This window comes from Cricetulus griseus, chromosome 7 (assembly GCF_003668045.3).
Source record: "Cricetulus griseus strain 17A/GY chromosome 7, alternate assembly CriGri-PICRH-1.0, whole genome shotgun sequence".
Lineage (NCBI taxonomy): Eukaryota > Metazoa > Chordata > Mammalia > Rodentia > Cricetidae > Cricetulus > Cricetulus griseus.
In genome coordinates this window covers 45,158,097-45,300,768 of record NC_048600.1, presented here as the reverse complement: position 1 = coordinate 45,300,768, position 142,672 = coordinate 45,158,097, and the positions used below count along the sequence as shown (strand labels likewise).

Here is a 142,672-nt window from a genome sequence, read left to right as displayed (position 1 = left end):
CCTACCCCAGAGGGACCTATGGCCTTTTACAAGGTAACTGTATACTGGGGGAAGGAAACAATCAGACTTTCCCGGGTCAGTTGGATACTGGTTCTGAGTTGACACTGATTCAGGAGACCCCAAGAAACATTGTGACCCTTCAGTTAAAGGAGGGGCTTATGGAGATCAGGTGATTAATGGAGTTTTGATTGAAGTCTGACTCACACTAGGTCCACTGGGTCCTGGAATTCTTGTGGTTATTTCCCCAGACCCAGAATGTATAATTGGGACAGATATACTTAGAAGTTAGCAGAATTCTCCCATTGGTCACCTGACCTGTGGAGTGAGGGCTATTATAATTGGAAAGGTTAAAAGAAAGCCTTTAGATTTACCTGTCTGGGGAAATAGTGAATCAAAAACAGTATCACATCCCTGGAGAGGATTTTTGGACTCTCCATTGGTAGACAGCCATTGTTGGTCTACCTGGACCACAGTCTTTAAGCCATTCAATAAATCACACACATGTGTACACACACACACACACACACACACACACACACACACACACACACACACACACACACACACACACCACAGAGTAATGTGTATCCATAATCCTAGTACCGGGTAGGCAGAGGCAGGTGAATCCCTGGAGTTTATTGGCCAATCAGACTAGGCAAGCTCAGGTTCTAGACTCTGTCTCAAAAACCAAACCTGATAGCGCCTAAGGAGCAGCACCCTAGTTGATTCCTAGCCTCCATCCACATGTACACACACACACACACACACACACACACATCCAAATACAAATTCCTGTGCATGTATACTACACATATACAAAATAAATAAATACATGATATTAGTGTACATAATACTGTTAGTTGGGCTAGGGTTTACATGGTTCTGAATGGGATTTTTGTTTTTTTTTCAAGACAGGGTTTCTCTGTGTAGCCCTGCCTGCCCTGGAACTAGCTTTGTAGACCAGGCTGGCCTTGAACTCATGGAGATCCAACTGCCTCTGCCTAAGTGCTGGATTAAAGGTGTGTGCCACCACATCTCTGAACTGGATTTTTATGTTGTTCAGAAATTGTAGGTAATCTCAGAGATGAAAGAAGAATGTTCTGACTCCTCCTAGAACCTAAAGCAAGCCTTGGTGGGCCGTGGGAGTTCAGGGCAGGCACACTGAAGTCCTGTAAAGGTGGTGATGAGTACTTGTTAGTTCTTAATCCTGTGATTAAGCACCACATGGTACTCAGAGTCTGTGCATCTGGGGCTTGCCAAGAAAGCTGTCTGAGGATGTCTGCAGGCGCCACTGTCTGGGTCCATCCTCAGATGGATACTGTGACAGGAGGGTCAAAACGAAATGCAGCGAGGTGGCAGGGTTACATGGGGTGTTTAGCCTTGTGTACTGGCAATAAGTCTGTGTGCTGGGTAGGTTTTTTTTTTTTTGTAAAAGACTTTATTTTTATTTTATATGCATGAGTGTTTTACTTGCATGTCTGTATGTGCATTGCATGCACACCTGGTGCCCATGGAAACCAGAAGAGGACACTGGATCCCTCTGTAACTGAAGAATTATCGATATCTGTAAACTGCTATGTGCATTCTTGGACCTGAACAGCAAGTCTTGTTCAAGAACAGCAAGTCCTCTTAACCACTGGGCCATCTCTCTAGCCCCAGCAGTCTTTTATAACAATTAGCACCGAGATATCTAGGTAGAAGAATACAATTATATACCTTATGGCATAAAATTTTTCAAAATGGATCACAAATCTAAACATGGGAGTGAAAACTGTGTAATAATAATTGGAAAACATACGAGTAAACCATAGGACTTTGGATCCGCAACAATATCCGATGTCACACCAAGGCATAGCAACAAAAGAGAAAGTACAGACTTTATCAAAAATGTACAGTTATGGTCCAAAAGGTATCAGCTACACATAAAAATACAAATTAATAACTCAACCTCAATATACTTGTACAATATTGTTTAGCAATAGAAAAGAATAATATATGCATGTATGACTCAGTAGGAATGAACCCTGAAATCACTGTTAACCTAAATAAACCACAAATAAAAAGCTACATATTATATGATCCATTCATATGAAACATACAGAAGGAGCAAATACATAAGAGACAGACAGCAGTTTAAGATTTCCAGGGCTCGGGGGCTGGAGAGATGGCTCAGCGGTTAAGAGCACCGACTGCTCTTGCAGAGGTCCTGAGTTCAATTCCCAGCAACCACATGGTGGCTCACAACCATCCGTTATGACATCTGGCGCCCTCTTCTGGTGTGCAGATATACATGGAAGCAGAATGTTTACATAATAAATAACCTCTATAGGTCCAAGAACAGATCTGGAACCAGGGAGATCTCCAGAGACCTACAAGGATGACACGATCTGACAATCCAGGCAATGGTGGAGAGGATAACCCAAAAGCCCTTCCCCTAAAATGAGATTGATGACTTCTCTTTATGCCATCCTAGAGCCCTCACCCAGTGGCTGAAGGAAGCAGAGACAGACATCCACAGATATACACTGAGCCGAAATCGGGAATTTAGTTGAAGAGAGGGAGGAATGAAGAACGAAGGGGTCTGTACCAGGTTGGAGAAACCCACAGGAACAGTTGACCTGAACAAGGGAGAGCACATCGACCCCAGATGCTGTCAGGGAGGCCAGTACAAGACTGATCCAGACCCCTGAACATGGATGTCAATAAGGAGGCCTCTGCACTCCAGGGAGCCTCTGGTGGTGGATTAGTATTTTTCCCTGGTGCAAGAAGGGACTTTGAGAGCCATCCCACGTGAAGGGTTACACTCTGGCCCTGGACACATGGGGAAGGGCCCAGGACCAGCATAGGAAGACTTGGTGGACTTTGCAGAGCCCCTGTTGAGGGCCCTACCCTGCCTGGGGAGTGGTGGGTGGATGGGGTGGGGGGTGGGCTGGGGGTGGGGGAGGAGGGTTGAGGGTGAGGAGAGGGAGAGGGAGAAGGGACTTGAAACAAGCTTGTTCCCTAACTAGAACTAATAAAATAAAATAAAAAAAGAGATTCCTCAGATGAGAAAAAAAAAAGCCAGGTCTGAATATATGGAGAAAATTATGATTGTTGATAAAAATTATTAAAATATACATATTTCCAAATTGAAAAAAAAATCTTAAAAAAAAAGATTTCCAGGGTTTCTAGGAAAGGGGAATTACAAATTAAGTAATAGTAAGTATAGGGCTTAACTTGGGGTGTCAAAATGTTCGTTGGATGATGGTTGGATAATACTGATGGTTGCCTGACACTAAATATACTAAAGTCATCGGATTTCTTATCTTTTTAAAATTTAAAAAATATTTATTTATTTATAATTTTATTTAAATTAGAAAAAATCTTGTTTTACATATCAATCCCAGTTCCCTCTCCCTTCCATCCTCCCATGACTCCCACCAGCCCCCCATCCCATCCCTATCCACTCCCCAGGGAGGGTGAGGCCTTACACGAGGGATCATCAAAGTCTGTCAAGTCACTTGGGGCAGGGCCTAGGCCCTTCTCCATTTATCTAGGCTAAGAGGGTATCCCTCCATGGGGAATGTGCTCCCGAAATTCGTTCGTGCACTAGGGATAAATACTGGTTCCACTGCCACAGACTGCCCAGGTCTCCTAACTGACACCCATGTTTAGGGAGCCTGGTTTGGTCCTATGCTGGTTCTCCAGATGTCAGACTGGAGTCTGTAAGCTCCCACTTGTTCAGGTCAGCTGTTTCTGTGGGTTTCCCCAGCATGGTCTTGACCCCTTTGTTCATCACTTCTCTCTCTCTACAACTAGATCAGGAGTTCGGCTCAGTGCTTAGCTATGGGTGTCTGCTTCTGCTTCCATCAGCTACTGGATGAAGGCTCCAGGATGGCATATAAAGTAGCCATCAATCTCATTATAGGGGAAGGGCATTTAAGGTAGCCTTTCCACTATTGCTTAGATTCTTAGTTGTGGTCATCCTTGTGGATCTCTGATCATTTCCCTAGTGCCAGATTTCTCTTTAAACCTATAATGGCTCCCTCTATTAAGGTATCTCTTTTCTTGCTCTCCTCTGTTTATCCCCTGACTCAATCAATCTTCCCTCTCCTCTTTTCCACTCTTTTTTCTCCTATCTCCCTCCCCCATGCTTTGTTCAGGAACTTTTGTCCCTTTTCCCTTCTGCAGGGGACCATGTATTGTCTCTCTTAGGGTCTTCCTTGTTTCTTAGCTTCTCTGGAGGTGTGGATTGTAGGCTGGTAGGCTATTAATCCTTTGTTCTATGTCTAATATCCATATATGAGTGAGTACATACCATGCTTGTCTTTCTGTGACTGGGTTATTTCACTCAGGATGGTTTCTGCTAGTTCCATCCGTTTGCCTGTGAATTTCAAGATTTCATTGTTTTTTATGTAGTCATCAAAAGTCTCCCAACCAAAAAAAGCCTAGGGCCAGATGGTTTCAATGCTGGCTAGTTTTATGTCAGCTTGACACAAGCTAGAGTCATCAGAGGACGGAACCCCAATTGAGAAGATGCCTCCCTAAGATTATCTTGTAGGTAAACCTGCAAGGCATTTTCTTTTCTTTTTCTTTTCTCAAGACAGGGTTTCTCTGTGTAGCTTTGCAGCCTGTCCTGGAACTAGCTTTTGTAGACCAGGCTGGTCTCAAACTCACAGAGATTCGCCAGCCTCTGTCTCTGAAGTGCTGGGATTAAAGGCGTGCACCACCACTGCCCAAATAAGGCATTTTCTTAATTAGTGTTTGATGTGGGAGGGTCCAGCCCATTGTGGGTTTTGCAACCCTGGACTGGTGGTCCTGGGTTCTGTAAGAAAACAGGTTGAGAAAGCCATGAGGAGCAAGCCAGTAAGCAGCATTCCTCCTTGGCCTCTGCATCAGCTCCTGCCTCCTCCAGGTTCCTGCCCTGATTTCCTTCCAGGGTGAACCATAATATGGAAAATGTAAGAGAAATAAACTTTCCTCCCCGAGCTATATTTGATTATGGTGTTCAGTCACAGCAATAGAGACCCTAACTAAGACAATCTGCCAGTCTCCATCACCAGCATCCATGCCTCCAGATTGGAGCCTTTTGGGTGTGTTGTCGCCGACAAAATACAAATAGCAATTTAAAAGGAGAACATATTTGTTTGGGTGCATGCTTTCAGAGGTTTCAATCTGGCCATTTGCACCATGGTTGTGTTGAGGCAGAGCACCAAGGTGGGGAGCACACAGTGAAGCAAGCTGCTCACTCATGATGGCCAGGAAGCAGTGAGAGTAAGACTGCATGGCCCAGAATGAGGCATACTCTTCAAAGTCACACCTCCAGTGACTCACTTCCTCTGCTGAGGCCCCACCTCCTACTTTCCACCATCTCCCAGAATGCCACCATATTATGAGTCCTTAAATGCATCAGGTGTCAGAGTCTTCACAACTCAGTTGCTTCCCCAAAAGCTCTATCTTTGGATATTGCACTGGGGACTATTTTCAATAGCTGAGCCTTTGGATTGGGAAGGGAGGGGAACTGCATATCAAAACTCTACCAGTGCTGTATAAACATCTCAGATCTCTTGCAGATCTAGCAACACCTTGAGGTTGGTCCAAGATAATCTTCAAACCCTCTAACTGAGATCCCTATCCACTTGGCCCAGAACAGGCACAAAAAAGACAAATCAGATGTATCCTGCCATTGGAGGCAGAGGCTACATGTGAGGAGAGCCCACAGATCCTCACAAGGGGATTTCCAGCCTGAAGAGCCATCAAAGAAACTTGGAACATCACGTTTTAAAGACCCAAGGAAACTTAGGAGGCAAGAGCATCTAAGATACAAGAATAGGTACATACTGGCAAAGAAAGAGCATTTTTATTTCCATGTCATCATGGGGTAGAGCATAGTGGATGAGGGGATTGACCACAAGATGGAGGGATGGACCACTCAGAAGAGATGCCCAGAGTTGGTGCAGGGGCAAGTGTGGATAGGGGCGAGTGCAAGATGTAAAGAGATATGAGAAAAAGCTGGAAAACTGTAGAGATCAAACATGTCAACCCCCTCCCCCCAGCCCCGGACCTGTCAAAGATGAAGAGCAAGTCTCAGAGAGGCACACAGTTCAGAAACTCCCACCCCAAACAAGAATATACACACAGAATGGAGACACCCACAATTTTACCACCGAGAGCGGCAGTGGCTTTTACATGGGTAGTTCTGGCCCCAAGATGCACTGTGAACCCTGAAAATCCTGCATCACAGGATTGCTTTAGGCATCTGATGGTGGAGGCAAGGAGGCCACTCAGCACCCCTTGGCATAGGAGGGGAAACCACAAAGGCCACTTAGCACCCCATGGCATAGAAGGGGAAACCACAGAGGTCACTCAGCACCCCTTGGCATAGAATGGGAAACCACATAGGCCACTCAGCACCCTATGCCATAGAAGGGAAAACCACAGAGGAAGACCAGTTCCAGATGAGCAGTGCTCAGTGGACCAGCTTGGTGTTGGAATTTAATGGGTCACCCAGGCTCTGTGCTCTGTTGTGTCCACCATTACCACTAGATGGCGCCCCAGACCCACTGGATTAATGCTCCCAGTTCCAGGCCGCACTTAAAGTCTGGTCTCAAGACCCTGTCACAATCTAAGTCTGTGAATGTTTGACACACGGGTAATTTTGACGAGCATCCACTACATTAGAAATTGAAAGGAGAATGTTTTTAAAATGTCTACTCTCTTGAAAATAGCAATTGCAAATCCTTGGGCAATCTAACAAAAACAGTGATATTTACTTAAAGGACTCCCACATTTATATGGTTTGTATAGAATTCCTCTGCATCTCCTCTGCAGTCATGCAGCTACTGGGACATTTCATCAACATTCTCAGGGACAGAGGTACTTTGTGGGTTCCTGAAAGGTCTTCCTGAAAGGTCTCTGGGTCAGCATGATTGTAGCAACTCCTGACACCTGGGAAAGAATTCATAGCTGGCAGCAGCAAGACCTTGCATTATATCCTAGCAAAAAGTTGATAGTCTGTGTGTCTCCCTCCCTGTGTGCTTCCTTCCCCCACCCCTACCCCATGCTAGGGTAGTGCTCAAGGCCTTGCTCACACTGTTCATGTCTACTGCTGAACTGAAGCTCCAGCCTCAGACTCTTCTTCCTCCTCCTCCTCAACAGCATTTGGTCTACAGAGAAACTGGGTTAGCTGTTCAGGCTCAATGCTGCTCTTCTGTTTCTCCCTGGAGTAAGCGGACCTGGACCCTGAGCATCTGGTGACCCACATGGGTTCCTCATCATATCCCTAGAAGTTATCCAGTGTCCTTTCTTCCACCCCAAGGTCCCACCCAGGACACCACTCAACTGTCAGCTCCCAAATTCTGCAGGGCTTCTCTTGAGGACGTTCCCACAGGCTTTGTCAGGTTTCTCTTAGGGTTCAGGGACCCTTTGCCCTCCCCGCTATTCAAAATGGGAAGACTCTTTGCTGCCTTGGTCCCGGGGTGGGGGGGATGGGAGGGAGAGCAGAGCAGCCCCAGTTGGGCTAGCAGCAAGAGGGAGAAGGAGGGGTGTGGAGCCCCCAGGAGAGAGGAACAACAGGAGTGATGTAGAAAGCCACTTCACACCACACAGATGTGTCCCCTTTGCTCTGAGTGGGGCAGGAGGCCAGGTGACTATTTGGCACTGTGTGACTCCTCCCGTGACTATCCCAAGGGAGCAAAGACCCAGCTCAGGTGTGTGTGCAAGTGTGCTAAGCTTTGAGCTCCACGGAAGAGAACCCAGTGGCCAATCCCATCCACATCTGTTCCTCATTCTTTGTTCCATGTGGCAGGCCAGCTGTCAGTTGTCAGGCTTGCCTAAGTCAGGCCTGCACTAGATTGGGGCACAGGGAAACAAGACCCCTGGTGTCCTGGGCTATCCAGTGATTTAAGTCCTGGGTATAGAATCCTCATTTGACCTATGACCCACTGGTTGGGCTGGCATCCTTCCTTCTTTCTTACTTTAACATTTTTTTTAATTAAAAAATTGTGTGTGGAAAAAAATGTGTGTGTGTGTGTGTGTGTGTGTGCAATTGTGAACCACTGATATGGGTGCTGGGAATCAAACTCAGGTCCTCTGCAAGAACTTTTTTGTTTGTTTATTTTATTTTTTGTTTTTTGAGACAGGTTTACTCTGTGTAGCCCTAGCTGTCCTGGAACTCACTATGTAGACCAAGCTGGCCTCAAACTCACAGATCTGCTTGCCTCTGCCTCAAAAGAGCTATGAGTAAAGGCATGCGTCACCACTACCCGGCTAAGTACTAACCAGGCTGGAGTCAGCTTAGCTTCCTAGATCAGGCTGGTTCAGGGTGGTATGGCCTTAGACTTCTGCAAGAGCTTTTAGCCACTGAGCTGTATCTACAGCCCTACTTATTTATTTATTTATTTATTCTAAGTGAAATTTCTACTGAGCTCATTGTTCGATTTATTTGACATTGTGTAGAACAACAGAAGAGGACCTATTGCCCACTACTCTGTGTCTCCGAAAGGGACATTTCTCAGAATCAGACCCAAGGTGTTTTTGTGGCTGTGGGCCTCCCTTCTGTGTCTGTGTTAGATTCCTGCAGTGTGGACAGTTGCCACATGTCAGTCTCATTTAGACCGCAGTCAAGTCCTGGAGCTTCAGCTTGTATCTTTATTAGAAAATCAGAGATGTTCCTGGGCATGGTGATGCACATCTGTGAGTCCAGAGCTTGAGAGGCTGAGGATCCTGAGTCTGAGACTGTCCTGGGCTTCATACCAAGAGCCTACCTAAAACAAACAAACAAACAAACAACAAAAACAAAAAACCAAAAATCAACCAACCAACCAACCAACCAAACAAACAAAAAAAACAGGACTACCACCTACAAACTAACACACACAATAAATCAATAAATGTGATAAAACTGAAACAAACCAGAAGCCAGTGAGACAGTTCAGTGTGTGAGCATTTGCTGTCAAGACTAATGACCTAAATTTGATCCCCAGGACATTTGGTAGAAGGAGAGAACTGACTTTCAAAAGTTGTGCTGTGTCACGCCTTTAATCCCAGTACTAGGGAAGCAGAGGTAGGTGGATCTCTGAGAGTTCGAGGCCAGCTGGTTTACAAAGTGAGTTCCAGGACAGCCAGGTCTACACAGAGAAACCCTGTCTTGAAACCCCTCCCTCCTCAAAAAAAGTTGTGATCTGAAAAAAAGTGTGTTCCACACACAGCAGAGCGTGTGCACACCCCTCCATACATGCACAATAAATGTAATTAAAAAACAAACAAACGAACAAAAAGCAGGATGTGTATGTCTGTAATGCCAACACTTGGAGATGGAAGCAGAAGGATCAGGAGTTCAAGGTCATCTGTTGTGGAATATTATTTTAACTAGGCAAAGATGTGTTACATTTGTTTATACTGCAAATTGTCACTTTAACTAGATGAAGGTGTGTTACATTTGTTTCTGCTGCCTTTGTTTAATTATGTAAAGGTGTGTTGCATTTGTTTCACCTTGCCTGCCTAAGGCACCTGATTGGTCTAATAAAAGGCTGAATAGTCAAAAGATAGACAGGGGAGGGACAGGCGTGGCTGGTGGGCAGAGAGAATAAATAAGAGGAGACATCTAGGCTGGAAAGGAGAGAAAGAAGAGAGGAGTGGATGTGGGAGACAGAGAGGGAGACACCTGAGACCAGCCAGGCACCACCAGCCAGATACCAGAGGGAGCAGGAAAGTAAGACATACAGAAGGAAAGAAAGAGGTAAAAAGCTCCTAGGCCAAAGGTAAAAGTGAAACAGACTAAGTTAAAAGAGCCAGAAATGAGTCTAAGCTAGGCTGAGCATACAATGTTTCCATGTCATGAGTGGGGAGCTGGTTGACAGTCCCAAAGAAAGCCTGGTTCAGTCATCCTCCACTACATAACAAGTTAGAGGGTAGCCTGGACTGCTTGAGATCTTCTCTCTCTCTCAAAAAAAAAAATCAGGTTTTTCCCTTATTTTAAGGAATATCATTGATTGGATATATTCTGTATTTTTCCTTATTTTTTATTTTCTTTAGTAATAAAGCTATGCTGGTTTCCAGAGTTCCACAGAGCAGGTTTCTTCCCCAGGCATCTTGGCTGAGTGAGGAGGAGAGGTTTGGAGTCCCTGGGAGAGTGAAACAACAGGAGTGGTGCAGTGAGCTACTGGCCACTTCATGGACTATATCCCTTTGCTCTCAGTGGCACAAGAGTCCAGGTGGCTGCTCAACAATGGGTGGCCTCACACTCTTCCCATGACAGTCACTAGGGAGCAAAGACCCAGTACATGTGTGTGTGTGCGCGCAGCTTTTTGCTCTAGTGTGTCCCCAGTGCCATGGTGCAGTGTCTATGTCTGCTGTGGACTCTGTGTTCCATCCCAGCACCACAGACAAAGGAAAAAAACAAAGCAAAAATTAACTCACAGGCTCTCTTTTGGAATGCAGAGAGGCCTGAGGCTTGGGCTACCTGTTCTAAAGGTGAAAGAGTACCACTCTGCCCCCTCCCATCACTAAGTACCACTCTGCACCTTGCCCCCTCCATCACTGCTGTCGTTGGACTCTGCAGTGGTTCTTGGCTTTACTGAAATTTTGGATTTTTCACACTGTTTGCATGGATTTTGTGGTTTGGGGATCATGTCTGATGCTCCCAATGTCAATTCCTGGGGTTCCACCACAGTGATCCCTAACTTTTTGAACACCAAGTTCTCTTGTTTCTCATCATCTTTAGTGTCCGAAATGACCAGTTCTCTGCTCTCATGGGTTCATAATGTCTGTCTGTCTTCATCACTTTCTAGATTATGATTTCCAGGTTTGCTGTCCACCATGATTCAGGAATAAGCTAGAACTCTCCACCTTCTGCCTTCTGTCTTCTCGGTCCACCCTCCATTGTCTGCTTCCATTTCCCTGTATTGTGATCAGAGTGAACAGGCTTACGATATACACCCTTCTTAGATTCAGTTTCCTGGGGCGGTCAGTGTGGGCTGTGCCTGTGCTCTCAGCAGGAGATACCTGCCTTTGGCTACTGAAAGTCTATCCTGGCTTTGGATATGAGTTGTGGCTGCATCTTTGGGCTAGACATCCACTACTGGCCACAGTCTCTGGGTAAAAGTCAAGGGTCGGAGGTCAGGAGTCAAGACAAGATGCATGCAGTTCATGGCCTTGGGAGCTTCGTTGGTACCCAGTGAGCTGGGACCCCATCTCAGGGAGGCAGATCTCTACTTTGGCAAGGGGTCCCCTGAACTTTATGGCTGGGCTCTGTCAAGGCCTTAAGTTTCTTCCTGGCTTCAGCCCCTGATGGTCCTCTACCCTATCCAGGGGTACCCTCATCTGAACAGTCTGCTTGCCTTTATGGGACCTGCCTGGCAATCTGTGGGACCATCAGACTTTCCTGGACCTTTCAGTGGGACATTATGAAGGAGAGGAGGAGGTTCCCCAGGGACTTTCTTAGACTCAAGAGCTTCTTTCTTTTGCTTTGCCCATCAGGGCTCCATTCAGGTAAGGGCCCTGATTCAGCTGGGTTTTTTTTTTTCATTTTTTAAAATTATTTTTAATTACTCATACTTACATATCCATCCCCTCCATTCTCTCGCCCTCCCATCCTCCCATGTTCCCCACCCAACCCACCCCAACCTATCCCCCCACTCCTCCCCAGGGATAGTGAGGGCCTCTACCAAGGACCTTCAAAGTCTGTCATATTGTCTGGGGGAGGGTCTAGACCCTCCTTACTGAAAAATATGGAACGTGTCACGAATTTGCGTGTCATCCTTGTGCTAATCTTCTCTGTATCGTTCCAATTTTAGTATATGTGCTGCTGAAGTGAGCACCTGATTCAGCTGTTAAAGTTCAAAGTAACCTGGAAAGACCGAGCAGGCCAAGGCTGGATAGGGTGGCTCGTGGGAACAGCTATTGGCTGCTGAGTAATACAAGTGTATAGATGCTTAGAGGTGTGTGGCAGGGGTCAGGGTTGGATCAGGAGGGGACAGAGGCAGTGCTGGAGGACTGGAGTCCCCTGCTCCTTCCCCATTTGGCCCCACCCCCATTCACTGTGAGAGAAATGCTGCTGAGGAAGGCTGTGTCCTTCCTAGAAAATGTGCTTTTGGTTTCATACTCCACTGACAGGTCCTTAGAGTGCTGGCGGAGCCTCCTGGCATTTTAGCAGACACTGTTAACGATCTCTGATCTCCTGTCTCTTAGACGAAGGCTGATGGACAGGTTTATGCTCCTCTAGTGAGGCCCTGTATAGCCTGGCAGGATGTGGCTATACGTTTCTACTTCATTTGGCAAGGGTCTCTCTCAGCCCTTTTTTTCTGTGGGCTCCCAGCTTCCTGCAGACCCCCAGCCTGTCTCCCCCGCTCCCCTGACTCCTTGCTGAAGTTTCCTCTAGCATCTAAAGCAAGAAAGAACTGACTCTGTTCCTCGGGAATTGAACTTTCGTGGTTGTCTCTTGAAAATCAAACCAAATGTTGTGCTGGGCTGTCTGGATCCCATCAGCTATGGATGAACAGACAGACCTTCCTGTGTTGATGTTCACCCTCCTACCACCCCAGCAATGTAGACACAGGCCACCTCACTGCCCTGAAGGGGCAGGAGAGAAAAGCAAGGTGTCTGCTGTGTGCTACAAGCTTCCCCAGGGCTGGTAAGGTTTTAGGCCTGTCTTGAGAGAGCCAGACAGTCCAGTCATATACTTGTCTTTGTTTGTTTTGTTTTAAAGATTTATTTATTTATCATGGATACAGTGTTTTGCCTGCGTGTATGCCTGCACACCAGAAGAAGGCACCAGATCTCATTACAGGTGGTTGTGAGCCACCTCGTGGTTGCTGGGAATTGAACTCAGGACCTCTGGAAGAGCAGCCAGTGCTCTTAACCTCTGAGCCATCTCTCCAGCCCCAGGCCATATACTTGTATCATCACTTCCTAGCTCTGGGGCTTGCTATTTTTGTGCCATAAGGTCCTTGCTTATGAACTGGGGTCAGTGGCTCCTACTTCGCAGTGTGTAAAGACTAAGTAAATCAACAGAGGGGAAAGCAGGTGTCAATCACAAATGACTGTATTGACAAGATTCATGGAGACTACAGTAGTGGCGGTGGTGGTGTAGCTGATGATGACAGTGAGTGACAATGACGGAAGCAATGGCAAAGACCATGCTGGTGGAGATGATGATGGTGTCAGTAGAGATGGGTAATGGTGACAATGGTGGTGACAGGCTGTTGTGACTGTGATGGTGATGATGGTGGTGATGGTTGTAGTGTGGTGAGTGTGATGACGAAGTCAATAATGACGGTAACAATAATGACAGTGGTGATGGTGATAGTTAATCTTCACTGTCAACCTGACTGGACGGAATCACCTAGGAGACACATCCTTGGATGGAATCACCTAGGAGACACACCGCTGAGAGTGCCTATGAGCATGTTTGCAGAGGAGATAGCTGACTAGAGAAGACCTACCCTGGCCATGAGCATCACAATCTCCTGGGCTGTGTCCCGTATTGAATAAAAAGAGAAAAAAGAAGAAGTCAATCGAGCACTCACATTTGTCTCTGCTTTCTTCCTGATCTGCCCTGATGTGAGGGAGTTGTCTCACTCCCCTGCTGCCACCCTTCCCTATCATGACGGACTATATCCACTCTAACCACAACCCAAAATAAATCTGTCTTGAAAAACCAAAAAACAAAGCAGGGGTTGGGGGGGCTGGGCATGGTCATGTACACTTGTATACTTGTTGAAATGCTACGTGCTGCGTGAGGTCCTTGAGGGTTGAGCTTCGGGACCTTCCTCAGGGATTCTGAGCTCCAGGCACCACCCTCAGCTCATCTGGGTCTCATTTTCTCTGACCATTTCCTGAGAGGGTCAAGGGGCTCTAGGACAGAATTAAAACCTGCCACCATGCCACACAGCTGCTCCCTGGCAGGCAGAGCTACAGTGAGCTTTGCAGGCAGCACGGCATCCATCATTCTGGCAGTCTTCAGGGAATGCTACCTTTCAGGGGCCTCCACATGTTCATTAGGTGTTCTCACTGGGAGAGGATGATGGGTAGATCAGGTCACTGGAAGGAAGCCAGATACAGTCAGATGCCTTTGTCCTAACTTAAGTCTAGCAGGACTTTTGGCCATGAGGTGTAGGGTGTGTTTGTGCCCTCAGCAAAGCATAGAAACCTGTGAAATATTTTGCTTCATGAAAGAAATTAATCTGTTTCCCATTGGCTCCTCTTCTCTCCTCCCCACTGCCTGGTGTGTTTGATCTGATGCCATATCTGGAGAAATAAAATTAAAGCCAGGCATGGTGGTCCACATCTGTAATCTCAGCACTCAACAGGCTGAGACAGGAAGACCCTCATGAATGTTAAGCCCAGAATGGGCTATGGAATACACATTTTGCCTCAATATCAAAAGGGGAGGGCTAGGGCCATAGCACTGACTCACTTGGTGAAACTCTTGCTATGTAAACATGAGAACCAGAGATAGATACCAAGAATCTACATTAAAAAATGCCTTTAGGGGGATGGAGAGATGGCTCAGAGGTTAAGACCACTGGCTGCTCTTCCAGAGGTCCTGAGTTCAATTCCCAGCAACTACATGGTGGCTCAAAAACCATCTGTTATGAGATCTGGTGCCCTCTTCTGGACTGCAGGGATATATTCAGGCAGAACACTATATACATAATAAATAAATCTTTTAAAATATGCCTTTAGGCTGGGCAATGGTGATGCATGCCTTTATTCCCAGCATCTGGGAGGTAGAGGCAGGTGGATCTCTATGAGTTTAAGGTCAGCTTGGTCTACAAAGTGAGTTCCAGGACAGCCAGAGCTACTCAGAGAAACCCTGTCTCAAAACAAACAAACAAATAAACAAACAGATAAATTATGCAGTCTAACATAATTGGTGAGCTACAGACTAATGAGAGACCCTGTCTCGAAGGAGATGGATGGTGTTCATGAGGATAACATCTGAGGTTGTTCTCTAGCCTCACCTACATGCATACACAGGTACACCTTTTCCCCACATGAGTGCTCCCTGTCTTAGTTAAGGATTTTATTGCTGTGAAGAGACACCATGACCACAGCAACTCTTATAAAGGAAAACATTTAACTGATGTGGCAGCTTACAGTTTCAGAGGTTCAGCCCATTATTATCATGGTGGGACATGATGGCATGCAGGCAGACATGGTACTGGAGAAGTAACTGGGAGTCCTACATATTGTAGGCAACAGGAAGTGATCTGAGTGTCACTCTGAGGGAAGCTTGAGCAAAAGAGACATTAAAGCCTGCCCCCATAGTGACGCACTTCTTCCAACCTACTTCAACCTCCTAATAGTTCCATTCTCCTTGGGGGCCATTTGCTTTCAAACTACCCCCTTACAACAACAACAACAACAAAACAACAACAACTAGGATTAAGAATCTGCCCCAATCCTGCCAGACCTGAACATATCCTGTCTGTTCTCTGATGCTGACAGATGGATGAGGATTTAGAGCATGCACAGTTTCCAACCACATCCACTAGACAGTAGTTGAATCCCAAGAGCTGGTGGCTCAGAGGCAAGGTGCCCTGGTTGCTAGGGTACACAGGTGTGGTTGGTGTTATTTGTATGTATATTGATTACATATACCTTCCAGGGCCAGTTCGATGTACAAGGCTTTCTTCTCCTGATTCAGAAGGCTGATAGCACATCTCTACAGGTATGTCCATGTGCCCTGGGTATGGTGAGAGACCTTTCACAGCAAGTGCTGGAGGAACCTGGCTAAAGAGGATCTGGCTCCTGCCTTTCATTTCCCCTTGAGTCTGGTTTTCTATGTGGTTCTGGTCTTGGTACTGCAGACCTGCAAAGCAACCTGTAGTTGGTCTTAATAAAAACCCAGAGTTAGATATCAGAGGATAAAAGCTGAAAGGTCAGAGATGCAGAGAAGTCACTAGAGCTCTTACCTCTACAAAATCCTCAGACCAAAAAGAGGCTGAGCTCCTGTCTCCTCCCACCTTATATTCCTCTCTCTGCCCAGCCATAGCACTTCTGTCTGTCTGTACAGACCTCCAGACCTCTATGGTTAATGAGTGGCTAGCTCTGCCCATGATCTTCAGGCAAGCTTTATTTGTTAGAGTACAGACAAGATATCATCACAGCAACCCTTCAGAAAAAATGCTCTTCTGGGCTGAGTGTGTGAAACAACTTGCTGCTGACCTGACAACCTGAGTTTGCTCCTGGTGGAAGAAGAGAATTAGCTCCCAAAAGTTGTCCTCTGACCTCCACAAGCATGCTGCAGCATGTGTAAATACAGGCAGGCAGGCAGACAGACAGACAGACAGACAGACCGCGCACACAGAAGCTCAAGAACAATTTGTCTGGCATTAAGAGCCCTCACCTGCTGAAAAGACCAGCTTTAGCTCAGGAACTGACCATATGAGGAGACAGAGAAGGGAAAAGGCAGGACAGCCACATGGCAGGGAGGGACCTTTAGAGATAAAAACCAAAAAAGCCTAAAGCATCAGAGAAAGTAGACTTAGGTTCTGGCCAGCATCTGAAAGAGACAGAAAAAAGAAAAAAAGAAGAGTTGCATCTTTCTGATTTAGGACTCAGTAAGGCTAGCAGACCCAGTCAGACTTCATGGGTGCTCAGCTTATAGGGACTGCACTGCGAGTGGGAAGTGGGGGCTGGAATTCTGGGAAAGAAAGGTACAGTGTCTCATTAAAGGAAAAATTATTCCATCTCTTTATCATGGCTTAGGGTGGGCCCACCTTCCTAGGACGGTCCCTTGGTCAGGTAATTGACCCAGCCCAACTGGAATGTCAGGTCACTATCCAGGTCAGAGACCCCCTTCTTGTGGCCAGAAGTTTTTTTTTTCTTCTTCTCCTCCTCCTCTTCCTCTTATTTTTCTTCCTTTTATTTTTTTTTTCAAGACAGGGTTTCTCTGTGTAACTTTGTAGACCAGGCTGGCCTTGAACTCATAGATGATCCACCTGTCTCTGCCTCCCGAATGCTGGGATTAAAGGTGTGCACCACCACCACCACCACCACCACCACCACCACCACCACCCACCACCACCACCACCACCTGGCTTCTTTCTTTTTATTTTTTATTTTTATTTTTATTTTTTTGGTTTTTCGAGGCAGGGTTTCTCTGTATAATAGTAGCTGTCCTGGAACTCTCTCTGTAGACCAGGTTGGCTTTGAACTCACAGAGATCCACCTGCCTCTGCCTCCTGAGTGCTGGAATTAAAGGCCTTACTGCTACTCCAACAATGGTTCACCTCAGGATGGGTTCACCTTCAATCAGGATGGGTTTGGGCTCTATTGGTCAGGAATAAGTGTTTAGTGGACAGTTGTCCCCACAGGGCTGATGGGATGGGCCCTTAGTGATGGAGGGCAGCCCAAGGTGAGTGAGTTGTCCTTGGACTCTGACAGCTGGAATCGAAGGCTGAGGGCCTGACCTGTGATCATTAGTTGGGATAGGGGGATGAGGAGAGGAGAGAGAAGAGGAGAGGGGAGTAGAGGGGAGAAAAGAGAAACAGATTATTGGTGCCAGTGACATACAGGACTTGGTGTCATTCATCAGGACAGGCTCTGTCTTTGGATGCCTTCAGTTTTCAGGCTGTGGATCTGCATATTGCCTCTTGATGATCAAAGAGGCCAGCTGAGAACAGTAGGGTAGACATGGCTGGCATCTGGTGCTTCAGCTCAGCAATTGATTGCTGATTCCCCCCACCCCCATTATTGGGATTGGACCTAGGACCTCATGCATGCAGGTCAAGTGCTCTGACATTGAAATACGTCCCCAGAAGTCATTCCAGCACTTGTCATCCCTGGAATGTAAATCTCAGTATCTACAGAACAAGGGGCACATGTCACTTAGAGCAGGCGGTGCCAATATCATTTGCTGAGTGGCAGTATCAAGATTCAGTGAATGAACTAACTGGGGCAGGAGTTAGGGACAGGAGTGAGATGTACACTGAGTTTGTGCTCTTCCCTTGCTTGTCACTAAAGAGGCTAGCTAAGATGTCTGTAGGGACTTTGTTCCTCTACAGGCTGGAGAACACACTGCCCGTCCAAGCATCTCCCTGTGCAGCCCCCAGGCAAGCAGACACAGATCAATAAGGATGAGAGGGAACTCAGGGTGAGTCCTGTGGCACATCCCTGTTGGGTGTATCCTTGGCTTCTTAAACAGTATTGCGGGAGGGTGATTCCCATCAAATGGTGGGGTGGGAGAGCCCCAGAACACAAGAAATCAAAGGCTTTGCTCAGCACAGTCTGGGATGAGAGGATGTGAGGGCTGCATGGAATTGGATGAAAGAAAATGCAGCGAAGTGCAGGAGGCACAGGTTGGAGGATGCTGCACCAGCATGGCCTTCATCCTGTCTTTGATCTCAGCAGGCCATGTCTCAGAAAAGACCAAGAGACTTCCTGGCTGCTCTGCAGAGCAGTTACTGACTGCTGCTGCTTTGTAGAGGTGGAACTCAAGTATTCATTGGTGTGAGTGTGTGTGCATGTGTGTGTGTATGTCTGTGAGTGTGTGTGCATGCCTGTGAGTGTGTGTGCATGCGTGGGCGCATTGGTGTCAGTGTGTGCATGTGTGCGAATGTGCATGCATGAGTGTGTGCATGCATGAGTGCATGCCTGTGAGTGTGTGTGCATGTATTGGTGCACTGTGTGCATGTGTATGAATGTGCATGCATGAGTGTGTGCATACATGAGTGCATGCCTGTGAGTGTGTGTGTGTGTGTGTGTGTGTGCGTGCGCGCACGCGTGCATGTATGTGTGCATGAAGGCCAGAGGACAATCTCAGGGGTTTTCTTTGTTTTTGAGACAGGGTCTCTCCTGTGCTTGGAACTTGCCAGGCAAACTAGGCTGGTGAGCCCTAGGGACCCTCCAGTCTCCACCTCCCCAGCACAGACTTACAATTTCTTATCACCACCGTATTTTTTTAAATGTAGATTCTGGGGATCCAGCTCAGCTCCTCATGCTTACACAACAAGCACTCCACTGGGCCATCCCGTCAATCCATGTATTCACTGTGTCAAAGTGAAAAATGTCACGACATTTGGTGCATTGACCACTGCACAGTCCCTGCCTCTCTAGTCCCAGAACATCTTAATCAATCCAATAGAAGCTCTCAGGTTCAGAGTCTTATGTGGACTCATGAGTGTGTCTAGCTTGGCACAGGTTTAGGGACACAGTTGCTGGGTCACATGGCAATTCTACATGTGTTTGGTTTTTAGCATTTTCAGTAGTCCCTCTCCTCTATGAGCCTGGTGATCTGCTGTTTCTCAGGGTTAAAAATTGCTTACAGGACAGGGGATGTGGTTCAGCAGAAGGGTGCCTGCCTGGCTTCCATACCTAGCACAGCAAAGAAAAAAGGTCCTATGGCATATGGGTAATTCTGAGCCCATGGTGAGGATCTTGGGGACAGGTCTTTCTGTAAGACTTGCTGGTTATGCAAGATGTCAGGAGACTGGCACTGAAGCATCTCAAGAAAATGACGTCAAGGTCAGTGTTTGTCACAAGAGCCCCTGAGCACCATCGTCCCTTCCCATCTCTGTAGGCATCTGGAAGCCTGCTTGTGAACTGGGGCCACAGTCTGTACCCACAGCCACCCCTGCCTTCTCATTGGACTCACGTTCACATTCCTGGGACCATCTGCTGCCAGGAGTGTCCCCTGGGAGGCATTTTTGAGTGGGGGTGGAAGGTTCCATTTTTTTCACAGTTCCATGGCTTCATAACAACAAACAACACAGAGCAGTCACAGTGGTCCACAGGCTGCCCCAAGATCTCCAGGATCTCCAAGATCTGCCTCAGTGTCTCCACCAAGTACAGCAGGGTGGACACCAAGGCTCTCCCACAGTGGGAGTTAACACAATGTGGGCTGGGTAACACAGGACAACTGTTTAGGGTTTGATGCACCTGAGTGACTGGCTGCCGTCACAAAAGACTACAGACAGAAGACTCCGCTTCTCAGTTCTGGAGGTCAGTCAGGGCACAGGCAGGGCCTACTCCACCCAATGGATGCTCCCTGCCACGTCATGTCCACTCCGCACCATGCTCTTCCTTTGCTCTAGTTTCAATTCCATTGCTGTGGTAAGAGATCCTGACCAAAAGCTCCAGTAAGGAGTAAGGCTTTATATGGCTCACAGTTCCAGGTTAGAGCCATCATTTCATGGCAGTCAAGGAGGAACTAAAGTGTCACAGCCACAGTCAAGAGGGGAGGCAGCTGATGTACCCACGCTGCCCATTTGCTGTGATCCCTGTCTAGGGACTAGTGCCATCCCCATTCAGGCTGGGCCATCCCCCTTCAATCACCTATGGAGACAATCCCCTCACAGGGGGATTAGATCTAGATCAGCCGTTTTCAACCTGTGGGTCCCAGAGGTTGAATATCAGATATCCTGCAATCGGGTATTTACATTATGATTCATAACAGTAGCAAAATTACATTTATGAAGTAGCAACAAAATAATTTTATGTCTGGGGTCACCACAACATGAGGAACTGTATTAAAGGGTCGTAGTATTAGGAATGTTGGGAACCACTGAGTAGATAATTTTACCATTGTAACTTTCTTCCTCTCTTCTCTCTCTCCCTTTCTCTCTCTCTCTCTCTCTCTCTCTCTCTCTCTCTCTCTCTCTCTCTGTGTGTGTGTGTCTCTCTCTCTGTCTCTCTCTGTGTCTCTGTCTCTGTCTCTCTGTCTCTCTGTCTCTCTCTCTCTCTCTGAGGCAGGGTTTCTCTGTTTTCCTGGCTGTCCTGGAACTCACTCTGTGGAGTGGCCTCAAACTCACAGATCCACCTGCCTCTGCCTCCCAAGTGCTGAGACTGAAGGTGTGTGCCACCACCGCCTGTCTTGAAGCTTTCTTCTCAGGTGATTCTAGGCTGTGTCAATTTGACAGTTAAATCTAGCCAGCATATCCCTCTGGCCATAGCACTCCACCCTGCACTGCCTAGCCCAAGCTGCCCCCCTCCTTTGAGACTTCACATCACACCCCCCTATTGGACAGCTCTTGGTGGCTCTCTCCTGCCTCTGTCTCCTGGGCAGCTCTAGGTATTCCTTGCTTTGTGGCTGCATCCCTGGTTCTATCAATCACAGTATCTTCCTTGGCATCGGCCTCTCTCCCCTATCTCTTATTTGGACAAGATACTCTTACTTTGGTTGCTTTTTTCTGTTGTTGCTTTTGAGATAAGGTCTCACTTTGTAGTGAGACCTGGACCTTGAAATCACTGCAGTTCTCCTGCCTCAACTTCTTGAGTTCCGTATATTATAGGCATTTCTGGCCTGTTTACTTTTGGGTTTTTTTTTTTTTTTAGATAGGGTCTCACTATGTAGCCTTGGCTAGCCTTGAACTCATAGAGATTCATCTGCCTCTGGCTCCCCAGTGCTGGGAGTCGTGTGCCATGACACCCATCTTCATTTGTTTTGAGACAGGATCTCAGGTGGCCGAAGCTGGCATTGAACTCTTGATCCTCTTGCCTCTACCTCCCTAGTACTGAGTTCAGAAGTCTGAGCCACCATGCCCAGCTAAGGACATCTGTTGGATGTAGGGCAACCTTAGGCCAGGATCCCTCATCTTTACCTGATCACATCTGCAAGAGACACATTTACAAATAATTCCGCTGCTGATGTTGGTGTGGGTATGAATTTGGGGAGCTGTTCAACTGCGGCTCACCAGCTGTAGCCTAAGTGCTGTGCTGAGAGCAGGAGACTCAGGATTCTAGTTGCTACAGCACAGAGCTAGCAGCCCTGTCCACTGTCCCCCTCCTACTGGGCTTCCGCAGCCTGGTGCCTCAGGACCCCGGGGGGCTCAGCCTGGCTGTGGGGCTGCCAACTCAGCACCTCTGCAGTGAGGCAGGAAGCCCTCCCTCCCACCAGGGAAACCGCAGGCTTTATTTTTATTCAATTCCAGCCGTTCTGTGGTTTTTGGAGATGGCCTTTAAGATTTGTTTTTTGATTTTTATCTCAAAGAGGATGCTGAAAAGCATGGATCTGGCTCCAGGAAAAATATGCATGAAGAAGAGAGGAATTGAGTTTGGATCATGCTCAGCAGTGCGTGGCCTGGCTGGCTGGTCTCTGGGGAGGAGCCTCAGAGTGCCCCAGGGAGTTTGCATGGAAAGACCAGGCCCAGCATTTCTGACAGTAGACATGGGCAGCCCTTGTTTTCTACCATATGACGTGGCTATGTAAGTCTGTAGCCTGTTCCCTAAGTCCCAGCCAAGCCACCTTCCAGGTCTCCTCAGATGTAAGCTCCAGGTAGGTGAGTTATTCCTGGCTAGAGAGCAGGTCTGGCCCATGTGTTTCTAAGCATCCTGCTCAGTGCTCCACAGGCTGCCTAGAGGAGGAAGGCCGAGTCATGACAGTGTTTGTGGGGCTCCATCCTGTGCCGTGTATAGATGAATGTCTGGGAAGGGAGGGCCAGTTTTCCCTGAAGAAATATTGCAGCTAAGGTGGTGACCGTGCTGATGGCCTCGTGTACCCACTCCAGTATAGATAATACCTTTGGTGACCATCTCAACTCAGTTTCTTTCTTTTTATTTTTTGAGAAAGGGTTTCTCTGTCCTGGAACTGGCTTTGTAGACCAGGTTGGCCTCAAACTCACAGAGTTTGCTAATGAGCAGAGCACCCTCTGCTCCAGAGTGCTGAGATTAGCGGCATGTGCCACCACCTCCTGGTGCACTCAGATTCTTGTCTTCTGACAATAGACTAATGTTGCACTTACAGTGAAACAGCATTGACCATGGTCAATTTCCTGAAGACACACCTCAGAGGGTAAGGTTTTGCTGAGGGAGTGTGTGTGTGTGTTAAATTCTTCGAGGAAAAGTAACATAACCAACCTTTGTTTTGCTTCTCCTGGTATCTAGGCTAAGTTCTTATGTTAAATTCTGGGTGTTAATGCTGATGTCAGATACTAGATGCTGATGCTGGGAGCTGATGCTGATGTTGGATGCTGGTTCTAGATGCTAATGCTGGAAGCTGGTTCTGGATGCTGGTGCTAGATGGTGATGTTGGGAGCTGATGCTAATGCTGGATGCTGGTGCTGGATGCTGATGCTAATGCTAGATGCTGATGCTTGATGTTGCATGCTGAAGCTCAGGGGCTCACAACTTTGGTGAGTGTACCTTGCTCTCCATCTAGTGGGCTCTGGAATAGAATGTTCCCAAAAGGAGAAGGAAGGGTCAGGGCTGTGTTATTGCCCTTACTTTGCTCTGTGAACAGTGGGAATATGGCCACACTGGAAACCTGGCTTCATCCAATACAATCTGAGCCTATGGCCCAGTTTCCTTATCTGGAAACTGGGGCACTAAAATTGTCAACCTCCTTAGAATAAGGTTTTCTGTCTAAAGACAGAAATGATGGTTGCCGTGTGGTGGGCATTGAAAGTATACCTGCGTGCAAGTATGCTACAGAGTGAAAATTCTGGTATTTATGGTAGCAGGTGGCTGCTTGTCACTTCTACACCTGCCATTGGGAGGCAGGGCCCCGAGACTACTCATCTGTCTCCTGCTGAGGACCCTGGTGAGCGTGAGACGTTTCCTAGATGTTTAGGAAACTCTGCTGGGTGTTTCTGTCCAGCAATGCTGTTTGTACCAGGTAGGATTGCTGTACCAGGTGAGAACTTCTAGGAGCTGGCCAGCATGTAGATACTGCTCAAGGTACCACACATCATTTGAGCTACTGCCAACATGGTGGTCAGCAGAGCCTGTGGCTGGTGAGGCTTCAACCCAGCTTTCAGCCACCCTGATGTACTTTGCACACAGATGTGCAGTGGACTGGGTTCTTTCCTTCGGAGGAGTTTCCTGTCTGCCTGTCTCTTCCGCATCCTCTGGGCTCTGTGTTCTGCAGCTCCTTTATTCTCTTTCCTTTCTGGAGGCCTCCTGTGCATCCTCATTAGCATTTGAAAGAGTCTCATTTGCATTTAACAGGCAGAGGTGGCTTCAAGCTTGGGTGGATTTGGGGAGAGAGCATAGCTCTGCTCCAAACGCTGTGGACAGAGGGAGGTGGCTGTGCCTGGCCTCCAGCAAGCAGGACTTAGGACCTGGGCAGGCTTGGCTCACTGACTGTGGTTTCTGCTAACTAGCACCCTCCTAGGACTTAGGCTCTGTCTTGCTTTTTTAAGGGTTCTCCTACTAGAGTACTGTGAACTAGAAGTTTAAAACAACAGTCTGGTAGCTTACACCTTGTCATCCAGCTGCTTGGGAGGCTGAGGTAGGCTAGCCTGGTGTCCCGAGATGAACATGCTTGTGTCTTTCTATGATGGCAGAATTTGTTGAAAACAGTAAGTTCACAGGGCTCGGCAGTTTTGATAAGAGAATTCTGTCATATAATCCAGCCCAGGATAATGCAGGTTCTTTAATTCTAATCTTAATTACTAACATTAACACCCACGTCTCACAGCCTACAGCAAATAGATCTATGCACACACACACACACACACACATACACACACACACACGTACCTATACACATATATGTGGCTTACAGGGGGAATTAGAGGCTGCAGCAGAATTCAAAAGGCTACAGAAGTGGGCTGAGAGAGGGTTTGTACTGACGAGGTAATGGACAAGACCAGTGCTGTGAGGACACTGCTGCTGAAGCCATCAGGTTTGGAGAATGAAGCTGTGGAGTCCAGCTGTGAGGTGAAAAGCCAAACCAGGTACAGAGCACAAACAGATGATGGCAGGCAGGCAGAGAGCAGCAGGGGACCGGCTGAGCCAAAACTCTGTGGACAGTAGGCAGTCCTCTGCTTGTCATTCCCTGAGGAACACACCAGGTATCAGATGATAGGTTGGCACGGGGCCATACCATCTCAGTTTTAGGGGTCCATTACTTTTGGGGGTCCTGACACAATAGTTACAATCTTTTCTTCGTCTGTTGTGTCTAGTAAGTTCTTGGGTTTCTGCAGTGTGATTTTTAATATACTCACATAACCCTACAGTCTCAAGTCATCTTGACAAACCTAAAGGGTGGCTTCTTTTCTGTTCCCAAATAAGTCATTTATCAGTCTCTGCTCGATGGTGACGCCTGACAGGAGGTGCAGTCCACCCAGGGTCCACCCAGGGGCTGCAGTCACCTTTCTCCCTCAAGATGGGAGTAAAGGGCTCAAGAGATGGCTCAGTGGGTAAAAGCACTTGCCACCAAGTCTGAAGACCTGAGTTCAATCCCCAGGCCCCACATGATGGAAGGAAAGAACAAACTCCTGCAAGTCCTCTGCCCTCCACATGCATGCTATAGAACATGTGTGCTCAAACACATTCACACACAAATAAATAAACATAATAATTGTTATATAATAATAATTTTTTAAATAAGTAAAAAAAAAAAAACTGCTTGTAAAATGGAGTCTTCCAAGGAAACTGCAAAACCACTGCTTTACACCATATGGAATAACTTAGAGGAGGGCATAGCCTGATAGCAATACCTGGGCTACGGAGTGAGTTCAAGTCCAGCCTGGGCAACCTAGTGGGATTCTATCTCAAAATAAAAGGTAGAGAGAGGGCTAGGGATGCTTCCTGATGGTAGAGTGCTTTTCTAACATGCAGGAGGTCCTGGGTTCAATTACCAGTGCTACAACAAAACAACAAAACCCAGCTGAATGCTCTCTTAGTTCTAGAGGCCTTAGCTTGCAGGTCAAGCTCAGCAGGGTCAGACTCCCTTCTGAGCCCTGTAGAGGGAACCCTGCCAGGCTCAGTAGTGTCTGGAGCTGTCAGGGTTCTGGTGACATGTTCCTAGACTGGAGTTTCTGGTCAACAGATGCCAGTTCACCTTTTAACTTAAAAATCAAATCACATTTATTTATTTATTGTGTATGTTTATGTGTGTGCCAGAGCTTATGTGTGAGGTCAGAGGATGGCGTGCAGGAGGAGTTCCTTCTCTCATTGTACTGTGTGGGCCCCAGGATTTGAACTCAGGTCATCAAACTTGGCAGCAAGTGCCTTTGCCCTCTGAGTTATCTATCTCTCTAGCCCAGTTTTATTTTTATTTTTTATTCTTAAAGAAAGGATCTCTCTATTATGTAGCTCTGTCTGTACTGAAACTCCTTACATAGACCAAGCTGGCTTTGAACTCACAGAGATCTACCTGCCTCTGCCTCCAGAGTGCTGAGATAAAGGCACGTGCCACCATGCCTGGCTTTTCCAGCCCAGTTAACTTCTTTCTGTTGTTACAATCTGACTTAGACATTACAGAAATAGTAGGATGACTTCCCGTATTGGGTCATGAACCAAATGTAGACATAGCAGCAGGGCTTTCATCTGCCTCAGAGATACGGCCACAGCCTGGCACCTGCCAGGGTCCTGGCACCTTTGAGAGTGGGCATCCTCCCAGAACCATGTGACCTGCACAAGGACACAGGCCTGCACATTGTCTGACTCTCTTTGTTCCTTAGACTCCCTCACACGACAACTTTTATACTCTTCTTCCTCACTGAGTTGCGATTGTCCAGGGTTGAGATGTCTGTGTAATCATAACACTGTGTGTGTCAATGACATTAAAGCCTCACATGCTTAGCTGTAACCTCAACTCAGTGTGAACATGAGAAGTTTATGAACAACCTTGCTCCAGGGAAGTCCAGGCACGACCTGCAACCTGCAGCCTGTACATGCTAACTGCTTCACTTGGAGATTTTTATTTTTTGCATGCATGCATGCATGTGTATATGTAGTGTACATATGTGTATGTGTGCATGTGTAGGCACACGTGTGTGCAGGTGCATTGTACATGTATACATATGGATGTGGAAGTCCAGAGTTAGCATTGGGTGTCATCCTCAATCTCTCTATTGAGGCGGTGTTCCCCAGTCAGCTTGCCCTGGGGAACCCCATCTCCATTTCCCAGGGAGAGATACTCTCTTAGCCTAGATACACGGGGGAGGGCCTAGGCCCTGGCCCACATGACTTGACAGATTTTGATGATCCCCCATGGAAGGCCTCACCCTTCCTGGGGATGGGATGGGGGGCTGTGGAGGCAGGGGAGGATGGGAGGGAGAAAGCACTGGGATTGATATGTAAAACAAGATTGTTTCTAATGTAAATAAAATTTATAAAAATAAAAAAGAATTAAATTCAAAATGTCTAGTCCATTTGTATTTGGCATAATTGGAGAAAATACTCTATTATCTATCTTGATGAATTTAAAATTTTACACCTAAACAATTTTCTCTCATAACTGTATTACCGTCTTAAAACTATATTTTAGACCTTAAAACATATTTTAGATAAACAACTTAAGTTTTTATGTCTCTCAACCTTATATATTTTATACCTCTTTTGTGAGTTTCCTTTTTGAATTTGGTACAAAGAAAACTGTAACTATAACTATCTCATCTTCAACTCCATCAGAGACCCAGGAAGGATAAATTATTACCTGAGTAAATAGGAACTGCAGTGCAAATCACTTTCAAAACTATACAAATGATAGAAACAGCCGGCTGTCTGGACAGTCACCCAATGTTCCTCTGTAATGTTGGAACATCCATCTTCAGCCTACAGGCCTAGAATATTTGACAGACTTTTCTGTGAAGTAGGAATTTTTGAAGGACTTTCCACCCTGTCTTGGCAAAGTTTGGTAGTCATTTTCTTTATGTCCTGCTGGTCCACTTTGGAGAGCATACTGTCAGCAGTAGAGACAAGGGCTGTTTCTTACTCAAATGGCTAGCTTTTGCCACAAAGAAAGCAAACTCTATTTGAAGATTCTCCGGTTCCCATCATCCTGTTTTGAAGTAAATTGGTGCTACCAGGAGCAGATGTGTCTCACTGTCATGAAATTCTTATGTTATTAAAACATTTTAAACTCTATATTCTGTAGGTCTTTGAAGTGTTTGAAGATCACCTATATATCTGAAAGTTTGATTGTTATAGATAACTATTAATCTGTATTTTCTTTATTATTCTAAATAGCTTTCAAGGATTAAAACTTTACATTATATTTCTAAATGGGCTGTATAGGTAGGTACAATACCTTAGCAAGAATAGAAACACATATACAGCATAACAAAATAACTTAAATTTGTATCAATATATAAAAATCCATACCAATGTAAAATATTCGAGACCAGTGGTTGTTCAAAAGCAGACTCAGAAATCCACCCTTTTTATCCTATTATTTCTATACTATATCCCCTCCCTTTTCACTTCAGAAAGAGATCCTTGAATCCAATGTCCTTTGTGTAACTTTTTTCCTGACCATGACCAGTAAAAACTTGTAACCAATTATCCTAAATAATGACAAACACCCATGGAATGACCAAAAACTATCTACCCCACCTCTTGGGAATACAGGCATTGTGTTCTTTTGACTGCTTCCTGTTGTTTGGAGGCATTGGAATCTATAGGGGACCCTGAAAAAATTAGGATAATGGTCAAGTCCTGGGACAGCCAGCTGTAACATTTGTTGTTCAGTCTCTGTGTAATGGGAAAGTGCAGGGCCTATCTGAAGTCCTGGTTAGAGTAGTCTGTGAGGCTGGACCATCTCAGCCAGCAGCCTTGAAGCTGTTCTGGATGTAGAACTATGAGGAAACTGCAGTAGAGTTACCCTGAGAGGCTGGATTACCTGGGCTACCTGTTTTCAATGGTGTCTGGTCCCCTCACTCTGAAAACACATAAACTTTCAAAGGTGACATATATGCCTGCATTAACACAAATATAGATTGTGTGTTGTACACAAGCCAGCCAAAGGTGATTTTTGTTTATGTTTGAACAGGTAAAATATACATCACCTGTCTTGTTTTTCTAGGTTTATTTTTTATGTCTATAGCCAGGATTTTTCAGGAGGTCTCCCCTGATCAAACCTGGTTCTCTTTAACTTTCCTCAAATGAAATACATTTTTAAAAATTCCATTTTAAAGTTAAGTCATTCTTAAAGTATCTAGTCTGGTTTAATACAGCAGTCCCATGTCTCTCAACAGCTGTTGTTCACTCATCAGCAATCAAAAAATTTAAAGTCAACAAGACACCATATAGGATCCAGACTCTCTGTGTAATTTCCATCTTTATGTGACTTATCCTTTTTATAATTGCTTTATTTTCTTTTTAAAGACTTTATCTTATTATTTATAAACTATTAATTTTTCTATGATTGTCTATTTTCTTCTTTAAGCCTACATATATTTTTAAAACACACTGTAACCTGTTTAGAGGCTTCTTTGCATTGGATCTATCTTTACTGAACATCTTCAGTGTTCTCTGGCTGTGTGTCACAAATCTTAAATTGCTAAACTGCTATGTCAACCACTGAATGGCTCAGCTTGGCACATGGTGCTGGCAGTTGGTGCTGGTGGCTGGCTCCAGCCTACAGACAGCAGCCAGTAGTCACACTTCTGTATGCCACTGAGCATCGGCCTGCCGGAGAGTCTGCAAGACCAGTAAGCTACATCCAGCTCCTTGTCCAGAACTTTTCTTGGCTTTCTCAGGCCCTATGTTTGGATATTCGAGCCCCCATGTTGGACATCATCTGTAGTGAGTCTTTCTCTGTCCCGTCAGCCAACTCCCAATCATGACACAGAGACTTCTTATTAATTTTGAAAGCTTGGCCTTAGCTCAGGCTTGTTTCTAACTAGCTCTCATAACTTAACCCATTTCTCTTAATCTATGTGCTGTCACATGACTCTTCTCCTGCCTGTCTTGCTTACTCTGTGCCCAGCTGGGAACTCCGCCTTTCTTCTGCCCCAAGACCTCTCTGTCCCCAGAAGTCCCACCTAACCTCTTCCTGCCTATCTATTGGCCATTTGGCTCTTTATTAAACCAATCACAGTGATACATCATCACACAGTGCAAAGGACTATTCTGTGTATATACTGTGAAACGCAGTGCCCTTGGAGGCCAGATGAGGGCATCGGATCCCCTGGAGCTGGAGTTCCAGGCTGCTGTGAATTATCTGATGCTGGGAACTGAACTTACGTCCTCTGCAACAGCAGCAAGTGTTCTTTACTGCCAGGCCATTTCTCCAGCTCCTCAGTTTATATTTTTATCAGGAATGGCTATTATATTCTGCCAAAGGCTTTTTTCTACATCTAGGGCGATAATGCTATGATTTTTCTCCTTGAGTATATCAATATAGTAGATGTTGTTAGTACATTTTATTAGTGAAAAACTAGGATTTTTTGGTACAAAGCCCACTCATGGGATGTGTGTGAGGTGTTGCATTCTATTTGTCAGCATTTTGTTTAGCACTGTTGCTTTAGCATCCATGTGAGTCCAAAGCCACCCAGATCTACACAAGATTGATCCAGTCCTAAAGAGAAACAGCTCACACGAAGATGATATCAGCACCTGGGATCACACACCTTTGATTCCAGAAATAGAGGAGTATAAAATATAGGAGCAGGGTCTTCAGTAGTCAGTATCAGGGGTTAATTGTTCAGCCACATTGAGGATAGGAAGGCATTGAAGTCTCAGGATTCTCCAGTCACGCTGAGGAGACGTTACAGTCTGAGGTTTGGTGGGGCCAGAATTGCCTTTCATTCTGAGGTAGAGTAAGAGCTAGTGACCAGCTGCTGTGCTTTTCTGGTCTTCAGATTGAAGTTTGAATCTCAATATCAGTCTCCGGGTCTTTTTTATTTATCATGTTACATGACAGAGTATCCCTGGGAGCTGTCTGTCTATCCATCCATCTAGACTATAAACTGTTATCTGCAGGTAGTGAACTGATCATAGGTGTTATAGGCCCAGGATGCAGGACTGGTCTCTTCTGTTTATACCTGTCTGTAGAGAGCAGAGGGATGGCCACTGGCTTCCCAGGCTGGATGGCTGGGTTCTGTACTCAGTCACCTAAACAAGGGCCGGGTAGCCTGGAGCTCTACTGCTGAGCAGTCCAAGGGTGCGCACTCACTGCTTCTTCCAGTCCTAGAACACTCAACACAAGGAAATGGTCCCCTTGAGTGTCTCTCCTCCCTCCAGGCAGCTGCTGGTCTGCTTTTTGCCTGAGGATTTTCCTTTGCTTGGTATGTCACATGAGCAGAGTCTCATGGTCTATGGCCTTCTGCATCTGACCTCTGTTGCTGAGTGTGATGTCAGGCCTGTAGGTCCACTGAGTGGTGGGAGCCAGGAGGGCTTCATTCTTCTAGACTGAATAATATTCCAGTCTAGGAGCTGGGCTGGTGGTACACTGTGCCTGTGACCCTAGCCTGAAAGCTGAAACGGGAGGTTGTTGAGTCCCAGGCCAGTTTCAACTACATAGTCCACTATAGGGGAGATACAGTTAGGGTCTTCATGTACACCCAGGTGATTTCCATATTTGGGCTGCTGTAGACAGTTGTGTGCACATGCTGGGACCACTCTGCATGTTGTGGGTGTACACAGGATGTGAGGCTGCTGAGTTTGAGGTGATTTGGGTATTTTACTGTAGGGTGTCTGGTGCCATGATGGGCACTTGGAGCTGTGAACAGATGGAATCCTCTGATCTGGATCTTATGGTGGCTTTAGCCTCTGTCTACCCCGTGGCTACTGGCTTCTCATCTGGGGACAGCAGGTCCTGAGTAACTTCCCATCCATGTCCACCCTGTGGCAGAGGCTGTTCCCTGGGACTGCAAGCGCTAAATTCCCTCCAGTGCAGGTCCATGAATCTGTCCCCTGTGGGAGACGCAGGCCCAGCTGTTACAGGCTTGTAAAAAACTGATGGTAGAGGAGACAGCTTGGCGATGCTGGTCACATCAGTGTCAGGTGCCGACACAGCCACAAGCCATCCTTTGTTGTTACTCTAGGCCCTCGGCTCCAAGTTGGCACTGTTGCTCTAAGTTGGCACTTCCTGCCACCTTCCCAGGAGCAGCCCCTCTGTGCTGTCACAGCAGTGGGCTCCATGTGCAGATGGCCTGGACCCTGGGTAGGACTCTTGCTAACAGAGCTTGTGCAGTTCAGAGTACCCAGACAGGAAGGGGAGCCCTGACCACGACTGAGGGGAAGGCCAGAGGTGGCTGGAGATAGAGCTATGCCGTGATGCCCATTTGGACAGGACAGTTGCCATACATGGCCATATCTTTGGTGGCTCCAAACAGCAGATATTTATGTTTCCCAGATCTGAAGACTAGAGGTCTGGGATCATCAGATTTGGTGCTATACACCCACCCGGAGGGTACGGGGCAGGATCTTCCTACCTCACACAACTGTGAGGAAGCTTCGGGTGTCTTGGGCTTGTGTCTGCATCACCCCATCCTCTGCTTCTGTCCCCACACAGTCCCTGTTCCCCTCTTCTGAGCACTCTGACTGGAGGTGGGGCCACCCCACCTCCCCTCTCACCCTTCTCAACTCAACCCAAGTGCAAAAGCCCTTTTCTCAGAGGCGCCATATTTGGGTCCTGGGTCAGGATGTACACAGACATTTTTGAAGTCCTTTTTAATTCCTATTCTGGGATATCCTGCTGTTTAAGCCTGTGGGAAGCCTGGGCCTCTTCTCTGTTTGTAACCATGGGTTGTATATTGTCCATAACAGAAAAGGGGCACTCTCTCTCTTGCCCCAGTTGTACCCACAGACTGCACAGGTAGGGAGAGGAGGTCCTGGCCTCTAGAGCCCTTGTTGGTTCTCTGTCAAAGGAGGGGTATGGAAATCAGTGTAGCCCCTGGGTTGGTCCATAGCCTCTTTCCCCATGATCAGGTCCCACCTTGCAGGCACATGAGTGTCATGCTCTGCACGGCTCTCTGCTACCTGTCACCAGGGTTACTTCCCTAGTTTGGTAGTGGAGTCCCCATTGTGGCATCAAGGAAGGGATGGGGCCACTGCCTCACACAGTTAGCACTGGGCACTGTCTGCAGGTCTTTGGGCCCTTCCACCCTGTATAAGATACTGGGTCTCAAGGGACCTTGTGATCATCCGGGCATCTAGGTCTAGGTGGACAATGTAGCCTATGCCACCCACAGACCTGTCCCTGGTTCTGGCCACCAGTCAGAAAAGCACAGAGTAAATTTCCAGGCACTGTCTCTGTCATGTCACACCAGAGTCCTGGCACATGTTGTCGTACAGCTACGGTGACAGGGCCTGCTGGTGCCCTATTGTCCTGCCAGGCTCAGGGTGTTTCTGTCACCAAGAGTTTAACCCTTTCCTGGGTGGCACCCCCTACTGCAGAGGGGGCAACCTGGTGTCCCTGATCCTGATGGCAGTGCCACCTTCTTCCCTGTCAGGATGCTTCCACCCACCTGGAGACGAGCATCTTTCAGACCTTGTTCCCATGAGTCATGCTGGGGAGAACCCAGAGCCCTCAGGCCTCAAGAAAGTGAATCCTGTGGACGCAGGGGTCCCAGCATCCTCTCGGTGGAGGTAGGTGCCATCATCCATGTGGATGACACTTCTTCTGCAGCTCTATCTCTCTGGCTCTTAAGAGGTAGCAGGACAGGACCAAGGCTGACTGGTGAAGGGTAGAACCCCTCTGCAGCCCTAGGGAGCTGAAGCTATGATCAGTAGCTGCTTCCTGGAGGTCCTCCAGGATTGGCTTCCTACAAAGCCTTTCCTCCCAGCCCAACATCCCAGCACTCAGGACAGACAGAGCTACAAACCCCACTCATGCTCTGTACATCCCAGCACAGATGTGACTACCCAGTGCTGGGTCTCCCTAGGGCTTGTGGGAGCAACAAAAGGCTCCCTGATGTGGCATGTGTGAAGTGGGTGTAACTGACAGGGTTGAGGTGCTGGCACCTTGGACACAGGGTCCTAGAGCTGGGCAGTGCCACTGGGCATCCCTGTGGGTGGCTGCAGCATAGCTGAGGGACTAGCTGGATCCCATAAGGGTGACAAGACACCCTTGAAAACTGTTGCAGAATCCTCGGAAAAGGCACCTCTGTCCTTACAAGGCAGAGGGCCTCCCTCCACGTGCCACACGGCTGCTGGCTGCCAGTGTTTCTACTGGAGAAGGACGTTCTTTTGCTGTGGCACTTGGCATCTAGTGTCTTGGATTTGGCAGCTTTTTTTTTTTTTTTCAGGGGACCCAGGGCAAGCTTAGAATGGCTTCAGGTAGGAAACAGCCTGGAGAAAATGCTTTGTATAGACATTGGCTATGACCATGGTTATGGCGTGGGGTAATGAAGGTAGAGAACTAGGGCCTGAGAACCTCTCCTGTGTCTGGGATGTCTTGCCCATCAGTAGGAAACACACACAACTGCAACTTACATGTGCCTGGTACATGCTTGTGTGGGTTCAGAAGTGTTGGGTGAGTGCCTGTTCCAGGCAGGTTACTAGAGAGACGAAACACCATGACCAAAGCCACTTAGGGAGGAAAGGGTTTAATCCGCTCATGCTTCCACATCACCATTCATCATGAATGAAGTCAGGACAGGTGGAGGCAGGAGCTGATCCAGAGGTCATGGAGCAGGCTGCTTACTGACTTGTTTATCATGGCTTGCTTAGCCTGCTTTCTTATAGAACCCAGGATAACCAAGGGATGGCACCATCTATTATTGGCTTGGGCCCTCCCACATTAGTTGCTAATTGCCTACATCCCCGTCTTGTGGAGGCATTTTCTCATTTGAGGCTCCCTCCTCTGATGACCCTAACTTGTGTCAAGTAGACACAAAACTAACCAATAGAGCACCTGTGCTCCAACTCCAAGGAAACGGGATGTGTGTCACCAGCACATAGTGTTACTGGTGTCCCACCCTGTTCCCTGCCTTGTCCCCTTCATCAGTCTCTCCCTGGTTGCTGTCCTGTCTCCCTCCTGGGAAGGGGCCCATGCCATCTGACCATCATTTCGTTTCCTCCTGCATCTTGAAGGTGGATGGTGGGTGTTCCATTTCACCCTCCTTCTGGGGCAGGTGAAGTCTGGGAGAGGCTGCCAGACTTGAGGCTGAGAGTCTCATCCTGGCTGTCTGCTCTCATGCTGGCTGGGAGGGTGCCCTTGGAGCTATTCTGGGCCACGACCAGGTTCCCACTCTGGCTGGCCATACTCATCTCCTGGGGCTGTGACAAAGGACCACACACTGGGATTTCAAATGGTAACTTATTCTTCCACAGTCTGGAGGCCAAAGGTCTAAACCAAAGTGTGGGCCATGCTCTCTCCAGGGACTCAAGGCTCTGGCACAGTCCCCCTACCTCCTGGGCCCCTGCTGTTTTAAGCTCGCATTTCAATTCTGTCTTCATGCAGCTGTTTTCCCTGATATGCTGATCTCCCCTTCTCTATCCTCTCTTCTCCCATCATCTCTTCCTCATCCCCCTCCCTCTCCTTCCCCTGCTTCCTTCCCCCTCTCCCCTCCCCTCCCTTCTTCTTTTCTTCACTCCATCACTTGGGGATGGAATCAAGGGCCTCACATCTAGTGGTGGATACTACTCACCATTAAACTACATAGCAGCCCCCTTTTCATTTTTCTTTTCTTTTCTTTTTTTTAATTTTGAGACCGTCTTTCTGAGTTGCTCTAGTCTGTTTTGAACTCTCCATCCTCCTGCCTCTCCCCCTTGGGCAGTTGGATTATAGGCATGCACCATGGCAGCTGGATTTCTCTAATATATTCTTATACTTGAAGCCGGGCTTGGTGGTGCATGCCTGTAATCCTAGAACTCAAGAGGCAGAAGCAGGAGGATTGCTACAAGTTCAAAGCCATCCAGGTTGCATAATGAAAGCCTGTCTCAACTCGCTAACAAACAAACTTGTGAACAAAAGGGTCACTCTAATCCTGGGTGGCTATATCATATGATCTTTAATTAAATCTGCAAAGACCCTATTTTCCAAGGTCACATTCTGAGGTCCTTGATTGGGATGCATTTGGGGACACTTTCAGCTCTCTACAGTGGCATTGACTCTAGTGGATGGGCATTATAGAGATGTCTAGATGATCATAGTGGATGGCAAGCTGGTGAGGAAACCTCTGTGAGGGAGCTGGTGACAAGGCTGTGGCTGACGGGGACCCATCCTCACCCTGACCTCTGACTTGAGCTGGCCACCTTTGCTAGGGAACAAAAGGGGACTGTACATAGACAGGTGTGGTGCCAGCCTGCAGCTGTGCAGCCACCATGTGGGGTGGGACCGTGATAGGGATACAGCTGGTCCATCACTGTTTTGCGTTTTCTTGACCTGAGCAGGGAGTGGGAGGCTGTGTGGGAGCTGTAGCCACTTGATAGGGTCCTGGCCCACTGGGGAAGGAACTGGGCTTCCCCTCCCCCAGAGGGACAGCTGGCCCCTTAAAGATGAATCCCTGTCATTGAGATGCAAATGCTGCTCACCACAGAAGGCCCAGCTGCAGGGCTGGCACCAGTGCCCCTGGCATCCCAGGTGCTGGAGGCAGAGCCAGGAGGGATTCACGACCTTCCCGCTAAGGACAGCCTCCTCGCTGAGCCTCTGGCCCTGCTGAGTTGGTGGCAGATTTCCTGGCTTTCATATGGGCCAGGTAGACACCCTGGTCCTCTGCTCAAAGATGTGAGCTGGCACTACCATGGACTTCAGCAAACTTCAGCTCAGAATAGGGCCAGAGGGCTGCACCATCGGGGAAATGACATGGGGAGGTGTCAGGCAGATGGGGCTCTGGTTCATGTATGGCAGATGCTGCTCTACAGCCACCTCATCCCTGCCTCCAGTTTCCCAAGGACCCCTTATAAGAACATTTCCAAAGAGCAGAAAGGGAAGGTGGGGGAGGAAGGTACAGGCAGCAAGGGCAACAGTAGCCAGCAACATCAGGAAAATCAAGTGGGCCTTCGGCCACCATGGATGCCACAGGAAAATTTTCCTCCCAGTTCTTATATGTTCTCATTCGAAAATAAACATCCATCTTGATGTTCTTTATTTCACGACAACTCTCTCTCTCTCTCTCTCTCTCTCTCTCTCTCTCTCTCTCTCTCTCTCATGCTCGCTGTCACTCTCTCTGCCTCCCAAGTGCTGGGATTAAAGGTGTGAGCCACTATGTTGCTCAGCACTCTTACAGTGGATTGAAATACATGAAAACAATGGGCAAAACAGTGGGCACTGTTTCTACAAAATGAACTTCCAAGTAGCCACGGGGGAGAGGACCCAGTGGACTCTCTCTCCTCCTGTGGCCCCATAGGATGGCTCAGCCTCAGGGATCTGAAGTAATGTCTCTTTTTCTTTTCTGGGTGGTGGTGGCAGAGGACGGAACCCAGGGGCTTGTGCATAGCAGGCAAGTGCTTTACCACTGATTCACAGCCTCAGACCTTTCAATTGTCTTTTAATACTTGGGACAAGGTCTTGCTAAAATTGTTCAGGCAGTTTCCTCCTGATTCAGTGTCCCAGGTATCTGGGGTTACAGCACTGAATCACCAGCCTGACTTACATCTGTCCTTGATAGTGGCCTGTTTCTTCCTTTGCCGTAGACCATTGTGGCCATGGGTCCCATAGGACTGTATCATGGTCCCATGATAGTTTCAAAGAACCAGCCTGGTCTTTCACTGGTCTGATTGCTGACATCAACCCTGAGAAGGTCCTGACACAAAGGTCAGTGTCCCTCTCTCCCTTAGCTGTCACCAGGTCAGGGTGCCTTCTCTGGAGTCTGCATCATCTTCCTGGGTTTTAGCATCTCTCTCTCTCTTTTGTCTTAAGTGCAGTATACCCCCACCCTTTTCTTTTGTTTTGAAGGAGCCTTTGGCTAAAGCATCTCCATGTGGCTGTAGTGAGGGGCTTGCAGTGTGCCAGATCACTGTAGGGAAGGCCTAAGGAGACAATGTCTATGTCAGGAAACATGGTACCCTAGCCAGATGCAGGTTCTGCTACGGCCTGAACTTGTTTTGTTTTTCTTTGAGACGGGGTTTCTCTCTGGAACTCACCCTGTAGAGCAGGCTGGCCTCAAACTCTCAGAGATCCACCTGCCTCTGCTGGGATTAAAGGAGTGTGCCACCACCCAACATCCAAACCTGTGTGAGAGAGGACAGGTCATCCTGCACCAACCCACACGAGCTGCCAGTTGAGAAAGCCTCAAGCTTGTTTTGTACAACAGCTGAGGATGCTGAGGCAGTTCTGAGACCTCCAGGGAGCAGGACTGGAATAAAAGCTCTGCTGTCTGGACACTGGAATACTTACTACCTGTGCAGATGCTGACACACAGGAGTGAGCCTGGAGCATACTCACTGGGTCAGCTCAGGCAAAGCATACCTGGAGGGTGGTGAGATAGCCTGGGCTCCAGGCCCATGACACTGACTGAAGGGACAATGCCTGAGGCATAGGGTCTGCAGACCACTTCCCTGGTACCCACAGGACTCTTCCCTCTCTTGGGTCTGACTGTACTACCTTGCCTGGTGTCAGCACTGGGCACTCTTCCCTGACATGGAATGCTGAGGTCCACCATCTGGAGGAAACCCCACGTGCTATATGCTTTGTGGCCCCAGAAGTGGCTGGGCAGGCCATGTGACATGTGGGCTAATGACAGAACAGTGGTTAGGGAGACATGGGGTCTCCAGTACTGGGGCAGCAACCGGCTCACTGCTTGTTGCCTCAGCAACCAGTCTTGTATACCGGTTACTGGTCTTTCTTGAGGCCTGCCAGAAGGGACCTCATGTGTGGTCATGGCTGGCTCTGACTTCACACCCTCTCTGCCCTGCCATTCATCACTGTGGAGATGCTGCTCTGAGCAATGTCACCATGTGGCCCTAACCCTCGAATTCAGGAAAGAAGGGACAAGGTACCAGTTATGAAGTTTCTGTTAAGAGCTTTTAGTGTTAGCTCATTTGTTTAGGAGCTTCATTTATTTCATCATCATCATCATCGTATCATTAGCACTGAGGATAGAACCCGAGGCTTCACGCACATCAGGCAAGTACTCTGCCTAAGTCATACCTCTGCTCTAGAGCTCATCTTAAAAACAAACAATTTATATGTATGAGTGTTTTGCATGCATACGTGTTAAGTGATCTACATGCATGTCTGGTGCCTGAGGAGGCCAGAAGAGGGAATTGGATCCCCTGGGACTGGAGTTACAGAGGGTGGTAAGCTTCCACACGGGAGCTGGGAACTGAATTTGGGTCCTCTTCAAGAGCCGCAAGTGCTGTTAACCACCGAGTCACCTCTCCAGCCTCTGGAATTGATTCTTTTAAGTTACATTTTAGAATTTATTTGTGTGTGTGTGTGTGTGTGCGCGCGCGCGCTCGTGTTCTGTGGCATGTATGTGAAGGTCAGAGGGCAATAGTGGGAGTTAGTTCTTTCCTCCTACCTTGTGAGTCCTGGGGTCCAGCCTTTGGCCAGACCTGACTTGAGGAAAGGGAGCAGCTCCCATCCTCTGCATGTGGATGGCTGCCTCGTTCCCTCACTGCCCTCTGTGTACAGGTTTGGGGCAGAGAAATGGTTCAGTGGTTAAGAGTGCTTCCTGCAGCCAGGCGTTGGTGGCGCACGCCTTTAATCCCAGCACTCAGGAGGCAGAGGCTGGTGGGTCTCTGAGTTCGAGGCCAGTCTGGTCTCCAGAGCGAGTGCCAGGACAGCCTCCAAAGCTACACAGAGAAACCCTGTCTCAAACAAAACAAAACAAAACCCCAAAGAGTGCTTCCTGCTCTTTCAGGCTTCCAGCACCCCATCAAGTGGATCTTGACAACCTTTAACTCTGGCTCTAGGGGACCCAATGCTCTCTTCTGGCCTTTGTAGGCACCCGCATGCACGGCTCACATTTTCCTCACACATAAATACAAAATTCCAGGAAGGCATATTTCCTATTAGACGAGATAGGTCATGCTCACGGTGATATGGCCATAGACAATATTTCCTTTAGAAAAAGAAAGAAAAAGCCGGGCATTGTTGGCACACACCTTTAATCCCAGCACTTGGGAGGCAGAGGCAGACGGGTCTCTGTGAGTTTGAGACCAGCCTGGTCTACAAGAGCTAGTTCCAGGACAGCCTCTAAAGCCATAGAGAAACCCTGTCTCGAAAACTTGGAAAACCAAAAAAAAAAAAAAAAAAAAAGAAAAAAAAAAAAAAGAAAAGAAAATAGGTGTTTCATAGGAAGTTGTGAAATCAGCAAGCATGAGGTCTCAAATTTAAATTTTTATTAAGATTCTCCGTGTAAGAGTGTGTGTGTGTGTACATGTGGAAGCCAGAGGTTGATGTTATCTTCAGTGATTGCTACCAACCTTATTTTTTGAGGTAGAGTTCTCTCACTAAACCCAGAGCTCAGCAGTTTGACTAGGACAAGCAACCATGGAGACTGCCATTCATGGGGAAGCTGGGGGCTTGAACTCACACTGTGTGGCAGGCATGTTACAGACAGCTGTCTTCCAGCACAAGAGTGATTTTGTCATTTGCAGTTCTATACTGAATCTGGAGCTAGGGTTCCTGCTTCTACTACTGGGACTGTGTCAGGATTGTGACTCAACCACCATGGGGAGCATTGTCATCCAGGCAGTGACATTTTTCAGGTGATTTGACACCTGCTCTGCTATCTTCAGTTCCTTTTAGCAGCATGCTATGTTTTTTTTTTTTTTTTTTTTTTTTTTTTTTTTTTTTTTTCTGAGCCCAGTACCTGCTTGGCTGGTTTCCTTCAGACATCTTGGAATCCTATGGTACTGTAAATGGGGATGCTTCCTTGCTTACATTTACTAACCCAGGAGACTGGGGATCTACCTCCAGTAAATAATGAGGGCACATCACCTCATCTGGATGACGGAGAGGGAAGGAGTGGGTTCCACTGAGCTGCTGGCAGGTAGGGCCTATATCAATAGGCCCACATGGCACCTCAGGGAGACAGCGCCTGGTGACTTGGAGTCCTGAGTTTGCAAGCAGGTGAAGGTAGAGTCCTCTATAACTGTCCTCTGCCATTTCAGAGCCTCTGCCCAGCTCCTAGCCGATACCTGGTGTCTGGAAGCTGTGTAGGGTGACTCTAACACACCGACAGGTTGCCAGCAGCCGGGGATACTCTGATTCTAACTTAGCTTCTGGGCATCCTACTGAATGAAGCTGGACTCAAGTCCCAGCTGCTCTGTCCACTCCCCTGGAGTGAGGATCTGGGTAGAGAAGTGAGGAACCACGCACTAGTGAGACTGTACTGTTCAGCGGCCCCATTCTTCCTCCCCCTGGCCAAAGCTTTCTGTCTGTCCCAGTGCTCCACATCGAAGTTTCTCCCTCAGGTTCTTCCATGGAGAGTATGCTAGGGGCAGGAGGCCAAGTCATTTAGCATGTCACAGTTGACCTAGTAGACCCATATGGCATGCCTGCTGCACTAAGAGACGAGGATGAGACCCCTCTCCACCTGGAGTATGATCAGGGAGCATAGTATATCCAGTGCAAAGGTCCTGTGGCCCTGATGCAGCCAAGGCATGGGTGGAAGTGGGGCTCCCGAGGCATAGCCTTAGGTCACTCCTGGCTGGAGTGACCCAGTGGGGTATAAGGATAATTTGCTCATGGAGCTAGGGGCACCCCCAGCTTCCAGAAGGGGATCTTTGGAGGTATATGTATGATGTAGAAACCTGTGAGTGCCATCATGACCAGGGCTTCAGGTCCTGTGTTATCTTTAGCGAGTAGACATCTAATGACAGACTCACCAGTCGGGACCCATCTACCCTGAGGTGAGTCTCCTTGAGTAGGGCTGGGCCACCTACAGTCAGCGCTGCCAAGTCTCTTTGGTGAGTCCTCAAGGCCACCAACTACCATGATGACCAGGTTCTGTGGTAAAGTGGTAAGTCTTGCCCTGTGCTTGACAAGAGAAGAAACTGCCTACTGATGGCCACACCAGCTTGCCTACTGTGACTCCTACTGGGTCCCTGCTGGCCCAAGGCCCTAATCCCACACACAGTGCCAGTGTCATCAGGTGACCACTTCTCATGTCCCCCATTTCAAATGGCACTACTGGTGCCCTCATTTTACCACAACAGCAGATACCATGTGGGGTATCTGACCTTGGTCTGTAAGGATTAAGATGCAGCTGGGGGTGGTGGTGCACACCTTCAATCCTAGCACTGAGTTCAAGGTTAGCATAGAGAGACCCTGTGTCTCAAAAGATCAAACAAGAGACGTTGGTGAACCTCCCTAAGTCATACAGTGTGACTACTGTATGAACAAATCCAGACACAGGAGGCAGCACAGGACTCAGGCTGCCATCTGGGTGAAGATGACATTCTGCAGCCAGCAGGGCCCAGCTCCCACCTGGCCAGATTGCAGTCTGACTGTCAGATCCTGTCTCTCCTACACGAGGCACCCTGGTGGATTCTGGTTGCCCCAGGGCCTGGCTTCCTCTCACAGCTCGTCCTCTGCACAGGCCTCAATACTTTTTTTAAAAAAGCTCTGTTGGACCCACAGCCCCCACACCCCCAGGATTCTTGCAAAGGAGGGGGCACATAGCTGGACCAATGCCCAGGAGTGTGTATGTGAGGCTTTTCCTGCTGAGCCCTGGGACCTTGGTACTGGTAACTGGGTAAGGGCATGAACCTCGCGGTGAGGTCCAATGTAGGCACCTAGGTGCCACTTCCCAGATCACCAGACTACCCAAGCAGCTGGTGTCCCTGCTAAAAGTCCCCCCCCCCATGTCTACTGCCTGGGGCATGGACAGAACGCCTCCAGGAAGGGCTGCTCAGGCTGCAGGCTGCCAGTCACTCCTGTGGTGGTCATGGCAGACTTACTGGCTCCAGTCTCATTGCTCTGAGGCTTGTCTGTCCCTGACACACACAGGGTGCCCTGTTTCCTTGGGAGCTGGAACACGGGCTCTCTGTTTGCACCTGGGTTGGCCACCCCCCTCCCCAGGCAGGCTGAGGGGGTGCTCTGTACAGATCATACTTGTGCCCCCCTCGACCAGCCTCCTCAGCTGAACCTTTTTGTTGTCCCTTCTGGGATCCTCTGCAGTGTGGCCCAGGGGCGGGCAACATGGGCTTCAGATACCATGCTTGGCAAGAAGGGGGATGGGGGAGTATTCAGAGTCTCTGCTGTCCTTGTAGCTGGAGAACCTGGGCAGTTCTGTCCATGCAGTGAAGGGAAGTCTCATGCATTCCAAGGCCCCCACCGACACAGCTCTGCTGGGCCCTCTGCACTTCTCCATGTGGGACTTGGATACGGCCACAAACTGAAGACAGGGCTTCTATGCACGCTCTCCATGTATTCCTACACTAGAGTGTACAAGGCACCCATGAGCTCATGTTTCTGTGGGTGTCTGCCCAGGTGTTGCGTAAGGGTCCTTGGGGAGGGACCAGGCTGAGGCTAGCCTCTTTCCCCCAGGGAGATGGTGATTTTTGTGCTGCCACACTGGACTTTAGAGGGAAACCTGGCCACTGGCCTGACTATGAGCATGTGGTTGGGTTAGGTGGGAACTTGCCTTTAGGTCAGGGAATTTGAGAACCCCCGGGGTCCAGCAAACTATGGGGTTGCTACCAAAGTTCAGACTAGGAGAGAGTCCCCAAGTGGCTGTCGTGGTCTCCTGTGATGTGGATGTAGGTGGCAATGTATTACTGGAGACAGGGTGAGTGGGTACCTGTGAGGGTGGAGGATGAGGAAGCACTGGTACCCTGTAGCTAAAGGAGAGACCTGGTGTGCCTATGTGACCCTACTATGTGGCCATATGCAGGTCATGGGGGTGATGGGGACAGAGGCAGGAGGCTGACAGTTATGGAAGCACGTTTTCCAATTCTCTTCTTGGCAGGACCCATGGGCTGCCTGGTCACTGTGTGTGACCATGGCCACAGCAGAAAGTACAGGTAGAAAGGCAGTTAGTCTCTGGTCTTTATTTCAGGGTGTGTCTAGATGGAGTTCCGGCATCGGCCATTCCCGAGTCTTAAAGTAGTCCTTCAAATCCTCAAGTTGGAGTGGGGGGAAGTAGGGGCCAATTCGCTTGCGTATCCACCACTTGCCCTGGGCAGCGTGCTGGCCACTGGGGAGGCTGAACCGGTAACGGTAGTGTTCTCCTCGGATCCACCTGCAGGGGAAATTGTGTCAGCCTACGGTCTCTTTGCTTCTCCCAGATTCCTCATGGCCCCCACATCCCAGAAGGCTGGCCTAGGTCCCTGAAATCCGTGGGTGGAGCCCCATCAGCCTCATGGTCAAAATGTTCCCAAGCCTGTTACAAATCTTGGATGTAAAACAGGCACATCTGGGCTCCAGTGATGGCCATATACTCTATCCTGGGACTCGAGGGAGACCCTAGGTGATGAGGTGATGCCCTGTCTCCATGATTCACCCTCTCCAACTTGTGCTACTAGGGTGTGCACAGGACATAGCAAGCATTGTGATGGGACCAGGGGAACATGCTATGTCTTTTTGGGTGTGGGTCTGGAGGCATCATTGGTTCTGGGTGGAGCTGCCATCCTTCCTTTCTCTGGTGTGCAAACCTGAGTGGATAAGGAGCCCTGATGGTGGTCAGAGTCGGGGTGAGGCTGGGTAGTGCTGAGCACATGCTGGACTCCACAGGCGGCCATGGAGAGGTTTGGTTAAGGCTGTGCCTTGGAGATGGCCACAAAGTTCCTCTTCTCTTGAATCTGAGGTCCTGACCCTACATTTCACAAGGCTGGGGAGGGCAGGAGTGCAGAGCCTCTTGGAAAGCCACTGTCGTGTGATCACTCCATCTTCTCTGAATTGGCCTTCTTGTTTTCATTTTCTTCTCAAGATAAGGTCAAAGGTGTAGGGTTGCAGGGCCTGGACACCACTTATAGACAAAAGGGGTGTGGTGTACTGGGGGGGGGTGGGATCCTGGGACAAGGCTCAGGTGCCCAGTGTTGGGCTTGGGAGGTTAGGAAAGATCCAGCCAGGGCCTTGTGCTTTCCCTGGCAGGTCTGTGAGGGTACTGAGGAGGAATGACACCACCCCCAGAACATTCTAGAACATGACTACGCTGGTTAGTTTTTATCAGTGTGACACAAACTAGAGTCACCTGGGAAGAGGGGACATCAGCTTCAGAACAGCCTCTATCAGAGCAGCCTACAGGTGTGTCTGTGGGGCATCTTCCTGATGGTGATGGATTTGGGAGCTCAGCACATGGTGGGAGCTGCCACTCTTAAGCAGGTGGTCCTGGGATATGGAAGAAAGCAAGCTGAGCAAGCGATGAAAAGCAAGTCATGAGCAGCGCTCCTCTGTGTCTCTGCTTCAGTTTCTGAGGAGGCCAGAAGCGGGTGTTGGCTCCCTAGAGCTTGAGTCACAGGCAGTTGTGACCTGCTGGATATGGGTGCTGGGAATCAAACTTGGGTCTTCTGGAAGGGCAGGAAGTGCTCTGAACCACTGAGCCATCTCTCTAGCTTCCCTGACCCCCTCCGCCCATTTTGTGATTCTTTTAGAGGACTGGGGACAGAGGTCAGCAGGTATAGTGTTTGATTCCTAGAAACCACATTAGGAAAAAAAAAAAAAAGGCAAGTGTAGAGGTGCACACTTGTAATTCCAGTGTTGGGGAGGTGGGGAAAGAGGATCTGTAGGGCTCTCTGGTCAGCCAGCCTCCCTGAATTGACGAGATCTGGATCTCAGTGTCCTTTGACCCTCAGTGGCTTTGGCTCTGACTGCTCAGCCCCTTCACTGTTTACTGTGCATTGGTCTGCATCTCTCCAAGATTTACTATCTGGGGTTCCCTTTGTTCATTGACCTTTCAGGTCTGTGTCTTTTGGCAGCTTTGGGAAATCTTCATTAATGCCTTCCCAGCCCCAGGCGGGACTCTTTCCCTGGGGTGCAGACACCCACCTTGGATCTTGTTGCAGTCCTAGGCCCCACTCTCTACTCAGCACTCAGCTGGTTGCCCACACTGGGTCCCTGCTGAGTCCTCCTTGGCATGCCAGTTCTACCCCCCTCCTCCGGTGCTTTACCCCAGGGACTATGCCTTTCTGTTCTGAAGCTCTCCTTCGGTTCTCCATCTGTCTTCTATTTCTTTGCTGACTCTTCTTGTGAGTGTTGTGTTTATAATTGTCTCATGATTTCTGTGGGGAGGGTCAGCTGTTGTCATCCACTGACTGTCTTTTTCTGATCTGTTCAATGTCTTCCGGGTCTTGGTGAGCTTTTCTTGACAGTTTGGGTGTCGGGATCCTAAGACACATTCAACCTTTCTGTTGCATTGGCTTCTTCGAACTCCATGCTGGAAGTTCGGACTTTCTACCTTGCACCCTTGCCAGGCAAAGGTGGCAACAGAAGGTCCCCACTGATGACATGAAACTAGGCTGGTACTGCTTGCTGTGGTGAGTGTCTGGGTTACCACAAGACCTTATAGCAGCTCAGTGAGTGGCCTCTCCTCCTTCAGGGTGGAGTCCCTGTGCTCTTGACTCTTCCTGCTAGGTGGCTTTGGCTGGAGTAGAATGGGCTTGCCATAGCGCCTGTCTCAGGAGCGGCTCCTTTCTGCTGCTGGTTTGTCTTTGCAGACAGGAAGCAAGATAAGCTGGTACCATTTGAAGGTTGATGCTGGGGTCCTGAGTCCCCACTAGGCCCCTCCCCTAACTGTTCAAAGCTCCTGTGTTTATTTCATAGGCACCACCAGTGTCTGATCCATCCTCCCACTATGGAGACTCCAGCATCACCACACATTTCAGAAAATCACAGCTGGCAGTGGGGTCAGGCTGAGGTCACATTCAGCTCTGCAACCAAGCAGAGCCTGATGGTTCTGTGGCATTTACTGTATTTCAACTTGCACATATATTAGTAGTGAATATTGACTCACTACTGATTCATACAAGAGGCAGCCAGGTTTGCATCTTCACAGATCTGTCTGCAGGCTTTGTTTCTTCAAGGCCCACCTGACCACATCTTCAACCTCCCGCTGAATCAGGAGACCTCATCCTAAGCCTAGGCCTTCCACCCATCCCTGGCAGGTGGGACACAAACCCAAGACAGCAGCCAGGAGGATGGTCAGTGACAAGCCTTCCAGAGCTGGAAGGACACAGCTCTCCGTCAGAGATGTTTGGCCATTGGCAAACCTGGGGATGTGAATCTACTTCAGGGTGTGCCTAGTTCAGATCTCCTGGTGGCTTCAGGGTGCTGGGCAGAGGAGAGTGCACTGGGAGGGGGAGTGAGGCTGCTGATCCCTGGGTAGGGATGTCCCCACATCCCCAGTGCCACAGTAGACAGTGTGGGGAGACACTTGGCCGGCTCCCTTGCCTGGGCTGCCACACTTGCAGCTGCTCACTGCCCCTCAGCGCCCCTCCTGACAGTCCTGACAGCTGTGGGCAGCTCTAGGTGCAGCTGCCCTGAGACTTCTCCAGGGAGAGACAGGAGGAACGTGTTTTCTGTCAGCATCAATGGTGGGCAGGACACAGGGGAGGGATGGGGCCAGTTCAGGACTGCTTAGTCCCCTAGTCTCTGGCTGCTACTGAATTGTGTCAGGGTGCCCAACTCAGGCACTAGTGGACACTGCCCGTTGACCACAGGCTGAAGTGAATAGGAAGACTCTTACCTGGGGGGAGCCCTGCCCTCAAAGGGGTTGAGGGCGAGCAGGGACAGGGTCTCCGAGTCACCAGCTAGGAGCTTACCCGCCAGGTGGATGATCCAGTCGTTGTGCTCATAGGTCTGAAAGGGCAGTGTTCATAAGGTTGGAGTATGGGGACAGCCACCCCCCCCCCCCGAGTTGGCATGTGCCCCGGTGTAGCCCCTGCCTGGTCACTCTGAACTCCATTTACTTCCCTGCACTCCATAGCCTGGCTAGAATATGACATGGTCAGGTGTGCCAGGATTGGGTTTCCTCTGAGGGCTCACTCATCAGCTTCCTGTTCTTTTAGAGGGTCTCACCTGAGGATCATGCACTCATGAACCAGCCCTCAGCTGTGTTTTCTATCTGGCTATTCGTCCTGGCCTTAGCTGTGACTGGCCTGGGCCTTGGGGGAGCGGAACTATCCGCAGGAACCTTTTCCCAGCAGGTCCAGGTCAAAGCAGGGCCCGTTGAGTGCCTTGGGTGGGCTGCACCTCTAATGGGAGGCCTCCTCTGTGACCCTCTTGGTGGGAGACTGTGCACCCTTTGCAAAGAGCACGCATATAGGGCTTGCCCGTGGGAAAAGGGAGTTTGCTTCAGGTCAGAGCATCATGGTGGGACATCATCACCTGGAAAGCTGCGAACCACATTAGCCAGTCCAGGCGGTAGTGGTATGGAGAGATAAGGCACGGCCGCCTCCAGGGATCACCAGGTTTGCACTTGAACTCATAGTCCTCCCACACAGCGTCAGGTGCACTGGCATTAGGGCTGGTTGTACCCTGCAGGATCACCTCAGTCCGATCCTTGGTGATACTGGGAGAGACGAAGAAGGCCAGTGTATCCACAGTTTCTGCCTTCCCCCAGCTGAGAGGGTGATGCTAGGAGCCAACACCTCCCAGGATGGACAGGAGGGCAGAGCCCAGTGCCCCAGCCAGGATGCCTGGCCCATACCTTCCAAAGGCCCCGTAGGTGTTGACAATCCTGAGTGGGTTGAAGGAGGTGTTCATGACCTGCCTGGAGCTTAGTAGGTTGATAATCACGGGTACGCTGAGCCAGGCCACCAGGATGCCCAGAGAGAAGTTGACCACTCGCCGCACCGTGCAGCCTAGTCAAAGGTAGGGGTGGGGGACAGGTTGGTTCTCATCAGCCAGGCTCCCAATCTCACAGTAAAGCTGTGCTAGTCCTTCAGGAACCCTTGGCTACTGTTCTGCCACTCCAGGTTCAAGAAGGCCTACAGACATACCCAGCTGGCCATGTAACCCATGGGTTGGGAAAGGTGCCCTGAGCCACAGCCCCTTATGTTTGAGCCAAGAGCACCCCCTGAAGCCAATATGGAGAATGAACTATGACTGTCCATGCAGTGGGCCCTGGAAGTGGCTAAAGGGCCAGCTGTCCTAGGTCCTGGCCTGGTAAAGGACCCTAGGCAGCAGAAGTTCCCTCCTAGGACCTATGGTACCCACCCTTTTCTTGTTGACTGTTGTGGAGCTGGTGGGTACCTGACTTTCTTACATATTCTTGAGACATTAGGTATGAGGGTCATGGGGCTAGTTGGGGTTCTGGTTCACCCACCGTATCTTGGCTTGGGCTGGACCCCCTGTGTATCTTCCTTTTGTATCTTCAGGACTTGGTACTTTAGGCCTCGAGGTCCTGAGAGAAACAGGAATCCCAAAGCTGCATCATCGAAACAAGCAAGGCTGGGCACGATGGTGAGCCAGTTCAGGAAGCTCAGGTTCCCACTGATGATGAGGATTACCTGTGGGGGCACACTTGCACTGTGGTATGCTTGGGAGCCAGGGCTGCTACCCTCTATGTATCTCTGTTGGGTGTCCACACTTCAGTAGCCCAGCACAGGCTCCAGAGGGGTTCTGAGGCTCTCTTGTCATCCTCTCAGCGTGGGTATGATCCTAGGCCCGCTCTAAATTTGCAGGTCCCACTGAGATGCCAGGATCAGAGCCTTCCACAGGTGGGTATGGAACCTACACAGGAGTTGGCAAGCCCAGGAAAGGCTGGGGTTTAGCTTGACCTATCTGTGTGGTGGCCTGAGAACCCTGTGTGGTGGCTTCCTGAGATATACCATGGTGGCAGCTCTGGCTAAGGCAGGGCTAGTGGTAGGCGCTTGAGGTACAGACTTAGCCTGGAAGTGGAGGCATGAGAACCCAGGGGGAAGTGGAGTTCACAGAAGGCAAAACAGGAACGGGAGACAACATAGTGACCTAGGGCTGAAGATAGTGAGCACTGTGGATGTCCTTGAGACCTGGAAGACAGTGACAGCTGGCGAGGAGTCATCGACAGACCTTTAAACTGACTGAATGGGAACACTGATCAAATGGCAAAACATGCCTGTGTTATGTACAGCTCAGTGGCTTTCAGCAAGGTTTACACCTGTGTAAGTACATTAGCCAGACACCCCTACCCCAAGAGCCAGCACCCCTCACACTCTGATAATACTGGCCTTTCTCAAGCTTCACAGAATGAGAGCCACAGGGTGGCTTCTAGGATATTGTGGAGGGTCACCCTATAGGGACAATATCTACCTCAGAGTCCTTGCTTGTGCTCTTGCAGTGGACATGACTTGTGCTGAGCCATGAGGTAGGCATACGGTGACTCTCCGACCACTTTCCAGGATGGCTGCAGGGTTTTATACTCTCACAAGTGGGGCTGAAGGCTCAATGTTATTAACATACAGTGCTCCCCCTGGCTTGAAGCCTCAGGTTGAGAGCCTGCATTGATCGAGGTACTGAGTGTTGTTCATGATTGTCTAACCCTCTTCTCTCCCTGAACACTTGGATGCCTCATTGCTGAGCGAAAGCATTTCCTAGCATCCCTTGTTGGCTACATACCCCAGCTCATGCCCTGCCTGCCTTTTTATTGGGTGGCTGGAAGGTTTACATTTTCGCAGGTCACAGCCAGTGCTTTCTATCCCATCTAAGACTTCTATGAATGCAGGGGCAGTTACTTTCCTCCCCTTTTAGATATTCACTGTGGATGGACATGATGTAGTAGCTGGACAGGTAGATTCTATTTAGGTCTACTATGACCCAAGGAGCAAAGAGATGGAATCAGGTGAAGAGTCCCCAGAGGAGGCAGCTCTGACTTCTCAGAGCTGGAAGAGATGTGAGAGGCCAAGCCTGGGAGCCCAGGGGAGAGAAAAAGACCTGGGAAAGCTCCTGACCACCACCCCAATAGGATCAGGAGTGGTCCCTGGGCTGTGGATTGTTACTGGGACTATGGCAGCAACAAAGGGGACAAGACAGAGTCCAACCTCCCTCATACGGAGGAATGCAGGCTCAGGTTCCCTAAGGTGCTGTGAAGGCCATTTAGGTTTCTGTGGAAGGCCTCTGAGCATCCCTGTCTGTCCTTGGAAGCTGCACCAGCCCTGCCTGTTATCCTCTGTGGCTGGCCTTGTCTGCAGAATAACACCTCACTGGACAGCTGGACAGCGCTTCCTATAGGTCTGTCCCTTCTTGAGGGCGGACGAAAGAACCCAAGTAGTCCCAACCCCTCTTCTCTGGCCCCAGATTGACTGGATCATGAAGTGCACCTCTTTCAGGCCCAGTGCAGAATAAGGCAGGCCAGAGGCCAGGATCAGTGTGGCTGGTGAAGAACACACAGCCCAGCTCTTATCAAAATGTGTCTTAATGGCACCAGGGTCCAGCATATTTGGCAGGAAGGGTCTTGAGGACTGGCCTCACCCTTTCCCACTTGCTTATACCTGGAAGGAGGCACACACAGTCTCAGTGTGGACCCCCATGGACCCTCTGCTCCTGCAGGGCTGCAGCAATCAAGACCTGCATACAGTGTTTGCACTGTGACATGATCTATCCTTGATGGCAGGAATGGCCTCATAGGTTAGCAGGACTCACTCTGAACTCGTTTCCACTCATGCATTGGACTGCACAACACAGCTCTGTGCCCTCAGTCCCACTGCCTCCCATAAATAAACATCCACACATGAGGAAAAGTCTGGGAGGAGACCCCGAGGGGCTAGCCACACCATCCCCTCAGTCTCTATGTGGCTTGCTCCATCTGGACACCTTCTATAGAATCTAACATCCAGGTGTATGCTGTTCCCTCCCCTCAGCAGAGACTTGAGAAACGCATTGTTTCCAAGTACCTCACACACAGAAAGGCCATCACAGGCAAACTTGCCACCCTGCCAGAGCCGCAGAGCTCCCAGGTCTTGGTGTCTTCCACAGCACCCCAGGCACCCAGCCCATCATTTCCCAGGTTAGCCCCCAAGGCATAACCTGTACCTGTAGCTTTCTGTACTGTGATCTGCATTTATTGTTGTCCCCAACTCGAGGGACTGGCTCCATTTCATATGGACAGGATGAGACACAAAGCTGCATCTTGAGGCTCTGCCGTCTCCTGCTCAGCCTCAGCTCTGTTCCTGAGCTGGGGAGCCTGCCAGGCCCACTCTCACATGTTCAATGTTTTCCATTCAAAATGTCATCCAGTCCATAAGAAACGGAGTCCTAGAGTAGGGAACGTGAACAAATCAGCCCCGCAAGTTCCCCTAGCTGGTGACAACAATAAATGCACAGATAAAAGCAGCTCAGGAATCACAACCAGGACAGACGTGGAGAAACCACACAGGTCCTGTTCCAGTTTCCAGAACCAGGGACAAGAGTGACAGTAATATACAGGAGCCGGGACAAAGGTGACAGACGGTCAACTGGAGTGCTGTGTGACAAAGCGAGGAAAGGACACCTTTCTGAGGAGCCAGAAGAAGCTGTCAAGCAGCTGGGTGTGGTGGTGCATGCCCCAGAACTCAGGAAGTGGAGGCAGGAGGGCTGGCAAGTTCAAGCTAGCCTCAGCTACACGATGAAGCCTATCTTCAGGGGCGCATCTCTGGGAAAAGCTAGAAACCTAGTGCAATGGAAACTCAGGCATCTATGAGGGTGGCCCTAGCTAAGACTCCCAGCAATAGGGGATACAGAGCCTGAAGTGGCCATCTCCTGGAAGTTCAGGCAAGACTTTCAGTGGAAGGATTGGGACACCAACCCAGTCACAAAACCTTCGACTTTTAATTTGTCCTGCCTACAAGATGGCACAAATTGTGGGAGTGGCCAATCAGTGACTGGTCCAGCTTGAGAGGGAGCTCACCCTTGAGGGCCAGGAAACAGGAAGGATAGTCCAGAGACCTAGGATAGAACCGACATGACTAGGACAAAAAAAGTTAATGAAGTGATTCCTAATGATACTCTGCTATACTCATAGACTGGTGCCTAGCCCAACTGTCATGAGAGAGGCTTCATTCACCAACTGATAAAAACATCGGCAGAGACCACAGCCAAACATTAGGTGAAGCTTGGGGTTATCCTGTGGAAGACGGGGAAGAAGGATTGTAGGAGCCAGAGGAGTCAAGGACACCACAAGAAAACCCACAGAATCAACTAACCTGGGCTCATAGGTGCTCACAGAGCCTGAACCAACAACCAGGGATCCTGCATAGTATTGACCTAGGTCCTTTGCATATATGCTGTAGTAGTATAACTTGGTCTTCTTGGGGGACTCCTAACAGTGGGAGTAGGGCTGTCTCTGACTCTGGTGCCTGCTTTTGGGACCCTTTCCACCTACCGGATTGCCTCGTCCAGTCTTAATAGAAGAAAGACGAGGTGCCTAGTGTCACTGCAACTTGATATACCAAGGCTGGCTGATATCCATGGGAAGCCTGCCCTTTTCTGAAGAGAAATGGAAGAGGAGTGAATTGGAGTGGGGATGTCGAGGGGTGGGGGAGAAACTGAGAGGAAGGCAGGGAAACTGCAGTTGGGATATAAAAACAAACAAATACATAAATACAACAAAAAAGGTGAGAGTTGGGTGTGGTGGTGAGGCATGAACTTAATCCCAGCCCCGAGAGGCAGCAGCCTGATCTAAAAATCAAAATAAAATGTTCTTCAGACAGAACCTGATTTCTATGTAGGTTTGGAGCTATCTGGCGGTACAGAGTGCTAAAAAGGTGAAATGCACATTAAAATTTAGGTCTTTGGGGCTTAGAGAAATGGCTCAGCAGGAAGGAGAACTTGTTGCTCTTGTAAAGGGCCCAACTTTTCCCCAGCACCTACACTGTGTGGTTTAAAACCCCTGCCACTCCAGTTCCAGGGGATGCGATGCCTGTCCTGGACTCTGTGGACCCTACCCATACATGTGCACACCCCCTTAAATACATATCAAAAAAATCTTTACAATAATAAAACAATGGATATAAAAATTAGCCTGTAACACAAAGCTTTTTTTGTTTTTGAGACAGGGTCTCTAGGCCCAGGCTGTCCACAAACTCCCAGCCCTCCCGTGCCAGCTTCCAGAGTGCCAGGGTTACAGGTGTGTGCTGCACACCCAGCTTAGAACTGACTTTTGATATAACAGAACAATTGTCACATGTGGGAGCCTGACTGGCTGAGATGCATCTGAATGGCTGATGAAGCACTGCTTCTGGAGTGTCTATGCAGCTCCAGAAGAAAGGTTTGAAAGCATTAGAAACACCAGCCAGAGTTATGACTGCCCTGCCCAATGCACTGGGTACCACCCACCGAGGGTCTGGAAAGAACAAAAATGTCCAGGAGGATGTAGCTCCTCTCCTGGAGCAGCCCACCTCCCCTGCTCTGTTCTGTGTTGGTCCCTGGTCTGTGGATGAAGCCAGGGTGGAGACTACTGGCTTCCATGGTTCTTGGTCCGTGAGTTTGGACTGGACCAGACTACCAACCAGTCTTCTTGGGTTCCCAACTTGTAGGTGGCAGATCCTAAGACTTCCCATGGTGCAACTGGTTGGGTTGCCACTCCCCTCTAATCTGTGTACCTTTTGGTTTCTCCTGTAGATGGTGGAAGTGTGTGAACTGTACTGACTCCTGTACCAGGAACCTCTCCACTTAGCTTTCAGGGGCAGATGGCATGCCTTTATTCCTTCATTTCCCAAGCATGGTTATTTTTATGGAAATGAGGTGTAGAGAAGTGCTGTTGGAACTCTTGGTGTGTCTCGAGGAACTGCTCAATGCTGCTGGAGGAAGGGCCTCAGGCGGCACCCAGCTTCGGCAGAGGTCTCAGGGCATCCCTCTGGGCTGTAGTTTTGGAACCTGTTGCCTTGAAGGCTCTAGTCAGCACCTTCTTGGAGACAGATGGCTCACATGACAGATGTTCTGTCATTAGTCACTATTATCTGCCTGTAGACATCTCCTCAGGCCATTCAAATCATCTCTAGCTCCCAAGCAGGGAGGTTGCAACTTAGTACCGTGAGGTGAGGCTATGGCTGACCACTCTGCTAAGACATGTCCACCTGTTGCAGCCGTCTGTCTATCCCTAGTCTGGTGAGGTTGTCCTGTGGCCATGAGCCAGGGGTCAGTGTTCCCTATGGCAGACTCAGCTGCCTGACAGCCGTGGTTACATACCCCGGGAGCTCTGGATGACATAGCCCCACCCTGGAGCTCATGGCCTTGTTGGTAGGGGCCGCTGGCATGAATCTATTTTCAAAACTCCCTCCACTCAACGGGAAATCCCAGAGAACAAGCCTGAAAAAGCAACTTAAGGAGGGAAGGGTTTGCCTCACAGTTTGAGGGCACACAATTCATCACGGAGGGAAAGCATGGCGGTGGGAACTTGAGGTGCCTGGTCACATTATACCTGCAGTCAGGAAGCTGAGAGAGATGAATATGGGTGCTCAGCTCTCTTTCTCCCTCTTCCTATTTCATTCAGTCTGGGGCCCTAGTCTGTGGGATGGTATGACCCCTGTTCAGAGTGGTGGGCCTTCCCTCAACAATCCTCTCTGAAACACCCTCACAGACATGCCCAGTGGTGTCCCCTAGAGAGGATCCTAAATCCAGCCAAGGGGATAATGCAGGTTAACTGTCACCAGGTGAAATCCTGTTTCTAACAAAGCACCGTGGAGAGCCTGTGACACTTCGCCCAAGTGGACAGATGGTGGCTGTGCTCAGGGGTCAGGCCAGTTTGGCCCACACAGTTCAGAATCCCGTCCCCACACAGCCTATTTGTTCAATAAGACTGGAATTCATCATGTAGCACATGGTCCAAGTGCTCCAAAGGGATCTTATCTTTCTTGTTTTCCTTCTAGCGTCACTGTAGCCATCCCCTCTGAGGGAAATGAATCTCGTCACAGCCCATCTGTGTTTACCCGTGGCCGGTAGAGTCCTCAACGCACTCTTAGTGTGCTCTGCAGATGACCGGCTTGGAGCATGGCCCTGTGCTGTGGAGCGGGTGAGGCTCGGGACAGCAGAGAAAGATGAACGTGTGTTGGTGGAATTCAGCCCCAGAGAGGCTATAGCAGATGTTCCAGGCAGATGCAACATGACCCCAAAAGGAAGAGGGGGGATTTCTGGATGTCCCTGCTGGGCTTGCAGTTACCACCGAGGATACATGCCTGCAGGCAGGCTTCCCACAGGGGAGACAGGCGCTTGAGAGGACCTTCCAGAGGACATGTATGTGGTCACAGGGACCTTCCACAGAGGGCATGTGTGTGCTCCCAAGGCTTCTGGGTAGCCCCATGTGGCCTTAGCAGAGGAATCAACCTCAAAGCTGCCTCTCCCAAGACCCTCTCTTGCCTTCTCTCTGCTGTCTCAGGTCCAATCCCACCTCCTTCTTGTTCCTTGGTGGGGACTGATACCATGGTGGGCCTCGGATGTCCTGACCTAGCTCAGCAGCGGAGGCTGACCATACCGCCCCTTCCGGGGTCATCCCCTCAGAGCTCTTCGGCCCTTCCCACGTGGATCCCGCGGCCTTGTGGGGATCCTCAGAGCAGCTGTGTAAACTGAGTGTGGGAGGAAGTGAGTGAACTCAAACTCTGCCTGGCCCACAGGAAGGAACACAGGAACCAGTGGGTCAGGACACAGTGTAGCTCCACACCAGGCTGCACTCGGATGCCACAGAGTGGCGGGTGCTGTGTGCTGGCCATAGCACTACATGGTAAAGGACACAAAGTCACTCCCAACACCTTCTGCAGGGGCTCATGGGATGGTAAAGGCCATGCCTGCTGACCCCTGGTGGGCAGGAAGAGTCTCAGGTGGATCTGGGGGACGTCAGACCAGGCCTGGGGAAAAGCCATAGCCCTGGATATCTCCATTTTCTTCTGGACATGGTGTGGCCAGTACCATGTACTCCACCAGGCAAGTCAGGTAGGAGCTGCTAGCCCAGGGATCCCCTTGACAGAGCAAATGCTGGGGATGCCTAGCTGCTTCCGAAAGGACTACAAGGAGTTAACAGTGGCTCAAGGCTGCTGGCAGCTCTTGGAGGGTGTGGTGTAGGCTTCTTCATTTTCTAGAGTGTCCCACATGGGGGTTGTTGGGAAAAGCTTGTTGTACAGCATCTTGTACACAGGAAGAGGAGACTCCTGAACCTCAGGAGACCCAAGATTCCAAGACATCTGCTATGCCCAAATGAGGACTCTTGACATCTGTCTCTGGTACCTGTGCAGCTGAGGCATTGCAGGCATCTATTCCCAGCATCATGGCAGCCCTGTCTCTGCAAAAATCCCCCAGTACTTAGTGTGGACACATGCGCCTGCCTTGGCCCTCACTCTCCCCAGTCTCTGGGTATTATTACCCTGGAAGGTCCAGCCTAGGCACCAACTTCCTTACTAGGCCATACAGGCCTAGGAGCATCCCCACCACCCTCTCCAGCCTTACACCTGGGCCAGGGCAAAAGATGGAGACACACCTAAGGCTATGGCTCTTCCTCAATGTCTGGTCAATCCAGCTGGATGGTCCTACATCTCAGGGAGGGTGGGGTCCAGAACTGGGGGCCAGTAGGGTACATCTTTTTGTCATCTCAAGATTGGCACTGTCTGTGGCCTCCAGGAGACGTGTGGGAAACAGGTATTCGTGTGGATATCAGCTCTGAGAAGCAATGAGTGGTTAAGCCATCGGGAGGAGTCTTAAACACATGACTGAGAGAAGCTGGCTAGAGAGGTAACACAGTGTGGTTCCAAATCCAAGATGCTTGGGAAATACGGAAGGCCAGGGGTCAAGGTGGGGGAAGATGAAGCAGTGCTCCCATGACTCTCAGGGTAGGAAGATGTCTGTATGACAGTGATGGTACCTAAACATTCTCCATTGTCCAAACCCAAAGAATGCCTTGTGGACTTTGGTTAGTTATGGGTCATCACTGCACCATCACCTGGCACCTCACCAGTGTGAAGTTCTCGTAGTGGGGAGATGTGGGCACAAAGGAATTTTCTATAATCTCTACATAGCTGCTAGAGCACCCTGTTAAAATACAAAACAAAAAGGAGCCAGCATATTGGAGCATTGAGAGCTAGTGAACAGGTAGTAGTCAAAGGTGACTTAGCAGCCAAAGGTCACTGTGGCAAAGGTGACAGTGAGACTCAAACATCTGCATACAGTCAGTCATGATTTAAATACAGCCCTGAATAGAGAGAAAGGACATGAGGAGAGACAGGCTCTCGGATCCAAAATTTGCACCGAGGAGAACATGATGTCCCCTCTCCCCTTGCGCTAATAAATTTGAAAACAGCTGAAACTGACATATTTATTCCCAGGAAAATGCTGACTGCCAAAGCTGCCTTGAGGAGGATGTCCCATAGCCATAGGCCTGGCCATGGCAAAGCTCTCAAAGCTTTGCTCAGAAGCATACACGGCATTGCCCAGGCTTCTGAGAACAGGCTGCCTGGGGCTCCATGGACCCTTCAGAGAGAGGGGATAGTCTTTTGAGTGTGGGGCAATGAGCTCAGACAGGGAACCAACACTAGGCCCACATTATGCTGGAAAACTACAGACAGGTCTCTCTCACTGACAACCATGCAAAATCCAAAACAAAACATTGGCAAATTAGCTCGGTAATATATTAAAATATCTACAGCGTGACCAAGCTGAGTTTATTCTAGAATACGAGACTAGCTCAACTAGAGCAACAGTAATATAATTCACCTCATTAACATATTGAAAGGAAAAATCCTTCGACCCTCTCCTGACTGATGGGGAAACAGTCCGCTACAGTCAACATCCATTCATGAAAATGGAAAACCAAAACCTCAAGGTGAGCCTGGCCTGGTAGTACAGGCCTATCATCCCAGCTGCTGGGGAGGTTGAGGAAGGAGGAGCGCAAGTTTAAGGGCAGTCTGGACAACTTACTGAGACTCTGATTCAAAAACCAAAAGGGGGTGAGGTATAGAGGCACACGCCCATAACATCAGCCCTCAGGAAGTAGAGGCAGAAGGACCACAAGTTCCAGGCCAGTCCGGGCTACACGGCAAGACCCTGTCTTAAACAAACAACTTGCCCCAATTCCTGGTAGACTGATGTCTACATATAGAAAGACACTTAACATTTTAGGGTTGGATTCAAGAATACAGGGAGTGTTTGTGTGGAGCTGAGGTGTGCCTGAGCAAGGTCTGTGTCCCTGAGGGCAACCAGGCACCACCACGGGTTCATGGAAGCTGGGAAGGGGACCCTGGAATCTAGCCTGGACCAGATGCAGTAGGACCCCTGCAGGGGGTGAGATGGAGCTGGAGAGACCTCTCCCCGTGGCTCTTGTGCTAACACATAAATGATGAGGCAGGCTGTTGTCTTCTGTAGACACATGGGGACCCCAAGTGGTGGCACCTTGGCACAGCCTACCTGGAAAAGGATCTGCAGTCCCCCGTGAAGAATGCACATCCGGCGCCCGAGGAACAGGAAGAAAGGCACGAGCAGCTCTATGAAGTGGTTGCTGAGGGTCTCAAAGCGATGGAACCACCAGGGTGACCTGTGCAGGTAGTAAGCCATCGGGTTGGGCACTGGCTGAGTCTGTGGGGACAAAAGGGGCTTCTGAATTACCAACCTTGGTTGACTAGGATGGTACTACCTGGCTATGAAGAAACCATCTGTTCTCTGGCTCTGTGTGTATGTAACTGGCCCAGCCCATCAGGGCTGCAGGACTTCTGTGGGCAGGCTATTTTGAAGCAAAAGCAAGGTTTTGTTTGTTTGTTTGTCACTATCTATAGGTAAAAGTGTGACCTATAGTTGAAGGAGACATCTTTAAACACTTGAGAACAGATGGAGAATCTAAAGATGTAAGAACCAGCCTGCTGCCCCTAAGCACCAGTGGAGCTGTGGGTGGCAGCTGCCTGGGGGGCTCATGGCTCACCGAGTTTCCTGTGGCCTGCCACCCAGTACTCACAGTCCACCTCAGGTCTCCTACCCATTGCCAGGCTCCATGGGCCTGGGGTCCTTTTGCCCTCTCAGGGGCTCCCACTGATCTATGTGGGCTTGTTCCACAGGAAATGGGCTTGAGCATAGGGAATTGGAGTCAGGGGATAAGGGTCACAGTTGCAGTGGGCCTGAACAAACAGGAGCCGGAAGTGGAGAGAGACAGAGAAGGGGTTGGAATGATGCTCAGAAGACAGAGTTTGGGACCCCCTTATTCTTAGGCACAGTCCCTTTGGGATTTTACCTTGGCAATGGGGCACTTAAAGAGCCCACTTGTCAACTCACCCCGTCTTCATAGGTGCGGAGTCCCTGCCAGAAGGACCCCTCCCCCAAAGCCTGGGCTCCTACAAGTGCCCCGCTCCACCCCACGCTGGGCCCCTGCTACTTGAACCATCCATGTGATCACAAGAAAAATAAACAGCTTAGTAGGACAGGACAGAAGCCAAGCTTTTCATTTAAGGATGCTTCAGGCCACCCTCAACCTAGCTCTGTGCGGGGCATCGCCTCCCCTCTTTTAACTGTTTGCCAACAGAATAAGCAACTGGCTTAGCAAAGTGACCCTATAGCCCTGTGCCAGGAGACAGAGGGCCACTGCAAGATCTCTGTCTGTCTGCCAGATCCATCCCTCTCTTCAGTTGTAGACCCTTTCTTTACTTTCTCCCAGATGCATCACTCCAACAGGACCAGAAAACGAAACACACTTGGCTTGCTGCCTCCACCGTGGGGCTGCTGCAGCCCTTGTCACTGTCCTCTGTTGGGCAGATTCTGGGAATCAGTGTCGACCCCCACATGCCTTAGACTTGGAGACTCTGTGTCCCAACTGGAGACACCATTTACAGAGGAATAGTCTAAGGATGGAGCAGTGCAGCTCTTCACCTAGCACTGGACTGTCACGGCCTCCTACCCTGGAAACTCCCACATGTTCCAGCAAGGGCAGGAAAGCACAGAACTGGGGGAGGGTGGACATGGCCACATACACACTGGCAAATGAGTACAGGACTGGTGAAGACATCACCCCAGGTTGGTAAGTAACAGTGCCTGCAAAGTCACTTTTGTTTCAGATTTGCAGTTTTTATCAGCTTGCACAACAACGAATTGCAAAGAGTGAAACACCCAGACTCAGGCATTGACCTCAACTTAGCCAGGGTTCTACACAAATACAGTGAGGCAGTTGCTGGGGAACTAGAAACTGTATTCTACAGGGAGAAGCCCCCCTACTGTAGTCCTCGTGGGCTTTCCTGTACCAGATAAAAAATAGAGTAATGATGCAGAAGGCAGTGCTAGTGAGCAGTGCTTCTGGCCTTCCGGATAGGTGGGCCACTCTTTTCTGAATGCTGCACCTCTGCGGAAGGTTCCCTGGGGGAGCACAGACTTCCTTGATCTGTGGACCAGGGCTGACTGTCCAGCCGGGTCTGTTCTGTGAACTGAAGCCTCAGGGTACAGTGCCCTAGGGTCACAAGGGCGGGCTGCAGCCTCTCTGTTTACCATGCCAGGGATAAGGCTCATTTCTGTTTGCATGAAAGCTGGGGCATGGGTAAGTGTGACTGTGGTGGGGTGACAACATTGCACCCCATAAAGCACAAGAGAGCCCTGAGAGCTGCTGACACCTCAGTCCTGCTGGAGGCCCAGCTTGATGGCTCATCAGACAGCAGTGACGAAATGTCTCAATGGGCACAGTATAGTCCAGACCTCGGGCCACAGTTTACAGTATGTGCTACAAAGAGACTATCCTAAGAAAGAAAAACACAAGGAAACACGGGGTGAAGATGCCTATCTGGGGATCCCAAGGGTAGCACATTTTAAGGAAACACGGGTGTCTGTTGTTCTTGCACTGGTCCCTATTGAGAATGGTCAAAGAACAGACAAGTCTGCTCTTCCTTCCAGAGACAGATCACATACTTGGGGTTGACAGTGAAGGGGACACCTTATTGCCATCTGGAGGACAAATTTCTTACAAGTCTCAAGTGCCACATGTTGACTTGGTCACTGCTGACTGACCCCTACAGCCCTTACCATTGGCCAATCCCAGGTGGGGTCTGTGTACTAGCCCCACCTGGAGCTCATAGGAAGGTGGTACATGTGTGCCCACTGCAGGTCCCAACCTCAGACTCAAGAAGCCTCTCTTATACCTGGATACTGCTTACCACTGGGGAATGAGGAGGTGACAGTACCAAGCTCATCCTTGGAATGACTCACATCAATGAGGTGCAGGCCTCAGCACAAACAAGGCCACCATGTTCCAGGAGCAGAGCAGACTAGCAGCCTGCTAGTCATGGTGACTGGTCCTTGGAGACCGAGACACAGCGTGGGTGGAAGGCTAGGAAGCTGTGCCATGGGTGCCCTTACAGTGCTGAGCACTGGCTGCTGGCCGCTTCCCACACCGCAGGGTGACTGGGGGTGGAGGGGGAAACGTGAGCCTTAAGGTACTCATGTAAGGATGACATTGGACGACCAAAGCACCGTGAACCAGACGAGGCCATGTGGGTTCCTCTGTGGAACAGATTACCACAGATGGTGTCTAACAGCAGTTCCCCACTGGATATGCACCCAGTGGATCACCTGAGAAGAGAGTCTGCATCCACTCTCCTCAAGCCCCAGCTAGCCACTGAGCTTGTTTTCACTGAAAGAACACAGACAAATAATATGTCATGGCCTTATGAAGCTAGGTTCACAAGGATGCCCCACTGTGAGACAAGCTCCCTCCATAAGAGGAAGGCCACACATTGTGAAGAAGGTCATCCTCTGTGAGGAAGGTTACCCCACTCTGAGGAATTAGTTAGTTATTTCCATGTGACAAGGGTCTCGCTGCTGTAAGGAAGGCCACCTCCATATGAGTAAGTTCACTCTGCCGTGTGGACAGACACCCTCAAGGTGCAGCACTGATAATCTAAGGGAATTGAAGACCCTGGCACACGGCGCTGGCCTTCACCTGATGCGTGGGTGGCCCTGCTTTACATAGTGTAAAGCAGAACCTCCAAGAGCCTGGAACATCACATCACAGACCCTCAAAGGGAAAAAGAAAGATCCCTTCAAATTCAAAAGTTTATGTGACTGTAGCAGATTTACGATCCCATGGTTTGCTTTCTACACAAAGAACAGACATACATTTTAAAAGCCATTATTAGTCTAAAAGCAGCATTATTGGAACTTTGTCTTGTGATCCCATGTTTTGTTTTCATATAACTTGAGACTAACACATTTAAAGTATTGTTAGCTCAAGCTTAGGATGCAAACGCATAAAGACAGAATTCTGAGGCGTGAACAACTGAGGAGAGCAGGACAGGACATGTGGGAGCAGAGTGTTCACTCATATGCTATTCTGTGAGACGAAGCCGTTTGGTATAATTCCCATGGAAACTGCAAAGCGATACAGAAATCACACAAAAGGTAACACGGAAAGAATTTACATTTCCACCACTAAAAAGGCACGTGACAGGTTTATCAGCAGAAGAGTCTGCAGAGGAAAAGGGTGTGTGTGTGTGTGTGTGTGTGTGTGTGTGTGTGTGTGTGTGTGTGTGTGAAGACAGCAGTGGGAACTGAAGGCACACAAAGAGAATTAAAGAGAAACAAAGCATTAGTGGCCCCAGGGACAACTTTAGGCAGTATAACACACAGGTAATTCAATCCCCAGAAGAGGGGGCATGCGAAACATTTTTCAAATGTGATGAAACCCCAAAACCCATAAATACAAGAAAATGAGCAGACCTCAAGCATAAGAAACAGGAAGAAAATGACACTACCCTAATCACACTGTTCAAGAGTCGTGATAAAGAGAAAAATCTTGAAGCAAAAAGAATGAAGAAGTGTTACAGAGAGGCAGACACAGATCCCTCCTGGGGAATGACACAAGTGAGGAGACACAGAACACCCTTAGGGCACTAGCCTGTCAGCCTGGAGTTCTGAACTCAAGGGGAAACAGACATTATCAGGCATCGGAGTGCTGAGAGAGATTCCATGAGCCACACTATGAGAAGGTGAAGAAACTGAGGTAGAAGAAAAGTCGAGCATGGGAGTCTGCAAGTCTACTGATGGGCTCAGGGGCCACTTTCTACTTTCATTATTTAGCTTAAAGATTACTATCTATCTATCTATCTATCTATCTATCTATCTATCTATCTATCTATCTATCTATCTATCGTTTTCCAGGACAGGGTTCCCCTGTATTGTTTTGGAGCCTGTCCTGGAACTCGCTCTGTAGACCAGGCTGTTCTCACAGAGATCCACCTGCCTCTGCCTCAGAGTGCTAAAATTATTTTATTAAGCTGGGTGGTGGTGGCAGCCCACATCTTTAATACTAGTACTTGGGAGGTAGAGGCAGGTGGATCTCTGTGAGTTCAAGATCAGCCTGGTCTATAGAGCCAGGACAACCACAACTACACAGACAAACCCTGTCACAAAACAAAACAACAAAAAACAGAAACAAACCCCAAACTATTTTATTATTTGTGTGTGTGTGTGTGTGTGTGTGTGTGTGTGTGTGTGTGTGTGTGTGTGTTTGTGTACACCACAGTGCACATGGAAGGTCACACAATAACTCTCTGGAGCCAGTTCTCTCCTTGCACTATGGGTTTTGGGATCAAACTCAGGTCATCAGGCTTGCTGGGCAAGTGCTTTTACCTGTTGAGCCATCTCACTGGCCCTTAATTAAATAGCTTTAAAAGATGTGAACACCAAACAGCCCAAAGTTTACAGTGTATAAAAGCAAACAGTGTGACAACAGCAGCAGGCAGTGGGGCCTGGTGCTACAATACTATAATGTCCGTTCAGCAGTTTTAAATTAGTATCACCTGAGGTTGATACATTATGTCTTATACATGCATGCGTAGGAGAGAGAGAGAGAGCGCCTGTGTATTCACACACATACACACACACACACACACACACACACACACACACACACACACACACAGGTATATAGTATAAATAATAAAGTAACCATAGAAATAAAATAAGAGTGACACAAACTTATAGCTAACAAGCTAAACAATGACTAAGTAACCAAATGAACAAAGAATTGCACAGAGTTTTAGCCAGTAAAAAAAGGAAGGAAATAAAGAGCCATGAAAATATTCCATGAACCCACAAAAAGTCAGAAAAATGTGAAAAAGGGGCATAAAGAATAGACAGTAGGGCCGGGCATTGGTGGCACACGCCTTTAATCCCAGCACTCGGGAGGCAGAGGCAGGCGGATCTCTGTGGCCTCCAGAGTGAGTGCCAGGATAGGCTCCAAAGCTACACAGAGAAACCCTATCTCAAAAAACCAAAAAAAAAAAAAAAAAAAAAAAAAAAATAGACAGTAGGAAGAGAAAACAAAAAGTAAGCTGACAGATTGAAACTCATTTGTCCCCAAGAGTTCAGCTGGAGCAATCAAGTGACCTAAAAACTCAGAATCATGCTGCCCACGGGAAGTGACTCCAAAGGGGAGGGCACGTATAGGCTGAGAGGTAAGGATGGAGACTCACCACAGGTCACCTGTCAAAAGCAAGCTGGGGCATAGTGTGGGACAAAGCAGAGAGAGCAAGGGAAAGATCAGGGAAGAGGGGGCTGTTTCCGGCCCCCATGAGCCCATCAGCATAAATGTGTGTGCATGCAACAACACACTCCAGACACACAAAGCAAGGGGAGAGAACTACACATGCCACAGACAGAGAATCAGCAAGCATACAGTGGAGGTGGGTCACATTTTGGTCACAAAATGAATTTTAAAAACAAACAAACAAACAAACAAACAGGTTCTTAAAAGACTCAAGGCATGTAAAGTGTTCTCCCTGATAGAAAAGGAATTAAATGAGAAACCAATAAGAGAAAGCTATCTGGAAAATTCTCACATATTTTGAAGTGCAATTACACACTTCTAGCAAGGCCTTGCATTCCAGTGTGTATTATGTCACTTAACTCTCATAGCCACCTGGGGTAGTGTGTCACCAAACTTAGTGCAGGATCAGAGCCTCAGGAGTAGTCTGGGTGTTTCTGTCCTCACCTCTGCTATGACAGCAGTGGCTTCAAGACCTTATACCCGCTTGTCTTTTATGAAAAGGGTGGAAATCACCATAGGAGGTGACCTGGATATGCAAGGCCACCACTCCTGGACCCTGGTCTGGTGGCTTGTCCTTCCTAGTGACAAGGGGCACAGGACCGAATCTGTAGCCCAAAGAAACTACTCTGAGATTGGAGTCCAGCCAGGCTGTGCTTGGGGCCCTGACATATATAGACCCAGAACACATATAAAACAATTTCTTCCTACAAATCAAGGAAACTTCCAGTGGACAAGCATATAAGCCATAGCAACCAGGCCACTGGATGCAACAGTTACAGCTTCCATAAAGTTAACATTTACAGCTTTCTCAGGGAACGTTCAACCTTGGTACAAATGATTCCCAGATCAGTGGGCCCCTAAATTGCAGGGCATTCAGTGACCCTCATCCAATTACAGCCCAAGACAGCTGGTAGTATGTGTCTCCCCGTTGCGATTAGAAGCAGGATCTGTTGGCTGGAGCTCCACACTGGGTGATTTCTGGATGCAGGAGGAGGAAAAGTGGTGCTGGATTCTGTAGTGTTGAGTTACTGGGAGCAACTCCAGCCATAGGCCCCGCACATGTGTGTCTATATGAGCTCTGAGGGATGGAGGAGGGATACTGGTCTGTACTGGATCATGAGACCTTGCTTGTCCAGGTCAACTATGTATTTAAGAACTAGTGGGTTCTTGCCAAGCATGATGGTATACACCTTTAATCTCAGCATATGGGAAGCAGAGGCAGGCAGATCTCTGAGTTTGAGGCCAGCCTGGTGTACATAGGGACAGCCAGGACTATACAGCAAGACCCCATCTCAAAACAAGAATGAGGTTTTGCAGTACTGGAACACAAACATCCTCAGTACTCAGGAAGGAGCCTCGCATATGACCTGGGATGTGCATGAGCCAGAAGCTTGGCCTATAAGACTCTATCCCTGGAGGACAATAAGCAATCTGAAACCCTGCAGCTACTCATAGAAGCCTGGGATGCAGCCAGGCTTGTGGGTGTTGGCTTGCAATCACCAGCCCCAAGTGCGGGGCCTTCCTGGGCCCTGGGTGAGGACGAAGAGAGGTGGAAATGGCTGCTGGGAGGCTGAGTGGCAGATGTCTCTGCCATGCTTGGTGACTGAGGCTATGCCAAGATGGTCTGACAGGGACTCATGCCATGCATCCTCAGCTCCCCTCACATGCGACAGCTCCAGGAACAACCACAGAGGCTTGCTTCTGCAAGAGCTGCAAGCATGGGCTCTTGCACCAAGGATGCACCAAGGTGGCATGGATCAAGTGCAAAGGGATGTTTCATATTACAGAAGATGACTCCTGCATGTAGCCCCATGAGGTAAGTGGCTTCTCTTGCTCAGGTGTCCACCCAGTCATGAACACCACCACTTTCAGCTTGGCAAAGGAAAGAGTCTGGTCCTGACCAGCAGGAGAAAACAGATGTTGAATTGGTACTGAGAAGATGTGCTAAGCAGAAGAACCCAGAGTTCAGAGTCCTGACCTCCCAGTGGAGCAGGACCCTCTCTCCAGTGGACAAACTACAGACAGCCAGAATCCACAAGCTCATAGGGGTCTAGGCCGGTGGCCAGGAGGCTGAGCTCTTTGGATGGGAACCCAGTAGATATTCCCGTGTGTCTTGGGGACTGGGCACACAGTCTCACCAAGCCTGAGCTCTTAGAGGGCTGCTATCCATGTCTTGAGGTAAAAGGATGAGATGGAGAGATGGCATGAAATTCCCCCAAAGCTTCAGCAACAGAACTAAACTCATCCCTTTAAACATGTGTGTGACCTGTCTTCATACAACAGCCTCTCCCCAATGACTGAAATGGCTGAGGCAGTGGTTCTTAAGGGCTGATGCCACTATTCAAAATGCTTTACATTTATTAATTTATTGTGTGTGCGTGTGCAAATGCCATAGTGTACACAGAGATCAGAGGACAAGCTGAGGGAGTCTGTTCTCTCTATCATGTGGGTTCTGGGGATTGAACTCAAGTCGTCAGACTTGGTGGCAAGCACCTTTACCTATTGGGCCATAACTTCTGTAATTCAGGCTTTTCAAATGCTCTGTGGTGTGAGCGTCTCCTGGTGTGAGCTTCCTGAACTCTTGGGAGCAGCAGTGTGTTTAAGAGAATGGAAGAGAATTCACGTGCCCACAGGGCTTTGCCAGGTACAGGCCATTTTATGGGGCCAGGGCCCCTTTGAGAAGACCTATCTTACACTGACAGACCAAGAGAGATGACAAGAGGACAGTGAGCCCTGAGGGAGGTAGTGGCCAATGTGGAGACACAGACACATCCCTCAAAACACTGCTCAAGGTAAGAGGAAACACTGAAACATGAAGAAACAGCCTCAGCCCAGCCGACCATGTATCACACGGACCAGCCTTATCTTACTGGAGACCACCCTGCCCCTCAGTTACAACTGCCCAGCAGGCTCCCTGGGAGCCAGGGCTGTGGAGGCATGTGTAAGGACAGCAAAAGTATTCTGTGTGAAAAGTAGCACCCTCAGATCACTCCTTCCATGGTGCATTTCTCCCAGCTCCTGCTGAGGGACTGGCAGATGGCATCTTCAGGCTGGGCAGCCCCAGCTCCCAGTGCAGGGGAAGCATCCGAGACACATGCCCACACCTAAGTACTTGGCACCCTAGGGATTAGTGCTATCCTTGTTGCAACCTGGGGCCATCGTTACCATCTTTAGAGATAGGAAACCTACACAGGAAATGAAGCCTCCTACTCTCAAGAGAGAGAGAGAGAGAAGAGAAACTATAGCAATGCTAAACAAAGCTGCCTGTGGGCACAGACTCCATTCCTAGTTAGAGAAACGGAGGAGCAGGGAAGCAAGCCAGCCACAGAGCCCAGGTTCTCAGGCTCATGCAGCAGGCTGTCCACCACCCGAGTCAGGCATGCTGCCGTAATATACATATACATGTGTACAAATACATGCATGTCACAGAACACATATGTAGACATGCAAGGATGTGCACTGACGCAACCCCGGGCTTTGCCCAGCCTGCCAGTTCTCAGGCATAATCACGGCACCCGTGTTGTCCTGACCATGGTGGAGGTGACATCAGCTGCTCCTACCATGGGCTTGACACTCTAACCTAGAGACAAGTAACACCACACAAGGGCTTCTTTGTGCATGCTGAGGCTGCGGGGCTTCACTAATAATAGGAGCTGAAAGTGATTTATTTCCCTGGATTAAAGGTCAGCTCAGCAAAGCAACAGTGCAAAGTTCTATTACCTCATTCCTGTTGCCCTGAGCAAGGCAGGGGAAGGAGGGGGAAAGGCAGAAAATGAGGAGGGGTGGGCAGAGACCTGCAGACCGAATGAGAGGGAGAGACAGATAAAGGGAAGAGGAGAGAGGGCCTGAGGGGAGGAGTGAGGCAAGTACAGTCCTCTGTAGGTGACTGTGGTCAGGCCAGACATCTTCCAACAGTTCAGTGAACCAAAAGACATCCATCTTTGCTAAGATTTAGATGGGAAGCTGTAGGGTGAAGCTTTTTCTATAGGTGACATGCCCAACACCAGGTCTGAATGTGAGAAATGGAAGCGTTCTGCTGTTGAAAGGCTTGGATCCATTCACTCTGGTCAGAGGCAAACACACAAACGTGACCACACATCCTGTTGCTCTAAAGGACACAGTGCATTTCAGACACCTGAGTGTGGTACACAGCTGCCTTGGGTGGTGTGTATTTATGTCTCTACCAGCAAGTGCTGTAGGCCATGGCACCTCACAGCATCCTCTGGATGCTGCACACAGTGGACTGTGACTGCCATGCTGTGGGCAGGGCCCCAAGCTTCTTGGCAGGGGTTCTCAGATGATGCTCCAACAGAGGACATGCTCGAGGAGGCTGTTTGTGTGCTGAGCTCCAGGGCCTGCACAGCAGCGATCAGTGGTCACAACAGGCACCTTGTGTGAACCACATTTGAGGATAGCATTGCAATAAGCACCAGGGCCCAGGGACCCACCAGTCTTTTCCACGCTGTAGGACACAGGACCCGTGAAGTCACATGGCATGCCCTCCTGCCTCCCAGGGATGGGGTGTCTGATATCAAGCAGAAGAGCATGTGGAGAATTTCATGGGTGGCGTGGCTGCTGGTGGGCTGTACTTGGAGCTAGGACATCATGATATAGAAAGAACACGAAGATCACCACCTTAGGATCCTTTTAACCGTACAGTGGTGTGTGAGTGACAGATGCTCAGTAGAAACCCTCCCCTGGCAGTTTCCCAGGCTGCTCATGAATGACAGGGTCCTCTCTAATGTTGTAAAGGTGAACTACAGCACACGGTCAGCTGTGACACCCAGGGACCACTGGAACTCTTCAATGTGCTGTGCTTTGTGGAAGGCTGGTTGTAACCCTATGCTTCCAATAGGACACAGCCTTGTCATAATATCTATACTTGGCCTCTGCCCAGACTCCAGGCCCTGAACCCTCTAGAATGGTGGCAATGGTGGTAGGGCATCTTCTGTTGTCCACAAGAAATTCATGCTGGGGATGCCACTCCTCTGAGGTTGGTCATAGAGGTTCCTGCCATGAGTTCTGCTCACCTGACCCCAGGGTCAGTACTGGAGGTGGCCATGATCACCAGTTCTAACAGTAAGTTCTTTAGCTGTGCCCACACAGTGAATCAGGCCAGGAAGCTCAAGCCAGGCTCTCAAGCTTTAGGACTAATGACTCAGGGGAACCAGAGAGACCATGTATCTTCCCTTTGGCCTTTCCCAAGTGTATACTTCACAACGAACAGACTCACAACAAATGTCCCCGGAGTTCTGTGAGCTGATCTACATGCCATTTGGCTGAACATGGCATGGGAACCCCAGCTTATAGCCAGACTGGACAGAGGGTATGGATCACCTAAGACTTGCTGCTTGTGATGGCAGCTGTTTGATGTGGGGCTGTGTCTCCAGATGCGGTGAGGTTGAGACTATGGCCTCTCAGAGTTCAAGGGCCACAGTTTAACCCATCCATTAGCGTTGATTCTACAAGGCCTGGCCTGGCGCTGGCGCTGGCGCTGGCTTGCCTCACAGGCACAGCTGCTCCCTCTCTGCCTGTCCATGTCCCTGCAGGGATGAGATGGAGGATCTGCCCTTGGTATGTTTTTGACTGAATCCAGCTAGGCCTTTCTTTCCCAGCCTACACTTCTGCCTATGAACTGTAGTACCAAAAACACAGGTGCAGATACCCACATAGGCGGTCAGCACAAATGAAGTAAGTTCTAACCACACAGTTGGCCTCCTGTTCAGTTGGATGCCAACTATGGAGTCTGAGGAAACACAGCTCTGAGACAAGGCACTGTGTGGTAGCCCCTGGGGAGAGACTACTCCATCCTATCGGGAGGGCCTTCTCCCATTACCCCCTCACATCACTGTCCAGGTCAGTTGGGTCTGGTCCGTTCCAAGGCCAGTCATCCCCAGGGTTAGCCTAGGTGCCAGTAGCCCCCTTCTTAATGCTGGGGATTTGACAGGCACCCTCTGTCTCTCCTCAAGCACACTGTGCCAGGCCTAGGCCAATCCTTAACCAGTGAGAATTGGATTTTGGGCAATTTCCAGCATCTCTAGCTGGCTAGTAGCATACTCTGTCCATTGGCCACACTTGGACAGAACACCAGCCTGTCAATCTGACCCATAAGGCAAAGGGACTGCCTTCCTCCACCTGGCCAATCAGAGTCCAAATCAGCTCAGAAACCTCACTGGTCTGAGTGTAGCAGTGGCCAGGGGGCTTTTTATGGATGTGAAGAGTCTCTGCCTCACAAGTGCTTGGCCAGGCCTTGGGGACAGGGAACCTGAGATGCTTCAGCTCTTGAGTGGGCCTGGGTTTATACTGAGATGCAGGATGTATGTATGAAAGCACAGGCTCCTGTGTGTGGTTGCTCTGCAGAAAGGCCTCACGTGGCTGTGTGTCAAACAGACATTGATGTATCAGTTCCCCGTGAACCCTGCATCCAGATAGTTCCTGGACTTGCCAGTGCTGACAGGTGACCTGTGACATAGCACTGACACCCACCATGCTGTGTGGGTGTGACGCCATCTTACTAATCTGCTGCTACCTGAGGGACAGGGGCAGCCCAGGCGTCATTGACCGGCCCTGAGCTCTCTCCTCTGTGCCATGGCCTATATGTGGAAATAGCCTCATTGCGTACGACCAGCCACTCATCCTAATGGATGCTCTCCTGTCACCGCAAGGCCGCATGCTTTCTCTCTAGCACTTGCAGAAGTTGGCAACCCCACCATAGGAAGGAGAAGATTGTGGGGTCCCTAGTCAAGTAGAGACAGAATTTCTGGGCTAGATGGGGGTGATGGCATGGGGACTCTCAAGACCTTAAAAAGTAAAGTCTAGACATCCTGGTTAACCACAAGCAGACAGTGCATCCCTGCAGCTGACTGATAGAGATGAGCACACCAGAGGAACAGCTGCACTGGCTAGTGTTTTTAGTGCTTAGAGGACTTAAGTGTCTAGACTCCGTATAAAACATGACAAAGGCAGTGACTGGTACCCACAGCTCTCAATGGGGAGAAGGCAGGAACTAACTGCTAGTCTCTAGCAGTGGGCAGTGTGGGCTGGGGCAGGGAGAAGAAAGCAGTGTGAGACTCATGAAGGATTTCCAGTTCTCCTGGTTTAGGGTGATGGACAGATGGACAGCACCACGACATCAGACGTTCCTTGGATTAATTTGCAGGATGAAGCTTTCTCTGACCTCATCTCCAACACAAGCACATGAATATCTGCAAGGGCAGGCTGTTTGGAGGGACAGAGACCTGGGCCAAGGATCCGTGTTACTCTGGTGGCCTGGGATAACTGTCTTTGGGACAGTGGAGTAGCCTCACCCTACACTTGCAGGAGAGAGAGAGAGAGAGAGAGCCGGAGCTGCAGCTCCCAGGATGGGGCCTAGTCTGGCCTAGAGGGAGGCCTGGGCAGAAAAAGGGGACAGATAACCGGAAGAACCAGCCCAGAATAGAAGACACTATAAACTACCTGGTGACCTGTCCCTGCCCCAGAGAATGGAAGGGAGAAGGAACTTCTGAGAGCAGTGCACAGCTTCAGCCACAGCCAGGTCTGTGCTCACCTCATAGTGGAAGTCCATGCAGGTTAGGTCCAGCCAGCACTTGTCCCCACGGATCTTGATTAGGCCCTGCAGACACAAGACAGAGGACAGCATCAGTCACGGGCTGGCGGTTGAGACACAAGGACCCCCAAATGGATTTACTCCTGGGGATGAGAACTGACCTATCCCTAAAGGCTAGGTTGCTGTGCTTCAAAGAATAAGGAAGGGGCCTATTTCTGTGGGATGTACTCCAAGACGTAAAAAAACAAAGAGCATTATGATAAGCACACACAGGCTCCTTCTGGGAACTAAACGCTGACATGCTCACAGCTGGGATGGCACCCTCTGTACAGTCAGAGCCTACGTTATTTGAGATGGCACACTGGGGATGGAACCCAGGGCCTTGCCCATTTTAGGCAATCCCTAAACAGTACCCATGGACCATTCTGTACTTTCTTTAAAACCTTTCTTTAGGGAGCTAGGAAGATAGATCACTTAGTAAAGCGCTTGCTGGACAAGCACTAGGACCCAAGCTCAATGCTCAGAAGCCACATAAAAAGCTGGCCAATGGTGGTACACATTTGTAATCCCAATGTTGGGGAGGCAGAGTAGACAGATGCTGGCCGGCCAGGCTGGCCTACTCAGTGAGCTTCACGCCAATGAGGGATCCTGTCTCAAAGGAGGTAGATAGCATTCCTGAGGATGACACTCAAGGTTGTCCTATGGCCTCCACCTGCAACCTCACGTACACATATGTACCTGCATGCATGCATGCATGCATACACACACACACACACACACACACACACACACACACACACACACACACACACACACACAAAAGAAAAAAGAAAAGAAAAAGAAGCAAAGGGGTTGAGGAGCTGGCTTGGTGAGTAAAGTGCTTACATTGCAAACATTAGGATCTGAAATTGGAACCTGAACATCCACATAAAGAATCTAGATGCGGTGGTGCTCATCTGTCCATCTGTAATGGCAACTCACTGGCTAGCTAAGCTAATGGGTGAGTTCCAGGTTCAGTAAGAGACAGTGTCTCAGATAACTAAGGTGTATGTAGTGTGATACAAAATACCCCATATCAATCAGCAAACATAGGAGTCCCCCTAATCCCCCACAATGCACCCTCAACACACACCTGTACACACCCCCACACAAACAATGAGACTATCACAATAGTGCAGGTGTCTTTAATGAAGGAACCGAATCCAAAGGTTCAGATCTCACACTGCAGATACCCAGGACATCATCAAGGAAGAGCTGTCAGCACCCCAAAAGGTTCAAAGGGCTCAGTGAGGGGTGGAAATGTGTTTCCACATCCACGTGGCTGCTCCTGCCGATGAGTGGTGCTGATGAGAAGCCCAGGCTCAGGCTGGCAGGGTCTCCTCATGAGTGGAGCGTGCCCAGAGCTGAGGGTTGGGCACCAGAGGGGGGAAGTTTGCAGAGGAGCTTCTGTGAGTCAGATGGGACCTTAGGTAGAGCAGCTGAGAGTGGGAGCAGCACCCAGAAGTTGGTCCTCATGGCTCTGCCTCAGCCACCTCCATATTCCGCCTACATGTATTACCTAGCCTGTCTACCTTCTCTCAGGCAAAGCTAGGATCAGGTGACTTGCTCCTAAATCAGGAGCAACTATCCATGAAAGAACTAAAACCCTAGCTTGACATACAGAGATTCAACTCCATTTCTGTCATTTCCATACTAGCTGAGAAAGAAGGTGAGGAAACAGTCTCAGAGAAAACAACTCAGCCTTCTGAGATGTAGTACCTGTAGATACAACTGTCCCTGGAGAGTTCCTTTGGCTCCATCCACCACCATCCATCTGTCTACCCATCATACATTTATAAGCCATCTACCCATCTATCCATTATTCATTTATATACCATCCATCCACCATTGCCATCCATCAACCATTTATCCACTATCCATCCATCTAACACATCATCCATCTGCCCAGACACCATTATTTATTCTTCATCCACTCACTTATCTATCATTTAATCATCTATCTTCCACCTGCTCATTATCTACTGATCCACCCATCTAGCCACTCAACCATGACCTCTCCATCAACTATCTGTGGTGATATATTGTTTATGATCTAATAACACTTGCCCGGAGATCAGAATGCAAAGTTAACCGCAGCCATAGAGGCTAGACAGCGGTGGTACACACCTTTAATCCCAGCAGCCGTATTAGTTATTCATAGAAGTTGAGCAGCGGTGGGGCACACCTTTAATACCAGCAGTAGAGAGGCATATAAGACAGGAGCAGGATCTCAGAGCTGGCACTCGGCCTTAGGAATGAGTCCCCAGCCACGTTGAGAACGGGATCTCCCCAGCCTTATAGAGGTGAGAACTCTCTGGTGGCCTGGCCGTTTTGCTTTTCTGATCTTCAGCTTGAACCCCAATATCTGTCTCTGGGTTTATATTATTCATGCTGTATCTATCCACACATCATTTACCCAATCACCCACCCATCAACTACCAGTCCATTATCCATCTATTCACTGGTCCATCCACCATCAATCTACTGTAAGCTCACAGACCTGGACTGAGTGCTAAGGAGGTCTGGGTGGGCACAGAAGAAGGCACGTCTTAGTGGGGGAAGGGGAAGAGGCAGGCCCCTCAGAAGAAAGGCCAAAAGGGGGGTCTTAAGTTGCTATGACAAAGTGGCACAGGTAAGTGAAGTATAAAAAAACAGAAATTTGGGCTGGAGAGATGGCTCAGAGGTTAAGAGCACTGGCTGCTCTTCCAGAGGTCCTGGGTTCAATTCCCAGAACCCACACAGCAGTTAACAACTGTCTGTAACTCCAAGATCTAACACCTCATACAGCCACAATGCAGGCAAACACTAGTGCACGTAAGATAAAAATAAAGAAAGAAAAGAGAAATTTATTTCTTTGTCTGGAGATTGAAAATCCAAAGTGAAGGGGCATGGTTGGCTCTATAAAGGGCCCACTTCAGAGTTGTAGACAACTGGCCTCCTGTGACAGCCTCAGAGGGTGGAGAGATGGTGAAGGACTTCTCTGGGGACTCTTATCAGGGCACTCACAGCGTTCACAATGGTGTCCTCCACAGAGAGATCAGGAGATATGAGCCCTCTGCTCACATCATCTCACTAGGGATCAGGACTTGAGGCTGCAAGTGGGTGATGGAGTAACAGAGACAGCCCTGGGAGAGGGTGTGCTGGCTGGTGTGGGGTTGTGTGGAAGAGAGACGTGTCTAGTCCTAGACACACTCACAGAGGGAGCTCAGGAGACAGGCTAAGTGGTAGATCTGATATGAAAGCTGAAAGGGGCTGTGGCCACATAGAGATGAGCCTCCTTAAGAATAGTGTTCAAGTTGGGCAGTGGTGGCACACGCCTTTAATTGCAGCACTCGGGAGGCAGAGGCAGGTGGATTTCTTTGAGTTTGAGGCCAGCCTGGTCTATAGAGTGAGTTCCAGGACAGCTAGGGCTGTTACACAGAAAACCCCTGTCTCAAAAAACAAACAAACAAAAAACAAAAACCAACAAAGCAAAACAAACAAAAAGAATAGTGTTCAAATGTAGCCACTGACACCCAGGAGATGGGTGAGCTTAATTCAGTACCTAAGGGAACATGTGAGAACTCACACCAGGGTCACATGTGACACTACCTAATGGGTGCCTACTTGTGAAGTCTGGTTTTAGAGGGAGCACTCTGTTCAGAAGCAATGTCTCCAGGGAGTCACAGGCCCCACAGGGCTCTCAGCAATCCTGACGCCACAGGGGAGCTGGGTGCACTGCTGGGAGCTGAACTGTGCACTGCCTCCCGGGAGCACTCTATTTAAAGACTGCATGGAAGAGTTACTCTGACAACCAAGTTACCTCTTGGGAAACAAAAACACTCAGACTGTAAGCTCTGGGGGTGGCATCCCCAGCGGAAGCCCCCTCCTATACAGCCGTGGTCACATGAACACGGTGCTGCTGGGTAGGTCTGTCAGTCTGTCTGGTGTCTGAACACTCCCAGCTCCGCAAGGCTCTGTCCTGTGTGTCCATCAAGTGGAGCCAGTGGCAGCTGACAAAACACACTGTGTAGGGAAGTGAGCGCCACCATCAGGGCTAGCCTTGACGTCCAGGGGCAGCACAACACTCTGCATCCCCCAGAACCTGAGAAAGAGGGACTCTTTAGAGACTCACACCAGGAAAAGAAGAAAAAAACAAAATAATTAAAATGTCACTCAAACTCAAAGCTGAGATGAGACACTTAGAAACCTGAGGCATTCTTCAGGAGAGGAGGGCGTTCGAGCTCCTCCCATCCACTCGCTCCTGCTGCAGATGTCAGCCTTCCCACGGGTCTTTCTTTCAGAGTGTCAGAGGAACAAAGCCTTCTTTGAGCCTTTTTCAGCCCAAAATTAATTTAGGAAAAAAATGGCACAGACGGGCCTTAGCATGCCAGACCTAAAGGGAGCCGAGTGACCTTCAGTCTCCTATGACCCCCTTGCTTTCAGCCTGGGAAGGAGAACACCAAGAAGCTGGAATGTTCCTGGCAGATGGAAGATACCTTGGCCTCACTGTGAGACTCCTGATCGCAATTCTGCTTCGTAAAAACTCCTGCTTGGCAATGGAGAAACCACCATACCAGAAGAGCCACAGCACGATGCTGCCTTGGATGCCTATCCCTCCTGCTTGGTGTAAGAAGCCGGTGGCCTGAAGTCCCTCTGTATTGCCTCAAGGGCTTAATGGGCCTAGAGCTATATTGGCATCTCAAAGGCAACTAGGCATGGGGCACTGGGCATCTGGTGGGACCACACCTTACCTGCCAGAGAGAGCTGAATTTCTGATGGGGAATATCCATGAGCTCTGCAAGCTGTGTTGAGGGTACACATCACATGTCAGCATTGGCGTGACTGTGCCCATCCAACCTCAGGCCCCCTGTGTCATGTGATATAAGCACAGGCTCTATGGCTTCTCTAGACTCACTTGTCTCCAGACATGGAGGCCACAGCCCACAGTCCCTATCCTTGTGGAGTGGTACCTACCTTTCCTAACTTGGCCCAGTTGCACTCATGGATACAGTGGGTTATTGAATGAGGCCCTGCAGGCCTCTCTTGGCTCAGCTCTGCCCACACATGAAGCGCTTGCTATGAAGAGACAGCAGACCCCGAAGGGCAAACCCAGTGCGTAAAACCCTTTGTGGCACTGAGAGTATGGTCAATGGGGCACTCTAATAAAGGTGCCTGGGGCTCTGCACTGTGAAGATAAAGTTTTTTCTTGCAAACACAATCACCTTGCTCAGTGTGTACTGGGCACTGGGATGATTCTCGGGATCAGAGGGATCTGGGGCATGATGATCACCTGGTACTTCCAGGCTGGAAAAGAACTCCTACAAGCATCAGGGAAGGTCCATCTGTTCATGCAAGAACTGAGAAAATGTAGCCTCGGAGCAAACAGCCGTGTGTGTGTGTGTGTGTGTGTGTGTGTGTGTGTGTGTGTGTGTGTGTGTGTGTGTGTGTAAGTGGGTATGACAGATGGACCCAGCACAGTCCCTAGATGGTGGAGACAGTGAGCTATAAGCTTCAGTTAAGCAACACTCAGGGCAACACAGAGCTAGGCAGGGCCTGCAATGTTACATTTTGAGAACTCTCAGCAAAGACCTAGTTCAAAATGACAGAGGCAGCTTCTGTCTTGTGTGACTGGAGCTATCCTGGTATGGCTAGCTCAGACCAGAGCCACAGTGCACCAAGCCCTGGACACTTAAGGACTTACAGTATGGTTTCACCAAAACACCACTATCACATATCTCATACTGACTCCTGGTCTAAGAGGTTAACTGGGAGACATGTGTGAAACAGTAACAATTTCTACTAGAGCTTGTCACATTCCAAGTATAGATCCCTCATAAATACTTAGGACAATTTGCCTCTGTGAAACCATTTTTCCCTTCTGGAAGCTCCGGGCTTCTCTTAGCTACTAACTCCCACAGATTCACCAGTTTTCCCGATGAGGCTCGGGACAGGCCCGATTCACTGTCTCCTTGTCGTCAGGCAACATGTGATTCAATAGCATCCTGCCACCTCCATCCACACATGTGCATGGAGGACACAGCCTGATGCAAAAAAAAAAAAAAAAAAAAAAAAAAAAAAAAAAAAAAAAAAAAAAAAAAGCACTTGAGAATAGAAAGAAACGAGTAGAGCTGTAAGATTTTTGCACTGTGCCCTTTGAGCAGGACCTCAACACCTATGCATGACAACCTTTGATGGGCTACTAGGAATGGATGAGAGGATTCTGAAAAGCCCTGGGCTCTGCTGGGGGTATGATGATGCCTTTTTTTTTTTTTTAAAGCCTCTGAGGGTCATAGGCTGTGTGAGACAAATAGCAGTTGAATGGGGACCCAAAGAGGCTGCCAGGGCCCAGCCTGGGACAGCTATATGAAAGGCCTGCAATTGGGGATCAAAGGTCATGACACAGGAGACATGGGGTCCAAAGATTCCCGTGATGTCTCTGAGCAGAGTCAGAGGTCAGTCCTTCTGAGTGTCCTGGGGGCTGATGGGCAGGCAGGAAGAAAGCCCCCTTTCTCTAGCTCTGCCCACGCTAATGCAATAAAGCCAATTAGAATGATTGCTCTCATTTCGGAGTTAGGATGCCCAGGACGAGGGAAATGGCAGGGACATCCGTTTCATTCTGTCTTCACAGGCACATTCTGCATTCCAGCATTTATTTCATTATATTTAATACGATTTTACCAGCGGCACTCCAACTCTGAGAAAAGAGCCCGGCAACTTCAAAGCCTGTTTTTGTCTTGGTTCCCTAGCACCAGCTCTTCTCTGCTACCGATGTCTCCACCCTGCTCACTAACTGTTCAGAGCCGCCCACAAGCCCACACTTCCGTGGCCTGAGCATCATCTCCTGAAGCGTCCTGGGGGCGGTGCACGATAACATGGAAACTGCTTTTAAAATTATCCTGGTTCATCCCGTTCAGAACAGTCACTGGGCCTGTCGACATAAGCACTGCCAGCCTCCTGACTAACAGGGACTTGGCTTTGCAACAGTCTTGGCGTCCTCACCTCCTAACAACCTGGGGCTGCAGGCCGAGTGGCCCAGCTCTGGAAGCAGACATGAGCGGAAACATGCTTCCTTCCACATGAAAAATGACGCTCAAGAAAATATCTCAGAGCTTCTCTGTATGTTGCACACCTAGCCCCACCTCAGCCCATAAGCATGATCTGCAGTCACTCTGCTTACTCCCAGCTACAGGCTTCACCGCACACTCTGTCTAGGAGGGAATGGGCATCACCCAGGGCTGACCAGGTGCTTCTGGGTGTCTCTATGACTGCTGTCCACTCTTGGGATCTGCCTGCTTTTTGTGGCAGCTGCTGAGTAAGCTCTTGATCAGGCTGCACGGTATTTAGAACATCCTGGACACACTGCAGGCAGCCCTGGGGCCATCTCTTGATTCTCCAGCAGAAGCTGCTCTATGGCCAACCCTATCGGTTGGCTCTTTCCTACCAGAATGTGTTTCCCACTCAGTTCTCAGAGTCATTTGCTTGCACCCCCCTCCCACTCACTGTTCAGGGCTTTCTCTGGCTGCCTCTGCTCTTTACTGAGTTGTCTTGGCTCTGAGAGGTCTCCTCATGGCTCCAAAGTCCCATGTGACTTCTTAGAAACTGCTAGTGGACAAGAACCATGGCCACTGTCAAGGAACATCTGCCTGGCTACTTCATGCAGGTACAGTTACCCTTTGTGTCCTGCTCAAGTCTTCCTCCTGATGGCCACTACAGCACCCTTTCCTGCTCTCTGGACATACAACATAACATACTATGGTAGCTTGAATGTAATTGGCCCCCATAATCTCATAGAGAGTGGCACTATTGGGAGGTGTGGCTTTGTTGGAGGAAGTGTGTCACTGTGAGGGTGGGCTTTGAGGTTTCCTCTTCTCAGGATACTGCCCAGTATGTCAGCTGACTTCCTGTTGCCTGCAAGATGTAGGACTCTCAGCTATTCCTCCAAAACCGTGTCTGCCTGCATGCCACCATGCTCCCCACCATGATGATAATGGACTGAACCTCTGAAACTGTAAGTGAGCTCCAATTAAATGCTTTCCTTATAAGAATTGCCATGAGCTGGGCAATGGTGGCACATGCCTTTTATCCCAGCACTCGGGAGGCAGAGGCAGGTGGATCTCTGTGAGTTCAAGACCAGCCTGGTCTACAAGAGCTAGTTCCAGGACAGCCTCCAAAGCCACAGAGAAACCCTGTCTTGAACCCCCCCACACAAAAAAAAGTTGCCACGGTCATTGTGTCTCTTCACAGCAATAAAAACTCTAAGACACAGATCACTCATCGCCACAAGGCATGTGGTGCCATGGCTGCATCTCACAGCATCCTGTATGTGAGCAGGTTTGTTACCTGCTCTGATGACAGAAGGTTATGCTATGATGTACACATCATATGTGTCCAGGTCACTGTCAGGAATCTGGTCGTCTGACAGGATGTGGGCATTTCCTTCCCCACAAAGATTTCTCTATTATTCCATTCTGGTCAGTTTTAATCCTTATCTACCACTAGGCAATCAGAGTCTAGATCAATGGTCCTGCCTGGCCAGAGAAGTGCCCTGAAGGACACTTACTCCAGGAGTTCCCCATCTGCCTAGTTGTACACTGTAGATGTCAATAGTAACCATGCAGCTATGTTCCTTTGTGTGCTGTTCTGCTCTGTTATAATATATGCTTGCTTCCTAAAAGACTGACACATGGAGGCCTCCAGCATCTGCCCATTCTGAGCAAAACTACAGGTTACCTGCAGCCCTGGGCCCCCGAGGACACACTCCTAGGGGTAGCTACACATGCCCCCGGAAACAGGAATTTCTGTTGCAGGTCCCCGGCAGCCAATATCGCCATGCTGTTCTTATCCTTTCTGAAAGGTGTGGTCACTCTTAGCTTCCCACACACTCATCGGTGAATCTTGTACCTTCCTTTGCAAAGAAAACACATATCTTTTGCTCACGTTTCTATGGTTGCAATGTGTGCTCTACATGTTGTATGTCAAAACCATGTGCCCCAAATGTTCTCCCAGACGGTGGTTTCCCAGCTCACTTTTCCAGGGGTCTTTTAGGACAAATCAAGTATAACTTCTCCAGCGTTTTCCTTCAGTGGATATATGCAATCACTCCAGCGCTGTCTGTAAGCCATGATTTTGCTTTCTGCTCATCTTGTCAGTGCTCTGGTTGGGTGTCCATGAAGAGCAGGGGAAAAGGTCTGTTCCTGGACTCTGCTCTTCCACTGGTATATTTTTTCCAGTGTAGATCACCAGCATACTTCAGCTGTAAGGCAAGCTGTAAAAATCAGCACAGTCCCTTAACTCTGTTCTTTTTATAAATAGCCTCTGTATTTTCATACGCAATCCAGAATCGGTCAGTGAGTTTGGTATGAATCGCCTTGAATCTGTAGATAAAATTGAGCAAGCCAGATGCAATGTTTTATAGAATTTTAAATTCCTGTCGGCTCCATTGCACAGCTTTAAAAACATACACACTTTAGACATCCTTAAACAGATTTACTATGATGCTTTTGAGGGGCTTTGGTGCAATAGATAACACTCTCAATTTTTTATTTGTAATGTCTTGTTAACAGTTTATGAAATATCGGGCTGGAGGGATGATCCAGTGGTTAAGAACACTGGCTGCTTTTCCAGGGGACCGGGGTTCAATTCTCAGCAGCCACATGATGGCGAACAACCATCTGTAACTCTAGTTCTTGGATCTGATGCCCTCTTCTGGCCTCCTCTAGCATTGTACAGGCATGGCACAGACACATGCAGGCAAAATGCCCATAAGTATAATACACACACACACACACACACACACTTTGCATCCTACAACCTCACACTCACTTTAACAGCTGCTGTTTAGATTCCTTTTCTTCCTTCTCTTTTCTCCTTCCATCCTTCTTCCCAGGTGGTTGAGAGGCAGGGGAATAATGAGACAGGGTCTCAGGTCCTAGGCTGGCCTTGAACTACAAACATAGTTGAGGATGATCTTGAACTCTTGATTCACAGCCTCTGCCTTCGGAGTGCTGGATTATAGGTGCACACTATGCTCAGCTTTCTCTGGATTTTCTAAATGCACAATCATTTAGAAAATATATAAGTGGATTATAACTTAACTTTTTATTTTCCAAACTTGATACCTAATACACTCTGGAGGAGTGGTCATGAGAACAACACTCTGCCACCTCAGACCCCGTACATACTTTTATGCTTTCTTGTTCATTTGTTTTTGAGACAGGGTTTTTCTGCGTAGCCCAGGCTGTCCTGGTACTTACTCTATAGATCAGGCTGGCATCGAATCAGAGATCCCTCTGCCACCACGTCTAGCTTTTCCTTCCTTCCTTCCTTCCTTCCTTCCTTCCTTCCTTCCTTCCTTCCTTCCTTCCTTCCTTCCTTTTTTCCTTCCTAGGCTCCAGTCTCCTAGGTGGTTGGGTTACAAGCAAGCTGCAATTGTGTGTTAAATTTATTTTTAATTTGTTGTGATGATAAAGTGGCCTTTTGTCTCTATTTTGTTTCTGTACCAAATGACACATATTGATTTTTTAAATGTTAACCAGCCTTGCATCCCCAAGATGAACCTGTGCCTTTTTATTCAAGATTTCATTGACCAATCTTCGAAGGGTTCCTGTGTCTTTGTGAGGGCACTGGGCTGTGATCTTTTTCTGCACGTTCTCATTAGGTCTGGGGTCACTGCTGTGCTGGTTGCATGAGGTACTTTGGGACTGTTCCTCCTCTAGTGTTTTCTAAAGCATCAGTGTAGTATTGTTGTTATTTCCTCCTGAAATGTCTGACAGAGTGCACCGGTAAAGCCAGATGGGGTAAGGATTCCTTCTGGAATGGTTTTTCTTCTTTTATTTCTAATTCAATTTCTTTAACAGACACAAAACTATCCAGGTTTCCTGCTTCCTTTGTCTTGGTTTCGGTGGCTGCATTTGTCAAGGAATCTGTCTGTCTCATCTGAGCTGTCAAATCTGCAGGCCTAAAGCTCTTGTGACATCCCAGGTGACTCCGCAGCAACATTTCAGACACACATGCTGGCCCTGGGGGATGCTCTCTCAGGAAGTCTTGGGTCACGTGCTGGCTGCTGCTCAGCTCTGACCTGGAAGCTCTTGACCTCTCAGTTTCTGTCTTCACTTCAGATGGTGCAGTTTCCTGTGTGTGTGAGGAGTGTCAGAGCGCCCTACCTGTAAGTGCTGTAGCTGGGGACAAGCACACAGAGCTGGAGGGCAGGGCAGTAATCAGCTGTGTCTACTGACAAGCAGGAAGCTGGATCTGAATGGGTACTGTAGGGCCTCATCACTGCTTTCTACAGCCTATGGGCTAGGGTCACCTCAGCATGAGATACCAAGCCAATCCTCACCTCACTGTGGACTCTGAGCCTCCATCTCTCATCCTCCTTCCAGGACAAATGATGTAAAACAACTCGTTCAGCTATAGCAGCCATTCTCATGGCAAAGAGAACTGCCTGTTTAGCTTATATTTTGTTCTATAAAAATCTAGAGTCCTAAATTCTTTGTTGTTGTTTGAGACAGGGTCTCACTGTCCCAGAACTATCTGTAGACCAGGCTGGCCTCAAACTCAGAGATCCACCTGCCTCTGCCTTCCAAGTGCTGGGGTTAACAGCGTATGCCAGCAGGGCTGGCTGAGTAGTAAATTCTTAACTTCTGAAATATGAAGCAAACATAAAGAAAACAGTATCAGAACTAGCACATTATGTGCATATATGGAAATGTCATGAGGAGACCCATTATATTATACAATAAATATATGCTAATTTTAAAATTAAATATCAAGAAAACTGGCAGCACAAGCTGTTAAAGAACAGCACAGACAGGAACTGTGTGGAAACTGGTGCCAACTCAGGACACACTGCAGAGATGCAGCCCAGAAGCAAGGTCAGGGGAAGGACCCCTCTGTCCCCAATCTGACAGCTCCTATCACTTGCTATCTACCAGAGTTGCATGTTCTCTGTCTCTACCCTCATGTCACAGCACCTCTGCAGGTGACTCTCACAGCAGGCCAGGCTCTCCAGGAAGAGAGCAGTGTGTAGCACACAGAAGAGGAACTGCCACCCACACATGCTTCTCCAAATGGAGGTGGTGAGGCTGGAGGAGGGAGGCGTACGACGAGACAGGTTTCTCAGCTTTTCCACACTCTAGGGGTCAATGTGAAAAGCAAGTGGTCTCCCCTTAGGTAACGTGCAGGCCTGAGAATTCACAGCAACAAAGACTCTGGCTTGATTCCCAGAATCTCAGCAATGGAGACCGCTAGCTTGTCATTCAGCGCAGTTCATCGGGATGGGATAATCAAGGCAGAGTCAGTTCCCGAGTCTGCATGGAAAATCCATTTCTGTCTGATGCCAGGGCTCTGCCCAGGAGCCCTAGACAGGGAGGAGGGTCACACTGACAGGCACTCAAGCACTGCTGAATGAGGAGCATAGAAACCTCACCACAGACACAATACTGTCTAACCGAACAAGATCAAGAAGTGCAAAAGAATTTTTAAAAAAGCATCACTAAAGGTAATCTACTGCTTCAAATGTTGGCTTGACACCCACATCGCTACAGTTTCCTGAAGTAGGAGAGCCTCCGCCTCAATGTGGCTGAGACTGATGCACTAAAGGAAACAGCACGGCCTGGTGGGATGGAGGCGGGGGACCTTCCTGGAATGAGGGAGCCACATGAAACTGTCTGCACTACTCCTGCAGCTGAGGGAGAGGAGGGCAGTGGCTACACATTTACCCACATAGAGCCACTTCCACTGCCACTGGCCATAGCCCCACCCTGTAAGGCTGGGAAGTATGTGGACACCTAGGAACCCAGGATTCTGAGCAGGCTGCCTAATGTGTGGTGGAGAGGGGCACACGGCGCTAACTTTCCATTAGGTCCTGCTCCTCACAGACCATTTTGCAAGGAGTCTATTCTGCTCCCTGAGGCCTGCCCCATCCCATGTGGGGAAGGTATCAGGAGTTAGCGAGTGCTGCCCCCACTCCCACAGAAGTATGGCTCACCCAGCTGTGACCTGGGTTCCTGGCTTAGGTAAAGAAAAGGCTAGGCCGAGTACTAGGTATTGCTGTGGCCCTCCTGGCACATATGTGTATTCTTCCCACGTCAGGTCCCCTGTCTGGCCCCTTAGCACCAGACTGTCCCCTAATACCCCACCTTGACTTCAATGGCACCAAGACTAGAAGAGGAAGAAGATTCCTCCCCTGTTGTGCTATAGGGAACCAGGTGATGGAGGGGGGCCATGGCCACGGTTGGCAGCGCAGGTGGGAGCACTTGGCTGAACTGAGTCTTCCCAGACTCTGAGGGACATGGCCTCTGAGGGAATGCATGGCAAATAGATTTGAGCAGGATTCCTACTCCCCTCAGCCATCCTTTCTCAGCCACAGGCTGACCTCACTAGGCCTAGAAACAACTCTTGAGGTCCCACACAGTTAATGGCTTGAGGAGATGAGGACACACATTTTTACAGCACCTCCTCCCATGGAGACACCACATGTCTCTCTCTATCACCCAAGAGGGTCCTATGTGCCTCTTCCTATGGCCTCACCCAAAGAGGCCAGCCAGGGATTACCTGTTCTGGAGCCTTTTGCAAAAGAACCCTGTGTGTGTGTGTGTGTGTGTGTGTGTGTGTGTGTGTGTGTGTGTGTGTGCTATCTCTCTCTGTGTATCTCTGTGTCCATGTGTCTCTGTGTGTATCTCTCTCTGTGTCTGTCTGTCTGCCCCCCCCCCCGTGTGTGTGTGTGTGTGTGTGTGTGTGTGTGTGTGTGTGTGTGTGTGTGTGTTGTCCCCCATGGCAGGATTCCCTCACTGAGCATGGTTCTGAGGCCACTCAGAGAGCTTCACACCTTGGGTCTGTAACACTGCTGCAGTTTGGTTGTCATGGGATCAAGCAGTCTGTCTCCTAGAGCTTGTTTTACAAAATACAAAAGCAAAAACACAAAACCATTGTGGCTGAATAGTGCCTCGGCATTTTGGCATGGTGTGGGGGCTCACAACTTGAATTCCAGCATTTGGGAGGTAGAGGCAGGAGGATCTCAGTGAGTTTGAGGCCAGCCTAATTTTCACAGCAAGTTCTAGGACAGTGAGACCTTGTTTCAAAAACAAAACAAAACAACTCAAAACCCAGACAGAACTTTAGTATCTCCATACTAATTTAAGAATCAATTTATCAATTCCTGGTAAAAAATATTTCTAAGTTTATGCCTAGGTTTTGGGAAGTCTGCAGGACAACTAGAAACCACTTAGAACTCAGGTCCACGAACATGGTATCATATCTGACTCATATCTCCTTTACCTCTTCCAAGAGATGTTCTGTAGCAGAGAGAATTTAACTGTGGTTCTTTTGTCAAAATTTCTTACTTCTTAGTTTTAGATGTTATTGTAGTTTTACGTGTGTGTGTGTGTGTGTGTGTGTGTGTGTGTGTGTGTGTGTGTGTGTAGTTATAGTGGTTTGAATAAGAATGGCCCCTATGGAATCATATATTTAAATGCTTAGTCACCAGAGAGTGGCACTATTTGAAAGGATTAGAAAGATTAGGAGGTATGGTCTTGTTGGAGGAAGTATATTGCCAGGGGTAGCCTTTGAAGTTTTAAAAGCCCATGCCAAGCCTAGTGTCTTTCTCTCTGCCTATGGATCAGGATAAAGAACTCTCAGCTACTTCTCCAACACCTTCTGAATGTCTGCCTGAATGCCATCACTCTTCCCACCTTGACAATAATGGACTAACATCCGAAACTGTAAGCAAGACCCTAATTAAATGATTTCTTTCTTTTTTCTTTTTTCTTTTTTTTTTTTTTGACTTGGTCATGGTGTCTCTTCACAGCAATAAAACAGTGACTAAAACAGTGGTCCTGGGCACTGATCCAGTATTGTGCACACATTAGGCAAGAGCTCTACCACTAACTTTTGACATTATATTGAGGCCAAGCTGGCCTTACACTTCCTCTGTAGCCCAGGGTGCCTGTGCTTATGGTCCTCCTGCCTCAGCCTCTCAAGGAGCTGGGATTACATGTCCATATTATCAGCCTCGTTTAAATTGTATTATAAATGCTACATTTGAAGATCTCATTTTCTGACAGTTTCTACAGCACAGAATACAGGGTCTTGTAGACCTGCCGAGATGGCTCAGTGGGTAAAGGGACTTGTCACCAAGCCTAATGACCTGAGTTGGTTGTTCTCTTCTGTCTCTCATGACATTTGACATTTGAGAGGAAGCTGGCAGGTCATTTTGAAGGTGTCCCTCACTATTAGATCAGGGCTCTGTAGAGTGAGGTCAGGCCTCTCAGAGCCCCATCTAGAACAGATCCCCCCACACCCTCCATCACTTCCTTCCCTTCAGCTTGTGTTTATCCTGTGCCAGAGCCAGGTGTGCCACCCTCGGAAGCCAAGGCCATGAAGCTGGCTGTGGATTTCTGCAGGGATCCACACCACCCTGTATGAGCCGATATAGCAGCTGCATCTTACAGGGAGGACCTGAGTCAGCCATGCACCCCTGAGGATGTGGCTGTCCTAGTCCTGGCTCAGCCTCCCACAGGCCACAGATGCTACAGCCTTTCCTCCCCTGTGAGGCACCACCACATTATGACAGTAGGACTCCAAGACTCAGCTCTTAGGGACCAACCAATTTTGGGGGCATACAAGATGCCATCAGATGATGAACTCTTGAGGGCTGATTTTTTGAGCAAGGGCTTTCTGTGATCCTGTGGTTTCAGGTCTGAGCCAGCCCACAATGGACTCAAGGCTACCATCACTCTATTACTATAGCAGCTCTCTCTATAAGCTTCCCACTGAAGCAAGATTAATAATATCCAACCTAAGACTGTATCAAGTAATTACACCTTTTAGTGCACCTGGTAATTTTTATCCAGCTGGTGCTAGCAGTCAATCAAAATGCCATAAAAGGGCTTCAGAATGTGCTAATGACTCGCTCACTCTGTCAGGCATCATGGGGGTGCATTCAACTCTTGGCACTAGAATGGTGCTTGGAAACAGCCTTATAGCTTATCCATACAACTCAGCTTCTCTAAGGGCTGTGCTTCTCCACACAGGCCAGCTTCTCTGCACATCTCAGCTTTTCTTTAGAGCTTAGCTTCTCCATCTAGTTCATCTTTTTTTACAGGGCTGGGTTTCTCTCCAAAGCTGGGCTTTCTTTTCCACACAGCTCAGCTTCTCTGCAGATCTGGACTTCACACAAGCTTGGCTTCATTCTGCCTCCTGTAACACAGCTGCCTTCCATATAGAGCCTTTTGAAGCTCTTGAAAAGTTTCAGGCTCCTGAACAATGGCCAGGAGAGGAGATTAAACTTATAGCACCCTCAGTCTGCCGGGAGTGAGTGCCCTTTGACATGGGAGACAGCAAGGCACCCCAGTGGCCCTTTCCAAATGCACACTGGCCTTGAGGAGCAGCATACAGTACAGTCACAGTACGGACTCAGGGTCATCACTGTGGTCTGGCAAGCACTGATTTCATCCGCGTTAGTTACTGCTGGCAACGCTGGCTCCACATAGCTTTCTCACGGTCTCTTGCAGCTGCCCATCCTCCTGTTGGGCTGTTGTGACCCTTCATGTACCTAACATGGGGAAGCTCACAGGCACTGGAGAGAGTTGGGGGACCTGGGTAGATGTTGGCGGGTCACAGCTGAGGCCTCTCCGGGAACCCCGGCCACAAGAGCAGAGGAGGAGCACAGTCAGTCACGGGTTCATGTACCAAATGACCTACCTGCTCCAGAGAACAAGTATGCAAAGAGCACCTGGGAACCAGGTGACTTTCTTATTTTCTTCTTTAAAAAATCATTTATTTATTTATTTATTTATTTATTTATTTTATGTGCACTGGTGTTCTGTCTGCATGTATGTCTGTGTGAGGGTGTCAGGTCCTAGACTTACAGTCAGTTGTGAGCCACTGTGTGGTTGCTGGGAATTGAACTCAGGTCCTCAGGATGAGCAGTCGGTGCTCTTAACTGCTGAGCCATCCCTCCAGCCCTAACCAGGTGACTTTCAATGTTCACACATAAAACCACAAAGCTACTGGATCCTTTTAGTCCCCGAAACAACCAGTCAGGTGCCCTGATCACCACCACATGTGCACCATTTGAGATTCATGGGATAGGACATCCTTGGGGACAAAGGTATCTGGGCCAAGGCCAATGCTGCAGTGTGGAGAAAGGGGCTTAGCCTGCCATGCTACAAGTATACATGTGCCCGTGGAGGCAACAGGGACCCTCCTAAGGTGTCTCCCTCACTGAGGTCCACACCCTATGGAGTGGACTCACTGGAAGATGGTGAAGAAGACGGCTACTCATACTCTGGCAAGCCTGTCTCATCCGAGAATAGGCTGCCTTCATCCACAGAGCAGAGGGCATCCTAGTCAGCTTTCACAATCAACTTGATAGAGCCCAGGAGTCACTTAAGGGATTTCCCAGATGAGATGGGCTTCCAGACATGTTTGTGGGGGATTGTTAAATGGCATAGGAGAGCCAACCACAGTGGGCAGCACCATCCCGAGGCAGGTGCTCCTGGACTGCACAGGAGAGCTAGCTAAGCATGAGCTTCAGAGCAAGCCAGAAAAGAGCACACTTCCATGGTTCCAGTTTTTGCCTGAGTTCCTGCCCTGACTTCCCTCGGTGATGGACTATGAAGTGTACACCAATAAAACTTGGGCAGAGTGTTTTATCACAGAAACAGGAATCAAACTAGAACAAAGGATACGTGGTGCCACTTGAGCACCAGTTCTGGTCAAGATGCAAAGCCACAGAGAGACAGTATAGGTTCCAGAGGGCTCACAGTGCCCTGTACTACAGCGTCCGCTCCTGAGTCAGCAGCTGACAGATGGTCAGGAAGGGGCAGACACAGCTGACCCTATGAGCATAGGCAATGCCCAGAACAGTCATGAGGTCACCAGATAAGCCTGAAAATCAAGATCTGGGCAGTCAGAGAAAGATGCAGAACGTTCTAGATTGAAGGAAGTTTTGGTTTGAAGAATCCTGTCCTCATACGGGAGCTCCCTGCTCACATGATTCAGGAGCCTGTTCTTTTAGATGTGCCTCGGCTTCTCTGCATGTTTGGGTTGGTCCCCTCAGAAAACATAAACGCCAGCCAAGAGATCCGTGTAGAGAGAATCTGTCCAATAAGGCTGCAGTATGGAAGAGCTAACAGCTTGTAATTCTAGAAGAATAAAGATCCCATTAAAGAGCCAGAAGTGGCAAACAAGGAAGTGGACACGGCCGCTTTCTGTGTAATCCAGAAGTCAAAAGCAAGACACCTCGCCCTCACTTCAAAGCTTCAAATAATGTGTCTGAAAATTTCAGCAGTGCACATTGGTAGAAGCAAAAGCAGCAGGGGAAGCAGCAAGGACACGGGGTTGGGGTAGGGAGGAGCAGACTTGCGTAGAGCAGCCCCAGAGCAGGCAAAGGCCGTCAACCCCACAGGCCGTTACATGATTCTCATGCTAGGCTAGGAAGATTTTGAACACATCTGGCTTATGTGAGAGACATTCTTAGAAGCAAGCAAGCTAGGGACTCAACAGAAGTCAGACACAGAAAGAGGCAGCTAGAAGCTGCCCCAGTGCAAGAAGTAAGGCTCCCACTGCAGTACATTCACCAACACATCTCAATGGCACATGACTTTCATCATCATGAAACAACCTTGGAGACATCCAAGACATTCTGAGAGAGGACACAGCTCTTCCCCAAGTCTCCTCCAGAAAAGGACTCAAAGTCGTGGTTGCTTCCCACAAAAAATGATTGTGAATGTGGCTGGCAGAACAGATGAGTGGACTACTTACAGCAGGCCATCCTGCGCAGGGCTAGGCCAATGTCAGGAGAGCAGTTACAGGTCAGCACCGAGGCATCCAGGCTCCAGATGAGCCAGCCCAGCCCAGCCCAGCCCAGCCCGGCCCAGCAGAGTTACAGGTGTGCTCTGAGGACATTATTCCCAAGTACATTTACACGACAGTTCCACTTACCGCTCCAAGCATGATCCTGAAGATCAGCCAACGAAAGCCCCACAGGACAACTCGGGATGTGGGGGTGTGCCTAGGGAGGCGGGACAACGTCCAGAGAGGGCACAGAAAGATTCCCAGGAATCCTGTTTCCAGCAGCTGTGACTCCCATCCTGCAAGGGGTGGGGGGACGGGACGGGATGGGACACACACAAAGAGGAAGGTCAATAGGGTGAAATGTTTACAAAGCAATCGCTCCCAAGTTCAGCCTGACCAAGAAGTCCTTAAAATGAGACTGAGACTTAAGACAAGAAAATGTCACTGTGTGTCTGTCTTCATAGGAAACAAGAGGCAGAGCTCTGAGCGGGGTGATCCAGAGCCCGGGACCAGAGAATTCTGCAACCCTGGGTTTCCTGCTTTTCAACAAACAAGATCTGTGCTGCCCAGTTTAGATGACGGTTGCCATCCTGTGTGGGGTGCAGCACAAACTTTGTATCTGAAACCCACACTTAGGTATGCCTGCCCACGGGCATTTGCGGGAAGCCTTTTGTTTTTAGGTTTATGTGAAAAATCACAGCTGTAAATGTCCTTCCCAAGGAAAGTCTGCCAGCATAGACATAGGTACAACACACGGCACACTCTGGGAGGGCAGCTCTCACTCAGACCCAGGTCAAATGAGACAGGCAAAGCTGGCAGCCAGGGAACAGCAAACCCAAACACAGTGATTTGTGAGCCCTGGAGAGGGCAGACTGCTCTGTGTCTGTGTAGACATTGGTTATTCTTCCAGTGGGGACTCAGCATAGGAATGGCCATGAGGACAGCCCACATGTGAGCCTGGCATCCCCAAAGACCAAAAAGAGGGGAGTCCTGTGGCACAGAAGGCCCCACTGCTGGCATCGCTATCACCATCTAAGGGGTGGGGGTGACTTGATGGTGCTAGGGATGCCCTCTCCCTACAAGTTCTTAGGATGCCAGGCAGGGCTGTGCTGTCCCCTTGTGCTGACAATCGGACATTCACAGTGACGGGAGTGACTATGTACAAGTGTACCTCACAGAGGAAGGGGCAGTTAGGAGGACTGCAGGGTAAGTTCCAGAGGACAGAGGAACAGGGAGCTCCCCACGCTGCCTTTTTCTATACAAATTATCTTAGAATTAAAAGTTTACAAAATAGCTAATTATAATGAAGTGATAATACTGTAGAAAGTAGAAACACATGAGTCCACACCAACAGAACCAACAAGTGACTTAACAAATACACAGGGCCAAGAACAGATTTCCCAGAACAACTCCTCATAGTACACAGGTCATGGTCCTCTGCAGGAAGAGGCTGCCCAGCACCATCTTGCCATGGCGTGGGGACTAGGCCACCTACGGTGGGGTTTGCAGTGTGTGTCAAAGCAGTGAGAGAGGTGTTACTGCTCCTAAACCCTACCACAGGGAACACAAAAGCCAGGCTCCATGGCGGGTGGGTGGGGGTCTCCACTGACTCTGAGCAGCACAACAAACTATCAAGGCTTCAAGGGGAGCCAAGGGGAGCCAAAAAGTGTCACCTGAAGCAGCTGAAATGCAGTGACTAAATGTTACCTGGGGCCCTGGGTCAGCAAAACCCAACAAACAAAGAAAAATTTAGGGGAAACAGAGGAAGTGTAAATCGTGAGGACAGCAGTTAATTAGCAGTGTGGTGAAGGGAACAGGGGAGTGTGAGGCACTAACCACAGAGGTCTGGTGTTGAAATGTGGGAGTCAGGTATATTTTCACAACATTCCTGTAGATCTTAATAGCTCTAAAATAGAAAATCCACTCTCCGCGATCAGGGTCATGTTGCTGTGCCTGCCCCCATTTACTCCTCACACACCACCCCCAAAGGACTGTGCCCTAAGCCACAGGCTCTACTGGCTTCAGGCCCCCCTGCCAGCCCCTCTCTCTGCCTGTGCTAGGGTCTTCATTGGTCCATTTCAATGGCTGCCTCCCTGGAAGCCATCCATTTGATGAGGAGGGCACAGCTAGCAAAGTGACAGGCTGTGGGCTGGTTCTGACAGGCACTGCCTGCTCTGGGAGCTACAGTGGGACAGAGATGCGGTCTAGGTCGGTGCTTTGCTGAGTGCTGAAGCTGGGCTGTGGTCACAGCAGCTGGGGCTTGCTGAGCTAGAGAGCCATATGTGTCAGGTAGAGCTAGGCCTCTTGTGCCAAGCTTCCCTGCTCTTGGCACTAGTCCAAGGAGAGCATTTGTGAATTGTCACTAAAGGGCTAAGGAGAGCTACAAACCCATAAAAGGAAGCAAGGCCCCCATTTAATGACAACACTGCCATTTCTGAAGTCTGGGATGGGACAGCTTTCTGGGTACCCCTGGCCCGGCTGCTCCTGCTACTGTCCATACCCAGCAGCGGAGCTTGTGTCTCTCTGTGCATCGCATGATTTAATCCTGTCCTGCTGGCACTCAAAAATGTGCTGAGCAATACCTCCGCCGCCTCCCCCACAACTGTCCCCCTTTTCCCATGAGTGATTCCCCCTTGCACAACAATCCCTCTGGTTTTCCTGGGGATAATTTCCATTAGTTTGGGATACATATCACATGGCTGTGCCTGTTGCCTCATGGAATTTCATGGCTGGTAGTGGTAGTGTCCATGGATCAAAGAAGTGTCTGGTAATCCCCGAGAGTCACTAGCAGCAACCATTTTGAGGAAGAACCTTAGAGACTACATGTTCCAGTCCCCTCCTCTACTGGGCACTAAGAGAACTTAGAAGCCTAGAGATCATAGAGCAAATCTAGGGCCACAGAGGGAGTCCACCCCATACCATACTGAGCAAGATGAACACCAGTTTGCCCCACACCCACAAAACTGCCCACCCCTTGCTGGGACCCATTTGCTAGCCCTGGGGCAGGGTAGAGCTGGCACCGTGACAGATGCCACACACAGTCTCAGAGCTTTTAGGGGACACATTCCCCAGAGCTTAGAGCCTGCCTAATTGCCACCTCGATCTGCAGACATAGGAATGGAATTTTAACATGCAGTGCCGTGAGTGACACCAATCAAAGTGATTGATACACAATGGCAGAATCCAGAAATGCATCCAAGTGCCAAGAGAGGCAGGGTGACAGGGCTGGGGGTGGGGTGCATGACAGGGCAGGGTGACAAAAGACAAGCTGTCTATAACAGGAAGGAGGGTGTGTGTGAGTCCCACCACCACGGCCTTCAGAAGGGGATAGGGTGTTCCAGTCCTACTTGGATAGACATTGCAGAGACAAGGCCTGGGGAGCTCTTCCAACTGGACCCTCTGCCTTGTCCCAGTTCATGGAATGGCTATGGCTCACTGGGATCTTTCTGACAGAAGCTGGGCCTACCCTGGTAGGAGCGGCCTGTGACAGACACCCTGGAGGGAGGGAAGGGCTGCTGCCCTCCCACCTGCTTGTCCTCTTTGCCTGGATCTGTGGTGTCTCAGCAGCTGCACAGTGTACACAAGGAAGGCCATTGTTTGCTGCTTCAGCATGGCAGGAGATGAGTCCCCAGAAAAAAATAAATAACTAGCACACTGCCAGGGGCCCAGTGAGGGTGGGTGGGTGGGTAGTTAGCCACTCTTGCCCAGTGTACCAAATTCTTATGCAGTGGACAGATCGGATGACACCTTCTACAGGGGACAGGCAGCTACAACTGTGAAATGCAACTCTGTGCAACTGCATTCTGAACAGTCCCCTCCCGCTGCCTGTGAGCCAAGGCTTCTCTCTACAGGAGCAGCTAGGGAGGGTCTTGCCTACTGTCCAGGTCTCTGGAAATAGTGCTGTTCTTGCCTAGCTCGTACTTGGGGTAATAGGGGTAGTCTCACCAGTGTCATATCAGGCAGCTGTCAGGACAGGCCTATGAGGGATCCTGAATGGCAGCACTGTGTGGACTGCTTTCATGTGGGGGCACACAGCTGGTTCTAGAACCTTCACTTCAGTGTCTGCCTCTTTCATTTCCAGTCACATAGTTGGCCAGTTGTACCTGGGAAGTTGTACATGTGGAATGGTACCACACGACTTCTCAAATCAGCTTAGAGAAGCTCTCTGTTCAGAGCTGTTTCTTGGGATACGGGCAACAGGCTTGGGTGGCTCCAGGGACCATCCTCACTGTGTACCACAGATGAGAACAGATGCACCATGGTATGCCTGTGAAACTATTCCTAAGAAGGAGCGGAAGCCTCATATTTAAGAGAGACTGCTAGTAGAGTGCATACTGGGAGTATGCATGAAGCCTTGGGAGGACCTCTAGCACTACATCCATAGACTGAGCATCATCGTACATACCTGTAATTCCAGCACTCTGGAGGTGGGGGCAGGAGGACTAGGAATTCAAGGTCATCCCCAGCTACAGAGAGAGTTTAGGTCAGTTTGGACAACTTAGTGAGATCCTGTTTCAAGAATAAGAGCCAGGTGCAGCTGGGTGGTGGTGGCACACACCTTTAATCCTGGCACTTATGAGGCAGAGGCAGGAGGATCTCTGAGTTCCAGGCCAGCCTGGTCTCCAGAGCTAGTTCCAGGACCGGCACGGCTACAGAGAGAAAGCCTGTCTTGAAAAAACCAACAAAAAGAGTGGAGGGAGTAGAAGAGAGGGAGGATGGGAGAACAATGGGGTGAAGTAAGCAAGAATAACAACCGAGAGGGAGAGAAACAGGAGGGAGGGGAAACACAAATTTCCCAGTAACACATGAAAATGGCCTAGTTGTTGAACGATGGGGATAAAGATATGACACCACTCAGAAGTAGTGAGAGGCCAGGCAGTCTGGCCACATCTCCGTGCTGTATCTGAGGAAACACTCACGGTGTGCCACTCTCAATTGCCTACAAGCTGTTCACAGTGATCACTGTGGCTTCCCAAAGCCAGCTGTGCTGCTTTCCTATCTTCCTTCCAGCCTGGGTGCGGAGCACACTGCTGTGGACTCCTCCTGAACTAAATTCCTAAGTGCAAACACTAATGGCACGAGGAAATGGAAGCAGAGACCATGTAGTTCTCAATGCAAGGTCACCAAAACCCAGGAGCTCCATCTAGGTGTTTCTCTTATGCTGTCTAGGAGGCTCAGGCATCTATAGAGACTGAACACAACCAGGAGAAAACAGATGTAAGGCACAGCCAATAAGGCAGAAGATTCTAGACACCAGAGACTGCAAGTGTGTGAAGAAGCAGAGGCAGAGGGACATCTGGGCCCTACTCCTAGGCTAGGTTTGACATTACTTATTCTCAGATAAAACCAATGGATGGTGCTGGCCCCTCTGTTCACTGGCATAGATGAAAGAAGAAAAACACCAGACACCCATCCAGAGGCCTCATCTGTGCCTCAGCTGGACAAATGATGGAAAGATGGGGTACAAGGAGCCAGCAACAGGAGGCCAGGCAGCTTTACACTGGACAGCTGCCCTAACAGGGAGGCTGTCTAGATGAGTGGCTCAGGGATGTGGTGTCCTCAGCCCAACAGAGGCCTAGAAGTTAAAGCTAGAGATTTTGATGCTAAAAGCAACCAGGAAGAAAGACAGCTTGAGATGAGGGATAAAGGGAGGTGGGGTCTCAGGACCACCAACTTGATGAACATGTATAGTAGGTGAGAGGCAGGCAGGCATCACCTGGCGGGATGCAAGGCTGGGGGCCAAACAAGGCCAATCAAAGCCAAGCCAAGCTGAGGGCCCAGCAGTCTGGGAGGGGATCAGAGTATTTGTGGGATGGGATGGAAGATCTAGGGAGCAGGGAGTGGTAGAAACTTTTGGAAGGCCCTATTGGTGGGATGCTAGCTCATCAGGTGGGAAAGCTCACCCCAAAGGCTATCTCTTGCTCCAGATCACCATGAGTAGCACAGGAGTCATGCCATGGCATGGGACCAGTTGTCACTCCTGTCTGGAGGCTAGGGACAGTGAGGACACAGATGCACTCAGCCATGTGAGGAATAAAGGACCAGAGGTGACCTGGCACCAAGCCAGGGGTTAGACAAGGGTGGTGAGCATCATACGTGAGACATGGTGAAATATCACCTGGAGCTAGGTACTTGTGTCAAAGGCCAAGCTCATTCCCTAAATAAGAAGCCAGACCTGAAGCAGCTCAGAGGACGCTTCCCTGAGATGGCCACTCTAGGAAGAAGATGGCAACCAGGCTGCATGAGCTAGTCAGAATGACTTCAGATAGTCAGAAAGAGTAATTAAATATAGCGCAGATGGATCCTTCAAAAGTGACAGCACCATCCACGTGAGGAATAGGAAATCCATTAGCTCCTTCGTTAAAAACAGGGAGAAGGGGGCAAAGCACTCCCTCCTGACTGGCTGTCACTCCAGCAGTGAGCCGCCCGCCCTCTGCCACCCCAGGGGCTTCTAATGATGGCCCTGGAGGGAGCCCGCAGCTTTTAAAAGTTTCCTTAATTTTCATAGGTTATATTTTAGGAGAAGTTATGAGCTAGCATAGCAGAATTTTGCTTTGCTCTACTGCTAGCATGGAAGGAAGGGGTACAGGTAACAGAAACTCCATGGGCCACATGGTGCCCACCAGTGTGTAACACAGCTGGGGCCTGCACTAGCCCAAGCAGTGACATCATGGGGGAGGCTACCCCTAATCTCCAAAGAGCTGCAAGCCCTACTCTCTGTGTCCCTGACCTCAGAGTCTGAGGTCTGCAGCTGTGATGTGGGATCTGCTGGGTCCCAGGACTGCAACCCCCCTGCCTCCCTATGCCACCAGGCAGCTACATGTCACATGGAGGAAGCAGTGTTCTGTTAGCCAGACTACCAGAGATCTAGGAACTCATGCTGTCACGTTTTCCAAATTCTCCCAAGTTTAGATCTGTGGTTTTATTACAGATAATGCTCTGCAAAGTTGCTTCTGAGAATTTAGGTTTGTCTTTGGCATCTGTGATGGAGACTCAACCCAAGATTTGGATTTTGTTTAATTTTTGTTTTTAGACGAGAGTCTTTCTTGTCCTGGAGCCCAGGCCGGCCTGCAACTTACTATGAGTTCCAGATTGACCTCAAACTCATAGTGAGCCTATGGCCTCAGCTGAGTGCGGGTGTGTGTGTGTGTGTGTGTGTGTGTGTGTGTGTGTGTGTGTGTGTGATCATCTTACAGAAACCCCCAAACAATGGCCTCAGCTGAGTGTGTGTGTGTGTGTGTGTGTGTGTGTGTGTGTGTGTGTGTGTGTGTGTGTGTGATCATCTTACAGAAACCCCCAAACAATGGCTGCCATGTAGCCTTGAGGCAACCTTTAGAGCAGGTACCACATGGAGATGCCCCACCCAGCTTAGAATGCTCAAAGCTGCCCTTGGGGGCACTGAAAGGAATTTACTACAGAGCTGTCCCCAGGGGAAAGGAGCACTGCTGTGTGTGGCCTATCTCTTCACTCCCCACTACCTCCTCCTTCTCCCCGTCTCGATCCGGCTGGGCATCTGTGGCTCTACACAGGAATCCACACGCAGGCACAAACACGGGGCTGCAGCCCCGCTAGCCATGCTGCTTCCTGTGTTGGGCATCCCACAAGAAAGAAGGTACAGTCTAACTCAGGAAAGGAGGAGCAAGCCATGAGTGGAGTGTGGAGACCAAGCCTCAGAACAGGGCTGGAGGTAGACACTAGACCCTAGAGGGACAGGATTGTTCAGAGAGCAGGTATTTCTCAAAGCGCTGGCTGCAGGCTGCAGGCTATAAGTACTCATGAAAGCCAGCTGTGGTGCCTCATGCCAGTAATGCCAGCACTTAAGAGGCTGAGGCTGGAGGGTTGCCCTAAGTTCACTGTCAAAGGGCCACAGAGTGGATGGAACTCTGTCTTAAAAAGCAAATTATGAAAAAAAAAGAAATGGACTTACTGGCAACGACATGCCCCAGCTTCGAAGTTTGGAAGATTGCTAATACACATTTTAAGGATGTCCTTGGGCATTCAGAGAAACAGGAAGTGACCTCCATAACCCACATGCCCTCATGGTGACCCTAGCGGCAACCCAGGTCCCAGGTGCTTGTTAATGTTCGGTTGCTAGGACAACCAGACTTCCGAGCCACCGGGTGTCCCCCACTGCTTAGATCTCTGCAGGTGTCGCCAGCTAGCCTGGAAACGGGATCCACAGAAGTGACCTCCACAGCTTTATTGCCTCTGGATAAATACGAATGTGTTTCCCCTCAACGGAAATTAGACTTAGCCAGATTTTTTTCGGATTAATATATTCCAAATATTTAACGTATAGATAGCATGCTGAAGGGCACACATTTTCCCGGGCTTTCTCTCGTTTCCTGTGTGTGGAAATGAGCTACAGACTGCCCAGCCTCAAAGCCACAGACCAGGATCCTGAGGAAGTGTCAGACACCATGGCCCTGTGGCTCCATCTGCAATGCCCGGGGTTTGCAAGACATGGTAAAAGAGCCACTGCTATATGGGCCTCTGAGATCTAAAATTGTGGCTCGTGACTGAGGGAGAAATTTAAAAAAATTTAAACTTCAGCTCAACTGCATTTAGGTTTAAGTGGCTATGTGGGGTGGGAGTCCCCAGACAGGTCTGGACCCTAACCCCCAGTCCGTCTGAGGGGCAGTACCTGCTTAGGTATGTGTGGTGTGGGTCTCAATGTAGAACCAAGGCTGGACCAACCTGCACACCTGCTCCTTACCCTGGGTGTCCTGGATGCATAAGAAGACCACCAACTGCCCTAACTCTAGCCCTACACCTTTCAGAGGCTTCCAAGACCGCTGCAGTTCAGTGACGTTAGTGCCCCCTCCATCTGACATCACCAGTCGGATACTGAAGGAGTGGGATGTCCCCTAACACCTTTTGAGAGGGAGGAGTCAGCTTGCCTGGAAAGTGAGCCAGAAGACACGTAACACTGCCATATTCCCATGGCAGAGGGCAGAGCAATCCTGTGGGCTCTTCTGGGGAGCCAGGGTGGACACTGCTCCTCCCTCTCACCCAGGCACCTGCATGCAATGCCTTCCCTCCAGTTAAAGCAGAGTGACTCCAGACCTCCTGCAGGCCTACAGTGACACTGGCATGGGTGCTAGGGCAGGAAGTCTGAAGAGGACAGCCCAACCCACAGATCTAGGCTAGTGCATTCCCAGGAGCCACACCTGGATGAGGGGGAGCCCCGTCCAATAGAGGCGAGGGTCCAGACAGCAAAAGCAGGAGGAAGTCAACTATGTAGGCTCGCTCCCCCTCTGTCTCTCCTCCTATCTGCCCTAAGATGAGCCACCTTGCTGTATCACGTGTTCCCTGCCTCAGTGTTCAGCATTATCACATACAGGCACAGGAACACCAAAGTGGGGGGGGGGATGCGGCACCTCTTGTATTGTGAGCATGTCCACTAACCCTGTGCTTACCAGGCCACTGCCTGCACTGGAAGCTCTGACTAGGACTCCATTTCTCTGGGGTTATCAGTTAAGCCCCTGCCTAACCCAGACCCCACATCACAGATGACCACCCACTCACACTTCCATTCATCATCTCATCACCCTCACACCCTGAATAAGCCACAGAGGCGGGGTGTCTAAGCATCCCCCCGCCCCCGCCACCCCTGCATCCACTTCCTACAGACCCACCTCACCCCCATCCCCAGTACTGCCAACAGAAACAGAAAACGGCCTAGAACCTCCTGGCTACATGGCTGTCAGATGGGTGCGTCCTGGAGCAGGTGGGCCCTCACGCTGCCCTAAGGCAGTGGGCTTCCCTGCCAGTAAGAACTCCAGCTACTCAGCTGCGATGCACAGCTTTTCAGTCAGTGCTGGGTGATCGCCAGAGGGGTTGATGTGTAGTCAGGGTCCCAGGCCTGAGCCTTTGATGTCCCATTGCCCTGCTATAAACTTAGGGATAGTTCCTCACATCCTTGACCTCATTTCAGGGAGACATGCTGCAGGGCCCATACAATACACTGTGATTCCTGACCACAGGCCATTCCATCTTTCAGGGAGGCCACGGCCTCAACTGCCACCCCAGGCCACCAGTCAACAATCCCTGAAGCCACTGTGAGAGACAGTGGCTTGATGCTGAATTAGTCCCCTTGAGTTTGTTGGCTTAAAACTTCTTCAGAAAACTGCTGTTTGGTGTTGTTTTTCTGTGTACTTTGCATCTGTGCATGCCCATGTGCACACAGGGCCGTGGGGGCCAGGGGTCAGCCTTGTGTATCATTTCTCAGTCAACATCCACCTTTTGTTTTGTGCGATAGTCTCTCACTGAGTCCTGGGGCTTGACAAGTAGATTAATTTGGCTGGATTACAAATGAGTGCTACCATGCCTGGCTTTTTATGTGGACTCTGGGGATCAAGTCAGGGCCTTATGCTTGCAAGGCAAACATTCTACCAGTTGAGCTACCACCCTAGTCCCAACTGCTGGGTTTTTGCAGTAGTTTTTGTAGCTTGCACGTTAAAATGCACTGGCAGAAGAGGACAATCATTTACGTCAAGCTCTTTCACCTGGTGTGTCAGGTCAGCATAGACACATTACCTGTGTTCTGCCTGTGTTTATCAGGTACTGTTGGTTTGAATATGGTTTGGGAGTGTTTCATACTCAGCCTCTGCACAAATGTACAAAGAGAAGCTAAAATGAACCCTCTGGCAGACCTGATGTAGCAGGCTAGGTTAAAATTCACAGTACAGACTGTGAAGCACACAATTCCCCTTCAGCCTCACCCCAGATCTGAGGGTTGACAGCCTACGGATCATCCCCACCATTGGCGCCGGGCAGTTTCTTCCCAGCCCTTGGAAGATGACACAGCCTGTCCTCTCACTACACCTGTCTTGAGGACACAGAAAGGGGCATGGGGCAGGAAGAATTCCCTCAGCTGCCACCCCAAGAGTCATCAGGGCCACACTCATATTCTCTTCCTTGTGTGGGTTTGGGAGCCTCATATTTCCTAGCTCTTCCCATCAAGAGGCTAGAGCAGCAAGCACATCCAGCACCACATTCTAGAGGTGTTTCCACAGGAGGGCCAAGGCCCTGCGCAAAACTTGGTACATGGCTGGAGCAGGAGAAGGTGTGCCTGATAGCGCCAGATAGTGCGGGAGAAACCTCGGGGACGGGCCGTTTACTGCACAGGGACCAGCAGGAAGATCATAGGCGTGAGATGCAGAAAGGCGCACGGGGATGTTGGGTGATCGTCTGAGAGGATAAAATAACTGCCCACTGTGATGCATAAACACCGGAGGGGGGGGGAGGCCAGCTCTTCCTCAGAGAGGCTCCACAGAACAACTGTCTGTGGAGGAAAGGGGAGCAGGGTCCACCTCAGGATGTCTCAGAAGCACCCTCGCAGGTAAGATGGTGACCTGCAGGAGCCACCCGAACTCCTCTACAGTGCTGTGGGGCTTCAACTCATATAAACTATGTGACACCCCTCCAAGTGGCATGCACACCCCCACCACTAAGGGATGGACTCGGGTATCTACTTTCTTTGGGGAGCTGTAGCTGGATGGAGGGACACTTGGCAGACATATCTTAACAAGGTAGCATCAGGGAAGTGTGACAGGAAAGCCCTCCCTGTCGGGGCAATCCTCCCCAAACCCATCATCCAGTTTATCCACTAGGAAGCATGGGACAGACCTAATCTGAGGCACACTATGCAGAACGAGCTGCCAGGAATGCGCTACAGTCACCGACATGAGAAGTCAAGGAGAGTCTTGGGGACAAAGACTAAAAGGTAAAGGAGACGGGAGGCTGTAGTCACGGGATCTCTGGATGGACCCTGGGCATTGGTGGGAGCTTGAGAACTCCTTCTGGACCGGAGGCCAGTTTCTCCCTGTGAGCTACTGATGCTGGTAGCACCGAGGGGAGGGTGGGGCTCTCTCCTCTCTCTGCAGTTCCTCTGTAAGCATGGTGCATCTGCAAGTTCGTCTTCTAAGGTGTTGCTGGCACTGTTTCTCCAAGTGTAAAGCTAGTGTCACAGTACTGGGGCATGACTGCCTAACTGCCTAACACACTGTGCTTTGACACACCTAACTGCCATGAAGCAGAAAGACAGGTGCCTGCAGCTCTAGTCTTGGGAACAGCTTGGGAAGAGGGTGGGCCTCAACATAGAAGCCTGCTGGCCTTGGTTGCCAGCAAGGTCTGCCATGTAACCAGCAGAGGCCACATCTCCCATAGTGGGTGCTACTTTATAAATAAGGTGGTGTGTGCTGTGTTGCTGTTACAGCCTGCAAGAGGAGAGTGATCTCTAATAGTGAGTGCACATTGATTAACCTTACAGCTGAAGAGACCAGAGAAATCAGCATGGCAGCCCCTACAAGTGTCAGCACAGGAGAGGGAACCATGTACACACACAATGTACCCCTGGCCCAAGTACCTTCGGCCACAGGAGTTCTGGACATGCCTATCTGGCCCTACAGTCACCACCACAGCCAGGCAAGTGTGGCAGCCAGGCTTGAGGTCACTGCCATCAGGCTGGCCCTTGTATGTCTCTGTGGCAAAGACACTGATAAGATCCCAGCATGTGAAAGGCTCAGTATCAGAGTCCTTACTTAGTGTAAAGATGTGGGCATGGTGACCTCTGTGGGGTGTCAAAGGGAAACGATTCTAAGAGATATGCTGGCCCCTGTGGCCCTGTGGGTGCTCCTAGTCCACAGTCACCTGTGTCTTATAGTCTACATGTGTCCCTGTAGTTGCCTATGTCACATTGTCCATTTTAGCTCACAGTCATCTATGGTTACTCATGATCACATGTCATAGCCAGGGAGCAGATTCATGCCTACCAGAGAGCAGCTACTCTCATGGTGGCTTCTGCTCATTATGTTTGGTCATTAGTGGACCGAACACTTACTGTGGACATCCACTCAGTCGGCTGATGGAGATGAGATAGATAGAGACAGACCTCCAGGCTCTGGCGTGTCTCTGAGGCCAGTGACGCTGACATTGGTACACACTTGTTCATACACTTCTCGAGAGCCCAGGTCTACTCTTCTACTAGTCAGTTGTTCTGGCTTGGGAACATTTTGTTGAAAAACTGGAGAAAACAGCTGATCCAGCGTCTTAATGAGCAACACTGACCCTTTCCAGTGGATGCCTGGGCTTTCGTGACCTGGAGAAGGCACAAATTTCTTTCTAGGCGTGCCTCCTTCTTTTACACAAGGCCAGGGCTCTTGCTATAGGGATGGTGGGAACTGGCAGTGGTAGGAAGAGAGGCAGGTTCAGAGAGACACACAGACTCACAGATAGGTCCACTTCACAAGGTATTAAGTGGAAGAAATGAAGCCAGGTAGTGGGTTGGGGAATATTTATTTGGCAGTCCTCAGCCCAGAAGGAAGGAGCAGACAGCCAATACAGAAATCATAGTGTTCACAGATTGCACATAAACTTTACCTCTGGGGGCTGGCAAGATGGCAATCTGAATACAAGCCCCAGAACGCACAATGGAAGAGTGAACTGACTCCAGAAAATTGTCCTCTGACTTCTACACGTGCACCATGGCACCTGCACTACACATTCATTGCACGCTCGTCATGCACTTACAGTGGCAATAACAATAAAGCTCACCTCTGACTCCTCCTCACAATTAGCCCACTGTGATGCTCATCATGCAAGGACCAAACAGAAAACCAGCTACAGTCTGCCTGCTATGGAGATGCATGCCTAAGAGGCAGCCGAAACCTGTAACACATGTGGGGGTCATACCTGGAATACAGCATAGTGTGTCGGACCAGAGGACAGGAACTGTCAAGAAGGACCTGTTACCCACATTTAACAGCCATTAGCAGGAGCCAAACAGCAGCAGTGCCCATCTCCTCCCACAAAAGCACACACAAGAGCTGCCATTGTGACAGCACAGAGTATGGTTTCCTCTTTAAGAGTTTCTGTTTCAGAACATCAAAGCTTTCACAGCAGACACTGGCATGCAGAAGCTAGCTGGGGCAAGCAGAGCCTCTTCCTGTCCCTCACACTGGCAAAGGTCAGGCTTGCTGGCAGTGTTCTTCCACACTAGCAAGGGGTCTGGGAGCCAGGAAGCACAGGGGACATGCACCAGGTGCTGGAGGTGCCAGGCCAGCTGGCAGTCTTGATGGTGTCTGCAGAGACCAAAGCACTTCTCTAGCCTCTCAGCTGTCTGGTGCAAACAGGCCACAATGCTTGCATGGGTGAAAGTTTAATAGGCAACATGCATACGGGATGGCCTGCCTTGCCTCAGACAAATAGCTGTAAGCTGGGTAAGTAGAGATGAGGATCCCATTGGCTAACTGTTTTCAGGTGTCTCCCTGAGAATGTGGTCATGCAGAGGACTGGCAGATGGTTCTTCATAAGAATCCTGTGTCGGGGGAGGGAAGGAAGTCGCAGTGGGAAAAGTGGTTGTTGATGAGAAGACAGGTTTCCAGCATGACACCAATCCCTGTGGATCACAAGGATCTCTAGGACACAGGGAGGGGCAGATCAATTAGTGGAACAGGATCTGGCAAAGACAGCTAACCTGCCCCATAATCTCCAAACCCAGATGTCTACAGTGCATCTGCTCCAAGTGGTACCAAAGAGCCTGGAGAGAGAAACCTCCACAGTACGGGGAGAGAGAATGATAGACTGTGTAATGTGTTTTCTATAAAATAAAAAAATCAAGAGGAGTTAAGCAGTTGTACTAGAATAAGTTGGTGAGACAATATCAAAGACGAAAAACTGAAACACAAAAGAAGGGCCAACTACCAACTCTGGGAAAAACCAAAAGTGAACAGACAAAAAGTTACAGCTCACTATTTGACACAGCAGTTGATATTTGCACAGACACAATAATGCACAGATTGACAAATCAGTAACAATTGTATGTACATTACTTTTTGGTCTTTGAGCTAAAATCAAGTGTAAAAATTATACCTGTGACATATTTATGCTAAGATGTTGAAAACAGCATTAGGAGCATGTGAGGATTCTTGTCACTCATGACATACAGTTCATGAACAATATCTACATGTGATACACAGTCCACATTAACACGGCGTTAGAAACGTGGACTCAAGGGCTGGCAAATGGCTCAGTAGCTAACGGCATTTGATGAGCAAGCCTGGTGACCTGAATTTGATCCCCAGCACACACATGTGATAGATGCTGTTAAATTATCAACTTTGCCACAAACTAGAATGACCTGAAGAAAGAGCCTCAATTGAGGAATTGCCTAAATCAGGTTACTCTGTGGGCATGTCTATGGAGGTTGTTTTGATGGCTAACTGACTAGGAAAAACCAGTCCACTGTTGGTAGCACAATTCCCTAGGCAGGGGGCCCTGAACTGTCTCCTCTAAGAGCGAAGAAACAAGTAAGTCTAACTTCTGAGGGGAGGGGAAGGAGAAGAAAAAGAGAAGTGAAAGCTATAGACAGCACGGATGCTTTTATTTGTGCTCTGCTCTTGATTGTGAATATGATGTGACAACTATGTGAGCTCCTGCCCTGACGTCCCTGAAATGATGGACCATAACATGGGAGGGAGTTGTGAGCTGAATAAAGCATTTCCTCCACTGGGTTGCTTTGATCAGGATATCTTATCAGACTAACAGAAATGAAACCAAGATACCATATAAAGGTAGGAAGGAAGGAAGGAAGGAAGGAAGGAAAGAAGGATGGAAGGAAGGACTCCACAAAGTTGTCTTCTGACCTCTACATGTGCGCAGTAGTACATTATTATTATTATTATTATTATTATTATTATTATTATTATTATTATTATTTTTGAGACAGGGATTCTCTGTATAGCCTTGGTTTTCCTGGAAGCTCTGTAGACCAGGCTGGTCTAGAACTCACATGAGATCCACCTGCCTCTGCCTCCTGAGTGCTGGGATTAAAGGTGTGCAATACCACTGCCTGGCATAAATAATAATTTTTAAATGAGAAATATGGATGCAAATACCAGAATAAGTGCTAGTGGAGATAAAGGGGTTTATCTGGAGAGCAGGATCTGGGGGAGCAGAAGTAAACAGCTCTGCAGTTCTGTTCAGAATAAACCATGCAATCCAAGTGCATGGCTAGAGTATAAAGAATCTAGAAGCTGATAAGAAAAAAAGAAAAAGAAAAAGATAACACCAGACACATGTAGCGTTGTTGCCTATTTCTTTAGATGGCACTTGTCCAAAGAGGCATCAGCACTGAAGGCTACCGAATCATTGGGGTGGAACAGGGACACAGCTAGAGGGCAGTGGTCATCTGTGTGTGTGCTGTTATTATCAGAGGAGAGGAGACAGAAAATAAATGAATTAAGCTGTCAGCTGAAGACACTGGAGGATAAGCTCTTTCCCTTCAGGAGAAGGCAACTTACAAATATGAAGCCTGACGAGCCAGAATGCATTGCTGAGCACCTATCAGGGCTAGGGTGTGGCTAAGAGTGAGCACTGGTATAGCAATGCACAAAACCTCAGGTTCCCAGCATCGTAAAATAATTTTTGTATGCTGTTTTATTGTATGCTACAGCCAGTGTATATAAAGTAGTTCAACCTTGTGAAACAGAAATCCATGAAAATTCAGAGAGGTAGATGTTAAGAACTGACAACTGGAAGACTGTATATTATGGCACGTGTTACAGAGCTTTTGTACAGACTTTGGATTTAGTTCTCTTGAATAGTCACTGGTTCATGAAAAGTGGTTTGAGAAACCTTATGATATTTGACTACAAAAAGGAGCAGACTTTCTGGGGTCTGAAGGGATTTGTACTTGAAGACACTCCGGTCAGCAGAGGGTCATGTTGGGCATTCTGCAGACAGAACTGTTTCAAGTCTGCAGCTGCCTGGGAAACCTTCACGCAGTTGAGCCTAGCCTCCAGCAGGAGCTGCTGAACCTCCTTCTTCATGGCGCTCCGGACAGCCGTGCCGACTCCAGTGAGCAACAAACATATTTTTTTTTAAATTCTTAAAAATCTGATAAAGAAAACCAGTTCGTTCAAGGTCACAAGAGAGAATCTCTAAGTGTTCTGCCCATGGGGAACAGAAGAGAAACAAGCAAAGATATGTATTGTGCTAGAGAGTGACATGGACAGGTGCTATGCCAGAGACTGAGATGAACAGACAGCTTGGCGGGAGAGGCCACCCAGCAACCACAGGTAGCTTCGAAAGGAACAAGCTTGAAATCAGACAGATCCTTATTGTAGGAGACTTAGACTAAGTCCACAGGACTCTGCTGTCCTTGAGAGTGATGGGATGGAGACAACTTTCTACCCCGGTGGGAAAGTCAGGACCAGACAGATACCCCGTTTCCAAACAATCTGGCAAAAAATAAAATTAAGAGGCAAGCCAGAAGAATTCCAGATAGAACCCACCCAGCAGCCTCAGGACTCAAGTGAAACAGCTCTCTCTTCAATGTCTCAGAGCTCTGTTCATTAAAGGGAACCATGTTTTGGAATTGGAAGACAGATTCCAGAGTGAGCAACAAGACAGTAAGGAACCCAGACTTAGTAGCCCATGCTGGCCTCAAAGTGATTATGGCCTTGAACTTGCCTCTACCTCCAGTGTGTGTGGATTGTAGGCATGCTCCAGACCCAGCAGTCTACCCACTGAGTTACATCCCTAGCCCTGTTTTGTTGTTGTTATTTTATTTATTTGTTTTGGAGACAGGTCTCACTCTGTAATTCAGCATTCCTCATGCCTCAGCCTCCAGGATTAAAGGTGTGAGCCGTCATACAGGAAAACATTTTCTTTTAGATTCAGTTGGTGATTTTCACTAGATTTAAATGGGGGAGCAGGACTGGGAAGGGGGAGTGAGGGAGAGACACACAAAGACTGAGATGAGAATATGATCTTATGCCCCCCCCATGGGTAAACACTGACCCTAGGCCACACCGAGTGGCTGATTGAGACAGTCCACAGCCAATATGCTATACAGTGGCCCTCACATGGTGGGAGCAGGTTTGTCTGGGCTCCCATGAAGATGTGACTGGACATGGTATTGGGACAGGGGGCCTGTCATCCTGAGTTGACATTTTTCAGAGATGAGCTCTATGAGGCTATTCTTCCTCTAGTGACACCACGAGTTTACATTAACAGAGACAGGCCCAGGCCCAGGAAGGAGACATATGGTTGGCTTGCTGATGGTGGCTCGTGAGCTTAGGCTGGCCAGGCCATCGAGGCTGCCTCTGACTGTGAGGGTAACTTAATTAAGGAAACTGCTTTCTTGAGCACCAGGACTGTGAGGAGAATGAGGATTATAAACTGCAGCAGAGGGTTATGCAGGCCACTTGCAGTGTCAGCCACAGGTCTGGAAACAGTTTCATGGAACCTGCTGGGCTGGGCACTGTGCTAATCACTTCCTGCAGGCAGCCTCTGCTCGCTCACTAATGGGTCTTAATAAAAACTTCCAATTGGGCCAGTAAACCCCTCATTAAGCTGTTTTTAAAGCATGAATTTAAGAGCAGCAAGGGTGAAGGGTCACATGGAGCATTTAATTCACAACGGCTGGCAGGAGGTGCTGCCATGAAGGGAAACACCCAGGTTCGAGTGTCCCAACCGTGTAAACAATCCCATGCGGCCCAGGGCCTGCCAATGATGGTCTGACAGGAGAGAGAACTCTCTGCTTGGCAAGAACAAAGCTCCCCAAATCATTAAGAGCTGCATCCACTTGGAAAGACTACAGATATGGTGGCAAAGGGCAGAATTCACAAGATAATCTGTGGGTACCATTCCTGCAATGCAGCCTGGGCCCTCCCGGGCTGCATGGGAGCCATGGGTGTTGACATGCCAGCCAGCTTCCTGCAGACACCTGGACTCCCTCCCCTGTGGCTTACCCACTGGCTTGCAGCTTCCTTGGGTTACATGCTTTAAAGCTGTCCCCACACTCCTGCTGTGTTTACAGCTAATGGGCTGTGTGTGATCCAAGGCAGATGCCTCTGTGGGTCCCTGTGCCTGTACACTGTGCCCAGGCAGCTGACACAGCAGAACTACTGTCCTTGTCCTCATCAGCTGAGGACAAACTAATCGCTTATCAGTGCAGCTTCTTGCTGAAATGAAAGGAACCCAGACTCATTTGAATGCTAAAGTGTCCAATTCTTATCCTGGCCGTGTTGCACTGAAACAAAGAAGGCATGGGCTCTTCTAGAATTCTTCCCTGAGTTCCAGGGACCTTCACACCGGGGACATCCTTAGACTACTAGACACATGCTGCCCTGAGCGGTGGTGGTGGGGGCATCTAGGGGACACCAAAGGTTTCTCAGTCCCCTCAAGCCTGATGGGAGCTCCTGAGGCCCAGGGCTCTCACAATATTATACCCACACAGCAGATTGGGCCTCTTCCTTACAGTCATCAGAGACAGTGTGACCAAACCCAGTGTCCCAAAGGATATAGACAAAGAAAACAGAAAGCATGGCCTACATGTCTGGATATCACTTAGAAGTCAAGTCCTATACTCCACTCACCACTACAGAAAACACAATCAAAGAACTTACAAAGTGTTTTTGTGGTCTAAAACACTCCAAAGCCATCTGGAATGTGCTAGATTTCCTGACTGTCTATCTAGGCCTGGAAGAGCTTGCAGTATATAGCCCAAGAGCCAAGCTGGAGGAAGCTGTGTTACTTGGCTGGAGTCTATCATGCTATCTTCTCACAGGCTCTCTCCAGTTCTGTCAGCAGGTGGCTCCTATAGCAGGACACTCTCTCCGTCATGGTAGCCATACTGCTGCTCCAGGCCCCCGACAGCCCAGGCCTAGAAGGAGTCACCCTAGGAATAAAACTGAGGAAACCCTGAGGATAGGACATGGGACTCAAGCCCCCAAGACAAGGTCACAGTCCTTTATCTATAACCCTTTCACACTGCACACAGAGCACGGCATAGCCCAGAACCCAGGATAGACAGTGGCCATGCCAGACATAGTGGGTATGTTTGAGACAACAGCCATGCCAGGGATAGTGTCTGAACTGGGGATAGCCGTCATGCTGAGAGACAGTCATCAGGCTGGGGTCAGCAGTCATACTGGGTACTGTGTGTGTTGGGATGGTGTCTGCCAAAAGCAGCCCTGTCCTTCAGGAGACCTGAAGCCTTGCTGCTCAGCCTGGCAGTTTCCAAAGTATGGGACAGCCTGAGTTCCAGAGGGCCAGGTGAAGGGACATCAAGGAAGCACAATCCCATTGGGACAGAAGCATCCTGCATGTGCAAGGCATAAAATGAACCCTTTTCCTAGCAGTCTTTGGTCTGTGTGCTGCCAAGGCAAAAGGAAGGCAGCAAAGAGTGCAGAGCAGATGGCAAATGGCATAGGCTCCCTGTAACCCAAAGAACAGCACCAACATACACCCTTAGCTCCCTCGGCAACTGCATCTGCCCAGAAAAGAGAAGACAGTGCTGGGATAGTGGCAGGTGATGGAGCAGAGAACCCAAAGTTCCCATAATTAAAGGGGGGTCTCTGAAAGAGACAGCCAAAACTTGCTAATAAAAACTGAGTATTTTCAGGAATGGTGACTGTCTGAGATGAAGGAAGTCACTAGAAATGGGACCTCACTGTCTGGGCTCCTTAGTCAGAATCCTGTCACTGACAGAAGAGGCCAGGCTCCCACATCTCTGGACAAAGAGGCACTGCTCACTCTTGCCCAGGAATAGTGGTACCCTAACCCCTTTGCTAGCTGAATGGAGGGTGACCTCCATGAGGCCCCATCCAAAGACCCTTCTAGAGTTCATGCCTTCCAGATCTCCAGGAGTGGCTGGTGAGGCTAAGGGATGGGCATTTGTACTGACTAAATCTTAACTAATTTAATATGTGCATATTATCTAGGGATAGTGGTGCATGTCTGCGATTTGCATTTGGGAGGCTGAAGCAGGAGGATGAGGAGTTTGGAAACTGTACGGGGTACATAGTAAAATACCTATCTCAAAATGAATAAACAAATAGATACAAATACAGACTCAATGCACATGGGGAGACACAGTTCTGAGTGCATTTCAAACCACCATTCGGGCAATAAAGCCCCACAGAGAACTATAGGCAGCTCCACATTGCGGCTCTTGGTTCATCAAAGCCTCCGTGTAAAAGGGAGATGACGGATACAGTTAAGAACATACAGTTAGGATGATGAGCCGTGCTCACCGTGACAGCTCCAGCTCCAGTCAGCAGCAACACAGGGTTGGAGAAGAAAAGCCTCCAGAAGAGTCTTTTAAATTTTATACATATGGGCATTTTACCTGAAGTATATGTCTGTGTACCATGTGTATGCAGTGCCCATGGAAGCCAAAAGAGGGCATTGGATCCTCTAGAACTGGAGTTACTGATGGTTGTGAGCCCCCAAGCAGGTGCTAGGAATTGAACACAGGTCCTCTGGGAAAACATGCTCTTAACCACTGAGCAATCACTCCAGCCCCTCCGGAAAAGTCTGAACCCAGCACATCTGATACCTGCCCTGTGCTGCCTTCCCCAGACAGGCCTTTGTTTTCTGGGATAGCAAGGGAGAAGATGGAAGGCAGGGCTACAGTGACACTACAGGCTCCCTGGTCCCAGCATCAGCAGGTAAAATGGAGTCTGCAAAGTGCCAGTAGTGAAGACCACAGACAAAGGGTGACTGGGCAGTGGTTTTCTTCTAAGTTCCTGAAATCACCACCTGGAGCTCTTCCACTGCTCAGCCTTCACAGTTGTGCAGGTAGTGCTCCAAGTTGCCCTATTTCTCACCCCCTTCACAATATATACCTAGAACCTTGGGGATACCCCACTTCCTAGATTCCAAGATGGGGCAGCCCCTGCCAACACAGGCCTGAAGATGTGTGCAGCACCTGTTAGTGTTCATCCTGTCTGCCCGTGACACCGCCCCTCAGAGGCTCCAAGGAGCTAACAGCAGTAAGCACCCAGAGTGCCTCAGACTTGATTTTACCAGTAATTGCCAGAATCTTCTTCGCCGAGGAGCAGGGATCCCATCTAGATAGAGGAGTCAGGGCCTCAAGGTTTCAATATTCACAACCAGAGAAAGTAATCTTGTTGCAATTTCAGATAAGCTAAGTTCGCTAAGAAAAGAGGGTTTGTTCCCTGAAGCACGGGAGAGCACAGGGTTCTCTGGGGATTTTGATACAAGAAACAAGGAGCAGATATGAATGTCTTGGACTCACTGTGTCCTGAGCAGCCACACGGACACTGCCCTCGGCTGTGTGGGAAAGGCCCTATCAGCAGAGTTGGAACAGTTTTGCTTTACCTATATCTGCCTACGCAGGGAACTAAAAATGAGGGGAAACATTTATAGTGGCAGCAGATTGATGGCCTCAGGTTTGCCAATGGATCTCCCTTTTCAGCACTGTAGGGCACACTCAATATTTGAGGCTAAGAAGGTAAGTCAGACAATGCCTTGGTACTCAGGCCTCATGGCAGAAGCCACATGGGGTAGACAGGGTGTGGGCCCCAGGTACACACACAGCATGAAGAGGCTGAAGTGGGGCCAAGGTGCCTCCTGTGTCATCCTTGGGCTATTGAATTGCAGGGCAGTAAAGACACTCCTGCCCCCGCTCTCCTCACTCCCCAACTCTCCCCTCAAGTCCAGTTTCCTCTGTTCCTTCAGAGTTGGGTAGGCTTACAAACGTAAGTCCTCAGATTTTCAGGCTTTCTCTAGGGGCAGCCCTCAGCTACACTCCAGTGATTGTCACCTGGCATGGGCTGGGAGGACCTGAGTTGCTTCTTTAGTCATCACCAGTGCCCTGGGCAGTTGTTCTCTACACTTTTCTTTCCTATGAACACACCTATGTGCAGCTCAGTGGCCACAGGACAATCACAAGACACACCTGCTGCACTTTTTCCCAGTGCCCTCTCTGGTCATCACCCTCAGTATCATCATTATTTTATTTTATTCTTTTGAGATAGGGTCTGACTACAAAGCCTTGGGTGGACTGGAATTTGCTATGGAGACCAGGGTGGCCTTGAATTCACAGAGCTCTGCTTGCCTCTGTCTCTCTTGTGCTGGGATTATAGGCAAGTACTGCTGCACCCAGCAACACTCCCCCCGCCCCGTGTTTACTTATTTTTATATTTATGAGTGTTCTGTGGTATGTATTATCTATGCACCGCATACATTCAGAGCTTACAGAAACCAGAAGACATTGGATTTCCTGGAACTGGAGTTAAAGGTGGTTGTTAGCCTCCATGTAGGTTCTGGGAACCAAACCTGGTTCCTCTACAAAAGCAGCCCCCAGCATCTCCATTATACTGCGAATGGCACCCCAGTAGCTCACCTGGAAGCCCCCAGTCCCAACCCACCCTAGTCATTCACTTCTACCAGAGCCAACCTTCAGGGCCTGCCAGCCTGCTAACACTCTGTAGAACCACCCCCATACCAAGAGAGCCAGCAGCAATTCAATAGCAGCAAGTATTTAAACAATTAGATAAGCCCCCCTGAAATGCACAGACATACATACCCCAACATATAAGGCAAGCCCTCGCAGAGTTTTTTTCTGCATGATTGTCACTTACCAAAAGAATACCTGAAACACACACAAAAAAAGGAAAACATTAAAACGTTGGCTTGGTTTTTCATATGTTAAGCTATTATATTTATCTACAGAACAGAACCCACTTGTGAGCCCAGGGCAGTGTGGGGCACAGGGCACTGCTGGGAAGTCCTGCCTCCAGGCAGACCAGCCACCAGGAACTGAATAGGCAAAGCTGGGTGAGATAGGGCCTACAGACCAGCAAAAGACACTGTAGAGTGAGCAGACGCAAGATTTGTTTTTCCTGCATGAAAAATGATTCTAATTAACTACCACTATAAATGCTATACCCCAAGATCTGAAGCTCAAGGGTGCCTTGGAAGAGTCATTGGAAGAGGGGCTATGTCAAAGGAGTGTGGTAGGCTATTGCTGTTGTGCTCTTTACTTGGAAGTCACACTGGACAGATGCTAGGTGCTCTGCTGCTGGAACCCAGAGCATCACACGTGCTAGGTATGGTGCTATAAATAAGAATGGCTCCCACAGGCTTATATATTTGAATGTTTAGTCACTAGGGAGTGGCAATATTGGAAAGGATTATAAGGATTAGGAGGTGTGGCCTTGGTAGAGGAATTACATCACTGGGGTCAGTAGGGGTAGGCTTTAAGGTTTCAAAAACCCATGCCAGGTCTGTCTCTCTTGCTCTCCACTACTGCTCCAGTGCTTGCCGACATGCCACTAGGCTTTCCATAATAATGATAGTGGGTTAAACCTCTGAAACTGTAAGCAAGTCCCCAATTAAACACTTTCTCGAGTTGCATGGTCATGGTGTCTCTTCACCTCAACAGAACAGTGACTAAGACACTAGGCAAACACTCTGCCCCTGAGCTGCATTCCCAGTGTCTCCCCCCCCATATCATGTAAACATGTACAACTACTATATCATGAAAAAAAAAAGACATACTCATACAAGCTACACATGATAAGCCCTAAAACACCATGCTGGGGGTGAAGCCAGACACAAAGCTACACACTATGGGATTTTGTTCACAGGAAATGCCTGGGGCATTTAAGCACCATGGGTGTAAAAGGAAAGCCACAGGCAGAAAACAGTTACTGGTCACCAAGGGCTGTTGATGGGGTGAGTTTATTAGCTAAGATACAGCGTTCTCTTGTGGTGATGAGAATGGTTTAAACTCCATGGCAATGTTTTTAGAACCCTGAATACATGAAACAACTGACTTGTAAAATTTATTTTTTTGTTTGTTTGTTTTATTCCATTTTTGAGACAGAGTCTCACTCTCTAACTCAGGCTGTCCTAGAACTCACTGTGTAGTCCGGGTTTGTTTTAAACTTGCAGTTCTCCTGCCTGACCCGAGCGTCCTTGGTTCTGGGACTACAGGCACATACTGCCATACTCAGCTTGACTTGTACATACTAAGGAGTTAAATTTTACAGTGTATGAACTGCATCTCAATAAAGAAGAAAAACTGAATGGAATGCGTGCAAATGAAAGGTAAGAGCCTGAGATTTGCCATGGGGTCTGGGCTCCCTGTGTGGACTCGTAGCCTGGTGGTTCTGAAACTGTATCAAGTGATTCCCAGCCTGACCAAGATACATACTGTCCTCAGATAAAATAATAATGCCTGCCGGGCATTGGTGGCGCACGCCTTTAATCCCAGCACTTGGGAGGCAGAGGCAGGCGGATCTCTGTGAGTCCGAGACCAGCCTGGTCTACAAGAGCTAGTTCCAGGGCAGCCTCCAAAGCCACAGAGAAACCCTGTCTCAAAAAAAAACAAAAACAAACAAACAAACAAAATAATAATAATGCTTGGAGCTTGGTTGTGGTTTTTTGTTTGTTTGTCTTACCACAGGTGCTGGAAGCAGTGAGCACATCCCTTGAGCATGCTACTACATGTCCACAGAGGAAATATTAATATGCTTGCTCATACTCACTGATAACTCAAGAAATATCCTATGCAAGCAGTTCTCTGATGAGTCTGAATAGAGGTTGGGAGAGGACCCATGGGTGGGGCTGGAGAGACGGTTCAGTGGGTAAGAGTATTTGCTCTGCAAGCAAAAGCATCCAAGTAAAGCTGGGTATGGCTGCGTGTATCTATAACCCCAGCACTGTGAGACAGGTGGATCCTAGGAGCTTGCTGGCCAACTAGCCTAGCTGAGATGGTGGACTAATAGTTCTGTCTGGCCTGCCCCACAACCCCTTCTGACCCCTGCTCTTTCTTAAGTTGCTTTTGTGAAGAATTTCTTAAGTAGCTTTTGTGTGTCACACCAAGGAGAGAAATAATCAATACATGTACTAACCCCCTCATCCCATGTGTCCACATAGACACTGATCACCATGTCCACAAACTTCCGCAACACGTCCATAATCTCTCTGGCCATGGTGGTCCTATAAGCTTCATCAGCACCTCTAGTCCTACAGGCCACCATCAGGGCAAGGTTTGAGCCAAGGTCCTAGTGTGGCATCTGGCATAGGCTGGTAAGACTCTTCTTGATAAGGATGGAAGGGTGATGTTTCAAAGTCAATCCTTTCAACCTCCATGTTCCCAGCTACCCAATGATTTCTGTCTCCATCTCCTCAAACCTCATGACTTAAGCAGACTGGGAGCACTTTCTTAAGGGGACATATATCTCCAAGCACAATCACTCATTTTATTCCCCAAAGACAAAAGCCAGGGTTTGGTTGAGTGGTCAACAGCAGCCTCCACCAAGGCCTAAGTGTTCGATAATGCACCCCTGGACAAGCTCACTCTGGCACTTCAGTGGCCAAGAGGTATAGGTCCAGGAGGGCTACGTGGTAGGCTCTACTTACCAGATCTGCCCTACGTTGACCAGGGACATGTAGAGGGCCCAGAGGGTAGCCATGAGTATCATGTTGGCACAGCCAGTCACCAGGACAAAGAATGAGAGGCCCAGCCCAACAAGAGCAAGAAGGTCCAGGTTGAAGTTCATGTTTGACCAGTCCATCAGCCACAAGATTGTTGGAGTATAGCTCCAGGCATCCCAGCCAATCCTGCCATGGAAGTACTGCTGGACATTCTTCAGGTACAGTCTGCAGGGCAGCAGGCCCCGATCTCCAATGAGGGCCTTGTTCTGATTGAATGCCACCAAGAAGGCCACAACTGGAAGATATAAATGCAGGATTATGAGTAGGAACAGACCACCCCTCCATGGGCGCAGGGGATGCAAGTAGGAACTGGGTCCCCATGGGAAAGGGAGATGTTTCATAGGCTTGCTGGCCAACTAGCCTAGCTGAGATGGTGGACTGATAGTTCTGTCTGGCCTGCCCCACAACCCCTTGCTCATGGCAACAAATGACACAAGCAGGAATAGGTCTCCATGGATGCAAGTGGACATGAATAAGATCAATTTCCATGGACACAAGGGGACACAGGCAAGAATGGGCCTCTCTCCATCGATACAGGAGAAAGGCCCCTTTGGGTTAATGGGATATGAAGAAGTAACAGTCCTATGGACACAAGGGTATATGAGGAGGAAATGGCTTCGTAGACATAAGAGAATATGTTAAAGTTTCTTTCTGTTGTTTTATTAAACACCATGACCCATGTACCTTAAGGGAGGAAATGGCTTATTTCAGCTTATACTTCCAGGTCACAGTTCATCATTGAGGAAAATCAGAACAGGACCTCAAGCAGAAACAATGAAGGAGTGTTGCTTACTGCCTTGCTCTGGCTCACACTCAGCTAGCTTTCTTATACAGCCCAGAACCACTTGCCTTGGGATGGTACCACCCACAGCAGGCTGGGCCCTCCTGCATCAATCAGCAATCATGACAATGCTCTACAGACATGTCCACAGGCCAGCAATTCTTTGACTGAGATTCCTTCCTCCAGGTGACTCTAGGTTAAGTCAAGCTGAATAAAAACCAACCAGGACAGGACGCAAACAGGAAATGGCCCCACAGACATAAGAGGACACAAGCAGGAAAGTCCCTCATGGGCAACACATGTTTCTCACAGGGGGCAGCACTCATGGTTTGGCACCTGTGTGGTTTGAATGAGAAACACACTCTATAATCTCAGGTATCTGAACACTTAGTTCCCAGTTGTTGGTGCAATTTAGGGAGGTTTAGGTGGTACAGCCTTGTTGGAGAAAGTATGTCACTGGGGACAGGCTCTGAGATTAAAAGCCTACACCATGTCCAGTTTGCTCTCTCTGCTTTCAGCTTGCCCCTAAAAATGTGAGCGCTCAGCTTCTTGCTCCTGCCCATCCTGTGCTGCCATGCCTCCACACCACGACGGACTCTTATCTCTCTTCCTTCTATAAGCTGCCTTGGTCACAGTGTCCCATCACAACAATAGAAAAGTAAGTGACAAAGTACCCAGGCTACACACACACAAGCAGCAGACACTTTCTCAGGACCTTGGGGGCTCTGGAACACAGACTGGAGAAAGCATGCTGTAGGCACGTATGATATGTAAGGCAGCAGACTGACGTTGCTTATCTAAACCTGTGCCTGATTATGTGTGAGAACTTGGCACTAGCCAACATGGAAGGTCCTAGTGACCTGGCTCCATCAATAGCACTGCTCCCCAGGGCCAGCGGCTGGAACAGTCCAATCCAAGCTCAGACTTCTGAGGCCATTTTTAGGATCTGCCCTCTACAAGACACTTTCACTTCCTTGGGGCGTCCACATTGTGTGTGGCAATTGTGTGGGGGGGGAGTGGGGGGGATAAAGAGAGAGGAATGAAATAAAACACACAGACAAGGAAGAAAGAAATGTCTTTATTAGCAAAAGAGGTCTATGTAGAAAAACCCAAAGTACCTACAAAAATAAGACAAAACCGGCAACTCTTAGAACTAAAAAATGAGTTTATCACTATCATGGAATGAGGGGGACTGGCAAAATGGCTCCGTGGTTGAGAGCACTGGCTGCTATTCTAAAGGACCCAGGTTCAATTCCCAGCACTCACATGGCAGCACACAACTCTCTGTAACTACAGTTCCAGGAGACCAAATGCCCTTTCACAGGCAAAACAAATGCCAATACACATTAAAAATAAATATTTTTTTTTAAAAAAAAGACCATGTGATGGGACACAAGATCAGAACAGAAGAGTCAACTGTGTTCTTACAGACAAGCAATGAGCAACGCCATCTAAGTTTGAAAAGGGGGAAAAAAAAAGAGCCCGGTGCTGGTGGCACACGCCTTTAATCCCAGTATTTGGGAGGCAAAGGCAGGTGAATCTCTGGAAGCCAGATTGGTCTACAGAGTGAGTTCCTGGATAGCCAGGGCTACATAGAGAAACCCTGTCTCGAAAAACAAAAACAAACAAAAAAAGCAACAACAACAACAAAAAGAATATAAGATGGTTCCATCTGTTGGAAACTTCAAGACACAGGAGGAAGAAAGAAGTGTCAGGATGAGTGGGGAGCTAAATCACACCCATGGACCAGACAGCTATACTACCACTGAACCCACCAAGTCAACAATCTCAATCAAATAGTGAGTTCTCCTGTAGGTTTTGACAAGCTGACTCTAACAGTGTATATGAAAGGGCAAAGGAAACAGAAGAGCTAAAGTAATTAGAAGAGGGGTAGAGCTGTGGCATTCAGGTTAGCCACCTTCGGGACTCACTAGACAAATCTACACTAATCAAGATAAGGAGAATTGGTAAGATGCCACACACTCAGCAGAGGGGAGCAGAGGGCCCAGCAGCAGTTACACAAAGATCACAAAGTTGCAAAGACGATATGCTGAGGACCTCTCATCAGCAGCGGCAGCTGGACCAACTGCTATGGTTTGAATGTTGCTTGACCCCAAGTTTTCCTTAGTTCTCAGTGTGGCAGTGTTGGATGGGCGGCCTTTAAGATGTGAAACCCAGCAGGAGGTCTCTAGACTGTTCCCACACCATCACTCTAGCTTCTTGTCCCACAAGATGCTCACTGATGCTATCATTAAAAGATAACTTAGCAGAGGGCTCTCACCAGAGCTACTGCCACAGTGTATGTACTTCCAGCCCCCAAACTGAGCAAAATGCATTTTTCATCCATACCCAGACCCATGTGACAGTACCAAAAGCAAGCCAATACCAAATCTGTGTATAAGAAGATGGCCTCAGACTTCACACCTTACATAAAAATTAATCCAAAGGTTCACAGACTAAATGTGGTATAGATAAAAGCCAAACTGTTAGAAAGAAGCTCACGCTTGTCATCCCAGCACTCATGTAACTTAACTGTGAGTTCAAAAAACAAAAAAGGAAGGAGGGGAGGAAGGAACAGTCTATGTGACTGAGTTTAGCAATGATGTTTTAGGTAAAATACTTAGTCAATGGATTTCATGAAAATTAAAAAAAAACACTTTAAATTTGCAAAAGAAACTTCAAAGAAAATGGAAAGATGAGGCATAGACAGTAGGGAAATTCTGTAACCATGTATCGGATAAAGGATTTGCATTAAAGAACTCCTAAAACAGTAGTAAGAAAACCCAAAAGGGGGTAAAAGATGGGAAGAGGTATTGAAACTGTCTGCCACACACAAACACATATGACAAGCAAACAGGAAAATATGTGCAGTGCCATCACCATTGGGGAACACCAGTAAAACCAGAGAGGTCCTGGCACAATGGTGCACACTTATAATCTCAACAATTGGGAGATATGGCAGGAAGACCACCCTTAGCTATAGCAAATTCAAGGTCAGGCAGCATACACGAAACAATCTCTCAACCAAGCAACCAAAATGCCAAAACTGGAAAAACTGGCCATATAGTGCTCTGGAGGTGCCCAAGCCACAGGATTGTTTATCACCTGGGAAGAAAAAGTGCAAAATAGCAGAGTCACTATTCTAGAAGATAGACAGGGTCCTGTGCAGTTAAACGCAGACCAATGGAGCCTATGCGACCCACCGTGAGGCTCGGAACTGGGCACTTACATTCACATAAAACCTCCACATAAAACCTTCAGAGTAGTTTATTAGTCATTACTAAAAACTGGACACAGTCAAGATGCCTCTCAAGGTGCCAATAAACTGCCCTATTCAGACAGTGGATGGCACTCCTGGGTAAAAGTGCAGGAGCTACTGAGTTAACAACAGCATGGATGGACAGTAAATGCAGCTTGTTCAGTTAAGAGTCTACACTCTGTGGAATGTAAAACATAAATTAATAAAAATTGCAAATGAACCGGGTGTTGGTGGCGCACGCCTTTAATCCCAGGACTCTGGAGGCAGAGGCAGGCCGATCTATGTGAGTTGGAGACCAGCCTGGTCTACAAGAGCTAGTTCCAGGACAGCCTCCAAAGCCACAGAGAAACCCTGTCTTGGAAAAAAAAAATGCAAACAACAAAAAAACAAACCAAAACAAACAAAAAAAAGCGTCTACACTCTGACTGCAGACTGTAAGGCATCCTGGGAAAGGCAGAGCCACTGACAGAGGCAGAAACAGGATTATAGTGGGTTTGGGGGATGGGGGAAGTGGCTGCCCACCTACACTGGGGGAATTTCACTGCACAGTGCTGGCTGACAGACAGCACTATTTGTCTATCAAAACCCACAAGACAGCATTAGCACACAAACTCAAACAAACAAGCAAAAAAAAACCAACCAGGATGTTGAGGCAAGCATGTGAGGGATGTAGACTGTGACTAGTAGAGCCAACTCCCACTCCCACACGTTTGATATGGCCTTTCTGACAGAAAAGGGGCTAGATGTCTTCAGAGACACAGACAAAGGAGATGGTGCTCTGGCTAGCTCTGTCCCCAGGAGTCTAAGTGAGCACACACTAGGTGTGGGAGCAGACTCTACACAGCCTCAGGTAGCCAGAGGTGAGGCTAAGCATGGCCTGTGTGCTAACCAGAAGCTAGCACTCTACTTAGTACCCTCGCAGTGAGACAGCAGTGATCACTTAGGTACCTGATGCCCTGGTTATATCAAAACCAGCTCTGCCCACCATGAAGGTTGCAGCAGGACTTAACAGACAGCCTGGGGTTTCCCATGTCGTTTGCTACCCAAAGAAATGGGGCTTCTTGGATCAAAGCGACTGACCCCAGAGCTGGGCAGGACACCAGAAGAGACCCAGACCTGAAAGCTAGAAAATGAGGGGACACCCTAGCAACTGAGAAAGGCACATGAGGGAGATGAGGCACACACAAGGGAACAATCACCAGGGACCACAGCTGAGATAGTCAAGGGGCACCAATTGCTCAGGAGTGTAGACAGCTATAAACCAGATGGGAAGGAGGCCTCAGCAATGCACCCACTCAGTAAAGACCCTGAAGATACACATCTTCCTCCCAGAGGAACTCCCAAGGAGTAACTGCAGCTATCACTACTCCTTAATCAGGGATGGGGTCCTTCTCCCCTCGGGTATAAACTGAGAGACCAGCATGGATACATGCCTGGCAGACACACCTTAACCAGATGACACAGGATACTGTGAGTGTTAGGTGAAAACTCCAGTGGGGGGATTGTCCCCAAGCCTATGGCCTCAAGTCTAACCAGCAGAAAACACTGGACAAGCCAACTGGAGGCATGTTCCACAGAGCATGTTGCCAGAACTGCTCCACATGGCCAACCAAGGGAACATTTGGAAGACACCAACTAGGGGAACCAAGGAGTCAAAAAAACCAATGCTATAGGGTTCCCAGGTTGGTCCTGGGCTTTGGCAAATCCACAGTGTGTTGATTGGCTAAGTCAATGTTCCTTTAAAGTACATGGCAGTATGAGACCTGAGCTCCATTTTCTCTAGCCCAGGAGGCTCCTAGAGTTACCAGAGCCCCAGCACAAGGCTTCCCATGCCCCTGCCTTCACCAGAGAGCAGAAGGGTCCATGTCCACCTGCCACTGCCTCTCCAGGCAACTCAGAAGATACCCACAGCCCACAGTTACATTGGCAGCTACATCCTTCTGAGACAGCAGAAAGGTGTGTGTATGGATGTACACAAAGGTATGAGAGCCTCCAGCATATTGCCACAGAGGTCCACCTTAGAGCAGAGGAGTGGAGAAGGTACCTGCTCAGCCAACTCACCCATGCACCATGCTCACCCCACTGGGCACACTGCTTTCCATGTATAGCCCTCAGCCTGGAGGCTACAGTACTGGATGTTCTTTTAAGGGTAGCAAAATTCAAAGTGTAATGCATAGAAGAGAAAGGAGACTGGTACCCCCAGTTCATCACTTTCAGACAGTGGCCCTAAGGCAAGCAGCTCAGGAAATCACTTACTTACCAAAAAACAGTGGCAATAAATGGGCTTGCAAAAAGGAAGCCCTTTGTGACTGTCAACTCCTTGAACAGCTGAGAGGGGAAAAAAAAGAATACTTCAAATATCCAAGACCGCAAAGCAGAACCAAGCACTTAGTCTCAGGCATGCCTGGCTTTTAAGGAGGAAATCCCAAATCACCCTTAAGGAGGGCCTTAAAGACCTCCCAGGTGGAAATGTGCCCTTGTGAGACCCTGGGTTCAGCTTGCAGCACATGCTCGCTCTCTCTCTCTGTGTGTGTGTGTGTGTGTGTGTGTGTGTATGAGAGAGAGAGAGAGAGAGAGAGAGAGAGAGAGAGAGAGAGAGAGAGAGAGGAAAGAAAGCTAAAAATGAGTTATCTCTTTCTCTCCTTGCTGTCAAACAACCCAGAAATGCTGCCTGTTGCTGCTCTTGCAGACTGGGGTCAAACCCCAGGCCCAAACACCTTTTCCTCTGTGTCAGGAGCAGAAGATGGTACCTACCTTCCAAGCACAGTGTAGGACAAGAGGAAGCCTGACTCTGGGGCTGTGCTGCCTGGAAGTGGAAAGAGGCACAGCTCATGAATGCTCAGAACCAAGAAGACAGGCTATCAAGGGCGCTTTCTGGTTTTGCTCTTCAGCTGGAACCATATGTAAATGAGGAAAGGTGACCAAGCAACTGCAAGGAACACACATGACCAATACTTGGGACATATACCTACACCAGGGTCAAGGTTTTTCGTCACTGAGTACAGTTCCTGCCCTCAAAAAGTAGGCTGACCAGAAAACACTGCCCCACACTCCAGACACGGCAGTCCCACAGCTGAGGCTTGGAAGTCCTGTCCCATGAGTATTCTTATCCAGGATCCACCCTTCCTGAGAGCAGTAGTAGATGGATCTCACAGTTTCCCAGTGTCCCCTCTGCAGCCTTGGCCTCCTGGGTGTTCCTAAGGGGTCAAGAAAGACACTGTCCAGGAGCAAGCCTGGTGCACAAAGACATAGGCCCCGGGAATAGTAAAGAGAAGGCAGAGCTGAAGCTAAGGGCCTGTCACTCACAACTGCTCACTGTCTGGAATATTTAACTATGTAAAGATACGTTACATTTGTTTATGCTGCAGAATATCACTTTAAGTGTGTAAAGATGTGTTATATTTGTTTCTGTCACATTTATTTCCCAGATGTGTTACATTTGTTTCACCTTGCCTGCCTAAGGCAACTGACTGGTCTAATAAGTAGCTGAATGGCCAGAGGAAAAAAGAGAGAGACATGCCAAGGGCCAGAAGCCAAGCAGCCAGACACAAGAAGTGGTGAAAGTAAGATATCCAGAAGGAAAGAAAGGTAAAAAGCTCCAAAGCAGAAACAGGTTAAAGTATAAAAGCTAGCAGGATGAGCATAAGATAAGGCTGAGCATTCATAACTAATAAGTCTCCATGTCATGATTTGGGAGCTGGTTGGTGGTCCAGAAAAGAAAGCCTGATACAGCTTACTAAGCCAAGCACTGAATACATTCTCTCCTATGTGGGTCACAATGGTGTCACTGGACACATGCACACTGTGATGCATGGACAAGGAAGGTGCACGGCAGTTGACACATTAGTGCCTGCTCAAAAGAGTGAGTATCCTCAGGAACTGGAGGCCACATATCAGGGTGACAAGCAAATCTTTACTTCAAGTGGCTTGGGCAGTCCCTGCAGGAAAACTGCTTTCAAGTACTAACATACCTCAGCTTCCACGGCTTCCCTGCTGCAGCCACTCTGGGAGATTGAGGTATGCACACCTGCCCTGTGTGCTCACCCTTGCCATCTGCTCACACACACTGGGACTGCTATGGAAGGAATCAAACAACACCAGGTGGAGTGCACGAGCCTGTTGCTAACAGGCTGCCTCTGGGTCTGGTTTTGAGGAATCACTGGCAGGCCACACAGTGCTGTTGCTCTTCCACACAGTTTTCTGACTAACATGTTCATTAAAGCCTTTATTTATCTTTGACAGAGTCTTGCTACTATGTAGCTCTGACTCCAGACTCTGCCTCTGCCTTTCCAGTACAGGGATTACAGGCAGCAGATGTGTTTGACACAATATGCATAAGGAAAGACTGTAGATCCAACTCTCCCACTGGGGGAAATCTCAGAATATACTTGGCTGTATTTATTACAAATCTGTCCATAGTAGAAGTATTGCCAATTCAACATTCAGGCAACATAGCTGGACAACCTGTCGCTTTGAAGGAACCTCAGAGTATAGCTCATAGTCCAGTGAGATCTGGAACCTTTTAGAAGCATGTACATTTAGGACTACTGGTAGCATAGGACTATCACAACCATGAAAACCATGGCACAGGAAGACAGGAAACCTAAAAAGTGCTTCTACCTCAAGTACACATGAGATAAGAAAGAAGATGATCACGCAAACACCCTGAGCAGCAGCTGAAGTATCTGCCTTTTGCCTCAAGCTGAAGCTCTAGCTCCTGTACTAACCAAAGGCAGCACTGCTCACCCGAGAGTCTCTGAGCCTACCTGCAGATTGTCCTCAGCACAAAGCCACCAGCTGCCACTGTGCCTTCCAACACCCACCTTGAGGACTGCCTTCATCTTGCTTGGAGTGTGCCAGTACCAACGTCCCCATGATTCCTTAGGGTTGTGTGGGATTAAATAACACAAGTCTGGGCATTTTTCCACTAACTTTAGAGAGAATGAGTGGAACCCAGGCAGACAACTCCACAGGGACCACCTGGTTAAGAACTCTAGTTCTCTGCACCAGGAAGTGGCCAGGCTGTCACAGAAACGCCCATGAGAGCCACATGGACATAGCCCAAAGCCACAGAGGTGACTCTTTCTAAAAATGCCCAATATGCACCACGCACAAGCCAGGCAGGGTGACTGGCCTGTCAAGCACTGCCATCCCAGCCAGGTCCTGCCCTGGCCCTTGGGGCTTATTAAGTACTCCTCAGTTTTTCCCTCCTTACTAAAAGGCTAGGCCATATCCACCAGTATTCATAAGGCCCCAGGGCCACCCCACTAGATGTTAGGAATCAGGGTGTGGATTTGAAATCCACGGTTGCTTCCCACCAGCCAGGTGTCCCTAGGTTTTAAGCATGAACTCTGTGTAATGGCCACAGGAAGGCCAGCCCCCGTGTGAGTAGGACAGGTTCTCAGCCACAGTTGGGGGTTCAGGCTTCACCTATGGTGAGTTGTTCAGAGCTGACCCTATATATGGGTGGGGATAACAGGTAAGCTGACAGTAAAGAAACATCAGTGCCTACTGTAGTGGTGCACACCTTTAATGCCAGCACTCTGGAGGCAGAGGCAGGCAGATCTCTGTGAGTTCGAGGCCAGCCTGGTCTAAAGAGTGAGTTCCAGGGCAGCCAGGGCTACACAGAGAAACCCTGTCTCAAAAACAAAACAAAAAGGAAAAAAAAAAAAAAAAAAGAAACATCAGCCTGACCACCAGTCCCTTTGGTTCTGCTTTTCCTGAAGGACTCCCTAGACTCAGGCATATGTGTGATGCTGCAATGTTCTGCGAAGGCCCTGCAGAGCCACAACCTAGGCAGAACCCGGAGTCCTTCCAGAGCTGACCTGGCTGAGGCTCGGGGGCAAGTATACACTCACTTCTAGCCTGCCAACGAATCTGGCTAGACCCTTGGCCCTTTGGCCAGGCGCCCTTCCAAGCTGGCAGGTTGGGTTGCTGCACCACCTTTGGGTCTAGTAGGGAGCGGCTGACACACTTGAGGCAAAAGTGGCGAGGATACGTCTAAGTTGCAGGCTAAAGATCCTCATCTCCCCTAGGCCTTCGGAACAGAGTTATATACCAGTGTCTCTCGCCACTCCCAGGCAGAACGCAGGAGTGCTAAAGTGGGGCTGTGTCGAGGCAGGTGGGGTTGGGGTCCAAGGGACACGCTGAGGGATCTGAAGTAAATTTAGGCACCCACGGAGTGGGAAGTGAGGAGGTGGGGTCTGGGAGCTCACAGAAGGGCAGGATGGTTAGGGTGGTGCAGAGTCCTAGAGGCGTACAGAGGGGAGTCCGGAAGCGAGCAGGGGTTGGAACAGGTCATAGGATGCCGGCGACAGCCCGCGCCCACCGGACACTCACAGTAAATGAAAGCGAGGGCCTGCAGGAGCACGACTCTGGTCAACCAGAAAGTGCCCGTGCGCAGCCGGACTGGAGATCCCGCGGGATCGCGAGCAGGAGTGGGTGGCGACGCCGGGCTCTGATCCACATCTCCAACCTTCCGTTTTCTCAGTGACCCCTCGGGCGCAGCCATTACTAGGCTATGTGGGCGCATGCGCACGGAGGGCGGTGCGCACGGAGGCCCCGCCCACACTTCTGGAAAGCCACATATTCTCCCCTGGACGACACGCCTACCCACTTGCAGCCAACGCCCACGCGCCTCGCCCTCCCTGGGCGGTCTTGCCTAGTGGTGGTCGTTTCCGCGGTGGCTCCAGTTTATGCAGAGGATTATGCGCCAGGTGAAGAACTGACTGGAAGGAGCTAGTGGACAGCTGCACCCTGGTTGCAGATCCCCATGGGGAAGGCCAGACCTGTGGCAGAGGCAGAGCAGGTCCTTCACTCTGAGCTCCCTAGGCTACCCGCCGCCCAGGAAGGCATGAAGCATACTTTCCGACAGTCGGCAGGAGCAAGCCTGAAAATCGGCCTGGAGCCTCCAGATTCCTATCCTACCTAAATCTCCTTTTCTGTGGTCCCCAAAGAACCCAGTAGACAGGTAGCGCTCCTACGAGGACCTAGGCGTGGATCTCAAGTTGTGTATGTGGCCAGAGGACCATCAAGGAAGGACTCAGTAGGAAAGAATTTACCGACCAGTGGCCTGAGCAGAATCCCAAGGAGACACACCTGCAACTCTGCTTCGATATTTTAATTTTTTTAGTAGCTTATAGTGGCCTTGAACTGTATAGACCCGGATGACAATAAACAAATAGTCCTCATGACTTTAAGTACTGGTATTAGAGGCCACATGCCTGGTAGCAACTCTGCTTTTTCATGTTAGGGGCCACTTAGACCCTCACACAAATGATACTAGAGAGGTGCTCTGCAGCAGAGCAGAAATGCTGTGCGCAGGACAATGGCAACACCAGCCAGCCCTGGGGGGCTTAGGCAAACCACAGGGCTCTGGAATTCCTTCATTCACTTTCAGAGCTCCTTATGTATTCAAGGTCTTGTGTCTTTCTGAATTATCTCTACTGTCTTAACAGTTTGTCTTTAGTATCTCCTTTTTGCTCTTGCTGTTTTGAGATATGTTTGCATGATCAAACAACTCATTAGTGTTTATACCTCCATACCAGCACTGAGCCTTTCCTGGGTAAGGACTGATGTGCAGCTGCAGGGACACTTCCCAGCCTCCAGTCTCCCTGATGCTGGAGTAGTAGCATATAAATACATCCTATAAAGTGTTTGGTTTTTTAAAAGTTTCCTTTTCTTTTTCTTCAGAAACACTCCCTTGGGAGCCCAGCTGTGAAGTATGCCCCATACAGATGTTACAATGGATAATACAAATACTTCCCACCTACCAGGCTCCCACAGGCTAGCATCTGCCCAAGGTCTCAGAATTTCAGAGACTGAAGCAACAGTTACACCTGTGTATCCTGTATCCAGGTTCTCTAATAGGCACCCTTGCCCCTGCCCTTACTACCCACTGGCATGTGCCAGGCTGGGGATAGGCCAGCAGAGACATTTGGGGAAGGCAGCTCAGGCCCACACAACTTCCCCAGGTCATTTCTGGAAGTCAGCACTGTGCAGGGGATGGAAGGAGAGGAAGGACGGCTCTACCATCAGGTGTGACCCTGGGTGCTGCTCAGGTGGGGACCATCCTCACAAAGGGCCGTTTGTCCTCAGCTTCCCCTTGCAGTGGTAACATTGTCCTCCCTGCAGAAGGGCACAATGGGGCATTGTGCAGAGCATAAAATGGGCCTCTTGTTCCAGCATCCAGCCCTCCAGCTGGGCTGGGACTCAGCTCTAGGCTTCCTCTCTGGTTTTTGCCCACGATGGGTGAGGCCAGCAGAAGGGTCTGCAGGGAACTCATGTCTTTGGTGGCTCAAGTTTCTTGCCCCTGGCCTGCCTTCTTGGGATGCTGTCTGGAACTGGCTTTCAAGCAGGTCATACAGGGCAGAGTTGAGCCAAGAAGAGGTAGTGTTCTTGCCCATTTCTGCCCAAGTTTAATAAGTACACTGGGAAGCTGGGTATGTGGTGCATGCCGGTGAGCCTAGTAGTGGTGGTGCTGAAGCAGGGGGATTGCAGCAAGTCTGAGCTAGCCTGGGCTAAATAGTGAGACTCTGTTTTAAAAATCTGAGACAGCACTGGTGTATTATTCACCCACAAAGAGGAATGAAATTGAATAGTATGGATGAATCCTAAACCCTCGAGTCAAGGGTTTAGAACAAGTCAGACATGTTGTAGGAAACCTGCAGAAGAGGTACCTCTATTTCGAAAGACTTATTTGTGGTTTCATGGGGTGGGGGATAAAAAAGGGGATCTGGGGACTCCTTCTGGGATATTTTGAAATTAGACAGATACATGACCATGCTGACATCCTTCCTACATGCCACTGAATCCTTTGGTTTATGTGAATTTCACTTTTTTTGAGACAGGGTTTCTCTGTGTAACAGCCCTAGCTGTCCTGGAACTAGCTCTGTAGACCAAGCTCACCTTTCTTTATTTCTTTCTTTCTTTTTCTTTCTTTCTTCCTGATACAATTGTCACTATGTATCTCAGGCTGGCCTTGAACTTAAAGCCATCCTCCTGCCTTTGTCTTCCAAGTATCAGAATTACAGATGTGTATCACCATACTTGGCTTCAACAAAATTTTTTTAAAAAGTAATTAAAAACTATGAATGAGCCCCTCAAGTGGAATGTTTCACAATCACCTAGAAGGCATCGCTTCTACTTGTCAGAGTAAGTTGTGGCTTATACCACATTTGTCTGTGTGTTGAACATCTGGCAGTTGAGCTTCTAGGTCTCCATTCAGCTGTGTTCCACATAGAAAGCAAAACCTAGACAGAGCTAGGCAGCTGGAGGCTCCTACAGGAGGGGGCCGGAGGGGGTCACAATGGGGGCCTGAGATTTGCTCCTGTCACCTTAGAGGCCACCAGCACGAAGCAGGCTTCTAAACATCACTTTTAGCCAAAAACTACAAAAAGAGTCAAGCTGGCAGGCCAGAGGGAACTAAGATGAGGCCTGGGGCCTCTGGCAGAAAGCTAAAAAGAAATGGGGGGGGGGTGGAGAGGGGTCCCAAGAGGGATTGACAGTTCATGACCCGGCTGGTGTCTCTGGAGGCTTGGGGCTCACCAGCTCTTAGTTGGGTCCTGTGCCTCAGCTGCCTGAAGCCTCCAGCACAGTGGCTAAGATGGGTATGGGGACAGGGCACACTGCCCGCTAGCTGGCAGCTCTCCCAGCAGCTGCGGAACGGCTTCACAGAGGAATGAGCCCCCTGTCAGCACCTCGTCCAGCTGTCCCCAGGCACCCCAGCCCAGAAGTCCCCACTGTCTCAGGGCTATTGTCCCTGACATGCAGTCGCAGCTGTCTCTGGCTCCCCAAGAACCCAGCTTGGAATGAATATAATCGTGTACCCCTCATTTACCCCAATTTTTCATGTCTTGAAGTCTGCTTATGGAAAGGAAGCAGGTTCCACATCTGTTGCCTTCTCCTAGAAGAGTGGTCAGTTGGGCTGGTCTCCCCACACCCCCGTGACTGTCCACTGGCCAAAACCCATCAGAGACCAGCAGGTGCGGCAGTGAGCAGGTGTCATGCCATTTGCTGGCTGGACTGAAGCTGTGAGTCACAAGCGGCTGTTCTCTTGGCTACTGTACCTCTTCTGCTGCACCCTCAGCTCCCCCTGCACCCCAGGGAGATGAGGCCTTGAGTACCAGCGGCAGCTGTGACTTCAAGGTAGAATGGAAGTAAACAGTCTAGGGTAGGACCCTGCAGCAGAACACGGCTGTGAGCTGTGTTCTGAACTGGAAGAATTCTTGGAAAGCCCCAGCCCAGAGGTCAGAACCCAGAGGCCTATGGGCTGGACTCTGCCCATAGAGCTAGATGTACTGTCACGTGTCAGCCATAGTGCTGCATAACAAACAGTCCAAACCACAGTGTGTGGCCTACTAGTATCTAACCAAAACCTCCCTCACCACATTCAAGGGAACAAATTCAAGCCAGACAGCAGAAAGCCATTTAGTGGTGTGTTTAATTTGCCTCAGACACTGATAGGTATCTAACCTTCAATCATGGCAGAATAGGTTTGGGCTGTAGGGGCTATTTTGTTACATTTTTATTCTAAGTCACCATTTGCTTTACTGCTCATTCCAGAAACAGGGCTCTGGTTAGTAAAGTTGCAGCTGCGGACAACATGGATGGGCAGAAAGCCTCCCTGGATCTGAGAAGTGACGCTTAGGAGAATGAACACAGAAACAAAGTAGCCTGTAAGCTTCTGAGTGAGTTCCTGCCAATGTCTGCTCTCGACCTCACGTCTCACTTCTGGGGAGCTCAATACTCAGGATTCTGGCATAGAGTAGGTGATGGGGAACGGTCAGGATCAGGGTGGTGTGGGGTCCCCAAGATGAGAACTAGGCGTGGGGCTGGAGATCCAAGTGTCTAGTGTCAGAATTAGCCTTTCTAAGTCCAGCTTGGCCCAGTTGACACAGTCACCAGACTTCACCATCCCATTAACAGATGCTGGCACCTTTGCTGAGGCCTGCATGGAGTTCACTTCCTCACAGGAAAAGCTTGAGCGCCCTGAGGACTCTACTGAGGATGGCTTTGGTTTCAAAAGCACCAACTGCTCTGTGCCAAGGAGGAAGTACCAAGACCCTCAGGATACTGTTGGGAGTCAGCTCCATCCAGGGCCCTGACAGAGTAAAGGAGGGGGTCCAGCTTAAAATTCAGGGACCCAGGATCCCCAGAGGCAATGGAGCAAAAGAGTGGAAACAACAGCTGTTCCTAACACATCTCTGGCCTCTGCACACACCTGTCACATTGCAGAAGATAAGTGTTGGACTCCACTGCATGGATTAAAATACAACCCCTTTCCAGAATCCTTTCAAACTGAGAATATTCTAGCAGGGGCATCAAACACAAAAGATGCTGCTGGGTTGAAGGGAGCATGCTCACTCCTCCCCGGAGCCAGAGGCATGCTGGAGACACGGAGTATAGCATGGCATGACACAGGAGTAGGCTGCAGATGTCGGTCGTATGGCAGGAAAACTGTCCCTGTAGGTCTGAGAGATGGACCATGGGGCAGCAGAGAGGGGTAGGTACTGACAGACATCAGCAGCTCTCCTATAGATGACTGTTCTATTGAGGGACTAGCTCAGACCCCAATTGCAACTTCCACTGCAACCAACTCTGACAGAATCCCCGAGACCACGAAACAAAGAGGGAATGGGAGGCTGATGCTTGGCCCAGTGCCCTGAGCATGTTACTGGGAAGCTAGCCTTCTGGAAGTGACCAGTAGATCCACTGAGCCCCTCTCCTGCCTCTGGGAACACAGGAGGCAGGACAACAGTCTACAAGAGTCCTGTTTCACTGCCTGCACATTTTATTTCTTCCAGGCCAACGTTAGCATGTGGCTGTGTTGGGATGCCCTGCCAGCTGCCTGACATATAGCTCCAGATGTAGGGGCAGAGGGAGAACCAGACTAGGGATGAGGACACATAAGACAGCCTGAAATTTACAGACCTACTCCATCACCCTTCCCCAGGCTCCAGATCCACTGGTCTAGGAATGGACAACTGGACCAAGTTTAGCCAATGAGATCCTCCTCATTCTAGAATTGCAAACCCCACATGATAATGGGGGAAGTTCCAGGCCAGGGCAAGGTCATGCAGACTGGGGCAAAACTAGGACCAGCCAAGGAAGACGATGGGGCAGGAAGAAAAGCTAAGAGGAGGAGGAACTGGTCCACACCTGGACAAGGTCCAGTGGCCCACAAGGTAAATGGAGAAGCAGTCCCTATAGTTACCATTCAAAGTTTAAAGAACTGTAGGTTCTTGTATTATCAAATGCTCTGTGCTCTTTGGGGCCGCAGGGCCTTTGCACGTGATGCAACCTGTGGGGACTACTCTTTTCTCCTTCCATAGAAGCAGCACATCTCAGAACTCAGCCAAACCATCCCATCCTTGAGATTTCTGGGACCACCCTTCTGAAAGTCTCCTTCCATACAGAGTGCATCTCAAGGGAGGACTTACTGCCTCCCTGCTTTCAACAGTAGGATCTCCAGGCCAGGGACTATGAAGCAGGATCCTGAATGTTTGGTCCTAATCAGTCCTAGTGAACACATGAACCCACCCTGAATATCTTACATCCCAGAAGCCTCAGCTTCAGGTCTGTTCAGGGTCTGTCTAGTGGCTGACTTGAAAGGAGTCTAAAGACCTGGAGGATGTACTGCCTTTCAAGATGATCCAACAATGAGCCTGGCATGGGCCTGGAGCACCACCTGTATGCCCATGGCTGTACTGGGCTCAATTCTGAATTCAGAGCCTGGAAGACTTCAGGGTAGCACTGTGTGCCAATGTACTGAGCAGGACTGGGTCAGCTCCTGGCAGCCCATAGTGGCCTATACCTGCAAAACTAACAGGGGCTGGCCACTAGTCCTCTTGGGGGTCAGGGAGTCATTACATACCCCAGGGATAAGAAGGTTCAAACTGTAGGTGGAGCCAGGATGAGCTCCTCCTCCTTTCTTCCAAGGTCCCTAGCAGTCTGGGATCTGAAAAGTGAGTGTATTATGGCCCTATGGGGGGGGGGCAGGAAGAAGCTGCACTGTACCCAATGAGAACTCAGTTTTGTGCTTTCTTAGAAAAGCTGAGGCCCAAGGGTATGGGTCCATGGAAGCACAGAGGGTTGGGACCTGAGACCTTAAGGTTCAGGCCCTGAGAGGAACATGGTATGGGCCTGATCTCCATCATCAACTAGGTCACTTAGACTTCATTTGCTAGTATGGATGACACTATGACAGTGCACTAGACAGCGGGGGTCTTTATGCCTCCAAGACACTTCTTTGCCAAGAGGTGGGACCCAGAATGGAGGTATCCCCAATGGAAAGGAAAGTCACTGCAGATGTAAAAGGAAGGATCTTTTTTTGGTCAGGTAATAGTTAAAATAAGAGTAGAGTTTAGCAGACAATGGCAGCCAACTCTCCACCCACTCAACACACACACACACACACACACACACACACACACACACACACACACGGGGGCACTAGAACAGAGTCGCAACTAAGGTAGCTTCTCTTCCTTAGTGGTCCCCTCAGCAGGTGGCAGGGACTTGGACCTCCTTCTTCCAAGCAGAAACTATAGATGTCCCAAGGCCACAATTGCATAGCACTGGCCCTTTTCCAGAGTGAGACTGAGACTGGGATCCCAGACTGGGAGGTTAGGGCACCACTCATACCTTGGCTGGAGGAGGGGATGGGAGGTCAGTCCTGCGCTAAGCGCAGTGAGACCCCCCAACCCCAGGCCCACAGACTTCCTAAATGGTCTTTTCCGGGAAAAGGAGCCCCTGGGGGTGGCACAGAAGGGGCCACAGTCTTTCCCTGCAGCCGCATCCACTGGTTTGGAAAACAAGCGGCCTCGTTTAGGGTCACCTGGCTTTCGAGAGCCATAGGGTGGCAGGTGCGTCGCCTCCATTGAATTTGGCGAGAGAATCCTAGTTGCCCTTGGAGACCTCCGGGCCGGGAGCCAACTCGTGGGGGCGACCTCGGGCTCGGGGTGGCCGCTTGCTGGCCCCGGGAGAAACGTCACCTCTCCAACCCTGAGCACTATCCTCCTCTCCAGGCGCTGAGGCGAAGTGGCCCATCGTGGCCTCCGCCTCCGCCAGACCACCCAGGCCCGCCCGCCAGGGCCCCCGCGCCCCGGCCGCAGGTCATACCCGGAAGGACCCGGGCCCCCGCGTCCGGCCGGGCCATCCGTTGACAGCCCTAGGGACTCAGCAGCCACGGCCTGCGCAGCCCCGCCCAGAGCCCTAGTCCTCCCACCTCTGTCCCGCTCCGGGATCCTCCAGCTCACCTAGGTGCGCGAGTTACCAGGGTCACCTGTTGGCTCCTGTCATTGCGCCACCCTGCGGGCAGAACCCAGGTTTGTTTGAAATAGCGAATTCGAGCCTCACAGTGGAGGTAGGGATGTTGGGCTCAGGAACCCTGTGGATTAGCGTCCTCACCAGCTGCCCAAAAGTCAAGGCACACTTCAGAGAACCCGGCGCTGGGCAGTCAGTCACCCTTAGCCCTCTGACCCTGCCTCAGTCGAGGGATCAGGCTGCCGGGAGCCCAGCCCACGTGGTGAGGAGGGCGGGGCGGGGTCGCTTCCTTGGTTTAGGGGCGGGGCACCAAGCTCCGCCTCGGTGAGGGCGCGCCTGCCAACCCCGACGGGGGGGCGGGGCTTCGGCCGCGGCTTAAAGAAACTTGTTGCGAGTCCCAGAACTGAGCTGCAGCGGCGCAGGAGCGGCAACTGTGTGCCTGCAGCAGGGACAAAGATTGGGTCCTGCGTGGCAACCTTGGATTCCAGAGTGTCCGTCCACAGCGTGACCGGGCGCCACCTCTGCGTCCATCCCCACTGAGCACCCCCCACCGCGCGCGCGTGGCCCTGATGCTGGACATGAGTGAGGCCCGCGCCCAGCCGCCCTGCAGCCCGTCCGGCACCGCTAGCTCCATGTCACACGTGGAGGATTCAGATTCCGACGCGCCACCGTCGCCCGAGGGATCGGAGGGCCTGGGCCGCGCGGGGGGCGGCGGCCGAGGGGACACTGCTGAGGCCGCGGACGAACGCTTTCCAGCCTGCATCCGTGATGCCGTGTCACAGGTGCTTAAGGGCTATGACTGGAGTCTGGTACCTATGCCCGTGCGTGGTGGCGGTGGCGGCACGCTCAAGGCCAAGCCACACGTGAAGCGGCCCATGAACGCCTTCATGGTGTGGGCGCAGGCGGCGCGCCGCAAGCTGGCGGACCAGTACCCGCATCTCCACAACGCAGAGCTCAGCAAGACCCTGGGCAAGCTGTGGCGGTGAGTGTGAGTGTGAGAACTCTTGACACTACGGTTGAGGAAGGGAACGTAGGGGCTCAAGGAGGTGGCATCGTGCCCAAACTTGGGCTGTGCTCCTCCGCTAGTTGCAGGGTGGGTCTGGTGGAAAAACACCATGGTCAACAGAGACCAGACACCAGGTGGGGGACCTTGGAGATGGCCGAGGCCAGTGTCTGAAGTGTGACCCTCCAGCACTTTCTCCCCTCCTGGGGTATCCTGCTGAGAACCCCAGAACGGGGGCTCCCAACTTTGATTGGCCCACCGTGGCCTGTAGGCACGGGGGAAGGCGTCAAGCTGCTTTGTCCTGGGCAAAAGCTGGGACTCCAGATAGCCATGAGGAGCCAAGTCTGCTGGCTGATACTGTACCCAGGTACCTCTTCTCTGAAGCCTCACCCAACCTGGAATGGAGGAAGGAAAGAGTGGGTGAAAAGCCAGAGAGGCTCAGTGGGCATTTTGGTATGAGAAAGGCAGGCAATATTGAAGAAGACCGAAGCACAAAAGTTCCCCAGCACAGCACTTTCCAAACCTCCCAAGCCGCTTCTACTTGAGTTCCGAGCAGTGCACATTAGTAACATTGGGCTGAACAGGACAGTGACTTTGTCTTGCCCTCTCTCAGCTTGGCCCGCAGCACAAGGCCGAGAGATTCTCCCGTGTGTGTGTGTGTGTGTGTGTGTGTGTGCGTGTGCGTGTGCGTGTGCGTGTGCGTGTGTGTGTGTGTGTGTGTGTGTGTGTGTGTGTGTGTACGCGCGCGTGCTCCAGGGACAGTACCTGGATTTTGCCTTCACTGCTGGAAGCTTGAGACTGAAAGGACAGCAAACCCAGCTAGCTGCCTTGAGTCGCAGCTGGCTCCCAGGAAGCCTTGCCTTTGTCAAAGTGTAGTTTTCACTGGGTCCTGCCATTCTCCAAAAGGGTGACTGAGAGAGTGGGGTGGCATAGATGAGCAAATAGGGTTGCAAAGGGGGGGACTCAGGGAAGATGGAGAATTGGGGTCTTGCTTGTTCCTTGGACTACAAAGAACATACAGTCCTCACCATGCAGGCCTCTCTAGCACCCTATCCTGTGCCCCTGCTGTCTGACTCCAGGTCAGCTCAGCTTCACAGCAGTGTATGTGCTGGTACTGCCTGGGCCCTTGGCAGCCCTGGAGCCCTGTGGACATCCTTGCCCTGCTGTGTTCTCTGCAGCTTGCTGAGTGAAAGTGAGAAGCGTCCTTTCGTGGAGGAGGCTGAGAGGCTCCGTGTCCAACACAAGAAAGACCACCCAGATTACAAATACCAGCCACGACGAAGAAAGAGTGTGAAGGCTGGCCGGAGTGACTCGGACTCTGGCACGGAACTGGGCCACCACCCTGGTGGTCCCATGTACAAAGCTGATGCAGTCCTTAGCGACGCGCACCACCACAGCGACCACACAGGTAGGTTCTAGGACTGACCTGGAGTGTGGGAAGGTCTTCCCTCCAGGGTTGACAATCTGCAGAGGGCCAGACCTTCCCTTGGCCCCCTGAAAAAGCCTCTAGATAGAGCTACTTCTGGTGCTCAAAAGGAGGGGGCTGCATAGCCCGTTCCAGCACCCTGGAGATGTGTATCACTCACTCACAATCTCCCTCCACTCTTCAATGACAGTAGCATGCCCCAGCTTCAGAATCAGGCTAGTGGGTGGGGTCCCAGCAGCCAAGCAGCCTCAGTGAAGCTGGAGGCAGGCTTCGAGTTTCCCTTTACTCGGCTGTGATGGAGGAAGAACGGGGTTGTGTGGGTTCACCTTGGTCCTGTGCCCAGGGCCAGGCATTCCAAGAGTGCCCCATTAATGCTAGTTCTGGTGGGGCCGGCTGGCCACCTTCCATCCCCCACCCAGGTCTTCAGGGAGGGGCCTTGGGTCTTCCCACAGCACAGTGCTTAACGGAATTTTCTCAGCCAGTAAGTGAGGGCTAGGTCTAAGTTTGCAGGAATTTCTGGGAAGGTAAAGAAACAAAAAGCTGTTGATTCGTACCTGTGGCAGTTACCAGGGTTCCTGGTGTCACCCACCAGCTCCACCCTGGTCCCACAGAAGAGGCATTCATCCTTGAAATATACTCTCTTCCTCAGGCCAGACCCATGGGCCGCCGACCCCACCCACCACCCCCAAGACAGACCTGCATCAGGCCAGCAGTGGAGGCAAGCAAGAGCTAAGGCTGGAAGGGCGCCGCCTGGTGGACAGCGGGCGCCAGAACATCGACTTCAGCAATGTGGACATCTCTGAGCTCAGCAGCGAGGTTATCAGTAACATGGATACCTTCGATGTTCACGAGTTTGACCAGTACTTGCCCCTCAATGGCCACTCAGCCCTACCCACAGAGCCCAGCCAGGCCACTGCCTCTGGCTCCTATGGGGGCACCTCCTACTCCCACTCCGGGGCAACTGGCATAGGGGCATCCCCTGTGTGGGCCCACAAGGGAGCTCCCTCGGCCTCAGCCTCGCCCACAGAGGCAGGACCCCTTCGGCCACATATCAAGACGGAGCAGCTGAGTCCTACCCACTATAATGACCAATCACATGGCTCACCTGGCCGTGCTGACTATGGCTCCTACAGTGCCCAAGCCAGTGTCACCACGGCTGCCTCTGCCACGGCTGCCAGCTCTTTCGCCAGTGCACAGTGTGACTACACTGACCTGCAGGCTTCCAACTACTACAGCCCCTACCCTGGCTACCCGCCCGGCCTCTACCAATACCCTTACTTCCACTCATCCCGCCGGCCCTATGCCTCACCACTGCTCAATGGGCTCTCAATGCCACCTGCACACAGCCCCAGCAGCAACTGGGACCAGCCTGTGTACACCACCCTGACCCGACCCTGAGGCTGCCACATCCTGGAGGACTCAGTGTCCACGAAGTATAGCCAGGTCTTTGAGGTCTTCCAGAAGCGTACTCGGTAGAGGGTGGAGGCAGCCAGCACAGCCTCGCTCCGTCAAGTGCCTGCTGAATCTGCAGGAAGCCAGGCTTTGTCACCCTGTGTCCCTTTGCCTCCGGATATCCAAACTTCTGCCAGGGGACAGAGCTCTCTTTTTCCTCCTCTTCTGTCTCTGAGGTAACTGGTGATTTCCAAAACAGCCATTCTGTCACTCTCCGGTTTGGATGAGTGGGTACCAGCTCCTGGGTTTGCATCTCAGTAGAAGAGAAGATAGCTACGGCTAAGGACAAAGGAGAGAAGGGGCTTCGGCTCCTTACCAGCCCAGCCAAGAACTCCCTGGGATCAAGGGAAGTTGTTCCCATGGTGAAAGCACATCTGTGGACACCCGGGATACATCTACTTGGGCGTCTCTTGGGACCGATGTGAGATGGAGGGGTTTCTCATTACCACAGTTCTTCCCAGCAAGGTTTGGCTGAGACAAACACTTCTCGTGTTTATTTTTATTTTTTGTAATTTTTATTTTAAGGCTTAAACATGTCTGTTTTGAAAGCTGTTGAAGATGTATTTATGTTCTGTATTATTTTATCTTTAATTAATGAAGTAATTTGTGCAGAGTAGAATTTAAGACAGAATGAAAGCGGGGAAGCTTGTTTTGTAGAGGGCAGGAGGGAAGTGGTCCAGCACCCCATGGCATCTCTTTACTCAGCCTTCAGATGGCCTGGGAGAAAACGATTTACCTCTTGGGGTCTGGTTAGAACAAAATGCCCAGCACCAGCATCGGGTCGGGCACTGGAAGACAGGAATGGTAGCTCTGCCCTCAGTGGTGCCAAGTGGTAGAAGCAAGTTGGCAGCTGAAGAACCACGATAATCTTGGCTCTTTGGCACCAGGCACTACTTACCAAGCTGTGAAAGGAAAGCCTCCTCCACTAACCTGCCTAGGTTCCTAGTTAGAAAATAACACCTGCTTCACTGCCCGCTTCCTTGTGTGCTAAGTGTAGCTGGCTACTTCACAGAAACTTGTGCCTTTGAGACTTTGTACATTTAATCACATTTGAGAAGTTTGCTTCTTTTTAATTTTTCTACTCTTCCTACCTTTTTTTTTTAGAGAAAAAACTGTCTTTTTTTCTTTTAGCATATTTCCTTCTGGGGGGTGGGGGTGGGAACCACAGCAAACTCATTTTTATGCAATCTATTTTTTTTTTTTTTTTGGCATTGAATTCAGAAAGACATTTGCTGTCCTTCGCCTGCTGTGTTTCGCTACTTTCTGACCAAGCAATGCTAACTTTTGTACAGATCAATTTGATAAAAATTTTAAAAAATGCTTTTTATCTACTTGGAGCATGTTTTGTGTATTACTTCTCTCAAGCCTGGGGTTCTTTCATGAATGTTCCTAGGAGGGAGGTGACACTCTGCTAAGGGTTTGGTTCCAGCTGCCCTGAGCAGGCCACTGTGAGGGGGTGCAGAGCCACTCAGACTCCCCAAGGCAGGGGCTTCACCTCATTTTAGGAAGGTGGACAGACACCCCCTCACAATCACTTGATCTGAATTTAAACACCATGCCTTTATCCTTGTCTGGCTTTCTCATTTTGGGGTTGCTCCCAAGCAGAAAAACACAGGTTCAGATGGGCCACTCCAAGCCATGTTTTCCTCCCAGGATTATCAAGGCTGTATCTGGTAGCTGGGTAGTTGGGTAGCATGTCTCAAGCTGATGGGCATTTTTTCCCGGGGAGGGGTGGTCCTGGCTCAGAACCAGGCTGGGAGCAGAGAAAAACCATCCCAATAGAGTCTGGCAGAGCTGTCTGCTCAGAGGGAAGTTTCTAGGGAGAAAATGATTGTAAGAAGAGACAGCAAGGGGCCCTTGCCAAGCCTCTTGGGTGCATGTGGCTAGTGGGCACTGCCAGGGCCGGCTGCATCGCAGCTATGTAGACTCAGCCTTGGATTGGGAGGTGGAAGGGAGCTATTCGTCTCAAGGACCCCAATGTGGAGGACTTTTACTACTTCCCTTGCCTCACTTTGAAAAGCCTGACTCCAGGGCCTGCCAAGACCAGCATTTGGAGAAAGTCACCTGGATTTATAAGAGTTCATAAGGCCTGAGTGTGCCAAGCTTCCAGGTGTGGGGAATGGTGCTGTGAGAACCAGTTTAATGGATGGCCGATGCCTTCACAGCCTGCTACCCTTGTGGACCCAGCCCTGCCAGCCCTGCATCCAGCCAAGGGTTGTCTGAACCCATATGGCCCTCAGAGTTCTCTCATTGACACCCCAGACCAAGGAGAACCCCAGGCGCCCGGCTCGCTGACAAAGCTGTGAGGCCCTGCTGCTGGGCTGGGATTAACTGTGGGGCTTGCCAGGTTCCCAAGGGCCGGGTGGCCCTGCCAGTTCTGTTGGGACTTGGCGAGCCTCCTGAGTATTAACTCCTGGGGTCCGGGGCCGTCTGTCTTGCCAAGCAGCCCTGATTCTGGGTGTTGCCTCCCAAGAGCCTTCTTGTATCTGAGCATCATGAAATGGGCACCAGTGTCCTGGCTAGTCCACCCACACCTCTTCCCTTGTAGATGCCCTGTACTCCGTACCTGCCTGCCTGCCTGCTTCTATCTCAACACCTGGGGTCTCATTGGTACACTCAGTCCTCAGAGACAGAACCCAAGGCTGTGTGTCCTGGAGACTCCCAGTGCTGCACTGAGGCTGTGGCTGGCGTGGACAGGTTAGGGAGGGAGGGAGTACTGTTGCATTGGTCCATAGGAAGCAATTGTCTGGCATCTGGCATAGCTTCAATCTAAAAATATTTCCCTGGTCAGCTTTGCCCTGAGTCCAAACTTTACAGTCCTGTTCTCTCAGAGAGTACCCATTCCGTTAGCCCATCCCAGGGGCAGACTAGCAGAAAGTTCCTCATTTTCATTTCCTCACCAAAGCAATGTTGGCTCTGACCTCAATGGAATGGAATGCCCTGTTCCAGAAAGGGAGTAATGGTCCTATCAGCCCCAGCATCTGAGAGACTGGGCAAAAAACCCTCCGTCCCCTGCTGGTCTTCTTAGGGTAATGTCAGCGC

At 49.5% G+C, this 142,672-nt stretch overlaps 3 protein-coding genes and 1 pseudogene across 7 annotated transcripts; 1 reads left to right on the top strand and 3 right to left on the bottom strand.

Moving 5' to 3' along the window:
* Positions 1 to 11,702: 11,702 nt before the first annotated feature.
* Positions 11,703 to 11,798, bottom strand: LOC113836670 (annotated as a pseudogene).
* Positions 11,799 to 39,811: 28,013 nt separating this feature from the next.
* Lmf1 (lipase maturation factor 1) lies at positions 39,812 to 136,010 on the bottom strand. 5 transcript variants are annotated; one of them, XM_027425054.2, is made up of 11 exons: positions 127,824 to 128,031; positions 117,370 to 117,679; positions 114,582 to 114,592; positions 91,330 to 91,478; positions 72,364 to 72,429; positions 58,712 to 58,879; positions 48,699 to 48,882; positions 48,081 to 48,234; positions 47,759 to 47,942; positions 47,118 to 47,230; positions 39,812 to 42,873 (listed from the first exon to the last, which is right to left on the bottom strand). In XM_027425054.2, exons 1-11 carry the CDS (start codon positions 128,014 to 128,016, stop codon positions 42,846 to 42,848), a joined length of 1,560 nt encoding a protein of 519 aa, XP_027280855.1. In that variant the 5' UTR covers positions 128,017 to 128,031; the 3' UTR covers positions 39,812 to 42,845. The 5 variants fall into 5 exon arrangements, with proteins under 5 accessions (XP_027280855.1, XP_027280856.1, XP_027280854.1 ...); XM_027425055.2 differs by lacking the exons at positions 39,812 to 42,873; positions 127,824 to 128,031 and adding exons at positions 43,467 to 43,676; positions 135,743 to 136,010; XM_027425053.2 differs by lacking the exon at positions 39,812 to 42,873 and adding an exon at positions 43,467 to 43,676.
* LOC103163922 (guanine nucleotide-binding protein G(I)/G(S)/G(O) subunit gamma-5-like) lies at positions 107,600 to 110,814 on the bottom strand. The gene is made up of 2 exons (XM_035447572.1): positions 110,757 to 110,814; positions 107,600 to 108,055 (listed from the first exon to the last, which is right to left on the bottom strand). The coding sequence occupies exons 1-2, from the start codon at positions 110,812 to 110,814 to the stop codon at positions 107,835 to 107,837; spliced, it is 279 nt and encodes a 92-aa protein (XP_035303463.1). The 3' UTR covers positions 107,600 to 107,834.
* A 123-nt stretch (positions 136,011 to 136,133) lies between the features above and the next one.
* Positions 136,134 to 140,967, top strand: Sox8 (SRY-box transcription factor 8). Its single transcript, XM_027425052.2, has 3 exons — positions 136,134 to 136,731; positions 137,931 to 138,160; positions 138,828 to 140,967. Exons 1-3 carry the CDS (start codon positions 136,319 to 136,321, stop codon positions 139,574 to 139,576), a joined length of 1,392 nt encoding a protein of 463 aa, XP_027280853.1. The 5' UTR covers positions 136,134 to 136,318; the 3' UTR covers positions 139,577 to 140,967.
* The last annotated feature ends 1,705 nt before the right edge of the window (positions 140,968 to 142,672 follow it).

Excerpts from the sequence above, each read along its gene's own strand:
- LOC103163922 (XM_035447572.1), bottom strand. The coding sequence starts at position 110,814 with ATGACGGAGAGAGTGTCCTGCTATAGGAGCCACCTGCTGACAGAACTG. Across the intron at positions 108,056-110,756 it reads GACAGAACTGGAGAGAGCCT|GTTTGTTGCTCACTGGAGTC; the intron begins GTGAGAAGATAG and ends AAAAAAAAATAT.
- Lmf1 (XM_027425053.2), bottom strand. The coding sequence starts at position 128,016 with ATGCGCCCACATAGCCTAGTAATGGCTGCGCCCGAGGGGTCACTGAGA. Across the intron at positions 48,235-48,698 it reads CCAGCCCAAGCCAAGATACG|GCTGCACGGTGCGGCGAGTG; the intron begins GTGGGTGAACCA and ends ACCTTTGACTAG. Across the intron at positions 47,231-47,758 it reads TGTGGTTCGCAGCTTTCCAG|ACCTATGAGCACAACGACTG; the intron begins GTGATGATGTCC and ends CTGCCCTTTCAG.
- Sox8 (XM_027425052.2), top strand. The coding sequence starts at position 136,319 with ATGCTGGACATGAGTGAGGCCCGCGCCCAGCCGCCCTGCAGCCCGTCC. Across the intron at positions 136,732-137,930 it reads ACCCTGGGCAAGCTGTGGCG|CTTGCTGAGTGAAAGTGAGA; the intron begins GTGAGTGTGAGT and ends TGTTCTCTGCAG. Across the intron at positions 138,161-138,827 it reads CCACCACAGCGACCACACAG|GCCAGACCCATGGGCCGCCG; the intron begins GTAGGTTCTAGG and ends TCTCTTCCTCAG.